This window comes from Eschrichtius robustus, chromosome 10, assembly GCF_028021215.1.
Source record: "Eschrichtius robustus isolate mEscRob2 chromosome 10, mEscRob2.pri, whole genome shotgun sequence".
In the NCBI taxonomy this organism is placed as follows: Eukaryota; Metazoa; Chordata; class Mammalia; order Artiodactyla; family Eschrichtiidae; genus Eschrichtius; species Eschrichtius robustus.
The window spans coordinates 9,025,288-9,145,941 of NC_090833.1; the positions used below are offsets into that span (position 1 = coordinate 9,025,288).

The 120,654-nt window shown below is 54.8% G+C and overlaps 1 protein-coding gene across 3 annotated transcripts; it reads right to left on the reverse strand.

Annotated features, from left to right (window-relative positions):
- Positions 1 to 893: 893 nt before the first annotated feature.
- Positions 894 to 80,238, reverse strand: LMX1B (LIM homeobox transcription factor 1 beta). Of its 3 annotated transcripts, none has more exons than XM_068552929.1 (8): positions 80,100 to 80,238; positions 79,069 to 79,255; positions 6,451 to 6,683; positions 4,018 to 4,199; positions 3,748 to 3,825; positions 3,539 to 3,605; positions 1,385 to 1,528; positions 894 to 1,051 (listed from the first exon to the last, which is right to left on the reverse strand). In XM_068552929.1, the coding sequence occupies exons 1-8, from the start codon at positions 80,236 to 80,238 to the stop codon at positions 894 to 896; spliced, it is 1,188 nt and encodes a 395-aa protein (XP_068409030.1). The 3 variants fall into 3 exon arrangements, with proteins under 3 accessions (XP_068409030.1, XP_068409029.1, XP_068409028.1); XM_068552928.1 differs by having other exon boundaries at positions 1,364 to 1,528; XM_068552927.1 differs by having other exon boundaries at positions 1,385 to 1,546; positions 3,521 to 3,605.
- Between the last annotated feature and the right edge of the window lie 40,416 nt (positions 80,239 to 120,654).

Genomic DNA, 120,654 nt, shown 5'->3' on the forward strand with positions numbered 1-120,654 from the left:
CCCAGGCAGCCCCTGTCTGGGCAGAGGCTAAGATACATCTGTGTCCATGTGCTTCAAGCTCACCTTAACCTCCTCGCTTCCTCCCTCCCCTCCTATTGCTATCAGAGGGACTCCCTGCCCCTGTCTGGCCTCTTCCCCCTTCCTGACAGGGCAGGGCTGACCCGCAGAGGCCTGTCTGTCTCTTTCAGCATGTCCATATATCTGTGTGTGTTTCCGCATGGGTGTGCCTTTAAGTGTGTGCATTTGCATGTATGTCTCCATCCCTTTGAGTCAGCCTGGGCTCAACCTACCCGTCCCTGGTCCCCCCATGATTCCCCCTCAGGGCAGAGCTGTGGTGGGCTTGGCCCACCTGCCAGACTCTTCCCTACTCCTGCTCCAGGCTCCAGCTGGAAGGGGTGATCCTAGGCTGGCGGGCCTGCCCTCAGAGGCGGGGGAGGTGGGCACAGTGCAGGGCACAGGTACACACGCTTCTCACACCATCGTCTGGGGGCATGCACGGGGGCCCTGCCTCGACCTAGGCCCACGCCATGGAGGTGGCCTGGACAGAGAGAGGACATTTAAAAAAATAGAGAGAATTTAAGCTTCCCATAAAAGAGATGGGGAGGGGGAAGGAGGCGATGGAGGCCGAGGTGGGGCTGGGAGATGAGTGGCTGTCCGAGAGCTCTGGGTCCCTGGGGGTGACAGTCTCTGTGGGCAGGACACAGCCCCTGCCCAGGCTGTTCCCGTCTGCCTGTCTGGCTGTGCCCAGTGGGCACTTTAGCCAGGCCCAGTTGGCCGAGGGGAGGGCACCGTATGGCTGTCTGTAGAGTCTGTGCGGGTGGCGAGGCAGCCTCTGCGGCCTGCAGTCCCACCCCAGGGCCCTCGCCCAAGCGTCCGTGCGGCCCAGCTGGCTCTCAGGAGGCGAAGTAGGAACTTTGCATGGAGTAGAGCCTGTCGATGGGGTTCCCCACGCGGGCCTGCAGGGAGCCCACATCCGAGGAGCCGAGGAAGCAGTCGCTGAGGCTGGTTAAGGAGGTATCACTGTCAATGTCGTGGAAGATGGAGTCGTTCCCTGGGGGACAGAGGCGGTGTCAGCACCGGGGTACAGGCTGGGGCTCCTGCGGGCCCTGTTGGCCCTACAGGCAGTGTGGCTGGAGGTGAGGGAGGGACAGGATGACCTGCTGACGGTGCCCGACCAGAGGGGTTGGGGGGTGTGGGTGAGGTCTCCAGGGCACCCCCTTCCGGTCAGGAGGAGGTAGGTGGGCTGTGTTGGAAGGGTCTGCCGGGGGCCCTGGGGCGCGAGGTGGCTGTTTCGGCCCCAGGCCTGCCAGGTCAGGCAGGGGGCAGGGGCGGTGCTGGGGCAGCAGGGGGTCGGGCGGCTTACCATAGGGGTTCATGTGGTCACCTGGCATTTGGGGCGGCGTGAGGCCCTGCTGGAAGGGGTCGCTGCTGCCATAGGGGCTCTGCTCCATGGCCACGATCTGCTGCTGCGGTGGGGCCAGCGGCGTGTAGGAGGCCATCATGCCCTCCATGCGACTCGACAGGACCTCTGGGGACAGAGCATGCCCTCACTGACCGGCCCTGCCTGCCCTGTCCTGGAGACCTCACAGATGTACCCCAGGAGTCCCATGACCTCCCTCACGACCCCCCAGTCCAGGCTGCCCACTGCGGTCTCTCTGACCTCCTCCTTCCCAGCCCTGCCCCTGCTGAGGTTGCCTGTGGCCTTCTAGGGTCACTGAGCCTACATATCTGACCCCCCACCCCACCAACCTTCCCCAGACACACAGTCCAGCGTCTCTTCCAGAAAGAGCCCTCCCTCCCCACCTCCTCCCTTCCTCCTACAGCCCTGCCCTCCAGGAGCTCCCAGCCTGGGGAAGACAGAGGCTTCCAGTGAGCAGCCAGTACTGATTCGACAACATATGGGTGCAGTGAGTGCCCTGCATCTGGGAGCATCAAGGTGGAGCCCACACCCCGGCCAACAATGCTCAGGGAAGGAAGGCTTCCTGGAGGAAGAGGCCCTCCACCTCCATGCGACTTAAACAACCAGCAGAGGTTCAACCAGCGGAGCACGGGGCAGGCATGCCAGGCTGAAGGGCAGCAAAGGCAGAGAAGAGAGAAACTGCCCCGTGGGGGCAAGGAGCCCAGTCCTTGGGGCTGGAGCGTGAGGACAAGAGAAGGTCATGCCTGGGGAGACAGATGGTTCCTTGGGGACCCGAGCTGAGTGGGGGCTCCCCTGAGGCTGTAGGAAGCCAGTGGAGGGTCTTAGCTGTGGAGGGACTGTGGAGAAAGGCTGGGAGGGCGGAGGCCAGAGGAGGAGACCATTGGGAGGGGTTGGGGTCCGTATTAATGCAGATGCGGGAAAGATTAAGAGGGCCATGAGGGACATGGGACAAGAAACCACTGCCTGATTTGGTGACCAAGCAGATGCAGTGCGTGTAGGACAGGACGGGGGAGGTGACTCCTGGGTTCCTGGTGTGGGTACTGGGATGGTAGCGCCATTTGCTGAGACGGGGTAGGGGAGCTGTAGTGGGTGTTTTGTACATGTGGCAGCAGGGGCAGCGGTATGAAGTGCAGTATGGGCTGTGATGAGCTCAAGGGGACCGTGAAACATTCCTGGGGAGGCTGCATCCAGGGGGCATCTGGGAACACCGGAGAGTGAGACACAGCCTGGGAGCAGGCTGGGAGACCTGAGGCCGTGGCTGCAGCCCCAGAAGGCTGGGCCATCTCGGGAGAGGGGGCAGAGAGAGAAGACAGGAAGAGCTGGGCTCTGAGGCCACGGCCTTGAAGCCCAAGGTCCAGCCTGGGACACTGGTCTGGCCTCAGAGTTCTGAGTAGAAGGGGCTGCCCATCAATCCCTTGGCATCTGCCTCAGAGACCCCGGCTCACCTGGGAGCAGGCAGCTGAGGCCCCTACCCCAGTTTGGCAGACTCAGGGAGCTCCCAGTGCCCTCCCTTCAAGACCTAGAAGCCTCCATGTCCCCATGGGGCCGGGGAGGCCAGCCCCAGCCCAAGTTGTGGAAACAGCATTTGGGCAAAGCCCAGTCCACTCTGGACTCCTCAACACCTTCAGACTTTCTCTGGAGACTTCTCTGGAGACTTCTGCTGAATTCTGCTGTGGGCAGTAGGGTGTATGGTCATGTTAAAAGCACAGGCTTAGGAGCCCTACATTCCGGGCTGAAGCCTGGCTGTGCCCCTTACTAGCTGAGTGATCCCAGCAAGTCCCTTAGTCTCCCTGAGCCTCAGTCTCCTCATCTGTGAGATGGGATGTAACGATGCCCTTCCTCTCAGGGAGCTGTGAGAATTGAGACGGAGCGTGTGGAACGGTGAGAACAGTGCCTGGCACACCGCATCGCTGTTTTGAATATGGAAATTCTGCCACCCCTCTGGGCCGCCCACCCTGCCATCTCCCCTGCTGTGTCCCACGGCCCCCCCTGCCTCTCTCCTTTACTGATCTCAGCAGGTTGCAAGGCAGCAGCTCCCTGGGCTCCGATCGCCCCGGCGGGAGGTTTCTTGGCAGTCTAGTTACAGAGACTGAGCCCCACCCCGGCCGCCCTGCTCACCCTGGCCCAGCCGCTGCGAGTTCTGCTGCTCCTGTTGCTGCTGGTGCCGCCGTGCCAGCTTCTTCATCTGCAGGAGACACAGTGTGTGCCAGTCTCCGCCTCCAGCCCCGCGTCGTTCCCGCCCCACCCTCATCAGGCCCCTGGTCTTCTGCCTGCACCCCCTCCCCCTCCCACCCCTGTCCAGCGGGGTGGCAGGTGCCTGTACTCACCTTTGCTCTTTGGTTCTGAAACCAGACCTGGACCACACGCACGCTGAGGCCCGTCTCTGCCGCCAGCGTCTCTCGGACCTGCCCGTAGAGAAGGAGACGGGTCAGGCCTGGGGGTAGGTGGGGGGGCAGCAGCTGGGAGGCAGCAGGTTTGGGGGGATGGGCGGGGAGGGGGAGGGACGCCCAGCCCCCAGCAGGAGCAGAAGGGGTGGTGTCTGGAAAGGCGGCGCGTGCGGGGGTGTCAGCCTCCACCCCACCCCAGCCGCCCCTCACCTTCCGGCAGGGCTTGGAGGAGACCTCGAAGGAGGCCTTGAAGGCTCTTCGCTGCTGCGTCGTGAGGATGGTCCGGGGTCGTTTGGGCCTCCGCGGGTCCTTCCCGTCGTCCCCACTGCCCTTACTCTGGCTGCCCTGTCCCTTGGCCGGCTTCATGTCCCCATCTTCGTCCTCGCTCTTCACTGTGGGGGACACACCCCAGCCTGTCAGCCTTGTATCCTCAGGCAACTTGCTACCTGATGGGATCCCATCACCTCCTGCTAACACCTGCCACGACTCCCCAGTGCCCTCAGGGTAAAGACCACCCCCTCCCCCCGGCCCACAGGCCCTGCCTATCTAGTCCCTCCTCTCCCATCCAGGCCCTGTGTGTCCCCTTCCTCAGCACACACTGCTCACTTTCTCATCTTGGACCCCCAGGGAGACCTGAACCAAGGCCCCCAGACCTGCTCTGCTGACCCCACAGGCAGACACACACAGGAAGGCACCCTGGTGAGCAGGCAGAGACACACAAGCACGCATGCACTGCACACTCAGATGCGCACGCGTTCAGAATGGTAGAGATACAGGCCCACACGGGAACAGGTATGGGCACTGCAGAAGCACGCAGGTGTACACATGTGGCTGGACACACCGAAGGGAGCACAGGATGCTCACTTGTGGCCGATCTGCTGTCCTCATCAGGACCATGGCCCGCCTGAGGAGAGATGCTGGCATCTGTGTTCATTCTGGCCCTGGGCTTCCCCTGACCCATCTTGCCTGGGACCCACCTTGTCCTGCTGGCGTCCGGTGCCCGGGAGACCCCAGCCCAGCATGTCAGCCTTTGGGAAAGCCAGTTCCCACGGCACTGGCCCAGAGAGGAGGCTACCAGGGGCCTGCTTCCTTGGAGCTTCCAGGGACTAAGAATTGATGGGCAAAGACACACACTCCAGACGTTCTCACACAGGAGTACTTGTGACCATGACATGTGCATGCATGCACACACACACGTAGAGGTGCATGCTCACAGGCGGGGACATACAGACATGCACACATCTGAACAGACACACACACCTGCATGCAGAAGCATGTGTATTCACCCGGAGGCACACCCACACCCACTTCCATGCCCGAGTTGTGGGTCTCAGAGATGCCAGCCCCAGACAGATAGCAGAGCCTCCCTCCCACCCCCCATGCCTCCTGCTGACCCTGAGTCTGAACTGGTCTCCTTTATCCTAGACCATCTTCCTCTGAGCATGAGCCCCTGTGGAGGGGACCTCCCTCCGAGAACCCTTCCCTAGGCCTGGCGTGAACATGCCAATGGCATCTGGCTGGCCTCTACTCTCCCACAGGAGCCCAGGCAGCCTGGCCGCCGTGGTGCCCTGCCCAGGGATGGACAGAGGTACAGGTGGCTTGGGAGCTCACACCTCCAAAGGCTCTGGCAGGGACAGTGCTCCTTCGTGTGGGCAGGTCCTGTGACCGTGGGCTCCAGGTTCCCCACAGGGCCCGGCAGATCAGGGCGCCTCCTCCCCACGCCCCCTGCTCCAGTCCATCTTCGCCACCCCCAGGAAGGACAAGGTGCCAGCCTGCTCCCTGACTTTTCCCTCCTTAAGACTTGTTCCCGGCTGGCCCTGCCCTTCCTGCCAGGAGGGCTCCAAACTGATAAAGTCTTTTGGGGGTTGGAGCAGGGTAGAGAGGAGGCTTCACCCCGGGAAATGGAGTCTCTCCCTCCACCACTGAGGGCCCCAGTCTCCCCATGCAGCGGGGAAAAAGGGAATAGCTTGGGGCTACTGCTCCCCACTGCTGAAGACTCTGGGAGGGTGATGGAGAAAGGCTGCATCAGATCAGACACCTGCAGCCTGCAGACCCGGTGCTGGGAGAGACCCCTGGGATGCTGTGCTGTCGGGGGTGGGGGGTGGCCACAGCAAGGATTAGAGAGGGGGAGGGTGGTGGCCCAGAGAGCAGGGGGTGTGCCAGCACGTGTGTGCAAGCTACAGTACATGTAAGCACGCAGATGAACATGTGCAGCCATATGCATAGGTGTTGACTGCGTGAGTGTGCTGGGGTGTGCGTGCACATGTTGTTTACATGGGTGTGGGCTTCTGCATGCTTGGGCATGTAAGCACATGTCTACACATGGACATGTGTCTGTGTATTTACACTCCTGGGCATGGGTATCCACACATGTATTTTATGTGCTTGTGTGTGTGCATCTGTGATCACATGCACCTACACCTGTGCGTGATAGCGTCCAGGTACATTCGTGTGCCTGTGGGGCTGTGCACACGTGTCTGTGTGCGCCCCACATGTGCACGTGTGTACTGAACACATCAGTGTGCGTGCGTATCGGATGTGGGTGCAGTGTCTGTGTATAGTGCAGGTCCTGGGGTCACGAGCGGGCTTCTCCTGTAGGGGCGGCTCTCCCCACCGCCTGCCCCAGCTCCAGGGGCAGCTCACCGGAGTCGGACTCGTCGGGGCTCACGGAGCTGAGCAGGTCCTTCTCCTTCTCGTAGTCACCCTTGCACAGTAGCTGGCCCTCCTTGAGCACAAACTCGTCGCCCTTCCGTAGCTGCCGCTCACACACGCAGCAGCAGAAGCAGCCCAGGTGGTACACGCACTCCAGCGCCCGCATCACAAACTCAGTGGGGGCGATCTTCTCCATGCAGCCGCTGCACTTGGCCGCGAAGAGCCTGCAGGTGCAGAGTGGGCGCATTGGCTGGGCTCAGGGGTCCCTCCCAGAGGCACTGCCCACAGAGCACCTTTTCCTCCCTCCACGCTGACCCTCCAGCCCAAGTGGGAGAGGCCCTCCCTGGGCACAGAGCCAGACAGTGGGAGCCCTACCCCCTTGGCTCACAGGGCCCTGGCGGCCTCACGGTGGGCACTGGGCAACCTGCCTGGAGGTGCCTTCTGGGAGCATCAGCTCAGGGTCGTTCCCGCTCAGAGACACAGTGGCCACTAGAGGGCAGAGTGCAGGTTCAGCCTCCGCCTTCCCTGGGAGCCAGGTGGGCCCCTGCCCTGAGCGGAAGGCCAGGCAGCCCACAGGTCCCATCTACCCTTACTCTAGCACCGGCTCTCCTCCTCTCTGCCCCTGCCTCTCCCCGACATCCAAGCAATCCCCAGCCTTGCGCAACCCATCACCCAGCCTGGGTCCCTCCTCTCCTGCCTGAGGGCTGCCCCAGTGCCCTCCCTGGGTTCCTGGCCTCTCCAACCCTTCAACTTACCATCCAGGATGACAGCCAAAGAGATCTGTCTAAAACACACATCTGATCATGCTGCTTCCCTGCTCTAGACTCTTCCATGGCTCCCTAGTGCCCTCCGGAGAACCTTCAAGTTCCTGAGTCTGGTACTCAGGCCCTTCACAGTCCTGCCTCTTCTCTTACCCCTCTGCTCCCCGAGGCTTCAGCCCCATGGAACAGCCTGCAGTCTCTCCAGAGCACCATCACCTTCGCTCTTCAACATGTTCTGGCCCTTGCCTTGGCTACCACCTGCTTATCCCTCATCTTAGCTTAGGAATCTACACCGTGAACAGATATTCACGGAGCACGTATGGTGTACCAGCCGCTCTCCTAAGCGCTCTGCATGCAGAAATGCATTTCATCCTTGCAACAACCCTATGAGGCAGGAAATATAAATCCCATTTTAGAGATAAGGAAACTGAGGTGCTGGGAGGCAGAGTCACGTGCTCAGGGTCACGTGGGTAGTAAATGATGGAGCCGGCTCTGTTCCCGGGCCTGATCCAGTCCCTCCGTGACAGGGAGGATCCATCTTCCATCTCCGGAGACAAAGCTGGGGGTGGGGGCGGGGGTCTTCGTGACTCCAGCGAGTGTGCAGAAGGAGTCTGAGCGGCAGGGCCCCGCCTCTGCCTGCACCTACTGACCACTCCTCCCGGCCCCCGATCCCTGTCACGTGCCCTGCTCTGTGGGAATAACACTTTGATGGAAAAATTTATAAAGAATCAAATTATTGCTGCTGGGAGGGAATTAAAACCATTTTTCATTCCCCACGTCCCCGGGCCACGTCTGCGGGCGCCACCTGGGGAGCACTGTGCACATCCCATCCCTCTTTACGGCCCGCCATCACAGGCACAGATTACAGCTGCAATTCTCTACTAATCGGTTCTGGAACAGAAATGGCCATAAATGCAAGGCTCTCGGCCTGCCTCCCTTCCCGGGGCTGCCATCAGCACCGCCCACGGCGAGCTGGTGGGATGCAGTGGGCAGGGCCATTCCGAGCTCTGCCTGCTGCCCTGGCACTGGCCAGGGCACTCAAATTGGGGACACCCCAGCAACCCCTGCCATCCACCTCTAGTCTACCCAGCAGGCTCCTACTCATCCTGCAATGCCCAACTCCAATGCCACCTCCTCTGGGAAGCCTTCTTTGATGCCCCAGTCTGGGGGAGGTGGCATCCTCTATGCTTATCTCAGGCCTCAGTTCCCTCTACTATAAAATGGGGATGTCAACAGGACCTCCCTCAAAGGGCTGTTGTCAGGATTCAATGATACTGAGCATTTAACTCAATGAATGAGTACCACATCAGAGTGATGGCACATGGCCCTGTCAGCTCCCAGTTCTACAGAGGTTGAACTGATCCTCAAGGAGGCCTCAGTGTTTGAAAAGGCCATGAGCGAAGGCTTGGGGGGTGCAGAGGCTCAGGCAGACAGGACCCCACTGGCCCACACAGTGCATGCCTTCACAACGGGTACATGAGATGGATGCAGCTCCAATTTGGCCCTTTGGCTGGAGACCTTTGTTCAGGGTGCAACCCACTCCACTGTCCATGTACCCTAAGCAGAGGCCCTTAGGAATCTGGCTGGCCCTCCAACTCTGCCAAGGGGCTAGGGAAGGAGCCAGGTTTGCAGAACCTGCTGCTCTGACATGGAGGACACTTCTGCCTTGCCCCTCTCACTGCCTCCTTGTCCCTCTCCCCACACTCTACCTCCTGACCTGGCGGCCCCACTAAGGGCTGCAGCCTGGCCTCTGTGGCCCACGGGTGGACAGGCGATGGCTGCATGTCTGTGTCACCATGTCAGGGCCAGGGCCCCACGCTGGGTTGGCACACCTTGGGCGGTTCCCAGAAAGGAGGCCCTCTTAGTCTGTGGGAAGGGGCAGCGGGGGGGAGGGGCGTGTGACCCGCATTTGCAGGCGCTGCCACCATGCAGGCTTCGTTCAGAACAGCCGCGCTAATGCCTTGGCAGCAGGGGGTCGATTGCTACTTTCTCCAAACTCATCAACACAATCTATTATTAATACTTCTCCAAAGCCTCGGTGCCGCCATTACAGAGGCAGCACCAGCCACTTGGGGCATCATCTGTTATCTAGATTGCAAAAACTCGGGTAATAAAACAAACCGCACACTTTATAAACAGAATGTGCCATCCGTTTGGTCTCCAAGCATCTCTCCACCCAATAAAACATCGGGGGGGATGCATGAAATACTCGCTGCCAATTATGGGGCTGCCTTTGTCTACCGTGCCAGGGTGAGAGCTACCAACTGCGTGTGTGGGAGGGGCTGGGGTGCCAGCGGGGTGCCCTCCTCTCTGTGAGCCCCCCACTCCCTCCCTCGATCCCTCCCACCATGAAGGATCGGTGGAACCAGCCATTGAGAAGCAGCCCCAGCTACAGGCGGGTGGCACTGGAATCAGATGGACTCGGGTTCAATGCCTGTTTTCCACCACTTGCTGGCTTGTGACTGAGCAAGTAATTTCCTCTCTCTAAGCTCACTTATCTGTATAAAGGCCCGGAAAGCATCAAGGGCACTGGATTTGGAGCCCTGGTCCTGCTCTCCATCCTGACCAGCTCTGTGACCCTGGGCAAGTCTGAACCTCACTTTCCTCATCTGTGAGATAGGGACAACAGTCCCCACTCCCCAGCTGGGCTGGGGATTCCAGATGGGTGTGTTGCTGCTTCCCACACTTGGGCTGGGAGGCCAGGATGGGGCAGGCCCCGGGGTCAGGGGACGATGGGGTGCTGTGGGGCAGCTCCGAAGCTCTGGCCCGGGGTGGGGGGGAGCTCCCTGTGGCTTTCCCTCTAGCTGCCCCGCCCTCTCGGTGCCAATCCCCCCGCCCCGCTCTGGCTCCTCCCCCAATCCAGAAGCTCCAAATCTAGACGGCAGCTTCGTGACCACAACACAGACACATAGGCTTGCTGGCAATCCACACATCCCCCCTCCCCATTTTTCATGTAAACCGCAGACCCTTTCCTCCTCACGCTGTGCCTACAACCTAGAACGCCATTCCCCCTCTCCCAGCCTCTGCCTGGCAAATATCTGCTTATGAAGGATTTAGCTTGGGCATCCCTTCCTCCAGGAAGCCCCCTTCTCCTCTCCAGTCTCAGATACTTCTCCTGAGGACTGCACTTTACGTATTTCCAGGTGCACCTTCCCCATGGTCACCTCTGTGTCTTCAGTGCTGAGCCTAAGTCCCTGCACACACTAAGGTGAGCAGTGAATGTTTGCTGAATGAATGCTGAACCATCCAATATAGCCCTGTTCAGCCCGTGAGGCAGGACAAGTCAGTCCCCACCCCCAAGCCGGTCTGTGGGAGCCTCACCCACCTGCCCTGGGGAGACAGGACCACCTGGGAGGGGAGCTGGGTGTGGGGCAGGAGGCTAAAGCAGGCAGCCTGCGGTTCCCTCCTGGCTTCATAACTTTTCCCTGTGTGACTTTGTTCAAGACAGTGAGCCTCAATTTCTTCATCTGTAAAATGGGAATGATGGTACCTACCTATGGGGTTGCTGGAAGAGCTGAATGCATGTAAAGCCCTCGGCCCTGTGCTGGCATGAAGAAGGCATCCCACAAGAGCTGGCTTCTGCCTTTCTCTTGTTCCACGTGAGTCCAACATGCTTTCATTGATTATCCTCGCTGGGGTCTCCCAGGGGTCCCTGGGAGCAGCCTTCCTGACGCAGGTCCCAACCGTTCCCCCTTCTCATGACCACCCTGGGTTCTGGATCCATCCTTCTAGCTTCTGTCTGGCCTGGGCTGGACAGAGCACTCCTGGCTCAATTCTCTGTCTGTCTCATTAATATCATTGAGCTCAGTTAACATCTAACTGCATCACCCCATTAAGTCCTCACAGAACCCTAAAAGGAAAACGTTTCCATCTCCGTTTCACAGATGAGCCCAGGAAGATGCAGAGGGCAGGTTCAAGGTCACACGGCAGCATCACCATATACTCCCTCCCTGCTCTGTGCATCCAAATGTTTCTTTGTTCATCAATTACCCTGGCCCTTTGCTCTGAGTACCATGCCCACGTCTGTCTGCCCTCAAGGCTCTGAACACCCCGAGTTCTTATTACTTGGCATAAGCCCAGCACCCAGTTTCTTAAACCAAACTGAACATCTCCCCCTCCCCCAGGATCATCTGTGATTGCAGATTAAGAAATTCCCTTTTTCGGGATGTCCTTCCCTTAAAGAGTCCCAGGCTATGACAACATGTCTCCATCTCCTTTGAGTTTTTATTGGCTTATTTATTTAATGCTCAATTTATTAAACTCATAAAGCTAATAAACGAAACTCAGCCAATTTTTTCGGGAGCATTTGAACATGGATTACAAAACTGATTAATTGATTTCTCTTAAACTATTGACACCTGCAGTGATGCATGCAGTACAGCTGATTCTTTTACCTCTGATAAAACTGCTTTCCTAATGTCCCGGGGCCCCTCCAGCCTCTCCTCACGGGTTTTCATCCCCAGATCTTGGAGTCCACATAGCACTCATTAGGCTTGGAATCCTGGCTCTGTCACTTCCTTGCACTGGAAGCTTACACAAGTCCCTTCTCCTCTCTGAGCCTCAGTGACCCCATCTGTCCAGTGGGGATGATGGCTGGGGGCATGAGACAGGCTCAACACGTGGGGATCATGATCACCGTCATCATCGCTCCAAGACTTTCCAGCACCAGTTCACTATCCTTGCGGAGTAGAAGCTCCTCGGCCTCCTCCTCACTGTACTGCCATTTCCAGACCCCCATTACTGCACTTTACAGTTTATGTAGCCCCTTGCTGGGTTCTCAGTCCAAGAGCTCCCAACTGTTTTAGGATAAGCCCAAAGATCTAATCATGGCATTCAAGGCCCCACTCTACCCCTGTCACACCTGGCCTCAGCTGCTCTGCTACAGCTGCCACGCTTCTCGTTGTTCCCTGAACACAGCAAGTCCCTTCCTGCCTCCTTAGCACCTAAAATTCCATCTGACTCTATGACCTATCTTCTCAACCCCTTCCCTTTACTTCTCGTTGAACTCCTCTTCATCCTTCAAGACCCAATTCAAGTGTCACCTCCTCTGTGAAGCCTTCCCTGATACCCACAGATCCAGATATTTGTGTGTCTGAAGCCCCCACTGACTTACAAATAAGGAACTGGGTCTAATTCAATCCCCTACCCTTTGCTCTGGCATTGAGTTGGTGGTTAGTGACTATTTGTTGAGTGAATGAATAACCTTGGGAGAAATGAAATGGGCAGCCAGGTAGGACAATAGAATATTGGCTACTCTGCTTCTGGGGGGTCTGAGAACACTACCAGCTAACAAGGTAAGTGAACTTGCCCTCCCGTGCCCCCTCCACAGCTAAACAACCTGGAGTCCAGTGTCCCAATTTTTTATCAACGAAGTTCTACACATCACTCCTGTTGGGCTGGGAGTTCTGCAGTAACACCCCCGACATCCGCACTGCACTGTCATCCATAGTTCACAGGGAAAGCCCTGGGAGTGCCAAGTTGGTATAAAATGACTTCCCTGACCTTTAAGTGATTGGGCCAGGCCTGGACACCTGACTCAAGGTGGGCCAACTGGACCCTCTGTCCTGTGTCTCTTCCTTCTCCTGCTCATTCAACGGCCCTTTTAACACACCCCCACCCCCATCTTCATCCTCAGAGGTATGGCTTTCCACATCTCCAACACCAGCTATGTGGCCTTGGGTCATTCACATCCCTTCTTTGAGCCTCAGTTTCCTCTTCTATAAAATGGGGGTGTTAATCCTTCCCTCACCTGGTGATGTGAGAAGGCCTAGTCCAGAGGGCATCTCGGCAGGTGTGTGCTCCCTCTCCCTCCCCAGTCTAAGTCTCACGTGGTGCCCAGTGCAGGCTCTGGAACCTTCTCTTCTGAACCTCCAATTTCAAGTCTGAAGCCCCCATCACATCGTTGGGTCTGAGTTCTCCCTGAGGCATGAGCTGTGAGACCCTCCCCCAGGGCCACACTGGGGACCAGGGAGATTCTGGACCTGGTTTCCCTTAGGGCCTCTCCAGGCCCAAGTCCCACAGTCCCTGGAAACACTCCCTCCATGGGGACCATGAGGCTTGGCACCTGGAACTGAAGCCCCTCTGTCCCCACTGTCCACACCTTCACAGATTCACCCAGCAAACACCCAAGGAGTCTGACTCTGTGCCAGGCTCGTGCAAGATGTTTGGGGAACAGAGTCAGATCATATCTCGTCCCATGGGAGCTGGCATAACGTGACATGTGCTTTGATGGGGTACACTCAGCAGGCTGGGGTGGGCATAGAAAGGCATGATAGTCAATCTGGAGGAGAGCTGGGGACTTCCTGGAAAAGGTGACATGACACAGAGCTAAAAGAAATTGGTCCTGGAGGCAGAAAGAATGGTCTGAAGAGTCTCAATCCTAGCTCTGCCACTTACCAGCTGCCTGACCTTGGGGCCAGCCACCTCTACTCTCTGAACCTGTTTTCCAGTCTGAAAACTGGGACCACAATCCCCACCTAACATGTGATCATGCTCCCATGTTTGCCCTCTCTGTGCCACACCTCCACAGGCTGGCGTGGGATCCCAGGATGGAATGGCCGCAGAGCACTAGGACAGGCCCCCGTATAGTAAGCGCTCAGGAGGTGGCTCATATTAGTATGGCTCCTGGGACTGTGGCGTCTATGACGATGCTGGTTGCGAGATGAGCTGGAGTTCACAGGAGCCGAGGGGACGGGACTCTAGACACTCCTGGGGGTCCAGCTGCTGCTGCTGCTGCTGCTGCTGCTGCTGCTGCTGGAGGCTGCCTGTCACTTGGAGGAGCTGATGCGGTGAGAGCAGGCAGAGGGAGCTGCCTGGCCGCCTCCCTCCCCGACTCGTTGACATCTCCCCCACGTGCCTGCCGCGTCCTTATCATTCCGCGCGTAGCTGGTTTTTATTTTGAGACAAAAAGGGGCCTGTTGATGGGGATCCAACTCAAACCAGCTGCAAACATCTGCTTTGATGCGGCGGCGGCGGCGGGCCAGGCGGGCGGCGGCGGGAGCCGCAGGCGGGGGCCCCGGTGCGCGCGCGTCAATCACGCGGCTGGAATGCTTGGCGTGGCCGGTCGCTGGGACCGGCGGCCGCCGGCGCGCGGGCCTCTCCGCAACCTAGCCGCGCCGGGGCCGGGCCTGCCGTGAGGGCTGCCCCGGCGCTTCCTGCGGGCGCACAGACCCAGCTGTGCGGGGCCGCTGGCTCCAAGGCCCTTTGATCCCGGCCCGGGGCGCTGTCGGGAGCCCGCAGCCGGGGCTCGAGGTCACGGGCCAGGGGCAGGGAGGGACAGGCCCAGCTGGGAGCCCGGGGTACCATCCAGGGGCCAGCCTGGCCAGGCAGGCACACATTTGGTGATTCCACACATATTTATTTGGCACCTACTACGTACCAGGCACTGTCTGGAGGCTGGGGATAGAGCAGTGAGTCAAATGGACAGTCTCTCCCAACCCCACCCCCCCCAGCTTCCAATCTAAAGGGTGAGGGGACAGGCAACAGATAGATCTCTAGCAGACAGAGTGTAACAAATGGTGACAATGATGAATAATAAAGAGGCAAAGAAGAGCGACGGGGCGGGGTGTGTGTGTGTGTGTGTGTGTGTGTGTGTGTGTGTGTGTGTGTGTGTGTGACCAGGAGATTTAGAAAGAACAGTCAGAGACCTTAGTGAGATATCTGGGGAAAAGGGGTTCCCAGCAGAGCGAATAGCAAGTGCAAAGGTCCTGAGGCCTGAGTGTATCTGGGGTGTTGGAGGAAAGACAAGGAGACCCATGTGGCTGGAGCAGGTGAGCAACAGGGGAAGGGGCTAGGAAGGGGCAGGTAGAAGGAGGGGCAGGTCACGTGGGGTTTTGGAGGGAGGGTTTGAGCAGAGGCGGGGTGTGATCTGATCTGCATTTTAACCAGGTTCCTCAGGTAGCTGCCTGGGGGCCCAGAGATGCTTTGGGAGTTTATCTCAATAATCCAGGCAAAAGATAATGTCGGCTTAGACCAGGGAAGGTGCTGAGAAGTCACCCTACCTGGGATGCATTCTTTTTTTTTTTTTAATTTATTTATTTATGGCTGTGTTGGGTCTTTGTTTCTGTGCGAGGGCTTTCTCTAGTTGTGGCAAGCGGGGGCCACTCTTCATCGCGGTGCACGGGCCTCTCACTATCGCGGCCTCTCCTGTTGCGGAGCACAGGCTCCAGACGCGCAGGCTCAGTAATTATGGCTCACGGGCCCAGTTGCTCCGTGGCATGTGGGATCTTCCCAGACCAGGGCTCGAACCCGCGTCCCCTGCACTGGCAGGCAGACTCTCAACCACTGCGCCACCAGGGAAGCCCCCTGGGATGCATTCTGAAGGTAGACAGGGACACGAGAGGATGTGAGAGAAAGGACAGAGGCACAGGTGAGTCCAAGATTTGGGGGCCTGAACAACTGGAAGGATGGAGTCGCCACTAAATGAAATGGAGACCGAGGCGAGGTGGGGGAGGGGAGAGTCAGGAGTGCAGTTCAGGACATGTTACATCTGAGCTGAATTCTAACAGCCATGTGGATGTGTCCAGAGGGCAGTTGCGTGTACGAGTCTGGTGTTCAGAGAGAGGCCCTGGGCTGGAGACACTGTGTGGGAGCTGCCAGGATGGAGACACACACGCTCATACACATACACACTCCTACAGAGTGAGTTATACGTGGCTTGGCACCTGATAACTAGTCTCTCACCTTTGGGTCTCTGACCCCTGGGGGTGTAGGGCAAGGCCCAAACTCTGCCCCAGGAGTTTCTTTTCCATTTGGGGATATTGGGGCTTCTCCGGGAAACAGACCTCTCTTGGTGACATCAGGGAGAGACAATCAATGGTGCAGGGCAGGTGGAAGGTGGGGCATCACGTCCCTCTGATCATCCCCCACCTGCCTCTTCCTGCCCTCCAGCCAGGGCCTACGTGCAGCAGAGGTCTGTGTGCTCCAGGCCAGGCCCCAAGCTAAGGGCTTTACCTGTATTATTTCATTAACCCTTGGGTTGACGCTTTTCCCTCTTTTTTCTGCCCTTCCCTGGTGAATTCCATTCATTTGATAATTAATTTATCCACTCATTCATCAACATTCACTGAGCACCTACTATGAGCCAGGCCCTATAGGCCTTCTCTTCCCACCTGCTCATCAAACCCCTCTGAGCTGATCCTAGGTTCCCTTCCCCCATTCTCACTGAGTCACCAGCTCCAGGTTGCCAAATCCAGCAGCCATTATTATTATTATTTTTAAAACTTTTCTATGTTTGATTTTATTATTTTTTAGAAACATCAATTTTTATTATTATTTTTTTCACATCTTTATTGGAGTATAATTGCTTTACAATGGTGTGTTAGTTTCTGCTGTATAACGAAGTGAATCAGCTATACATATACATATGTCCCCATATCTCCTCCCTCTTGCGTCTCCCTCCCACCCTCCCCATCCCACCCCTCTAGGTGGTCACAAAGCACTGAGCTGATCTCCCTGTGCTATGCGGCTGCTTCCCACTAGCTATCTATTTTACATTTGGTAGTGTATATAAGTCCATGCCACTCTCTCACTTCGTCCCAGCTTACCCTTCCCCCTCCCCGTGTCCTCAAGTCCATTCTCTACGTCTGCGTTTTTATTCCTGTCCCAGCAGCCATTATTATTGTTATTATTACTTACTAAGATTTATTAAGTGTTTCCTACATACCAGGCCCTGTGCCTTATTTGCACACAGACTCCGCCCCCATAAGACCCCTTAGAGACAGGCTCTGGCGCTCTTTTCACAAGAGAGGAAAGGGGTGCTTGGAGAGGGTAACACAACGGCTCAGAACTGTCAGAACTGGGGCTCCGGAGCACACCCTCGCAGCCTCGCCTCCTGGCTTCCTGGACCTCCCTGTGCGTGAAGCCCTCTCTTGCCTCAACCTCACCCTCCCTGCCCGCCACCTGGAATGACTCTGCACTTGCTCCGTTAGCTTAGCGCTGTGGGCCCATGACCTGGGCTGGGCCTGGGGGTGCCGAAGGTACAGATATGAGGGGCTGAAAACACAGGTGCAAGATAAGAAACCCCACACACCACAAGATGTAGAGGCCTTTGGATTTCTCTCCAGGGTCCTGAGTGGCCAGAATAGGCCAGGCCCAAGGCTGCGGCCTAGGAAGGGCTGAGCGATCCAGTCAGTACAGGGCCTGAGGAAGTGTAAGGTCAGGGGGGTGGGGGAGAAGGACTGACTTCCTGGAGAAGGGGGCTATAAAGAGTGTAAATAATTGAAAGGGGCAAGTGCTGGCTGGGATGCGAACAGGAGTGTGTCCAGTCCCAGTGTCTGGGCTCTGGGTAGGCAGGGGCAGAGGAGCAGAGAGGCCGTTCTGGGAGGGAGGGGCTGGATAAAAGCAAAGCCATGAAGAAAATGGAGGCCATTTTCAGGGTTAGGGAGACAGTGGGTCAGAAAGGTTGGAGCTTAGGTGAGAAAGGAGAAGGGTCAAGCCAGAGGCCTTGAATGTTGGGCTAAAGAAGATAGACAGGTCAGGTTTCTTTTGTTTCCATCTACTCATCCATCCATCTCTCCATCCACACACACACCCATGCACCGATGCATGCATGTCTCCACCCATCCACCTGCTGGGCTATCCACCCATCTCCCACCCATCCACCCTTCTCAGCCATCCATCCAACCATCCATACATACCATCCATCCATCCAACGTATACTTAGGCACTCGCTCTGTGCCAAATCCTGTGCCATGATTCCTCCTCTTGAAAGCAGAAACTGCCTTTTAAGACTTACTGTAAGGCTTGTTCATTCTGTAAGCATTTACCTAACACCCACCATGACCAAGTGCTGTGCTAGGTGACTAGGAATCAACGGGGAACAAGACACAGGGTCACTTCCTCTCAGTGAGCTCCTGGTGTAATGGGGAACAAGATATTCCAGGGGAAAGGGGTCTCAGAAGGAGATATCCAGGGCACCACAGAGCCTAACAGCTGACCTCACTGATGTTTTGGCTCCGTCATTCTGACCCCAAGGATTCTGGACTCCCTATACATAGACCACAGCATTTTAATTAGGGTTATAACAACATTGATAAACTCCCTTTGAGCAAGTGTTTTCTGGAACAAACTCCATTAAGGCAATTTAATATTTTGATCAATTTTCTTTCTAGTGCAGTTAAATAATTTACAACTTTTTCCATTTTTATTTTACTAAACTTATTTTCATTGAGATAAACTATTTCCCATGAAAAATTTTCGATAAAGGTTTGCTCCATTGTCAGGTTTGTGCCTGTATTGTATCTTACTGATTATCAGGATTTGACTCTTCGGTTAATTTGTAGCCAGTGACACATTTTACCATGAGCAGTTTCACTGCTGTCAGTTGCATTTTGTACTGCTTAATTTACCAAGTTAAATTTACCCCCAGGCTCAGGTGGTTTCTAATGTTAGCAACAAAATCACCGAAGCTGATGACCACAAATTTTACCAGGCAGCCAATGAAAACATGCTCAGGGTCAAAACCACCGGTCAAGACAGCCTTGTGATATCTTACGTTGGGTGCGAAATGTCCAGCTTCAGCTGGGACCCCATAGACTGAGTGTGCTCTTTCTTACTCAGTGATCCCTCCCCTGACACCTCCCTCTCCCGCTTGTAACGCCCAGGTTCTGGTGGCTGCTTCTTTCTCTACACTCTGGTCATGAGCCTGAGTTTGTCAAAACAGCCCTTAAAGCTGGCAGCCAGCAGCCCACTGCGCAGCACAGCCCTCCACGGGCAAGAAGAGCCGTCTCCTCCCTTATTCCCTACCGTATACGCCTCTTAAAGCGGCCAGAGATGACATTGTTAGCCCAGCCACTGAGGGCTTCACTGCCCAGTCTCACGAGATCTGGACCACCCCCCCCCCCAGCCTCCCAGATGCGCGTGTGCGCGCGCGCACACACACACACCACACACACACCTGTGCTCTTGCTGTCCAGTTTCTGAACCGCACCCTGGCATACATTCCCACTGTCACACTCACAGGAACCACACCAGCCCTGTGCTCATAGCTTCACAGGCAGGGGCTTCACCAGTGCCTCATGACCCCCCTCGGAGGCAGGAGTCCCTTCCTTACCAAGGTCACTCAGCTGGTTTCGTAGAGGGAGGGCCCCATCCCAGGTCAGCCTGGCTAGTAAAACCGCCTCTCTCCTGCCTTCCTGGAGATTAGGAAGCTGGCTGGGGACTGGGGAGCAAATGCCCAGACCTGCTCTCGGCCAGTGGCCTGTCTGTGCCCGGCTGACACTGCAGGGACACAGCCATAGCGCATGGGCAGAACACGTCCCCCAGCTGAGGGGCCTGACAGACGATAACCCGAGAAGTGGGTGCAGGAGCAGAGTGGACTCCAGGCCCGGGGGAGGCCGGGGAGAAATGCTGGAGGAGGAGGCCCTCAGAGGTGTGGGTGGCATTTATTCCCTCCCCGCGGCCCGGGAGTAAAAAGAGGCTCTGGGAGACCGCCTCCCCGGGGCTCCGCGCTCGGGCGCTGCGGGAGGGTCCAGGCCTGGGCCCCGCCGCGCACCGCGCTCCGGCCCCGCCGCCCGGCCGCCCGTTTAGTGGGTAACTGATCGCCCCGCGCCCCGCCCCAGCAGCCCGCAGCCCGCCCGAGCCGCTTAATCACCGCCCGCCCGGCCGCATTAGCATAGTAATGGCCTTTAAATTGAGCCTCTTTGTTTTTTAATTAAGCTCCCAGCAGGTACAGAGAAGAGCGATTATTGAGGAAGCTGCCAGCGCTAATCGCCCGCAGTCATTTGACAATTAAAAAGCGCCCGGCTTTAACCCCTTCCCTGCTCCCACAGCAGTTCCCTCGGCATTTATCCAGCGCCGACTGTGTGCGCGCCTTCCCCGTGGGACCCCCCGGCCCCGCCCCTAGAACTCGGAGGGACCCCTGCCAGGCCTCGATTTTGCTAAGGAGCAAACTGAGGCACAGAGAGGGCGGGTAATTTCCCCAAGACACACAACTCAGCTTGAGCGTGGAGAGCGGGGCTGGCAGACCGGGTGCGAGAGAGAGAAATCCAGCTGCCTGGGTTTTGCGCCTGGCACTGCCCTCTGCTTGGTGCCCGGGCGCCTTGTGAGTCAGGTGGGCAAAATCCTCCTGCTTTAGGCCCAGGTGGACACCTACCAACCTCCATGGCAACAGCCCTCTCCCTGGAATTCTCAGGACATCCTCTGCCCTTGCTAGTTCACCCATTCCCCAAATACCGATGTGGTGTTTACTGTGTGCAAGGTGCAGTGCTGGGCACTGGGGACAGCTGTGGCCAAGGCAGAAGTGGGCTCTGCCCACATGGCCCTACAAGCCGAGAAGGGAGACAAGCGAATAGGAAGATATCGCAATGGTTCATTAGCCAGCCCAAGCTGGGGGGCGCATCAGAGAAGACCACTCTCCTGAAGACAGAGGTTTGAGACAGAGAGGAAGGAGAATCAGCCAGGTGAGTGTGGGAAGCGACGGACAGTCCAGGCAGCAGAGGAAACAGTGCGAGCAAAGACCCAGAGACGGGACCAGCATTCACCAGAAATAAAAGCTGCGGAGATGCGTGTGTGGCAGGGGACGAGAGGAGGCTGCAGAGTAGCAGGAGCCAGCTGGAGTGTGCAGGGTCTTGCAGACCATCTACTTTTTAAACTGGGGGTGTTTTTAAAATAATTGGACATATTTTTGAATAGGTAGTGCACTGCATGGTCTAATATTCAAATGTAAAGAAGGCTGTTCACTGCTCTCTCCTCTACCCCTTCCCTAGTCCCTAGCCATGCAGATCCCCTCCCCAGAGACCAGCCAGGTCTTCCATTCAAGCCGCCTTCCTGAGATAGCCCATACACAAGCCCGTGTAGGTCCATTATTCCCCTTTCACAACTTTTTTTTTTTTTTTTTTTAATGCGGACTGGTTGGGGGGTTTGTCCAATTTTTCTTTTTTTTTTTTTACGCAAACACTACCTTACACACTGTTCTCCTTGTGTCCCGCCCACCCCTCCCCCGCCCTCCTGCATGACTGCTGGAGAGGACGCCACGTCTTGGCCTGGAGCACCTCCTTATACAGCTGCCTGATACTCTATTGTATGAGCAAACCCTGATTTATTTAACCCGTGCCCTGTTGATGGCCTTGCGGGCCATTTAAAGGATTTTTGTCTTAATCTCAAGAGCCATGGGAAGCCATTGAAACGTTTTAAGTGGGGAGTGGCTGGAGCGATTTACATTTTTAGAAGATCATTTTGGCTGCTGAGTAGGGACCCAGGGTAGGGGGGAGTGCAGAGTGGGAGCAGGGAGACCAGCTAAGAGGATCACTGTCGGTGCCCTGCCAGTGAGAGGGGCAGGGAGTCCCGGCCAGGGGGTGCAGGAGCGCGAGAAGGGGGCAAGTTATCCGAGAGCGATGTAGGGCGTGAGATGGGCTCTGGGCTGGGTGGGAGGAGCCCGGGGTGGCTCCCTCGACCTGACCCTGTCCGATGCCTGGTGAATGGAAGAGCCAAGACCAGGATGGGGACGGGTAGTGGTGGACGGGGACGGCGTGGAGACCCCAGGTCCGAAGTTACCCTGGTCTCACTGCACCAACAGCCAGCGCAGCATCTGATTCATCCCTGGGTCTGGGATCTCCCCCACCCCGCCCCCCCGGCCCCGTCAGGCTCTCCGGATCTGAGCCCCGCTCCCCGACAACCAGCCTCAAGCCCCATCTCTGCCTGCTCTCCCTTTAGAGGGGCCTGCTGCTGGTGGCCCTGAAGCCCCCCTTCATCCACGCCACGCTGAGGCTGTGTTTCTGGAGACAGGGCGGCCCCGAGAAAGCCTGGCAGCTGGCTTTTTAATAAAGGTAGAGGAGGTTTCTTAGAGCATGGATGTGGGGGTGAGAAGAAAGGCTCTGGACAGATCCTGCCCCTGTGGTCACCACTGGGGAGGGACACACCTTCTCCTCTGCCCTTCGCTCCCTGGTGGGAGTGGGGCGTAGACCCCCCACGCCCCGGAGCCCCCGGACCTTGCCCCTGACTCAGAGCAAGAGGTGTCCTCCCGGAGAGGAGCTGCGGTAGCGGCAGCCAGGACCACCCTCTGCCCCCGTGAACCCCACGGAAGGAGGCAGGGAGCACTGCAGCCAGCGAGGGGTTAACAGTAGGCCCACCCCCATCTATCAGCCAGCATCTCCCAAACAGACGGACAGACAAGGCAGCTGTCCAAACAGGCCTGTGTACCTGGCCACAGCCGCAGAGAGGACAGGGCAGTGGCTGTTTACTCTGCTTCCCTCCCCCATCACAGTCACACACACACACACACACACACACACACACACACACACACACACGGCCTCGCAGGGCATTTGCAATCTCCCCTTGGGGATGCGCCCTCCACCCCCTGCTCCTCCTACCACCCCAGAGAAGATTCCTAAATGTTCAACTCTGAGAAAAGGATGTCCTTGCTCAGGGCTCTGGGGGGCGGGGTGTGTGGGGGAGCTCCAGGAGTTGGTGACTGAAATGGCTGATTGGCCCAGATGGGCCACAGTCACCCTAGGCCCCGCAGAGCTCACTCCCAGGTGCCCACTCTCCGTCCAGGGGACTCCCGGCAATGCTCCCCAATGCCCACTTTCTGCCAAGAGCAGAAGCTGAGTGTCTCAGAATCTGGAGACCCGGTGAAGCTGGTGTGTCTGGGGAATCACCTTCTCAGACCACCTCCTGGGAATATGTCTGCCCAGGGCTCCCAAGGGGGACTCTCCAGGCTTCCTGGGCCCCATGCCTTCTGCCCTGTTCCTCACAGCTCCCAGGCAGCTCCAGCTCAGCGTCCCAACCATAACGCCTCAGATGCCTCAAGAGAAGCTGACCTCACTGACTGGCCTCCAGACTGGTGTCTCCATATCCCTGAGGCCACCAACAGCCGCCCTGCACCTCTGCCTGAGCAACGCCTGGATCCTCCCTCGCCCTCGCCACCTGTACCCACATTTGACTCACCATCAGGCTCCTATGTGGCTCTCGATCTGACCTTCCTGTCTGGTGGTGAGCTGTTTAGGGGACCTGGGTGTGTTAGGTGCCCACGGTGCCCGGCCACCAGCATGCCGCACCCTCCCCCTTCCTCTGCTGGTGGTCCCACTCACTCTCCCAGGTCCCCTCAAATGCCTTTTCCCTTGGGAGGTGCCCCCACAGGGTCAGGCTCTCCCCCGCCCCAGCACCAAGAGCACTGTGTACTGAGCACCTGCTGCGTGCTTGGCCCTGGGCTGAGCTCATGCATTATCTCTCATTTCCTCCCAACCCTGTAAGGCAGGGGAAACGACCACCCATTTCACAGATGAGTAAACTGAGGCTCAGAGAGGCAATGTGCCTTGTGCCAAGCCTCGCAGCTACAAAGTGTCAAAGCCCCAAATAAGAGACAAGGTCGGTGTATGATTTGGGAAAGGACAAAAAGAGCTGCTTGCTTGGTATGTGAGCAGAGTTCCTGGCACTGTGCCTGGCACAGGCTGGCAGTGGGAAGTGCACAACTCTGACCAAGTCCCTGTTGCAAGGCGCCCCATGGGTCTGTGGACCTCATCACATCAGGCCATCGCTGGACTCACAGCTGGCATTGCTGGGGTGAAGGGGTGCGTGATAAAAACAAACGCTCCCGCTTACCCAGTGCTCTCTGTCCTGCTTTATGGAGGCCACCGAGGCTCGGAGAGGGAAGCTCTTGTCTGGGCTCATCGTGCCGAACACGGTGCAGCCAGGATTCTGTCTCAGGCTGTGTACACCCCTCCCCACCCCCGGGGGCCAGGCCCTGGATCCCTCCTCGGCACCCCACCCAGTGTGACATCTTTACGGCACATGCTGGGCCTGCGAAGGCCTGGATGGGGTGAGGGGGAGGCAGGACACCTCTCAAGTAACGGATTGTAAATTCCTAGGCCCCGGCTTTCCATCCCTAACAACCTCCTCCCGGGGCTCACAGCGCCTGTCCCTTCGCAGCCAATTTAAATGAGGGGTCCCAGACCCTGGGCGTAAAGCATTCCAGACTCGGGAGAGGGGGCAACTATTGTTTCTCTAAGAAAAAATAAAATAAAATCAACTGGGTCTCTGCAGCTTCTAATCACTCTCACATGTGCTGCATGGCTCCTGCCGAGGACAGCCCTCTACAGTGTGTGAGTCCCCTGGGGGCACAAACCCTGCTTCTCCCCAGAGCATGTGAGGAAGGCCCCAGATCCCCATTATACAGTGGAAGAAACTGAGGCTGGGGGAGGGAACAGAGAGCAACCGTGCCCTGATCACCCACTCACAGAGTGGACAAGGGGACACCTTGCTTGAGGTCACCAGCCAGCACATAGACGAGCCGGGACTTCCTCAGGCCGACAGGCCCCATGGGATTTGAATCCCCACCCTTCAGACTCCAGAGCTGGAGGCCTTTGCCCTGCTCAGCGTGGTCTCCCCACACGAGGAGTGGCGTTGCCCCCTTGGAAGGGGCCTGGTCCCTGCAGCCCTACCCTGGGCAGGTCCCCGCACAGCCTGCAGCTGGGGCCTGAGAGCATCAAGGCTGGTTTTTAATAAGGAAGATGAATTTTCTTGGATGCCCAGGCTCTGGAGGAGGGGGCAGCAGAGGCTGCGACCGAGGCTCTCTCTGCCCTTCTGGTAGGAGAGCAGTGGCGGCCTGGCTGCTGGGGGCTTGGGCTGTGGGGGACCGCCGCCCCGGGCCCGGAGGGAGCTGGCTCTGTGCGGCCTGAGCTCTCTCCCCGCGTAAGCCCACAGGATATTACACTGCCTTTGTGTGCCTGGTGACCCAGCTGCTGGTTATTGAAAAATTCCACCGCTCGGCACAGGGCAGGCCCGCTGACCCCTCATCCCGGGACTCGCCTATCTTTCAAAAGATACGGGATTAGAGCACCAGACCCGACCTGGAGCAAAGCCCCGTCTGGGGTGTCTGTGTTTTCGTGGCCTCTCGGGATACTGGCTGGAGTGGGCTCTTGGCGCAGGATTTAATTAGTTGGAATCAGCCTGTGATTACTGCGGCGACTATTTACCCAGCCACTCTGCAGTCTGAGCCCCGCTCGGAACAAAGATGGGCCCCTCGGCCCCACTGGCCAGACCAGGGGCCCCAGCTGAGCCCAGGCCCAGCTGCTGGGAGGGGAGGGCCGTGGGCCTGGCCACCAGGCCTTCCGCTGGCACACCTCATTTAGCTGATATTTGTGGGTTTTCTCAATGCAAAACATCTAAGTGAAGCTTTTAAAAAATTAAAGCATCTCAAGAAATTTATGGTCGATTTCCGAGCCTGGTCCCCCTACCCCCGCCCCGCTCACAGCTCGGCAGCAGTGGTGGAGCAGAGCCGGGTTTACTGGGATGGGATTGAATCCTGCCCATTCGCAGGTGAGCTGGGCCTGGACGTGTGCCCAGGATGTCCAGCTCTGCGAGTGTTGGGGAGGTGCCTTCGCCCTGAGCTTCCGCTGCCCCCAACTCTGCCACCTGGATGCCCCCTGGCTGTGTGTCTGTCTGTCCTGCACTCCCCACCAGGCAACCACTGTGCTCACAGCGAGCTTGGTCAGGGAGAAGAGGTCTACGCATACACAAGTCTCGTGTGAGCCCGCCTTCCACCACGGAACACAGGACTCCACACATACCCACGCCTGCCTGTACGCACTCATGCATGCATGCCTGGGTTGCATGCACCAATAGTCTACCGCCCCCCAAATCCACCTACCCAAGCCTGCCAATACGGATGTGTATGTTGGCGCTACATAGGCACACATCCATACACACGCACGTATGGCCACTCACACCCTCCTGAACATCTGTATTTGCCCCACCCTGCTGTTCATGCCTGCATATACACACGAGTGCCTGCGCCACCGTGCACACACATACTGTCCGCACATATTCACATACACACTAAGACGTGCCTCCTTTTAGGACTGCACATGTGCACAACTACATCTACAGGCTGATCTCTGAGCATGTTCACACGTCCTACCGCTGTGCATAACCATGGATGCACATACATTCCTACTGGCGGAGACACTGTGTAGGCGTGTCTAGCCATGGGAGGCCGTCGGGGCTGTTTCAGGGGTCTGCCCTTAGAGGGGTGTCACCCACATCTGCTCCAGTGACTGCTCTGGGGACACAGTTCTGCTGGCCTCCGTTCTGGGAGGCTGAGGCACAGGCCAGAGGTACTCTTGGGAATTCAGATTTAGGAGACCTCCCAGTGCCAGGTTTCTGGAGAAGCTGCCATGTTGGGGTCCCTCTCAGTCAGGCAGCTCCTGCCTGCAGTTGCCATCAATCTCGGGCCCGGGAGCCCTGCCCTCAGCCTCCTCTGCAGGCATCCTCCCTCTCACCTGCCTCCCTCACCTCTGCCAGGGTCACTGTGGCTCCTGTCCTGCCTCGTGGCCCTGGGGGTTCTCGGGGGGGGCATCCTGGGGGCAGGGAAGTGGGCTATCCAGTTTCCAAGGGACTTTGGGCTCCCTTTCTGCCCTGCCCTAGGTACAACTGACCCCCTAGCCCCAGCGCCACATGGCCTCATAAGTACACACACACACACAGGGACACTCATAACACATATGTATACCTATGGACACACATGTGGACACACAGTCACACACACCTAAGGTGACTAGAATGCCATCTACTTACACAGGGAAACCTGCGGGCACATACAAAGGTATACACAGGCACCTGCAGATACACAGTGTGCACAAACACACACAGAGTACACAAAAACCCAAGCATACACTAACACACAAGAACTTAAGAGATGCTGGACAAACAAGGACACAAACTGACACATGAAAACAAAGACACATAGGCCCACACAGGTGGCAAGGGACACACCTAGACATACAGTTATACACGCACACACGCGCACGCACACACATACACACACACACACAAACTATAGGCCCAAGTGAAGCTCTTTTTCAGAAGAAAACGTCTAGGAAGGTTTGGCTCTCCTAAAAGTAGCCGCAGGGTTAATGCTGGGTGGGGCAGGAGGCCCAGGCTGAGAGGGAAGAGGCCAGCCCGCAGCCGAGGCTGGTTGGTGGCTAGCTGAGGGCCCCCAGCTCGCTGACTGCCTCTCCTCCCGAACTGCAGTCTTCCCCGGGGCCTCACACCCTTGCTAGTCGTCCATCCCGGTTTCTGCCCTCTTGGCCCAGCCTTGCTCAGGCCTCCCTGCCCTCCATCCAGCTCCCCTTGGCCTCACCCCATGTCTGACACATGAGCTCCCAGCCCTCAGCTGGACCCTGCTCTGCTTCCCTGCTGCTCCTTGCACAAACTGTCACCTCTCCACCTTCACTCCTGCCTGCTGGCTCCCTGGAATGCCCGCCCATCTTCTCTGCCGTGCGAGCCTCACTTCCTCCCCAGCCCTCCCCTCAGGCTGCAGGGCCAGGGCCGCCCACTGCCCCAGGTGTCCAGAGAGCCCCTTGGCTGGACTGGACCCCAGGCCTGTCACTGTCTCTGTGCCCATTCCTAAATGGCAAATAAATCTGACTGCATCTCGGTTTTTTACCCAACAAAGCCTCCATGGTGGTTTAAGAAAGGAGGAAAAATGCAAACACTTTCCCCACTCTGTGGGTAAAGGGAACCAGTTCCCCCGGGGGTCCTGGCTCTGTTTGAGCATCACTCCTTGCTAAGCACCTCCCCAGGAGGGCCGGGGTGAGAGTAGGGGGCACAGAGCGGGGAGTGGGGGGGGCTTCTTTGGAGTCTGTAGGATGTGGATTCATCTTAGCTCTGTGACCCTGGGCTCATGACTTCACCTCCAGAGGCTCAGTTTCCTCCTCTGTAAAACGGGAGGTTATTACCTGCCTTTGCAGGGTTCTGGTGAAGAAACAAGGAGAGGGTGAGTGCTGAGAGCCCAGGATGGTGCTCAGGAAGTGACTCCCACACCCCCTCCAAGGCCCGAGCACCCCAATACTGAGGTCCCTGTGGGCCCCTGGCCTCACTAAGAGTCCCTCTCCCTGAGCCCCAAACTCCCTCAGCATCTCTTCCTCCCCCTCCCCCTCCTAACCTGCCAGGATGCTCAGCTCCCCGCCACCTCCTCAACCTGCCCACCTCTCCCCGTCCCTGGCCAGCCAGGCTCTGAGGAGACTGTCCACCCCCACTGCTACCTCAGCCTCACTTGCATCCTTCCCCACGCAACCTGGTTTCCGCCTTCTCCACCTGCCCCAAACTACCGTTCAGCTGAAAACACACAACACCTTCCAGACCTAAGGGCCTTATTCATTCATTCATTCACTCATTCATTCCTTTAACCACCCAATGTTTAGTGAGCAGCTTCTATGTGCCAGGACTATGCAAGGGGCTTGACAGCCTCCTCTGCCATTTATACATTTCGCCATCCCTTTCTTCTGGTAACTACGAAGGCACAGGGTCTTGGTTTCCCCCACATATTTGCAGCTTCCTGGTTCTCCACCTGCTCTTAAATGCTAGGACCCCCAGGGCTCTGTCCCTTTATGACTGCGATTGTCACTTTGATGCCAAATGCCCTCAAGCCACCACCTCCAGTTCTGCAGCACTGATCCCTCCTTCAGGCACCCCCTTCCTCCCCTGGGCTCCAGATCCCTTCGCCCACCTGCTTCCTGGGCTGCTGAGAGGAGGTGCCCCCAGGGCAGCACCACCCAATGTGTTTACACCCCAGTTCCCGTCATGCGGCACATGTGCACAAAGATATATGTACCAGGATGTTTGCTGATGTATTGTGTGTGTGACAGTGAAGCACTGGCTACAGCCCAAAGGGCTGTCAGTGGGGGAAATGGGTTAATAAATCAAAGCTCACCCATTCCCTGGACTGTTATGTCGTGGTTACAAAGACAGAGGTAAATCCACATGCACTGCAATGGGCAGATGTCCTCAGCACGTTGCTGAGTGGAGCAGGCAAGTGCAGAGCAGAGCAGAGCAGCACAGAGAAAATAGAGATTCCTAAAAAGGAAAGCCAACTGCATGTGCACAGGACATGCTTGCAGAACATGCTCGCACACATGTAGGAAAGGTCTGGAATGTTCCCCATCAGTCGCTGACCGCCTCTGAGAAGGGGGTGGGGGAAGAGATGAGGACTGTCCCATTTTGCTTGACTTACCTTTGCTTGGTCTGGATTTATTAAACAAGCAACAAAGACTTTTATAACATAAAAAAGAAAGAACATGCCGCAACCCAATTCGTTCTTCTCCCTAAGCTCAGTTCATCTGCCCAGCTCTTCTAGAGGTGACAGTCACACCCCGGGCTGAGGTCCAGGACCGCACGACCTTGGTCCACTCTGCTTCCTATTCTGCCCACGTGGCACCTCTGCGGACCCCTGTCCCTGCACACCCACCCTGCCAGCCCTTACACTGGCCTCCTGGACCTCTCTGCCTCTTCCTGGCTCTTTGGGAATGAAAGTCAAACGGTGTCACGCTGCTCAGACGTCTTCAGAGTCCCTCCCCTGGGCAGCCTGCAGTCTGAGTGTACCTCCGCAGTCCTCCTTGGCCAGCCCGAGCTCTCCATCCACACTTTGAACCCATGAAGTACCCAGAGCGGTGCCAGCTCAGAGGGAAGGCCAGACACCTGAGCTGTGGTCCTCATGATTGCGGCCACTTCGACAACTTCTCTTTCCCACTTCCCTCTTCCTTTTGCTGTTTCTTTCTTTGCCCTCAGTTTTCTGCCCTCTCTCTCCCTCACTGCCTCTCCTTCCTCTTCTAGGAGTGGATCTGAGGCTCCAGCCACACAAAGGCAAGCTCTCCCTGACCTGGCTCCACTCACTTGATCGGCCTCACTCTCGTGGCTACTGCGCACTCTGAAATTCTTCCTGGTCCACCTCTCTGCCTTTGCTTCCCCCATCCCTCCTCCTGGCCTGCCCAGGGCCCCCTCCAGGGCTGTTGGTTGAATGCTTTCTGTCCGTCAGGGCTATTCAACGGGTGCTTCCTCCAGGGAGCCCGCCCGCACCCCTGGCATCCTCCTTCGGGCTACCATAACACCCTGGGACCCTGGGAGGTGGGGAGCCGAGCAGCCAGACCTGGGTTCAGATCTGACTTCTCAAACCTCAGTTTTCCCATCTGTAAAATAGGGCAAATACAGCAGCTACCCTCACGGGTTGTCAGGGGGATTCCTGAGCTCTGGGGCACAGCACCTCAGCCCAGGGCCTGCGCAGGCGCCCCACACAGGGCAGCTCCAATGGAGTTGCTTCCTCTCCTCCCATCTCTGTTTCACAAGGCACAACACTGCAGCCTCTCAATGCACGGCTCCTTCTGGGTTTTGGTCAGTGTTTGCATTAACCCTGGAGACAATGGTGCAGCCCTCAGGGAGGGCCCACACCCCGCCTCCTTGGGTGTGTGAAGGTCTCTGTGCAGGGGACACAGCTGAGATGCCCCAGGCTGGCATGAGCTGGCCCCGCCAAGGAGGCGGGCTGCTGGGGGCAGGTGGGGGGCAGCTGGTGCCTGATCTGTTCAAAGGCCAGCGATTCTCCACGCCTGTGAGGGGCGGGGGGTGTCAGGCAGGCCTGCTCCTCCTGAACACACACCACCTGGGGAGGGGGTGGTCCAGATCAGAGACTCGGCAACCCCGCCCTTGCAGCCCAGCACGGGAGCACCGGAGGGGCCTCTGTTTCTCTGGGAAAGAGGGGCCGCCCCCCCCCTTCTCCAGACGGCCCTCCTGGAGCAGCCCCACTGCCGCTGCCGGAGGCTGCACCGCCCTGAGCTGGGCGAGCCTTTTTTGCCAACACTCAGTAAATACTCAGTACTGCACTAAGGCAATAAATAGTCATTTTAAGGAAACCGAGACTCAATTTAGCCACCAGAGTCAGGAGCAGCGGTTAGCAGGGCTGCGGAATGTCACCGCACAGCTGGCAGCTCCCCCGCCAACCGCGCGCGGCCCCAGCTCGAGGGGGACCCGAACAATGGGCCGTGCCAGGCTGCACCGCCCCTCCCCCCAAATCAGGTTACCCTGCGGGGGGGGGGGGGCGTGGCGTCGAGGAGGGGGACTGGGTTCAGGCGGCAGCTCCCTGAGCTGGAGGAAGCCAGAGAGGCAGGAGGGCCTGGTGGGAGCACCCCATCCCCAGCTGGGGATGACGATAATAACAACACAGGAGCAACACCGAAAGCATCGCCACTGAGTGGGCCCTTGCTCAGTGCCAAGCACTCTGCTAAGCACTGTACACGCATCATTTTACTGAATGCTTCATCCCCTCTAATAAGGTAGAGACCTTTATCCCCATTTCACAGGTAGAGAAATTGAGGCTCAGAAAGGTGAATTACTTTGGTCAAGGACAGGAAAGATTCTGCACAACCTGTGCATTTATTAAGCACCTAGTATAGGCCACGTCACACGTTCTGTCTCGTGACACATCCCCATTCTACAGGCAAGGGAAGTGAGGCTCCAAGAGGGGAAGGGGCTGGGAGGTGACGCGGCTCGGCTCCCCGTCGATGGCCCCTTGGCCTGGTCCAGAGGAGGAGAAGCGTGCTGTCCCCCATTCTGGGCCCGTCCATCTGATCAGCTTGGGGAGTGCGCTGGGCTGAGTGGGGGATTTGGGGGGCCGGGGCCTGTGACATGGTCTCCAGAGTTATGCGGACAAAACAAACAAGGCTCCTCTGTGAAGCACTAGGGGATTTGTGTTCATTGCCATGGAAACCACACAGAGCGTGCGGGGGAGGGGAGCCTAGCGGGTGCTCTAAGACCCCCACAGCCTCAGACCTGGGGCCAGCTGTGGGTGGCCCGGAGGCCGCTGGTGGCAAATGAGAGGTGGGTGCACAGGTGTCTCTTCCGCCTGGTGTCTCCCTGGACTGGGGTGGGAGGCAAGACCCTGGTACAAGGTTCAGGCCAGGTTCTGTGGGAGCTGCTGGTACAGGAGGGCAGAGGAGCCCCATCAGTCAGGACGTGCCAAAAATACCAGGAGAGAGAAGAGCAGCAACTCCTACCCATCCAGCTAAAAACAGTCCCACGCTGGAAAGCAGAGAGGCCGGGAGGGGCATTCCCCACAGATGGCCTGGCCCACTGCCTCTGAGCTGTGGGTGGCCTGGTCTGGGATGAGCCCATTTCACGGGCAGGGCAACCGAGGCCAAGGCCAGGGCCAGAGCCCTAGCACGCTGTCTCAGAAAAGGCTCTCTCAATGGTGAGCATCGGCTCTGTGCCAGGCAATGCCTGGCAGGTGATGTGCAGGTCTGGTTTCATCCAAAACAAATCGGGATGATGATGATAATAATAGCGGCAGTCGTTACCGTTTATCGCACATTCATCACCTGCCAGGCACCACTCGAAACGTCTCGTTTTTTTCATCTCATTTTAGAAATGAGGAAAGGATTATCATTATCCCCACTTTACAGATGAGGCAGCTGAGGCTCACAAAGATACCTTGCAAAAGGCACACAGCTCTGGGTAGTGACACAGCTGGGATTTGAACCCAAGTCTCTCTGACTTCAGAGTTGTTAAACCTTAGGTTGTTCCCTTGAGATCACCGAGGCTCGGAGAGGGGCATTCACCTGCCCCAGGTCACACGGCCACAGAGCCAGGATTGGAGCCTGGGGTTTTCTGACTCCCAGGTCCAGGTCCCTCTCCAGGTCCCACGCGGGTCACCACAGCTGACGCAGTCCTCCTTGCCAGCCGCGTGTGGACTGTGCCTGTTTGTTCTTCCCGCTTGGCAGCCCTGCCCCCACCCGAGCCTCCTCCGTCTGTCTCTCTGAGCTGAGGACACCAGCCTCCCTGCCTGTCCCCTGTGGCACAGCCCCACCCAGAGGAAGGCCAGGCCAGGGCCTGGGGCTGCCCTGTCTAGACACTTCTCGAAACTCGGGGCCTAGCCTGGCTGGGCCCAGCAACAATGGGCCCTCTGTGCCCAGCTCAGGGCCTGCTCCAACAGGCCGCCCACCGGCTCCCAGCCCAGCCCCACACACTTCCGCAGTACCTCCCCAGGCCCCTGTGCCCACCCCGGGCGCAGGCATCCTTCCCCCTGAGGGCAGGGCGTGGGAGTCGCATGCAGCTAGATCAGGGAACTGGTTCTGCAGAATTCCCAGGGCTGTGCTCCCAGGCTGGGAGCCAGGAGGTTTCCAGGGACAGGAACCAGGCCAGCTGCCATGCACAGGCTGGGACATTTCAGTCCCTGCCACGACCCTCAAGCCAAGAGGCTCCTGGCCCCACTTTACAGCTAGGGAGAGTGAGGCTGAAGGGAATTTCCCTGGCGAGGGTCACTGGGAACTATAAATAAATGAACGTTTCCTGGGCAGGTATAGTCATAACTATTATTATTAGGCTCCCATGCACTGAGCAGTCACTCATGCCAGGCCCCTGCTAAGCACTGCACGAGGGACATCTCTCTCGGCCAACACAGTCTCAGAGCACAAGCTACCATATTAACCCCGTTTGTACAGACAAGGAAAACCCAAGCTGGGGGGCTTCCCTGGTGGTGCAGTGGTTAAGAATCTGCCTGCCAATGCAAGGGACACAGGTTCGAGCCCTGGCCCGGGAAGATCCCACATGCCACAGAGCAATTAAGCCCCTGCGCCACTACTACTGAGCCTGTGCTCTAGAGCCCACAAGCCACAACCACTGAGCCCACGTGCTACAACTACTGAAGCCTGCACGCCTAGAGCCTGTGCTCTGCAACCAGAGAAGCCACGACAATGAGAAGCTGGCGCACTGCAACGAAGAGTAGCCCCCGCTCGCAGCAACTAGAGAAAGCCCGCGTGCAGTAAAGAAGACCCAACACAGCCAAAAATAAATAAATAAATAATAATAATAATAAATAAATAAATTAAAAAAAAAAAAGAAAACCCAAGCTGGGACAAGTAAAGTGACTCTCGTAAGGCCATGCAGCTGGCAAGTGAGAGACGGGCCGTGGTACCCAGGTCTGTCTGACTGCAGCCTTCTTTAACCTGCAAGGTGCTGGGGGTAGGAGCCTGAGAGGGGAGGGGGCTCTACTGGCCTGCGGGTACCCTCTGTGCCCAGTGGGCCTAGCACTGGGAGAGGCCTGTTTCTAGCCGTTCTGCCTCCACAATCCCCGCATTGTTGATTCATTAGGTAATTTCCCTGGAAGCACCAGCTGTTCGGAGGGTGGGAAGATGAGTGATTGATGCGGCTGGGGGCTGCGAGTACCACTGGGCCGGGGGCGCTGCAGGCCTGCCCGGGGGAGGGCAAAGGTCGCGCCTGGCCAGGTGTCCTCCTCCCGGCTGTGATGGCCACACCTTGCAGGGACCCCCTCTGAGGACAGTGAGGGGCAGGCCAGCCCCTCCCACCGGGGCCTGGCATCTCCAGGTGCCTGCTCAGGGCTGGGCCACAGCCACACCACAGGCTGGGGGGCGGGGAGGGGCAGGCAGGGACCCCACGGGGCCCCACAGAGCCCCAGGCTCCGGCGGCCCAGCTGAGCTGGGGCGGCTGGGGCAGAGGGAGGGCCTCCCTCTGCTACGGCTCCTCTGAGGGCCGCCTCTCCATGGCCTGCGGGCTGGCCCATTAAACCTGCTCCGCTGCCCAATAAACAGACCGCAACCATGTGCTGGGGCTCAGCTTCAGGGGCCCCCACGCGCCAGCCCTCCGCCCACCACCCGGAGCAGCTGCCCTGGACATGTCTGCCTGCCTCGTCCTGGGCTGCCCTGCTCGGAACCCGCCCTGGCCCTGCCAGCGCTCCTGGCAAGAAGCCAATGGAACTGCAGAGGCAGCCCTGCATTGGGGCGTCCACACTGGCCTCAGAGGTCACCCTGCGTGGGGTGTCTACACTGGCTGCAGAGGCCACTCTGGGTTAGTGTATCTACATTGGCCTCAGAGGTTGTCCTGTGTGGAGAAGTTTTTCTACTCTTCTTCCCCGGGCTACCTCGTTCCCATCTTAGATCTTAGATCTTGCTGTTTCAGGGACACCTTCTGTGGGGCCCCTTGACTGGTTAAGCTCTCCTGCTCTGACTCTGCAGCAGCTGCCTGTGTCATCCCCCATCACGACACCCACCAAAGGCCCCGACGCTGCCTGTTTCATTGTTTGTGTCCCCATCCCAACCCAAGAACCACAGCAGGCATGGACCACAGCTGGCACGGCTACCGCCACAGCCCCGGCCCACACGAGATGCTCAGGGAAGGCTAGTGTTAGACTGAAGGAAGGACAGGATAGGCAGAAAAATCCATTAAGCAAAGATTGCCCGAATGTTCACACGAGGCTGGAAATCACTCTGACCTCTTGTATTTCAAGCCCTGCTATGGTGCTGTGTTCTAGGCTTTGGTACAAATGCTTTACAAATAATATTAACCCAGTTAATATTGTTACTACCCTATTTACAGATGAGAAAACTGAGGCACAGAGAGGTTAAGTAACTTGCCCAAAGTCTCACAGTGGTCAGGCTGGGGTTTGACCCAGGCCACCTGGCTCCAGAGTCCATGCTAATCGCTTTATTATTAAACTGGCCTCAGAAATCCCTTCTTGGGCAGCTCCAAGAGGGTCTACACTGACCACAGAAGGCTCATATTGCCTTGGCCACACCAGGACAACCTCTAAGGTTAGTGGAAATGCTCACACATAGGACAGCCTCTGAAGCTAGTGTAGACCACCCCACATAAGACAACCTCTGAGGCCAGTGTAGACACCCACCCCCAGGACCATCTCTGACGTCAGGCCAGTGTCTGCAGCCAGATGATTGAGCAGGACCCCTGCCCTGACCTGAACATGGAGGAAGCTGGATAGGCCAGGGCCGGCCCTGCTCGGGCGGGGAGGACGGGTGGGCGCCTGCACGCCTAGCCAGTCCCTGGCCCAGCTGGGGCGCAGGAGGGCCTCCTGGGGGCGGCGTGAAATTGCCATTCGTTACTGAGGGGCTGCTGCTGGAGGGAGCCTTCCGGGCCCAGCTGGGAGGGGTCAGTGGGCGCCCCTGGACATGTTCCGCCCAGGCCCGGGACCCTCCTCACCACCTGCCACCAGAGCACTGGTGGCCAGCACAGGAACCAGACAGGCCTGGGGCATGAGTCGCCTGAACCTGTCATGCTCTGCAGGGGTAGGGGGTCCATTCAGGCCTGTGACAGGGCCCTTCTGGGGCCAGACAAAAGGCACCAATGAGCTCCCAGCAACAGAGAGTAAGGAGTGTGTGTGTGTGTGTGTGTGTGTGTGTGTGTGTGTGTGTGTGTGTGTGTGTGTGTGTGTGTGTGTGTGAGAGAGAGACAGTCTGCGTGTGTTTGCATGCATCTGTGTGTATGTGTGTGTGTGTATCTGTGGGAGCGTGTCTGCGGGTGTATGAGGAAGAGGGGGCCCTGGCAAACCCACCCTAACACCCCGGCCCCAGCCCCAGGAAAGCACAGCCCCTCAGCCCCCTGAAAGGCCCAGCTCAGCCCCAGGTCCAGCTGGCCCTGTCCCACAGCGGGGCCTCTGGGTGTCTCCGGCTGCCAGTACAGACTTCCCACCCCTGCCAGGAAGTCCTCGCGCCCCACCCCGCAAACGAGGCCTGAGAGAGGCAGGGGGCTCTCTTGACTGGGATGCCTGGCCTTTGCTGCTGCAATTAATGCAAATGACTTTCCGAGGTTTTGGCTTGATAATTTGATTATTTGTTCGGCATTTATCTTAAGCAAAGTGGATGACAAATAACTGCAAACTAATGTGATAAAAACCATTTATAAAGCTGCCTTGTTCGGGGGCCTTCCCCTAACTATTTATGACAAGGTAATAATGCTGCCGCGTGCGTCCGCCTGACTTGAAATTGGTTACTTAGAGGCATGATGGATGAGGGGCGAGGCCCACCTTCTTCTGAGGAGAGCTCCTGATTTCTGATCTCGTTTTTGAGGATAATGAATTATATCTAATTAGTCCTTCCCCAATCTAATCAGGAGGTGGGAATTTGGACCAGAGGGAGGGGGCTGGCAGGCAGCAGGGAGGGCAGAGGGTCAGCAGGCAGGGTGCCCCGAGGCCCCTGGAGGCCTGGCTGCCTGCGGGAGGGGGCAGGCCAAATGGGAGGCTGGCCTTGCTTCCAGCCCACTCCCCTTGCCCCGGCCAAAAGGATCTAGAGCTGACAAGTCCCGCCCTGGCTGCAGACCCTCCCCCCACCGCCCCTCGGGCCCGCAAACTCCAAACCTGGCATGTGGTGTCCTTTGCAGGCTCAACCCCTCCTGCCCCACTGGCCTCACTTCTCACCCCTCCCCCAACTCCTACAACCCTGCCACCACTCTCCCCAAAGACAGTCCTTATTCACGCCTCCTTGACCTTTGCACTCACTCTGCCCTCGGCATCTAGGACTCTGCAACAATGTTATCATATCCTGTAGCCCCTCTTCTGAGAGGATTTCTCCCATCCCACTGCTACTTCCCCCAAGTGAAGCCCCAAGGCCCCGTGTTCATCCCTTCACTAACTGTTAGCCCATGCTGGACCTTGATACTAAATGGAAGTGGCACCCCTTCTTCTGGCCAGACCAGGTGAACAAAGTACAAGATAGATTTCAGCCTCCTACTCACCCCCTTGGCTGGGTGCCCTTCCTTGTGCAGTGAACAACCTATACAACAGTTCATCAACAGCCTTAGGTGCTCTCAGAAAACTGGGAGCTCCCCTGCTTATCTTTGTATGTTCCATGCCTAATACAGTGGCTGGCACACAGCATGTCCTCACTAACTGCTTGCTGAATGGATGAATGCATCAAGATCCTCCCACTTCCAAAATTCTGGCTCAGGAGCTGCAGGGTATCCATGCCCCTGTGGAAGTGGCAAGGGCTCCACAATGAGGACGCCCTGCCGCCCTCCCTCATGAGACTTCTGGGATCCAAAGCCCATGGGTCTCTCCCTCTCTCACAGCCCTGCCCACTGCAGGCAGGCAGCCCCTGGAAACGAGTCACTGTTCGGTGGCAGACTCACATATACAAGCAGAGTTCTGTCTGCAGAGAACTAAAAGTATGGTCAGATTCCCAAGCACGCTTTGCCTCTTTTGTGCATTTTGTGTGTCATACAAAAATACCTGCCCAGGCTTTAAAAATGCTCTCCAGTGTTCTTAACGTACTACCGTGTTCGTGTTCTTTAACATCATTATTTTCCTTCGCAACCAGACAGTCTTTTGTCCACTTTGTCAAGCTGGTGATGTCTACCTTTGTGAGAAGGCTGTTTCTTCTTACTAGTAGTAGTGTTTTTATTTTGACCATTTCCCACTTGTTTTACTTTTTTAAAAGCTCAGAACGAAATGTAATCAAGTAGTCCCCCCAAAATGCATACACATTGTTTAAAAGGTGGCCGTGGGGCCAGGTGAGTGGCTGGGAGGTGGCCAGTCCCACCTCACAAGAGTGAGATCCCTTCTTTCATCAGGTGACGGGCAAGAGCCGGGTCCAGGATGGAGGACGGTTTGGGGTAACTGCGCACAGCATCTCCCAATGTGGCCACACCAAAGTGTAAGGTCAGAAGGCCTGGTGTCTCTCCAACTCAAGTGGTTCTCCACCAGGGGCGATTTGCTGCCCCCCCGCCCCAGGGGACATCGGCGATGCCGGGAGGCATTGTTGATTGCCATGGCTGGGGGTGTGGTGCTAGTGGCATCTTGTGGGTAGCGGCTGGGATGCTGCTGAACTTCCGACAATGCCCAGGACAGCTCCCCGCAAGAAAGAGCAATACAGCCCAGGTTGAGACACGCTGCGGTCTAACCGTGGTTTCGACTCTCGCCAGAGAGCTCAGCACTAACAAGCTGAGGGCAGGGAGACCTCCACCCTCCCGTTAGGCTCCTAAGCCCTACCTGCCCCCGGGTCCCTCGAGTTCCCTGAAGCGTCACATCCCTTCCTTCCCCGGCGTATAACCCTCAGAAAGGCCTTCTCCAAGCGGCTTCCTCGCCCTTCGTCTTGTCTGTTTGAAACTATGAGCTGGGGGGAGACGGTCTCCCCTGGAGACCTTGTTCAATATTTCACTTCATCAAAGGTTTAATGGGAGCCTCTGATGGGCAGGCACAAGGCAAGGGCTGGGGATTTGACACCTGCCCATTTTCCATTCTTCATATAAGACACCTGCAAAAAATGAATTTGGTAACAGGAAAAGAAAATCTCTCCCAATGAACTCATCAGCCTTCAGTGGTCAGACCAGGGGGATTCTCTGCTCCATCCTATTTCCCCTTCTGTCTTGGCTGCTGGGGTGCTCAGGGCTCAGTGGAATCCTCCTCCCGGGAAAGTATCCGCTCGGGTGCTTGCTTTACCTCCCCTGCACTCTCCAGGGAGTTGAGCCACTGCTTTTGTTTCAAGAATCTGGGAAGCTGGCTCACAGCCTCTGAGGAAGTAGCAGGTGAGCGTCATAAACGAAGAAGCACAGCCCCGTCCCTGAGCAGAGGAGCCAGTCACTCGGTAGATCGCTCACCCCTCGGTGTCACATTCAATGACCAAGCAGCAGCATAGACCTTGTGACTACGCTAAAAACCAGGGATTGCACACTTTGAAATGGTGAATTTTATGTGATGCAAATTATATCTAAAACAAAACAAAACAGCAGCAATATATTCCCATTTCCCACCGAGGCTTAGAGAAGTGACGTGATTTGCCCAAGGTTGATTCAGTCATTCAACAAATATTTTTGGAGCAGCTACTGCTCTGGGTACTAGGGATACACACATCGGTAAACAAAATAGCAAAACCCCTCCCTCCATGCTGCCTCCGCTGTGGAGAGCTTCTCAGCTAGTAGGGAGCAAAGCCAGGATTCCCATCTGGTACCCCCGTCATCCTGGAGCACCCCCCTTCCCATCTGCCTGTCCGCCCTCCTGGGACAGAATTCCCCTGCACTGGGCAGGTGACCCCCAACTGCTGGCGCCCTGGGCAGCCCCCTCAGCCCCACCCATCACTGCCCCCATCTTGCTTGTCCCTCTCAAGAGAACCAGCTGGGTGTCTGGGGCAGTGAGGACACTTAGACCTTCGCGTCAGTGGAGGCCACCGCAGGAGGGCTGAAGGGCAGGGCTGGCAGGGTCCTCAGGGCTGAGCTGGGGACAGCCTCCTGGCTTCGGCCCCAGGCCAGGGCACCTTTGGGGGCCTCCAAAAAGTTAACTATCCCAGGACAAAAGCACAGCTTTATCCCATTCATGCCCACCGCTTCCCTGGCTCCTCCTGGGCACTGCACACAGAAGGTATTATCGTAACCCACCATTTCACAGGAAGGGACACCATTTCACAGGATGAAGGGACTCGTCCAGGGTCACACAGCAGGCAAAAACAGACCCAGGGCTGTGTGTCGCAACTGCCCCTGCTCCCTACTCTTCCCACTGGCTCGCCCTGTTCCCTGTGGCATGCTCCCCGCCTGGCATCCAGAAGGCACTCAATAATTATTCCTTTATTTCCTTCTCCAGAGCCAGCCGCTCAGGTCTTGGCACTCAGGTCACAGGAGAGAAGACAGAGGTCACAGGGGGAAGGCCCTGTTCTGCAACATGCAGCTATGGTTTGGCAAGAGCGAGTCTCTCCCTCCACTGGCTCCGACCCCCGGCTGTCTGTCCCCACCTGGGCACCTACCATCCACCCACCCGTCCACTGATCATTCATGCAAACTTGATTCGGGTGCCTGCTCCCAGCCGTGTAGACACCAGGCTCTCGGCACTGAACCAGACACAGTCTCTGCCTTCAAGTTATTTGCCGTCTCTGGGGAAAACCAGTGAGTAAACAGATCACGACAATACATGGGATGGGGGCTAGGGTGGGGGAAGCACAGAGGGCTGCGGGAGCCCAGCCAAGGGGCAGCAAAGCCAGGCAGAGTGCTGGGGAAGGCCCCCGGGATGTGGCACTCCAGCTGAAACCTGCAGGAGGGGCAGAGTCACCCAAGAAAAGGAGGCAGCCGTGCGCGCTGGGCCCCAGCAGAGGGGATGGCTTGGGAGGGTGGCATCCCGGGGGCCCTGTAAGTAGCTCAGAATGACTGGAATACAGAGTGGAAGAGAGTGGGGGCTGGGAGGCGGGCAGGGCAGAGCTGGCCACGTGCTCCACGTTCTTATCCTAACAGTGGAGCTGTGGGACCTCTGAGGTATGCGGTGATCGGGCTGATGCTGTGTTTGAGAAGGAGGGCCCGGTTACAGCTACCACTGTGGGTGGGTGGGCAGGGCCCAGACTGGAGGGGCAGAGCCCAGGTCCAACGGAGAGATGAGCCAGTGATGGGAGAGTGAAGAGAAGGGGAGAGTTCCAGAAATGACTGGGGTTAGGCGATGCCCAGGCCTTGATGATTGGATGCACAGGATGAGGAGTAGAGACGAGGGGTACCAAGACAAAACGCTGATTTTCAGCTTGGGAGCCTGGTAGATAGAAGTGCCATTTTCTAAAATTAAAACAATAAACCCCAGTGGGGTAGGGAGATGGGTGTGGCTATAAAAGGACAACAGGCGGGATCCTTGTGATAGAACCGGTCTGTACCGTATCTGAGGTGGTGGATACAGGAATCTACACAAGTGGTAAAATTGTGAAGAACACACTCAAATGCACATAACATGGGAAATCTGAATTGAATTGGTGTCAATATCCTAGTTGTGACATTGTACTTTAGTTGCGTAAGATGTTACCATTGGAGAAACTGAGTAAAGGGTACAGGGGATATCTCTGTATTATTTCCTACAACTGCATGGGATTCTACAATTATCTCAAAATAAAAAATTAATTAAAAAACATCTACTTGAAAAAAACACCAGGGAAGCAGGGGTTTGGGATGGCGGATGGGTCTCAAGCTAAGTCAACTCCTAGCACAAAAAAACCCCAGCCCCACAGCACCCTCCGGCCCACTGCTCTGTTCCAGCCTTTGGGCACCCTGGACCTGCAGCTGGTTTCCCTCTGCAGTCTTCCCTGGCCCTGGGCTGGACCAGTTCCCCTCACCTGATTTGGCCTCTCCCTCGGGTTCCTTCTTCTCCATAAACCTCCCCAGGGCCTTACCTCAGCATCATGCCCCTCCCCACTCATCCTGCCCCTGCTGGACCATGAGTGACCTGTGATGCCACTTACCTACCCATCCCCTGCTTCCCACAGGAAGGTGCAGACTGGCAAAGACCAGCATCACCAGAGAAGCTCGATCCCAGGCACAGATGTGAGGCCCTTCCTTCAGTCCTCTGGGCAGAGCATGTCTGCTCCGTGCCCACCCACGTGCACAAAGTCACGCACAGGTGGAGATGTGCACGGAACCGGTACGGCCACGTGCACACACGGAGACACAGACACACAGGGCACGCAGACCTGCGCACGCAGAGACCGTGACTGCGCGTAAAGATGTGTGCGCACTCACGGATCATGGGACACGTGCACCCTGGAGCCCCAGACCCGCCCAGGCTGCCTCCCCCACGCCCACCTGCAGGAAGGTTTCCCTGCCAGGTGCAGCTCTCACGCCCCAAACAAATCCCAGCTGATAAGGACACTGCCTTTGAACCGGAGCCCTCCCCTCGGCTGTGATCAGATAAGCACACAGGGAAGAAAGAGAAAATCCCCGCTCTTTCGCCTCCTCAGGCTCCTGCTGCGCTGCCACTCTACGCAGAGGGGCTGCCTGCGGGCCCTGCCCCCCCTCTCAATCATGCCGCGGATCACAGGCACGGTGACAGGCCGCTCCTCCGGTTTGGGTTTCCATCTGGGGGAGCTGCAGCCTCAGGCAGCCTAGCTGGGGCCCCTACACCTGCATCTGATGGGCCACTGGGGGCCTCTGTGTGGGGACCCCGCCTCAAGGGTCCTGGCTCGTGGGGAGCCCCAGGCCTCAGGCACCCTGGCTTGTGGTTTTTGTTTTTCGTCTCAAGAACCCTGGTTTATAGGATTCCCCTATTTTGTGGGGACCCCTAGGCTCACACCTTGGTTTCTGCAGTTTCCCATTCAAACTAGATTGTGGGCTCCCTCTAAGACCCTGGCTTGTAGGTCCCCACCGCAGCCCCAAGGGCGCTGGTCTGCAGGATCTGCGGGTGCACACCTTGGCTCGTTAAGCCCTCAGCTCAGGGTCTGGCTTTGCGGATCCTCATTTCAGAGACCCTGGGGACATGGTCCTGTTCTCTGAGGCTCTAATCTCTGAGCGCTCCATCTTTCAGAATCTGGGTCTTCAGGATCCCGTTCCCCCTCCCTGCAGAGCCAGGCACTGAGAGCCAGGAGGCCTCGGGAGAGGAAACTGGGACCTGGGGGAGAGGGGTCAAGCGGGCAGGTTAAAGGGGCAGCGTTCCCACGGCCCTGCCTGGGGCTGAGGCATAATTAGAGGTCTCAGGTGTGTGTGTTGTGAGGAGGGGCTGGGCTCGAAGGGCCTTCATGTTGTTGATCTTTCACAAAGACCCCCACCAGGGGGCCACTGTCCCCCTTGAGACCACTCTGCATCTCAGCTCCGGCTGCCCCCAGTTCCCTGCATTCCTCCCCCTCGCCTTGCACCTGCCAGCTGCCAGGAGGAGAGCGGCCCCTCAGGGTTCCAGGGACCTGCATGGGGTCCGGTGGCCGACAGGCCAGGCTGCCCTGGAGCCCAGGGCGGGTCGGAACTCTCTCCCGATCCTCCCAGCCCTCCTTCCAGGTGCCTCCCCCAGCTCAGCTGAGTCGACAGAAAACCCCATGATTTATTTATGCCCAGGAGCAGCCTCTGCCCAGGATGCAGATGGAGGAGGAGCCATTCAGGCCCAGGGAGGAGAGGGAGACGGGGGAGAGGGAAAAAGGAAAGAGGAGGGGAGGGGAGAGAGAGAGAGAGAGAGAGAGAGAGAGACACACACACACACACACAAACACACACACAGAGCGATACACGGGGTGAGAGGGGAGCAGGCCTGTCTCCACCCTGGAGCCCCTTCCAGGCCCCTGTCTCCATGCCCCCCACATCCGACTGCATCCTTCCCCATCACTGCCTCATCTGGGTCTTAGCAGACCCAATTACTTATAATAAACAATTCCGTTTATCTTTATCAGAATCATTATCTAAATTGGCTACATGACACATACTGTTCTCTAAGTGCGCCCCGGGGAGGAGGGGCCATAAAAGCTGGGTTCTGCACTCCGTAATTATCCCTCTATGGGCCATAAACCATTACACTGGTGTTTAAAATAGGTATGGCGAGCAGTTTCCCAGCCCGCCGAGAGCCGCCCAGGGCACCCACGAAAAGGATGCGCTGGAAGTTTTGCTGCGGCCACAACTTCCAGCCGCGCGGCAGCTCCTAACGGGGCTCCCGCAAGGCCGGCCACGCTGTCCTGGGGACCCAAGGGTGTGAGGGGCCAGGCCCAAGCGCTGGGCAGCGAGCAGCCAGCCAGGAGGCTGCGTCGCAGGGCCGTCTCGGGGCTCCCCCGCTGCCCTCCTGGCATAATGAATGTTCTCCCTCCAGGACCGCTGGCCCTCTCTCCCCCGCCACTGCTGACTTGGGTTTTCCTCACTGTTTGCAGAAGCGCCTCCACTGCCCGTGGGGCTGGTCTCCCCCTCACGGTCCCCAGGGAGGCCCACGTCAGCATCTCGCTCGTGATTAAAACAAAACACTGGGCGGCCCCCTCGGAGCCCGCCTGCCTTTCAGCTGACCGGTCAGATCTGCGGCTCTGGCCTTGTCTTCCCAGAGTCCTCTGCTCCCTCTGGCCTCTAGGAGGGCTGAGCAGGGTCTGCGCCCCACACATGGTCCAGACCCCTGGCAGACAGGTTCTGTGCTTGACCTGCCAGGACAAGCCACCCTGACACTTGGGCAGGGCACAAAGCCCCTTATCTGAGGCCTCCGATGCTTGGCCCTCATGGAGGCTCAGGGGTGGTTAGACAAGAGCTCCCGGTCTGTGGACCAACAGGGACAAAATGATGCTGTAAGAGAGGGGCTCCTGGTGGGCCTCTGCTTGGGCACATGGGGAGAGGATGCACGGGGGTTCACCAGGCTGAGAAGAGGAAGAAAGAACGGTCTCATGAGCAGCACAGCTGGTGCAATTCTTTAGAGGCAAGAATGAAACTGACGTTTGAGAACAGTTAAAAAAAAAAAAATTGTTCCTAGAACGGTGGTTCTCAAAGTGAGGTTCCCTAGAACAGGGGCCTCAGCCTGGAGGCCTGGAATCTTATTGGAAATGCAAATTTGCAGGCTCCACCCCAGAGGTATTGAATCAGAAACCCTGGGGAAGTGTTTAGTTTAACAAACTAGTTTGTACCAATTGTAGTTTGTGGTTATTTTAACAAGCCCTGGGTGGGGGGGTGGGCGGTGGCGGAGGTGGGGGGGGTGGTTCTGATGCCTGCTCAGGTTTGAGATCCCTGGTGCTAGAGCATACACAGGAGGGGAGTTGGGAGGATGCAGGCAGATACAGCAGGTGAAGGCCTCTAGGAGGTTCCCAGAAGGTCTTGAATCCCTGGAAGGGTACTGGAGAGCATGGAAGGTTTTTAAGCAAGGGAGTGATAAAGTCGGATCAACATTTTAAAAAGTGCACTGACTTCGGGGTGGGGGCAGCAGCAGGCAGGCAGGCAGGGAGGCCAGGAAGAGGCTGAGGCAATGGTTCCAGGGAAGAAGGATGGGAAGACCTGGGTTGGGGATGGCCAAGGGGACAGAGAGAAGGGAAGAGGTTTGAGGGACAGTCAACGGGTCCAACAGCCAGGATGTAGGAGGTGAGGGAGAAGGAGGCATCAAGGAATCTGACCTAAGTACCCGGAGGATGACAGGTGCCTCTCACCAAGATAGGAAAGAGGGTTTGATGGGTGGCAGTGGGGACCACGACTTCAAGATCCGTGGTGTCTCAGGGACCTGCAGAGCCCTCATGTGAGGAAGTCAAGAAGTCTGATGCCTCATCCAGGTGGAGCTCTGGGTTGGGAAGTTGCTGATGTGCAGAAAGGGCTGGAAGTCATGGCCTCCCTCCACCTAATAACTTTTGGTCCTTATGGTCACAGCCTCCCCAGTCCTGGTGACCTCATGGTCCTGGGAAGCCCCATTGCTCACTCCCAAGGCCTCCACTGGCAGCTCAGCGTCTCTCCACCTGAGTCCAGCATCACCTTCAGCAGGCGAGTCATCCACCTATGCATCTGTCCACCCATCTGGCCACCTGGCTCGCTGAGCCACCACTCTGCCCATTTCTGGGCTCCTGGCTTCATGTTCATTATTCTTCCCACACTCCCTAAGCGAGGGATGAACAACACCATTTTGCAGATGAGAAAACTAAGACTGAGAGAGGCCAAGTCACCTGCCCAAGGTAACACAGCAAACAAGTGAGAGGAGTTGAGATCTGAACCCAAGTCCTGCCCGCATCACCCCATCAAGATGGCACCTGTGTTCTTCCCCAGCAGCAGAGCTGCAGCCCTGGCTGGTTCTCCCAGGGGAGGAAGGAGCTAGTGCCCACGGCAGTGGGCAGACCCGAGGGGCTGGGACCCGCCTTTGAGGGAGGCCCAGGAGTCTCGAGGCCTCCTTAATGTGCCCATAACTCATTCCCTGGGTTCACTAATGTTCCCAGCTATTAGTGCTGAGCACAGCTAAGCAAACTACAAAATATTCCTCTGACTCAACAATCAATTTCCATATTGTTATAAATGGAGTCCACGCCTACCGCCACGGTTCATTTTTCTTCAAGGGCCTTTTTTTTCCCCCTTCCTTCTCTTTACCCAGTACAGTGAGGAAGTCATTACCGAGTGTTATGAGTTTCACAACGTGCTGAAAAAATAAAAATGCATACCACATCGCGTCAGGGCCACATGCTGGAAAGCTGCCTTTCCCATCACCCAAGGAGCTGCCAGGGTCAGGAGAGCAGGAGGGGGAGGACAGAGATGACAGCTCCCTGGAGACAGCAGGATGGAGGGTTGGGGGCAGATATCGGATCCCTGGGGAGAGAAGTCTATGTCCCCATGAGCTCATGCAGTCCATTCCCAGGACTGCCCTGGGGTGGCTGCTCCAAAGGACACAGGTGGGCTTGTGAGGCTGGGCCTGGGGTTGTGTGAGACCTCTGGGCTTCCCCAAGAGGCTGGCATCCTCATGCACGGGCAGAGGCTTCAGAGTCCTGAGCAGGCGCCCCAAGCCCTGAGCCTCCTCTTGGTGTGGCTTCCTGAGGGGATCAGTCAGGTCATGGATTCCCCCCAACCAAGGCACACAACACTTCAGCCCCCTGGAGCCACTGACCAGTGTCCGGACCAGGAAGAAGCCACTCCGTATCTGTGGGTGTTTGCCTTTCCCCGCAGGTCCATCTGGTGGTCCCCTACTCTCCCAGTCCATGGCCACATCCACTTGTGCATCCGTGCAAAGCTGCTGCGCAAGGATGTTCACCATGGCAGTGTTTGTAATAGTGAAAATCAGATGCAAACTCCTTGTTTATCGTTAGGGGCTGGTTAAAGGAACTCCGGGCCAGAGCACAGTGAAGAGGGGGCACCAACAGGAAAGGAACTGCCCAGTAAGTGAAGAATGCAAGTTGCCAAAGAGTATGTGCAGCACAATTCCATTCTGTCCCAAAGTAATGCGTGTAGAACTGAACATAACTGTGTAGAACAATGTCGGGAGGAATTTGTCCCACCTCTAAGGGAGTTTATCTCCAAGGGGAGGGGGCAGGAGGTGGGGAGAGAGCTTTTACTTCTTTGTTTAGACAGTCTATATTTGAATTTTTCCTAGCATCTATTGCTTTGGTAATAATAATAACGTTAAAAGGATATTTGCTCAAAAGAGTAATAAGTCCATTAGGTTCCTGTTACCTAAGACCTTCCCTGACCCACCAAAGCGAAATGTGTTTGTCCTTCCTTTTAGCAAACCCCAAACCTTGACTCAGGTGCTATCGGGGCACATATCACAGTCTGTCTGTGTCCCCTCCTTTAAACTGTGACTTTGTTCAATTCACCTCAGCAACTGCACAGCCAGCATGAGGTGTGAGCGTGCCCCCCCTGCCCACCCCCACCAAGGGTAGGGACCTTGCCTGCAGTGTCCCGGCACTAGGGCAGGGTCTGGCACAGGGGAGGAGCTCAAGAATATGTGTGGACTAGACCAAGAGTTTGATTCTGGGATCACTGGCTCTAAGAGCCGGAATCTGCTCATCCCCCAGAAATGGAACCCAGCAGCCAAGGGGCTTGTCTTAACAGATGTCCACACTGGCCCTGGGCTCATGGGACCGGAGTCTGCTGCACCTAATCACCTGTTTCCCCCACTGGGCTGTTGTCCGTGAGCGTAGGCTATGCGTGTAGGTTTCACCGCCATGTCTTCATTTGTCTAACATGGGGTCTGGTATGGAGTGGATTCTCAGTAAATATTAGATGGATGGATGGGTGGGTGGATTCATGGATGGATGGAAGGATGTGTGGACAGAGGACAGACAGACAGATAGATGGGTAGATAGACAGGTGGGTGTGTGGACGGATGAACAGATGGATGGGTGAATAAATGAATGGGTGGACAGATGGATGGATGGCTAGATGGATAGGTGGGTGGATGGATGGATGGACAGATGAACAGATGGATGGGTAAGCAAATGGATGGGTGGGTGGTTAGATGGATAGGTGGGTGGATGGATGGAAAGGGTGAGGTGGATGGGTAAATGAGATGAGAGGGGTCAGCATACCTTCCTGCTTTTCTAGGCACTCAGACATTCCTCTTGCCATCCACATTCTACTCTGGGGCATCACCCCATATCACAGAGGAGACAACTGAGGGTCTCTTCCTCTTTTCAAGAGGAAGAATAGAGTTTAGCCCAATGTTTTGCCCCGGTCACACTGCCAAGAAGCCAGGAATCTCTGGCCTCAAATGAGAAGAACTGAGCCAAGATTCTAACACTCTCGCCTGGGTCAATAATCCACTCAGGAAATACTTACCGAATGCGTACCAGGCTCCAGGGACTGTACTAAGTGTGCAGAACAGGCCAGGGCAGGCCCTGCCCTCACGGCGCTCCCACCCCAGAGCTACAGTGTCTCCCTAAAGCTCCTCTCGCATTGGCACACCCTCCTTGAAGCAGTTGGGGTGCCATTGCTCCCTTGCTCAAAACCCCTCTGGACTCTACAGTCAACTCCAACTCTTAACCATGGACCTGAGAATTCTGAGGACAAGCCCACTTCCCACTCTAGCTCCCCTTGGAGCCATTCTCCACCAGTATCATCCCCTGTCCTCCCTTCCTGTGGCTCAAGGGCCCTGGGGAGCCGATCGTCCACCCTTCAGCCTTGTGAGCGCCATCTCTGACTTAAAGGGGCTATGTAATTGCCTTCTCCATGGATCTCCCAGGCCGCCCTGTACGCTTGTGTAGGTTGTTCACTGAACAAGATGCTCCTCAGAGCGGGGAGTGGGTTGACATTCAGTCTGTGCTCTGCTTGCCGAGCACGTACCATGCGGGGAGGGCTGGGTTAGACGTGGTTCTGCCCCCTGCTGGGCCACAGCGCATCCCTCAAGCACAGCAGGGATCACCCTGGGTTTGGTACCACCAGTATCCATATCTGTCTCCCCTATCAGACTGGGGGCGCCCCGAGGACAGGGTCCAGGTCTGAGTCCTCCCTGTGTCCCTCTGCAAGGCCCAGAGGAGGTGCCGATGAGGGGTCTGCCTAGGGCCGGGTGCCGAGTTCTGGAGCGAAGTGCCCGCTGGGTCGGGGGGTATGCCTATTTGAGAGGTGGGCTCCCTGGACTGAGGAAGGCTCTTCACTGGGACCTCCGGGGGGTGGGGGTGACCCAGCCACGTGAACACAAACCGGGAGCGAGCCGGAAGAACGCAATGAGGGCAATGCCTGCTGCCGCTGGGGCCAGGTGGGCTGGGAGGGCAGGAGAAGCCCCCGGGGCCCCGTCCCTGACAGCTCTTGTCAGCGATTCTGAGAAACTCAGAGAAACTCAGCGTTAACTGCCGACAGGGCCTGTCTTGCTCCAGAGAATCCCAAGTGAAACCTGCCCATCTCCACCTGACTCAGGAAGGTGCACCCAGGAACTGCCCTCAGCGTAGCCATGGAGCCCGGCTGAGCGCGCATCTGAGTCTCCCGGCACAGGCACCCTGCATGGTGGGTAGTGGTCAAACGAAGCTCAGAAAAGGAAGCTGAGGCTCAGGGAGGGGCAGGCGCTCGCGCCCTGGCTCCCACAGCCAGGAAGTGGCAGGGTAGGATTCTCACTCAGTTCAGCTGGAGGGCAAAGCCACTCTCCCTCCCGCCCTGTCTCAGCGAGGGCCCTGCCCTGCCCATGTCACAACACAGTTCCGAGATGCAGGTGGCAGAAACAGGAAGCTTCCAAAGTGGGGAATAACTGACCCCAGAGATGGCTGTCCTGAGGCTGCAGGGGTGCCCCCATCCCAGGGAAGGGGACAGCCCAACAAGGCCCAAGCAAGTTATTTAGGGGAGGGGACTAGGCAGGGTGGGGGGAGTTAACATCTCCCCCTCCCTTTCTGTGCCTGACCCCGCCATCCTCTGTCCGCCATTAAGCTTAAATGCTGACTTGGGAGGAGGCTTCCAGTCAATCAATAGCTCACCCAACAAACAGGTTTTTCAAAACCCGCAGCTTATAGATTTCTCTCCCCATCTCATTCTTTAAACCTGACAGCTGCTGAGCTGATGGGGGACGCCCTCCAGCCGGGAAACCAATTCTGCAGATGCCCTGCTGGCGGGGCGCAGGACACCGAAGGCCTGGGGAGGCCCACGCAGGCCCAAGAGCCGGCGGCCCGGTTACCTGGCAGGGTGAGATGGTTCCCACCTGGCCTCCAGATGGCCCTTTATCGGCCCAGCCTCCTCTCCCCTCAGCTGCTGGGGCAGAGGAACTGGCCTGACCTGGTGGGAATGTGGGTAGTGCGTCCAGTGGTTACATCTCCAGCTTGGGAGTCAACCAGACCTGCTTTCAGGCCCCAGTTGTGCTCCTTCCTGGCTGTGAGACCTTGGCAAGTCACTTGACCTTTAGGCAAGTGGGCATAAACGTGGCACCTATCTCATTGGGCTATCGTGACAATCCCATGAGAAAACACAGTGCCTGGCAGGCAGTAAGTGTTACATAGTATTGTTTTTAGCTAATCCCAGGAGCCCTCTGCCTACCAACAAGCACTAGGGAAAGATATGGGAGCCCAGTGGCACACCTCGAGATGCCTTGGCCCTGACCCCTAGAAAAGTGCTTCATTGATAGGTGACTATAGATCCCAGGCTGCCTGGGAGGGTCCTGGTGTATATCTGTGGTCTCAGCATAATTATTAATAACATCCCCTTTCACTCTGCAAGTGTCCTGGTTTGGACAATGAATGGCTTGGTCACCTAAGTTTTGATTTGTTTCACTGTGTCAGGGACAAACAAGATGTCACTAAATCTTGTCAACAATCCAGGAGTAGGAGTTGTGCTCCCCAGTGACAGAGTAGGCAACTGAGGTTCAGAAAGGGTGTGTGATTTGCTCAAGGGCACACAGCTGGGAAGCGACTGAGCTAGACTCACGCTGAGCTGTGGTCTGTGTGACCCCACTGAACTGCATTGCCTGCATTCATCTGTTCCCCTGGGCTCTACTGAGATGCAGTTGAAGGCTCAAGGATCAAAAGTTGGTGCTCCTGGGGGCACACAGAGGTCTTGGGACCCCGGTTCCTCCTGCAGCCGTCTCCACACAGCCCCTCAGCCCTCCACAGGCGGGTTACAGAGAGCAGATCCAGCTACCTGGAGAGCTCCCCCCAGCCATGCACACAAGTCAGCCTGACCCAGGATAACAAGCTGTGAAGATCTTATCGGGCCCCTGATGGCGGACGCTGATGCTAGCAGACTATCCCCCCCTGCTCACCGTGGCCGCAGCCTCCTCCCAGGCTGGGGAATCCTGTTTTCTTTCCTAAGTGGAACATCAGATTACTCAGGTCTGATTTCACTGCTGATTGGGTCTGGGAAGGGAGGAGTCCACTTAACACCCGGATGGCTCTCAGGACAGGGTGAGGCCAAAGCGGGCTGCTTATCCATCACCTGCTGACACTGCCCCTGTCCACACTTGGGGCCAACAGAGTTTCAATCCATTTTCCCTTCCACCCCAGGGTGGGAGTTGCTGGGTGAGCAGGAAGCCAATTTGTTTTAAACCTCCAGCCTGGGCAGGGGAGTTATCTGAGATGACCCACAGAAGTGTTCCTTCCCCTTGTTTTCCTTCTTTTATTCATTCATTCAACAGACCCTCCCCAGTGTCTGTGCTATAATGGGAGACTCTCCCTCCAGGTTATGCCAGGGCAGCAGGGGACAGTGGCAAAGCCATGTGATGAGGGCTGAGGCACTGCAGAGGCTGCCTGGGGCATGACCCGAGCTGGGTCATGCAGGCTGAGCGGAGTTTGCCTGGTGAGAGAAGGGGAAAGCTATTTGGTGGAGAGGACAGTGTGGACAGGGGCACAGAGGCATGAAAGAGAGTTGAGTGTCCAGGGAAAGTGAGACTTGGAGGTGAGAACTGGACATCTGGGGTGGGGCTGAGGGGCTGGCGATGGGACCTGAGGGGTATGCGGCAAGAAAACTATGAAAACCTTGGTACCTGGCATCCAGACTGAAATCTCTCCTGAAGGTGCCAGGAGATCTTAGAACGGCTGGAAGGAGAGGTCAAGAGTGTGGGCTCTGGGCCTTCACTTGTCCATTCATGCATTTGTTCAACAATCTTTCTGGGATCTGAGGGGTGCCAGGCCTTGTTATAGCAGCAGACAGACTATGAGCAGGACAGACCCAGACCTTGCCCTGTCAGGCCTCTGAGGCTGGCTGGGGACACATATATGAACACAAACTGCCATGGTATTAGGTGGCATGAGACACAAAAGAAAGCTATGGAATAATATAATTGTTCTAACTGGAAGGGATGTTGGGGGAAAGCTTTGAGTCGTACTAGGCCCCTAGCAGGAATATGTCCTCTCTGATCCTCAGTTTCCTCATCTGTAAAATGGGGATAACCATGGTCCCTGCTTCATGGAGTTGTGGGGGAATGTGTGGGAAGTGCTGGCCCAGGGCCTGGCCTGGAGTAGGGACTCATGAGTGTGAGCTCTTACTGTAACTGCTCACATTTAAGTGGCCAACAAGCTGGCGGGGCTGGCACTGTGGACAGCAGCCATGCAGAAGATGGACTGGACACAGCAGAAACCTGGGAGAGGCGGCAGGGCTAGAATCCCCCAGGAGGATGGGAAGGCCAGCCATTCCTTTCCAAAAGGTGCAAAATTCCCCCAAGACAGAACCCACCCACTGTGCCTAAGCCAGCAGCCCCGTGGATTATGGGGGTAGCCTGGCCCAGGGACAGAAATGAGGGTCAGCTGCGCTGAGGAGGATGAGCAGGAGGAGGAGGAGGAGGAGGAGGAGGAGGGAAGAGGAGGAGGGCCCCAGCTAGGGGGTGACATCTCTCCTGGCGCAGACATGCCCAGCCTGGCCCTGGGAAGAACGTACTATCAGGCACGTGGTCAAGAGCAGTGCCTCTGAAGCGGCACACACCTGGGTTCCTGTTCTGGCCCTGCCATCACTATGGCCTCAGGCAGGTGCTGTGAAACTCTCAGAGCCTCAGTCTACGCCTCTGTGAAATGGGGATAACAATGGTATCTGCGCTTCCTGAGGATGCGATGAGATGATGTATGCAAAGTGCTCAGCGTGCTGTTCGGCACACAGTGGGTGTCCAGTAAAGCGCAGCCAGATTAGTTCTGCATCTCCACACAACTGGACTCCAGGTCCCCTTGTGCTCCAGGAAAGGGCACCTTCCAAACCAGAATTTGGGGTCTGCAGGCTGCAGGGAGCCTGGACAGACCCTCCCTGGAAGGCCTGAGGATGAGCTCCCTCCTTGCTCTCTGGGCCAGGCTGCCTGGCCTGCCCAGTGGAGCCTGGGAACCCAGGACACAGGAACTTAGTCTACCCGCCTTGGACCATTTTCCCTGCTCACTTCCAGGCATGCCACTTGGAAGAGCTTCCCGAGCTTTTCTGGACTCTTTTTCCCCAGAAGATGTTTTAGAAAATCTAGGGCATTTGCTGGTAGACCAGCCCAAGCTGTCCTGCTACAGGCGGGCAGCTCCCAGTAGTAGGCTGTCCCAGTGTCCTCCATGGCTGTACCCACTAACCAAGGGCAGAAGGCCCCTCCTGCCCAGAGCTCAGCCTGTGGACTCACTGTCAGGAAAGAAAGTGGCTCAGCTCACGGGGACTGCCCCAAGGAGGTGGGGGTCCTCCACCTCGCTCTGTGGACCTCGGCTTCCTCTCTGCTCGAGTCCAGCCTTGATAAGAACCAGCACGGCCTCCAGGAACCCAGGTCTGGGCTACGGAGCAGCCAGGGCCTGCCCTGGCCATGCCCCCACGCTTAGCCTTCCCAAGGAGGCCAGGAAGGAGAGGTGCAGGCAGGGGCCGAAGTGGGGACTGCCCTGACCCGAGACTTGGAACTTGACACATTTGGTGAATGTGGCTGAGGCCCCACAAGAACTTGTCACACAGATGACAGGCAGGTCACAAAATCACCCCTGGTCTCAAAGGCCCAGGACTGGTACAGCCCCTGCCCTCAGATGCAGGCCACAAATACTGGTGGCAGTGGTAGGGCTGGCCTCTCTGACTCTGCAGCTGCTCAAAACTGGACAGGGCAGCGACCTAAAGCCACTCGGAGAGGTCTTGTGACAAGGCCTACAGGCCATGGGGCTCAGGGCAGCGGGAGCAAAGGACTGCATGCTGGGCCCTCTGCCTGAGCCCTGGGCACCACCAAGAGCTCCCCTACATCTGAGCCCCAGCTCCCCACACCAGCCATCAGAGGTCACCACCCCGAGGCGGGCAGGCACCTGGGCTCCTCAGCTCAAAGGGACATCTCCCTTCAACGGACACATCCTTAAATATATACAGGGTGTGTTCTTTTCTCTTTTTTCTATACATTGGGCTCTAAAATCTGGGCCATCCCACCACCCGCATTAACTGCTTTAAGGAGGAATTATAAAAAGAAATCAAATTTCCCATAGCATTTGAACGCCATTAAAATGCCAAACAATAAACTACCAGGCTGCAAATTAGATCAGTGGAAATATCAAACACATTGAGGTATAAAATCCATAATTGCATTTAGTGGCAGCCGTCCCTGGAGAGGCCCTGCTAAAGATCATCACAGCCCCACATATGAGAAGCTATTGACAGAAGAATAAAAATCGACAGGCCAACCAAATAAACCGCGCAGCCTTCATTAAATATTCAGCAACGGAAATTTGACTATCCTGGACCTCTCCCCTTGGTCCCATCTTGAGCCCTTCCCTGCCCAGCTGGGGGCTCAGCCCCTGGCCCGCCCCAGATACCGACAGCTTGTGCAGGCAGGACCAGAGGAGGGGGTCAAGTGAGGGTGGTCAGAAGGGGGCTGAGGCTACAGCAATAATGGGGGGGCTCCACCAGGATTATTATTGTTGGGCGGGTGTTATTAGCTTTCACTCTGGAGTAGGTGTCCCCTCCCCGCCCCGAGTCTTTAATTAGGTCATTACAGGGGTAATTTCCAGGGAGGTTTTAACTCCTTAGGAGCTGAAGAGCCTCTAGCCTGAGCCACATGCCCAGCGGGGGTTTAGGGCTTGGCCCTCCGGGTGGGTAAGAGTTGGGGATGGTCCCTGAATCCGGGGCAAGGCCTTGCTGGGGGCCCTCGGAGGATAGGGTTCACCTGCCCTCCCTCCCCCGCAACAGAGGAGCCTCCCTTGCCCAAACCTGGTGGGCCGGCCCCGGCTTCAGTGGGACCCTCATCGGGCAAAGCGGGGCCCCAGCCCCGCTGGGCTCCAGCCCACGGGGACCCCGCCCTCCGCAAGGTGGCTCCTGGCTCTGGCCCCCGCTCCGCCCAGCCGGCCCTTTGCTCTCCCCCTAGCGCCCCTCCTGGTTCTCTCCTCTCCACTTCTCTTTTCCAACCATCTCTCCCTTCCCCTCCTCTCCTCCCGGCCTCTCCCAGTCCCTTCCTCTCCTCATTCCTTTCCTCTCCAATGATCCTCCCAACTCTCTTTCTCCTCCCCTCCCCTCTCTCCTCCCCGGATCGCTCCCCTCCCCTCGCACCTAGGGGCCCCCTGCCATGTATAATGCATGCAGTGGAAGCACCCAATAGGATTAGGCACCTCCGCCCGTCTTTGCGGAGAGAAAGTTTATGTAAATGACTGATGACAGCGCTATTGTGTGAGGAATATCAATGGAGTAATTACAGTTACATCGGGCGCCCGCGCCGCCGGCCCGTGTTAATTTTTCACCGGCTCCCCCGGGAGAGATCGGAGCGCGCTCCGAAGAGCACAGCTAATAATGGGAGCTCGGAGCCGCCGCTGCGCCACGCGCCCTGAGGTCTTTCTGAGCAGACTGCTAAGCACTGGCTGTCTCCCCGGAGAGCCGAGAACAGAGATAAAATGATTAAAAACTGCCAAGCGGGCCTGGCAATCACTCGCTCCGCTGTCAGCCCCAGACAAGACAAATCTCTGCGATTTTTCTCTTCCCTCCTCTCCCTTTGTGAGCCCCTGAGCTGGGACGTGGGGGGCCGGGTGGGGTCAGGGTCAGCTCCCTGGGGTGGCCGGGCTGCCGGTGGGGCAGTGGCAGCGGTGGGAGGGCCCTGGCCTCCGGGCCGGGGGTGGGTACTGGGAGCCCTGGAGGCTCAGCCACTCGCCCCACGGGCCCAGCGGCTGGCTCCGCTCGCTCCTCCGGGGGAAACTCGGTCAGGGCACACCTGTCAGGGCACACCTGTTGGGGGCCATGGGCTGGGGCACACCTGTGAGGACACACCAGTTGGGGCACATCCACTGGAGTGCACCTGCCGTGACCCACCTGCCAGGGACACCAGCAGGGGCTCACCTGGGCTGGGGTCTCCCTGGGCTTCCAGGCACCTGCCCCCTGCCCCGGCGCTGTGCCGTTTGACCCCTTTCTGTGTGTTTCCAGGCCCTGAGGCCCCAGCCTGGGCACCCTGATGAGGCTCCTTGACCATAGACCCAAAGTAGACCCCCGGGCAGGGCCATGGAAGAGGAGGGGGGAGTGTCTGTCTCCACCCAGGGTCTGGGTCTGACCTCTGGGGAGGGTGTCCCGGTATCCACACCTTTGGCCCGAGAGCTAAGCATGGGCCCAGCACCTGAGAAGTGAGAGGAGGGAGACAAGGAGGAGGAGGAGGAAGGGGGCTGAGAGGCGCTGCCGACTATTCCCAGCTGGGAAGGGAGTGAGGAGGGCGCCCGCCTGCCCGCTTGCCTGCCCGCTGCCGGCAGCCCCAGAGCACCATCCGTCATCACACCCCACCCTCCACTCTCCTGACCGTGACAAAAGTGAGAGGAAATTCTTGCCAAAACCTGGGCTGGGCTCTTAAAGCTGCGGCCATGGACGTCACAGACCAGGAGGGGCCATCTGCTGCTCCACGCGTCACACCCAACCCCTGTGTCCAAACGCACACAGACACACACACACGCGGTGCCCTCACTGACATGTGTGTACACCCTCCCCGTGTCCTGCCATATCAGCCTGCTGTGGCCAACACCCACACCTACACACGGCATCCCCCCGTGTGACACGTGCACACACCACCCGCCATTGGAATTACCCATGTCCACACACGCGCACACACAGGCGGCGTCCCTCCCCACTGCCCGCCCGCCGTATGCACTGGCATTCAGATGTAGGAGAATAAGCCAGGGTCCCCGAGGAGGCTCAGAGCTTGCCTCTCCAGATGCTGCCTGTTCCAGAGCGCTGCGTCCACCGCCCGCCACCCGCCTGCCATCAGCTCAGCCGCAGGGAGACAGGCAGGTACTGGGGCGATCAAACTGCTCGGGACAATTTACAGCAGCGATAACCCCTTGACAGATGACATGGCACTAAAGCTAAGCAGAGGCGGAGCTGACAGCCTCTGGCCAGGGGTGGGGTGTCAAGACCAGGTGGTATCTACCCAGGCTGGGCCGGTCCCACCAACTGGCCCAAGGCTGTTTGGGGCTCTCCCAGACAGCACGGTTGGACAGAGAGCTGCCACCGCACAAGCTGCCATGTGTGCACATACACGAATAGCCTTGAAAACACACAGGGACATACCACCATCACTGACGGACTCACACAGATGAATGCCAGGTACGTGCACACACAGACGTGGATGCCTGGTGCCTACTGACACGTGTCACCGCATATTCACCGAGTCCCCTCCTGGAGCTCAGGTCTCCTGACACCCGTGCAGATGCCCGTGCCCATCTGTGCTTACAGCCATCTGCATTCAGGTGTGCACACCTGAACACGGCCTCACAGGGCCCCCTCCCTAGGTCCACAGCTTCCTCTCGGGCCTCACCCTGCTCCCCCTGCAAACCACGCAGCCATCAGAGTGAATTTCCTCATTCAAATCTGACCATGACACTGCCCTCCTAGAATCCTTCCACGGCTTCCAGTGGCCCCCCCGAGTGAAGGCCAGACTCCTAGCACGGCCTTTAACACGCTGTGTGATCTGACCTCTCCCTATGCCCCCAGCACGGCCCACCTCCAGGCCCTGGCACATGCTGTCCTCCCTGCCCAAAAGCTGCTCCCCTCCCCTCTTTACCTGGATAATCCCTCTGCTCTCAGTGTAGACAGCTCTTCCTCCAGGAAGCCCTCCTCCACACCCCCTAGTCTGGGAGAGAAGCCCTGTCCCCAGGGTCTACAATGTCCCACTCTTCCTCCATCAGAGCCTTCACCAAGCTCCTCGTCCCCCGCACCCATTCCCGGGCCGAGGGAGTGAAATGCCTCCCACTGTCCACCACCGAAGGGCTGGCAGCCCACAGGGCAGGTGCTGGCTCAGACTGCCTGGGTTCAAATCAGGCCTTGGGCTCTCCCCGCCTCCTTTCCGGGGGAGGCAGCAACCCACCGCACCAAGAGGTACAGCCCTCAGGCCTGAGTCCAAACTACCCACTTCCCAGCTGGGTGACCTCAGAGCAGCCACTTAAAACTCTCTGAGCTCCAGTTTCCTCAGCTGTAACTTCAGAGACTTTTACTATCATTATTATTGTTATTACTTTAAAAATAGCAGTCACCATTTCTTCATTTGCTGAAAATCCTGATTTGGGCTTTTAGATTGCCCAATTTACAGGTAAAGAAACGGCAGTTAAATGGCAGAAAGCAATGCAACCAAGATCAGGACCACCAGGCTCTGAGACACACACTTATTCCTTTGAACCTCCAAGGTCAGGGTTTGATGGGGTCATGTCATCAGCTGTGTGTACAGAATTATTAGTATGGTCGGGGCTTGCCAGCCTCTCTGCCTCTGCCCAAGCAGTCCCCTCAGCCTGGAGCGCCCTCTGCCCAGCATCTCCTCTGATTGCAAGTGGGTTTTCAAAAACTTCTTGTGTCCACCTCCGCCTGTACCTGCTCCCAATCTCCCCAGTCCCAAGAGTCCACACACCCTTGTCTGTGTATGAGCCCCAGGATGTCGTGCCTGTTCCCCATGTGACATGACAGGCGTCGGCAATGAGCGAGTGGATGACAAGCAGTTGACTAAAAGGGGAGTGCAAGGGATGGGGGAGGGGCAGGGGCGGGAGTCAGACCTGGTTGTGATGCAGCCGTGTGGTCTTGGGCAAGTTGCCTACCACTTCTGGGCCTCAGTCTCTTTACCTGTAAAATGGGAATGATAATCACACCTACCTCTCAGGTGTGTCATAGGGCTTCATAGGGTACATGTGATAAGCTTAGCCAGAGTCTTGCATGTAGCAGGTGCTAGACCTTGAACCAAATCAGCCAAACTGCACTCACTAATCTGAGGGGAGGACAGCCAGGGACAGAGCAGGAAGGGAAGGGGAGGGAGGGGATTCTGTGCTTCACCAAGAAGGCCAAGGCCTTCCACGCCTCCAGGCCTTGGCCCTCACCATTCACTGAGCCTGGAAAGCCCCCCTCCTGCCTCTCCCAGCTCCGTCCAAATGTCCCCTGCTTAGTAAAAGCTTTCCCACCTCTCCAGGTAGCATTCCTCCAGGTGCCCCATCCCTAAGGACCCTCCCCTCACCACAGCCCTCCACTCACAGGATTATCCTCACCATCCCTGCCTTTCCCTGGCTCTGTCCCCTGTGAGGCTGGAGCTCCAGCAAGGTCTGGACCAGTTGAGTCACCTCTGTTCCCTGTGCAGGGGTGGGGGTGGGAGCAGAGATGGGGGCTGGCCCCAAGGAGGTGGGAGGGAGGGGAGAAAAGGAGCTAAGTCAGTCTCTGGAGGGCTCAGAGGGGGTAGACTGGCCTTCCTGTGGTTTGTTTTGTTAGAATTCTTATTAATAACAAAAATAAAATGACCACCACAACAACAGCTGTAAGGAAACACTTCTTTTCTTTGCTCTGTTTTTTTTTGAGTGATGAGCTTTGTGCTAAGCACTTCACATCCTCTTACGGTTAATCTTTCCAACGACCTGGAAAGGAGGAAAAGTTGCACCCATTTTACAGGTAAGGAAACTGAGGTTCAGAAAGGTCAAAGGACTCATCCAAGACAGCACTGTCATGGCATTACGGAGGGCCTGGAGCCTGGCCCTCTGGGGTGCTAATTAAAGGGGCTGTTGTAGTAGGTGGACAACTGAAAAATTTCATGGGAACAGTCCCTGAGCACCTACTATGTGCCAGGCCTGCTCCTGGCATCTTTACTTGTCTTCCCTTGGTTGGACCCCACTCCACTCAGTTCCCCAGGGCCTGTCTGGCTGGGTCTCCTCCATGCTGTCTGCCCCCTGGATCATGAACTCCCCAAGGACAAGGCTTGCATCTGTCTTGCTCCCCAGTGCCCACGCGGGCCTGGCATGGAAGGGGCTCCACTTATGATTCTGGAATGTCATCTGTGGAGACTGGACCATCCAGGCCTTTTGACAGAGTCTGGTCACCACTGGGCAAGGAGGCTTTCCTGGTCTTGTGGTCCACCACGGAGCTTTCTGGATGCCCCCTCACAGCCTGTCCTGCCAGAGTCAGCTGCTTCTCCCCTGAGTTCCCCTGCGCTCCCCATCCCCAGGCACACCGGGCTGTGATGATCCTGCTCACCTTGGGTTCATGGTGTCAGCCCAGCCCTGCCTGGAGCAGGGGTCCTTCCATTTGGATGTGGGGGGGTGGGCTGGGCTTCCTTCTACTCTCCTTCTCTTCCCCAAATACTCACTGAGCATTTGCTTTCCTGGGATATCACAAACAGGAGCCACAGGGGGATCAGACATCTCAGAGGCCAAATGGTGGAGAGATTGAGATAAGCTGTGTGGCTTTGGACAGCTGACTTCTCCTTTCTGTGCCTCAGTTTCCACATCTCTAAAATGGGAATAATAACAGACCCTGCCTCATAGACTTGTATGGGTTTAATGAAATAATTAAAGTCCTTAACTCAGTGCCTATGCAGTGTGAAGAAATAAAACCTAAAGCCCTTCACCTCTATCATGCTGTTATGATTGTGTGCAAAGAGAACCACACTGGGAGCAGACCGCCCTCTAGGAAGAGGGTGAGGGGAAGGGCTCTGCCTACTTCCTGTCTCCTAGAGGGCACAACCTACACCCTGGGGTTTCAGGGAGAGGGGAAGAACCCCGGCCAGCCAGAGTCCCTAGGATGGGTCAGGTGTCCTTCCAATTCTCCTCCAGATCCACAATTGCTGCCATCCCACCACCATTTAGAGTCACCCACTGATGCCATTCCACGCCAGGCAACAAGCCAGGCCGCAGGGAAGCTGCATGCATCAAGATGACAGACAACCACAGCTCATTCACTCACTTGGTAGACAGACACGGAGCACCTCTCCAGTACCAGGCCCTGTGCCGGGCTTGGGGGTACCTGGGGCAGAGGTGCTCAGACCCCAGTGTGCACAGGCATCCCCAGGGACCAGCTGGGAATGCAGATTCATAGGCTTCACCCTGAGAGTTGGAGTAGGAATCTGCATGTTTAACAAGCACTGCAAGACAGACCCAAGCTCCCCTCCAAGGGGAGTGGGGTGGGATGGAGAGAGCCAGAGAGACTCTGTGACACTGGTGACTCCTGTGCCAGGCCTTCAAAGGACTTTTCCAGAAGAAGATAGGATGATAGAGGCCAGGGACACATCCTGCAACAACCAGTACAGCCTGAGTAAGACCTAGATGTGGACAAGTGTCTGAGATGTGTGGGAACAGCAGGTGAGCTGGTGGCTGAGGTCAGAGAATGAGAGAAGAGGCAGGGCCTGACTGAGGAAGGCTTTGAAGGCCAAGCTGAGAGCCAGCAGGAAGAAGCCATCTGAGAACAAGCCTCGGGCCAACGGTAGAGAGGGAGGTCTCCTTAATTCCCGTAGGCCTGGTTCTAGCTTGAGCCCTCCCAGGCCTCGATTCCAAGAGCCCAGAGCCTGAGACTTGGGGACCGGGACTAGCTACATAATTTGCAGAGCCCAGCACAAAATGAAAACGCAGGGCACTTGTTCAAAACATATTAAGAATTTCAAGAGGGCGACAGCAGAGCATTAAACCGAGTGCAAAGCCCTCCTAAGTGGAGGGCCCGGTTAACTTTCCCACGAAGCTGGACCTGGCCAGGACCCAAACAAGTGGCTCACCCTTGCTGTGTCCAGCCCAGAGTGCTCAGAACCTGGGGGCTCCAGTCACCCCAGCTCCAAGCCCCAGGCCCCTCTGACTCTCGCTTTGCCCCACCCCTCCCCTCGGCCCTCAGAGCTGCCTCCTCAAGTTGGCTTGAACCTGTCCCCTCTCTAGTCCCCTCCACTGCCCTCACCTCCCAGGTGGCAGCAGCCTCCCCCTGCCTGTCTCCAGTCTCCAATCCTGTGCACACGCTGCCAGTGTCATCCCCATAAAGTGCCTCTCCGGTCCTGTCACTCCCCTGTCCAATAACCTTCAATGGCTCCCTCCTGCCCACAGGATAAAATCCAAACCCCGTTGCATAGCTACTGGCCCCGCCCCCCTCTGCAGCCCCAAGTCCCAGCAGCCCCCAGGCAGTCCCTCCAGCCAGACTCACTGTCTCAGCCCACTCTTCTCGGCCCACCAATTTAACCCTTAATATTCCTGCTACCAGTGCCCCTACCTGGAATGCCCTCTCCAAACCCTCCTTGGCGCCAGCCTCTCACCTCACAGGCACCTGCCCAGGGTAACGCTGTACACAGACCCTTGCTGTCTTGCGTGATTAACCAGACCCCTGCTCATTGCCCTTCTCGATAACAAAAATAGCTCACATCTACCAGGACGGCTCTTCGCATGCATCATCTCATTTAATACAACAACCGCAGAAGCTAGGCTTTTTGATTATCCCTGATTTAGCAACAAGAGAACAGAGGCTCAGAGAAGCTGAGGAACTCAGCTAGAGTTCACAGCTAAAAGAAGCGTCACACAGCTAGAAAAAGGCTGAGCCTGGAGTCCAGCCGAGCCAGTCTAGCCACGAGCTATTCCCCTATACTTTCTTCCAATACTAACTGAGCACCTACTATGTGCCATGCCCTGTTCTAGCCGAGGCATGGTGCACACAATGAACTCTGACAAAGAGACTGCCTGACACGTATATCCATAGCCAGATGCCTGTTCAGACCCAACACAAAGGACTATGGGAGCAGCAGTAACAATATCAGCAAGAGCCACACACACAACCTGAGGACGTTTCACCTGCTTTTGCCTTTAAAATCTCATCATTACCCTAAGGCAGGTGCTTGGTCCTCAACAGATTTTGAGGGAACTGAGGCACAGACAGGGAAAGCACCTAACCCAACGTCACACAGCCAGTAAGTGGCAGAGCCTAGATCGAACTCTGAACCCTGAAGCTCCAAAGCACTGGCATCTTTTCTCTGTCTACTTGGCTAAGAATCTGGTTAAGTTCTCGGCCTCCCAAGGAATCAGTTCTGGGGTCACAAAATCAGAGAAGAGGCCAACATTTCCAGGCACAGGGACTGTGCTGACATGATTTCTGCTTAACTCTGCCCCCACCCCCAGGACACCCATTGAGCCCAGCAGCTCTCTGAGGGCAGGGTAGGTCTGCCCCATCCTGGCCCAGCTTAGCCAGCACCTGGCTGAGCAACTAAAAGGCCCCTAGCTGGGTTCCTGGTAACTAGCTGCCCAGGTGCACCTACCCCTCCTGACTTCCTGCCACTGAGCAGTCACCAAGCAGGGCATGTGGTTGATTCCGTGACACTCCCTGTGCCCCAGGGCAAGATGTTTCCTTTTATAAGTTATTATTATTATTACTATCATTACTGTTATTTTAATTTAAATCTTTGATGTTCGGGGAGGTGTTTCTCTGCAGAAACAGAGCATGTCTGTGGGAGGATGGCACCTCAATGACTGGCTTGAACTCTTGCCACGTGGGACGGCTGGACCAGTGGGCGGCCTGCTCCATCCTCCTCCAGGGGTCTGTGCTGCTCACTTATCAGGCTGACATCCCACAGGGAGGCTGCCGCCCTGCCCGCCCCTCCGGCTCCAGGCCTGCCGACTGGAACCAGACCTGGAGGGGTGGGCGGGCAGGGACAAGTGGGAGGGGGCCGGGCCCTCACCGCAGGCCCCTTTGCAGTTCAAAGTGGCAGGCTCAGGCGGCTGTCCCCTTCAAAGGGCAGACAGAGCCTGCCCAGAGCTGCTGTACCGGCAGCCCAAGCCCAGAAGGCAGGACAGGAGTAAAGGCAGCCCTGGGAGAGCTGGCAGGGATCCCATCCATGGGCTGGTCCTGCTCCCCTGTCCCCTTGCCTAGAGCAGGAGGGCACACCCTGGCCGGTTATATCTTGCAGTGTGACACTGGGAAAAGCACCTTCCCTCTGGGAACCGCCCTGCTGTGACTGTGTATTTGCAAAGCACTCAGAAGGCACTCGGGGACGGTCATGCATGATGCTGACGATGAAGATGGTGAGTCAGAGTCTCTCTGAGAAACCCTGCCTCAAAGCCGGGACACCAGAGTGTGATTCTCACCAGCTGCTCGCTAGCTGTGTGACCCAGGGCAAGTCACTTAAGTTCTCTGTGCCCTGGTTTCCCCATCTGCAAGGGGAGGCTAGGATGGGATGATGCCATGCCCTCTCAGCATGAGGCAGGTCACAGACATGCTTCTCCCGTCATGGCCAAAATATGCCCCACCTACTGCCAGGACAGTTGTTCAGCCCAAGTGAGACCCACCAAGAAGGTTGGTCCCAGTGTTCCCCCCAGCCCGGGCCCCTCAAGGCTGAGGAGCAGTCAAGTCTTGGCACCTACAGATGCTGGCTACGTGCTGGTGCAGCTCCCCACTGGCTATGTGACCCTGGGTATGTGGTTTCACCTCTCTGAGCCCCAGTTCTGTCACCTGGAAATCTGGGTAAACAATAGAGCTTTTAAGAATTCTCACTAAGATCTGGGGTGCCGAGGGCTTAGCCCTGAGCCTAGACTTAACATGTGCCCAGGACAGACGGTAGCTCTTATTGCTACCTGAAGCTGCGTGACCTTGGGGAAAATTGTTGCACCTCTCAGGTCAAGGTTGCGAAATGGGAAATGATGATAAGAACACCTGCCACAGGGCAGTGAGAAGATTCAGTGAGCTGATCCCCCTGAAACCTTTACCACAGGCAGCATGCTATGAACACTGGCCTTTAATTATGAAGCATCCATTCAACAAATAACATTCAGCCTGGTGCCAGGCCACCACCAGGGCACAGCATGCAGCAAGGGGCCAGAATCTGCCTCCCAAAGGATTGCTGAAAGTTTTCTCCTGACAGAATGCCTGGGCTCCAACCCCAGTTCCACTTGCTAGCTGTGTGACCTTGGGCAAGTTACTCAACTCCTCGGTGTCTCTTGCCTTATCTGAAAATGAAAATAATAACAGCACCCCTGTCATATCTCTGGAAAGAATGTGAGGGGTTTAGAACAGCGCCTGACGAACCACGACCCCTCAACAAGCATCAGCTGTGATTATTACTGTTGCTGCTGCTATTGTGTGCTGTCTGGGCTGGGCCTGCCCATCAGCAAGCCCCCTGCAGCCAGGCCCCCTTCTGCAGCTCACAAACTTGGGAAGTGTTAGCTCCTGAGAGGAGCTCCGAGTACCCTGCAGAACAGATGCTTCTGTGGGCTTCCTCCCTGGTCTGTTTCCCCAGCAGCTGGAACACTTAGGAAAAAAAAGCTCCCAGCCTGCTGGGCTTGTCAAAGCAGGGCCAGATTTACTAGAACCAGGCTTGGACGGTAATTTTGCGGTCATAACAACTATTTTCTTTACATGCTGCTATAGAAAGGGGAACCCCCGGCTTTAAAAAAAAAACAAAAAAAAAAAAACCTAATTGAAGACACCATCGAGCGTAAATATGCTGGAGTTTTTAATAAAAACATGATGGAAGAAAACATTCAAAGCTCAATAATCAGAAGCAATTTGCGTTGTGAGGGGAGGTGTGTCATTCCCCCCCCTTGGCTGTGCTCAGCGCAGGACTGGCTCTGGGGCTGGCAACTTTAGACCTATGGCAAAAATAATGAACAGCAGTGAGGCTCGGAGATAGCCTGAAAAATATCCTGGAAAAGAAAAACATATGCCAAAGAGTGTGGTGCAAAAGTCATATTTCATGCCTGACTTTAGAGAATGTTAATAAGGATTAGAACCATACTCCAACAGAACAACTATCAGTCAAGGCGGGTAATTAATTTTGCTTCAGATCTCTGCTTGGGAAAATGAAAGCGGTAAGTGTTACTTCACAGCATAGAGATCCCACCGCACTAGAACAACTCAAAGAACTTCCAAAGCTGTGTCCTGATCCCAGCTAAAAGAAACCTGGCTGTCGCTGGCAGTCTCTCCTGATCTGTTGCGGTGTAGATTTGGGGATCTTCTCCGAATTGTAACAATATCAAACTCTTTTTTAATTTCAGGATTGGTTAATAAATATGATTAAGATAACACGTCCCAAACCACATGTCCTCTGCTCGGCCTCCAACATGTGGAGGACAGATGTGTCTTCTGTGCACAGATGACCCAGTCGGCTGCTCCCCCAAGGCAGGGACCCTGGGAGACGGAGCCCTGAGAGGTCCTGGCAGCCCAGTGGCCCTCTGTGGCCCTGGCCAGGCTGCTGTCCTCCCTGTGACCTGCTCTAGAGAGGAAGGGCCAAGCCCAGGGGGTCTGGGAGTCTGACACTAAGAGGATGGAGAGGTGGTGGGATGTGGCGCTGTGCTCACCTGGCTCTTGTCCCTCAGTGTCCGAATTGAGAAGATAAAATTCCCAAACCCACATGCTATACAGAAAGCTCGCAGAATCGTTTCATCATGGAGGCCTGTTAGCCCCGCTCAAGAACCAGAATCATAGGACCTTCCCCACTCAGTGACCTCAGCCCAGGGGGACAGACTAGGTCACTGATAAAGTCAGAGTCTGGAAGAGGGTCCTAGAAAGAATTGTGGACTTGCCACATAGACTCCTAACCTGGCAGAGGGCAGACTGAGGTTCCTGCTTCTGTTCTGCTACAACTAAGATTTTGGGCAAGTCCTGGCTACACCTGGGCCTCACTTTTCCCATTTCTGCAAGGATCTTGAAGAGGCCTTCAGCTGGGACATTCTAAACCAGCCCAAGGTCCTGGTGGTGGGTGTGGCCCTGGTCCTCCGAGGTCCCTGGAGCCCAGGGCAGGGAAGACGGGGCATGCTACTATCCACAGCAGGACTCCAGCTCTGGGGGTGGGAGGCAGCAGGCTCAGAGCCAAGGCTGGTGTGGGTAAGCACCTCTCCCACCCCAACTAAACAGGGCCCTGCCCCCAGAGCAAGGCTTTGGGCCAAGGTAGGAGTGAGCCTCTGTCTTAGCTTTCCCTTGGAGCTAGGAGGGAGGAAGGAGTTAGCCCAGGCCAGGCAGAAGGGCTAAAGGTGCAGAGAGAGGAAGGACATTCTACCTTAGTGGTAGAATGAATGAATGAGTGAATGAATGTCAGAGAGAAGAGACGGCTTCCCAAACCCATCCCAGCAGGCAGGCAGAGGACAGGGCACCTCCCGGAGAGGAAAAAGGCTACTAATGGTCCCTTGGGGAGCCCCAGCTGCTGCAGGGCAGGGGTGGGGTAAATTCTGGCCTCCTGGCAGAGGCTGGAGGGTCTCCTTTCAAGATCACTCCGTTCTCAGAGGCTACTTAGGAGGTCAGGCTCCACCTGAGCTGGATGGGGTCAGGACTGCCTGGTGGAAGAACTCTGTCACTGGCCGCCTGGCCTTCTTTCAGCTGGGGCCCACTGGCCATTGACTGCTGCGTTTCTGGCCCCCTATTACCGCTCAGGCCTTGGCCTCCCTGTAAGACCCCAGGCCTCTCCCCTGCAGAGGAGCCCAGGCTAGCGGGCAGACGCTGCGAGCCCAAGGCTGGCCCGGCCCGGCTGATATGAACCATCTGCGTTGTCTTAGGCCGCCCCTCTGCCCACTGTCCCTCTGAACTCGGCCGGTTCCCGCGGGCCGTTTGATGCCTCGCAGGGTCACAGACCCCCGCACACAAATCACCGCCGCGGGGCTGGGGGTGGGGCGGAGGCGCTGAAACCTAATCCGCAAAGTTTGCTCTGCTGCCGCCGGCTCGCTCCTTCCCTCCTTCACTCGACCACCAACCCCCCTTTCCAAACAAGGCTTATTTTTCTTGCCAAAAAAACAAAGTTGGTATCAAGTGTTTCGAGGGAGAAAGTCTCTCCCCCGCCTGCCCCCGGCCTGGAAGGAAGGGCCAGAGCTGCTGGCTGAGCCCGGGACTGCGGAGGGGGTTCCGGGAGAGCACGGGCGGGAGGTGAGCTCCGGGTTCCCAGGTCCGTTGGTCCCCTTCCCAGCTCCGGCTGGTCCCCATGCCCTGCTTAAGAGCCTCAGACCCGACTGTTTTTGACCCTGCCCTGTCCCCCTGGTTGTCCCCTGCCCAGATGGGGCTCCCTCCTTGGGGCTCTCTGTCCCAGAGTGGCCAGAGAGGGAAGCACCCACCACTTCCTGCCCCTTCTCCCTTCCCATAAAATAGCCCTTGCCTGTCGCTTTTACGAGGTGACACCCTGCTTTCAGCCCGATCCTCCCCACGCCCGGAGCCTGGGCTCGAGAGGGAGGAGACTGCGTGCAGTCAGGCATCTCCAGAGCGCTCCCAGGGCGCACTGGGGTCCCCGGGAGGCTGCCCCGGAGCATAGCCTAAGAGCTTTAAAAGGAGGCCAAAGAGTCGGGTGCATTAGAGACAAATTCCTACGAAGTCCCCCCTCCAGCTCTGTGGACTCTGGGGCTTTGGGTCTGAGATCCTAGAAGCCGGGCGGGAGGTCGCCGGCCTGGTCCTCTGGAGGGGGTAGCGGAGCCCTGGGGGTGCGCGGGTTTCATTTGCTGGGTGTTGGTTTTGCTTTTGGTTTTTTCAGCCTGTGCAGCGACCCGGAGTCGTGCGCGGCGGCTTCTCGACACCCGCGTCTTCCCACGATGCCCGGAGGCGAGCGCCAGCAGCAAAGGTGCGCGCCTGCGGCGCCGGCTGTGGGGCTGGAGTTCTAGTTGTCGGAGCTGGCAGCCAGGGCTCGGGCAGGGAGGCGACGTCGAGGGCCTGGTTGGTGGACCTGCCTGGATCTGGGCGGCCCGAGAGCCGCAGAAAAGATCTGCACACTGTGGGACAGGGGTGGCGGCGGCGGCGGTGGCGAGAATAGAGGCGCCACTGGCCCAGCAGAGAAGCAGGTTTCTGCAGGGGTTGAACAAAGGAATTTGCCCTCGAAGAAAGGGGCCCAGCGAGCGGCCGGGAATGGTCAACTCGCAGGAGTACCAGCATGGCGACACCAGTCCCAGGGATCCAACGAAATCCGCCCCGCGGAGGAACCCAGCCTGGCATCTCCATTCGACCTCTCCCTGCTTCTCAATCCTGCTTTAATGGGGATGGTGGGTGTGCACTACCCAGTGCCACTTTTCCTGGGAAAAGGGGTCAGATGGGACCTGTGCTCTCCGTCAGTGGAGGCAAAAAATCCCACCAACCTGTATCCTCTGTATCCTGAGTCCTCTGCCCCATTTTCCAGAAGCTGACAATTGAGGCTCCCCCAAAGCAATCCCTTCCCCCACCTTTGGTGCAACGCCTGGCGGGCCCGGGAAACCCTAGGGCGATGGGAAATGAAAGGCACGGGGTGGGGGGCAGGGTTAGAGCCCCCCTCCTCCCTGCGCCCTCGGAAGGGGTGGAGGGGACACGGTTGTAAGGTGCTCGGCTTCTTTTCTCTGCTTGACATGAATAAGGGGATTAGGACGGCAAGTTTCCGTCGTTCACTCCGTCGGACAAAGGGCCCCGCGGTTTGAGCGGCGCAGCCTCTGATTAAACGACAGAGCCCTGTCACTCAGCACCATCCTAGGTACTTGTGTTCGTGACATAATCTTATTAGAAGATAAAACCAGCGAAATCCTTTTCATAATGAAAAGTTACATTTAATGGCTGGACTCGCCCCCCACTCCCTCCCCGGACCCTGCTCGCCTCCCCCCGTTGCTGTTGGATATGGCTCGCCTGTAATTGGCATTTAAAGCACCAAGTCCGGGAGAAAAACGGGGTTTAGGGTTTTTGTAATCCCCCTAAACTGTCTTTGTTCGAAATCTCCACAGATACAAGTCTGTTAAGAGTAAATATTTGTGGATTGATACAACCCCATTTCCCCCCTGCAAACCGAATCTGAAAAAAAATCCGCCCTCCCGCCGTGGTGCGGCGGGGGCGCCGGAGGGAGGGGGCTGGGTCGGCCCCAGTGTCCGCGCCGGGTACTCGGCTCTCCGGGCGCCTCGCCGCCTCCAGGAGCTGAGGGACTTTGCACATTTCTCAGGCGGGAAAAAGGTCTTAGACTCTTTTTTTCAATTTTCTATTCCCTCGATAAACAAACCTCCCGATCTCGCCGCTTTGGGGCCTGCCCGAGGGGGTCGATCGGAGGGCTTGGGGAGGGGCGAGGGCTTTGCTCAATTCCGAATGAAAATGCGAACTCTCTCCACCAGCCTTGCTCCCTACCAGAGGGTAATTTAAGTGGCTCGGAGGGAACTCCTGGGCCGCGGGAGGCCCCGCCCTGCAGAGCTCCCCGAGTCCAGCCCAGGAGAACGCCCGCTGCCGCCAAGGGCCCCCGCAACGACAAAGAGCCCGAAGGCTGCCGCGGGGGCCCCGGGCTCCCGGCTCCAGCCCAGCCCGTCCCGGGATCGGATTCCTTCATAAATCAGCGGCTGGGTGAAAGGGCTGCGCTTTAGAAAGGGCAGGACCGTGTGCGCGTATTAGAGCCCGCGGTTCCCAAATCCGGGCTAAACCCCTGGTGACACCGAAATTCATCAACCGCCGCGGGCGCCCGCGGCTCGGCCAAGGAGCCCGGGAGCCAAGGAGCCTGTGCACGGCGCTGCCCCACTCGAGGGTAAAGGAGAACGAGGAGCAGGAACCCTCCGAGAGGTGGGCCTGGAGGAGAAAGCGGGTGGAGACCGCTGAGAGCCGTCCCGCCCGCGCGCCGGAGAGGGGGCGCTGAAGGAAGCTCCCCGCCCGGAGAAAGGCAGTTATTCTAACCTTTTTCCTTCCCTGGCAAGGACTGGCCTTACTGGGGGCGTTCCGGCGGGAAAAGGGCAGTGACCCACCCACCCCCACCCCGTGCACACACCCACCCACCCACCTTCCAAGCTGGGTGCTCTGGGGAGAATCACGACCGTCCAAAGTGGGAATCTGGGGCTTCCGGAAGATCAGGAGTGAGGAGGGTGGCTCCCATCCGCTTTGGGAGTTAGACCCGCAGGGGGGAGAATCTGCTACAGAGTAACTTCGGATCTGAGGGAAGTGACTTAACTCCCTCAGCCTGGGTTTGCTCACCTATACATGGAGCTAGAGCAAAAAAGGTCAGTGCACGTGCAGGCACTCGAGAAACACCCATTCCTTTCCTTCTAGGTGCACTGCCGTGGCCTGCCCCTCTGGGGTTAGTAAGGCTCTGCTCCTGCCACTGCACATCTACACTGGCCACGCTCAAGAATCTGTTGGGGAAAACTGGGGACTTACGTGCCTCAGGAGTAACGGGGGCCCATCCACAGGCTGCTGACTGCCTGCCTGCCTCCAAGGACCAGCTTCTGACGGCCAGACCTGCCCCATTCCTTTTGCAAGGAAAAAATTCAAAAACACCAGCCCAGACCCGGGTGCGGAGCAAGAGGGTGGGCAAAGCTGCTCCAGGAGGCCTGCTTAGGAGGCTATACTCTCTGGGCCTCCCACTCAGGGCAGACAATGCATTCCAGCCAGGCAGGGAGCCTCCGGCTTACTTCCCAGGCAGGCAGGAAGGAAACATACATTGACTGAATGCCGAACGTAGCCTGGCATCTTTGGGTTTGTTTCACTTTCCTCTGAGCAACCCCGTGGGATTGGAATTATCACCCCTATTACACAGAGAAAGAAACTGAAGCTTGGGAAGAGGCACCAGCTTTCCTAAATGCCCTTGGCCTGTGTCACTGGGAGCCAGAGACATTTTCGATCCACATCTGTAGTTGCAATCTTGCTGTTTCCTTTGAGAAAATGTGCCCCACTCAGAGGGCCCTCCTTTTAGAGGAGGTGGCCCCAGAGCACCGTGGTCCTCTCCATCTCCACAGGCTCGGGCAACTCCAGGCCTGGGCGGGTGCCCACACCCAGGCAGCCCAGCAACTATGGCAATTCCGGAGTCACATGACAACAGTCACTGAGTCCCGGAGGAGAGCAGGAGGCGGGAGGGAGGGAATGGCAGTCACACCCAGCTCATCTGGACAGTGCAGCTCCTCCCCTCTCACCATCGTCGCTGCTGCAGCACCAGCAGAGGCACCTGGGGGTGGGGAGGCACCCCTGGCAGCACAGTGTTCCAGCATGCTCACTCATCTTCCTGCACCTAGCCAGCTGCTCGGTGGTCTCCTGACTCCTGTCGGCCCTGGTGGGCACCCCTGTTGCTCTGGGCAGCCTTCAGGACCCTCCCCGCTGGCAACCACCTCACAGTTCCCAAGGAAACCTCTCACAGCACGGCCGGCTAGGAAGCAGCAAACATCTTTGTTTCTTCTGGAACCAGATTCCAGGAACCGGGTTTTTCCCCCCAGTTCACCAAGTGCCAGGCCAGCCAGGTGCTCCGCCATCAGCCGGCGCACTTGGTCCAGGTCTGGGCCTGACTCCCAGTTGTGACAAAGCCCCCTCCCCCCAGACCCCTATACTCCCCCACCTCCCTTCAGGGCTCCAGGGTCCACCAGGCAGGTCCAGCAGCTGCCAGTCAAGAAGCTGAACAGAAATGGATACAACATTGCCCCAGGAATAACAAAGGAAGGGCCCACGCAGAAATTTATTTGTACTGATCAGGCAAGGGCAAGGTAAAGGGCAGCGAGGAAGTGCTGTCAGCCAGGCCTGAAACTCAAGAAAGTTGCCATTCGGAGCACAGTGGCCCCTTATACCCCTCCACTGCCAACACTGCAGTAGTTAAAGCAAACACAGGCCCTTCACTGCCCCGTCAGTTACACCTTCCCCCCAAAATTACACAAACTTTGAAAGATTTTTCTGAGAGAAGATGGATGCTTCAGGCGACTTGAGGTCAAGGCTAGGCTGTTTAAAGTATATTATTAACAAATAAACATTTACTGCACACACAAAAAAAGAGGAAAAAAAAAAAAGGAGAAAAACTCTATAGGCCACCGGGGAACCAAATCATGTTGCTTTTGGCTTCAAATGACAGGAGACATTTATGACATGAATGGAGAACACCAGCCGGTCGATGAAATGGCAAACGTCTGCCACTTTGCTTCCTCTGCCTTCGTGAATCAACTTTTTCAAATATGGTTTTCAGCCTTGCCGTCCCCCTCGATACCACCGCCTCCCCACTTCTGTCTGCAGTGGCAATAAATATATATAATTTTGGTTTTGCTCTCTGCTGCCATCAGCACAGAATCTGGGGGTTGGAGAGGGCTGGGTCAGCCAGAGAGCCAAGGGCCTTGGGTCCTCCTGCACCCTCAACTGACTGACAGCTCACAGCAACTCCTTGGATGAGTGGACCATCCCTCTCTTCTTCCCTCCCCTAAAGCTGGGGCCTGACTGTGGTGTCCAACAAATTGGAAGTTATAACTCATTGAGAGTATCCTCCATCCCTCCGCCTAACTAATGCCAAAGTAGGACCGGGTGGTTGTGAGTGTGTGTGTGTGTTTTCCCTTTTCTGTTTTAAAAACCTCACAGCTGCAGGGTAGAGGAAGTTCCCTGGGGAAGCACTGCCAGCTTTCATGGACCAAAAATACCTCCTTGGGCTGGAGGAGCCTTCTGACTGCCCAGGCTGGTGTCTCTCACCTGAAAAACATACAAATCCTTGGATCTCTCCCTCACACACCCCCTCTTCTGACTCTCCCCTGCAGCCTCGGAGATGTCGGTTGAGCTTTATTTTCTGTCGTTTGAGTCACAAAAACAAATGAGTGTGAACAGTTTTCCAAATATTAAATTATATTATTGTGTGCTTTTCCAAGTTATATGCAGACCAGGGAGATTCCAATTGTTCCCCAGGGGAAAGATCTTTGCTTTAGTCCAACCTCCACCCCCCAAGGAGAAACAGGCCAGCACACCAGGCCCACCCTGATGCCTGCCCTTCCTGCAAATGCACAGTGGGCATTTGTTTTCACTCATGTAATCAGAAGCTCTTCTGCCTCTCTAGAAGAGGAGGAGAGGATACTGGATCCCATGAAGTGTGAGACATTTACTGAAACCTCCCCACCCCCACCCAGGTACCTTGTGTAATCCTCACAACCACCCTGAGAAATTATATCATCACCCCCACTTTGCTGATGGAGAACATGGGGCTCAGAGATGGGCAGCCACTTGGCTAAGATCACACAGCTACTGCGTGCTGGGGCTGGGAGGTGAACCCAGGTCTGTCTCACACTGTCCCACTCAGGAAAAGGGAATGGTTTTCCCAGGGTATCCCTCATCTTCCATGCACAGAGGCTTATGGCAAGCCTAGCATGCCAGCTGCCCCCCTCTCTGGCATGGAACCCATGGGCAGTTTGGTGTGTGGCCTTGGAGACAAGGCATTCCTTGCCACGCTGATGGTGATAAAGTAACAACAATAATTTCCAGAGTATTAACAACATGCCAGGCAAGATGCCAGGTCCTTTGGGGCATGTTATGTCCAATCCTTATAAGAATACTTTCCCCCGGGTGGCTATGTCCCCCATTTTACAGAAGAGGCTCAGGGAGGTGTCAAGGCTCTGTGGTCCTAAGCCTGGCTCCAATGCACAGACAGGAGGGAGCTGAGGGTCACCAATCACATACCCCAGAGGAGATCCTCACAGCCTGCTTCCCCCACTCGAGAAAAACCCAGCAAACAGATTAGGCTATACCAGCCCAGAGCCTAGGGAATACAGGGTGAGCCGGGAGTCAGCTGTGAATAATGCCCCTGTTCAGCAGCGGAGAACTGCAGCCTCAGGAAGGCCTTTGGTTACCCTTCCGCCTACAGCCAAGGTGCTGGGGTTAAATGCAGAGGGGCCCTCCCAGGAGCCAGAGGGTCCCCAGACTTGGGCTGGCAGAGTGAGCCTTTCAGCCCTTAGATCTCCAGGAAGAGCACTACGGAGGCCTTTTAATAAGGGAAAGCGCTGGCTCTTCCTTCCAAGGAAACCCACTTCCAGGACAGGCCCTCTGGCCCAGGCTGTGGGCAGGGGTGTCTGCAGCTCTGAATTGGTCTGATGGGGGCCATGCCAGCTGGAGTACCCACTGGTGGAGGGGATGCTGCTGGTAACTGGCACCCTACAGCAGGGCCTAAGGGAGGTCGCCCAAGCTGGGAGAAGCAGCAGCCAGGAAAGGCTGGGGCCTGACTTTGCTCTACCCGTGCGCCACACCCGCTGCTCCGAGGAGAGGTGAGCCTCCCAGGAAGGCCTTTCCCGGTGTAAACACTTCCCAGGAAAGGAATGTGCTGGGAAGAGCGGGGTTGGGCCACTGGAGCCGCAGCCAGCTGGGGTAAATTTAAAAGAAAAAAAAAAAAATCACCCCAGGACTCAGACGGCTTTTTGTGAAACTCAATCAAAGCTTCGCTGCCCCACTCCTGCTGCAGTGGGCACATCCTACCTGGGCAGGCGAGGCCCAGGGGACCGGCGCGGGCTCGGCGGCGGAGAGGCGAGGCCGCCCGGGAAGGCCCCGTGGCAGAAGGGCGCCGCCAGCCCGGGACGCCGAGGTAGGCGCAGGGCGCACGCAGGCTCCGGCTCGCACACCGACGGGGCTCGGGTCGCCAGATCTGGGAGCTGTCTTACAAGCGATTAGGCTCCATTTTGTGACAGATTTTTGGACTCTCCACCGACCCTCCCCCCTTCCGGAGCCTCCTCCCGGAATTCGCCACCTCCTCGGGATAGAAAGATAGAAACCCTTTCCAGACGAGCGACAGACGGCAAGAAAAGAGAGTTACATAATTCTATTTGGCCAAGCGGCGAAGAAAAAAAAATGAGGAGGGGGATTTACGTTGTCATTTTTTTAAAATGCGTTCTCCGGTGAAGGAAGGAGAGAGGTGTTCGTGATTTTGCGTTTGGAGGCCGCGTTTCCTCCCGGTTTCTAACCGGGTTTTCTGTCCGAGAAGGAGCTCGGGCTGCCGAGGGGCCAGAGGCTCGGGCACAGGAGAACGATACGATGATTTTTTTTTTCCCCTGAAGGAGCCCCCGAAAGACACGTACTGAGAAAAAGGAGACTTCGAGTTATGCGTGAAAATGCCCAAATGCCGTGGCCTGCGCTCCACTTTGCAGGTCCAGGACGTGCGGGTGGATTTTATCAAATGCTATTAAATGCGCCCGAACGTCAATTAATCACCCCCGTGGTGCGTAAAATAACGCTGTGCCTCTGGGTCTGTGTCCCGGATCTTTAAAACAAATCGAAAGGAGGAAGAGGCGCTTAATAAAAATAGCAATCTCTTTCCAAGGACCGAGCCCAGCAACTCCTATCGAGACGAAGAAACATTTTTCAAAAGTTATGGCGGGGGTGTGTGTTAATTTCCCAATACCGCTGACGCACAAACTCCACAAAATTGAGAAGGCACGTTTCTGCACCCACTTGCCTGGATTCTCGTCTGAAAAGCATTTACGCACAGATGCAATAAATATGCATCTGCGATCCTCAAAGAAAAAAATAAATCGTGAAATACATTTTTAGTGTGCAAAAAGAACATCGCTTCCCAGTGAGCCCCCGCCTGCGTTTCTGCGCTGGCTCTCGCAGAGAAAAGCTGATGCGAGATCCGACTGGGTATTTGTCCCCAGAATTGTCTTGATAACAACAATCCCCCTTCAGCCCCCAACTCGCCAGCCTAGTGCAGATACCTAATTGGCATTACTGGAAGAAAGGGTGGGGGTCGAAAGAGGAAGGCACCGTGAGAGGCATGAATAATGCCCGCCTGCTGCCCTCAGGACCTAGACTCGAGCTGGAGATTCGCCCTGAACCAAAATTATCCCGCAAGCACACCCCTACTGCACAGAGGGAGAAAGCTCTTAGGCGCCTTTTTTTCTTTTTTAAACAAACATACTTTCGGCAAAGCAATAGCTGTTTAATGTTTAATTGTTTTGTAAAATGAGGGAGTTGGCCATTCAGCTTTAACGGATCATCCAGCTCAAAATTTGTGACTTTACAATTCTGCGCTCTGAAGAACCAGGGGGGCATCCTCTCCTTGTTTTAAGGAAAAGCTCTGTAAATGACTGAGGGGTGGGGAGGAGAGACTGAGCAGATATGTACAAGAGGTTGGAAAGAGTCTTTACAAAATGTAAAAAGATTTTTTTTCAAAAAATTGCACAAATGACTCGGAGGCCCATTTCCAGTTTTCTGGGCCTCCGGCCCGCACGTGTTAAGTAATCCAGGCTGAGCTGTGCGGGGAGTGGCACTGCCACAACCGCGCTCGGGGTCAGGCAAACAGAGCAAGGCGAGGGGTGCAGGACAGCAGGATGTGTGTGGACTTGAGGCCGGTGAGCCCTGCTGAGGGGCCAGCCCCAAGCCTCCAATCACATCTACCCCAAACTACTTTCTTCGCTTTATGCTGCTGTACGCCTGCCTGTGGCTGAGCTGACCGGTGGCCTCACTTTCTCCTGGAAGTAGAATCATATCAGTCCGGGGCACAGCACAAACACGATCAATGGCAGTGTGCCTAACCTGGGGTGGTCCAGAGGGGGAGGTCTCTGGGACCACAGAAGAGCTGACTCTGAACAGGGTCCCAATTCCTGCTCTCAGTGCCCCCCAGCTGGCAGGAAGAGCAAGGCAGAAAAAGCAGCTCCTGCTGGGCCCCCAGACCAGGGGAGCATAGTCAGAATAGGTGCTAGCGTAGGGCTCACACAGAGACTTCTGAAGTAGAACCCGATGCCCTCTCAAGGGCTCTGGCCTGCAGTCCCACCTAGTTCCAGGTCTCAGCCAAGCTGCTCCACTTCCCATCAGGGCCTGGATTTAGCGACAGTCCCTGGGCAGAGCAGGTAGGCTGCACTTACTACCAAGCACTGGCAGCCCAGCCTTTTCCCAGAGGCTTGGGCACACACAGCCCCCTCTGAGGCCCAAACCACTCGAGCAGCCTACCCACCCTACAGCCCCATCTGAAACGGTTTTCTGGGCTTCGCTAGAAAGTTCTCACAGGCACCCACTTGTCTCCAAATTGCTGCCCTGGGCATCCCCACACCCCTCTTCCTGGTATTGCTCCTCTCTGCCTCCCTCGTAATCACACTGTCAGGCACAAAACTTCAGAGGGTCAAAAACAAAACAAAACAAAACAAAACCTGGATCTACTCTTATCTGCCAGGAGCCCCCTGCCAGACAAACCCAAGTCTCAGCTAAAAGCAAAAGTCAGTAGGTAGGGCTCAGCCCACAGTTTCTGGCCTCAACGCTGAGGCTTGGGCTGCGCCAGGGCGGAGCAAGCCATCCCTCCCCAACACATACACATGGCAAGAAAGAAGGGCTACTGGGGAAGGCTGACTTGGTCAGCTCCTCAGCCCATGGGGAACCCAGATTGTGGTTTCCCGCCTCTTAAGGTCCTCTTCCTAGACAGCTTCTCCAGCCAACAATAACTATACGAGCAAAATTCCCGCATGGAACGGTTTGGGGAGAATGCACACCCTTTTCTCTCCATCAGGGACTGAAAGTGCAGCAGGGAGCCTGGCAGGAAGGGGGCATCCCTGGCTGCTTGGGCACTTCAGCACCCCGCCATTCCACCTCTTTGCTTCAAGAATCCCAAACCAACACAAACCCTGCCTTTGGGCTGGGGAAGCACACCGCCAGTGCCCGGCTCCCTAAAGCACTGCTTTCGTTTGAAAATCAATTCTCGGTCCCCAATGCAGGCCTCAGTGAAGCCAGCCCCTGTCCCACGACCGCAGCATCGTACCCCCCAGTCGGCCCAGGGCCTTGTCCCGCACCCCGACTGAGCGGCCCAGCACAGGTTTCCCGGACAAAGGATGGCAATAGGGGCTGCCGGAGGGTCCCGGCCACCCCACCAGTGTTGGCCGGGCTGGGACGGCTCTGCCCTGCCGGGAGACGCGCAACCCGCGGAGTTCTCGGAGCTGACGGGCCCAGCGGCGCGCAGGGCCGGCGGCAGGGCGGACGCGGGCCCGACCTGGCAGGGGGGCGGCCGGGCTGGAGTGCCGTGCGGCTGCGGGAAAGGAGGAGGACGAGAGGCGCTTACTGTTGGTAGTCTTGTTTGCAGTACAGTTTCCGATCCCGGAAGTAGCAGCTGGTGGTGAGGGCTTGCTGACACGCCGCGCACTGCAAACACTCCTCGTGCCAGGACGACTCGTTGACTCGCATCAGGAAGCGGTCGGAGATGGGCCGCTGGCAGCCCTCGCAGACGGCGGGATGCGGGCAGTCGGAGCCTGCAGCGCACAGGACGAGAGCCGGGCCGTCAGCGCCGACCAGCCCGGCCCAGCGTCCCGATCGCGCGGTGCCCGCAGCTCCGGCCCCAAAGGCGAAGGCAGCCCGGGACCGCCGTCCGCCGCCTGCGCTTCCCCAGCCGCCGCGCCAGGGGCCGGGCAGCCTCAGCTAGTTCGTCCCAGTCGGCGGACTCCGCCGCGGAGAGGCCGCGGGCCTGGAGCCTCAGCTCGGCGCTGCGCGCTCCCCTTCTCCGGAGATCCGGCGCTTGGTGATAATACATATGAGAACGAGCACGGCGCGGGGCAGCCGGCTGGGACCGAGACAGGAGAGGTGAGGCTTAGGCGCCCGCTGGCTGACACGCCCCACGGTGGCGTTCGTTGTCTTCTCTCCCTCATCTCCCCAAAATCTGTGGTTTAGGTGACCCAGGGAACATTTCCCTCTTAGAGACTCCCTCTCCCCAAGTGACCTGGCACCACTCTCAAGCTTGCCAAGGTGACAACTTGAGTCCTCCATCACCCCTGCCACCCGCCTCCTACCTCTCGCCCGGAGTGGCAGCTCTAGAACTGAGGCCCGGTGAGGATGGGGGGTGGCGGCTGGAGCTGTCCTGTCCTCGCTCCTCCTAGGTGGTGTCCCTGCATACCTCTGTCCCCTCAGGATGCCTGTCTAGGCGTGCCTGCCTGTTGCCCCTCTGGTGATCACTCCAGGAGTTTTCTCTCTGTGTCCCCCACGCCCCCATGTTCTAAAAACCACTGTCTTTATCCGTTGGCCTGGACCCCTGTGTCCACCTCGGGACGAGGCCCCTGTCCCCTGCCCGTGACCACTCGGGCGTTCCGACCCCGCACTCACCCAGCAGCACCCCCAGAGTGGCGGGCCCGGGGCGCAGGGCGTGCTCCTCCATCTTGATGCCGTCCAACATCTTAGCGCAGTCCGTCTGCCCGCGAGGGAAGCACCTCTCCAGCGATTCGGGACCTGTTGCTATATCCATGGGACGCGGGGCGCGCTGCGGGCCCCGCCGGCCAGGGTGCTCGCCCGCCCGCCCGCCTGCCGGCTCGCCGCCGCCGCGGCGGCCCGGGAGCCGGGGAGGCGCGGCCCCCGCGGGTTTGGGGCTGCGGCTGGGGCCGCCGGCTGTCCCCGGCGAGCGCGGAGCGGCGACGCGCTGGCCCCGGGCCCCGGCGTCGTGCGGGCGGGCCGGGGCGGCTGCAGTCCGCGCCGCGCTCTCCCGAGCACTCGTAGCCACGCGCGCCGGCTCCTCTGTCACCTGCTTGTCAGCCCCGGAGCCGGGCTGCAGCGGCGGCGGCAGACGGAGCCGCGGGGAGGAGACGGCGGCGGCGGCGGCGGCGGCAGCGGCAGCGGCAGCGGCGGCGGGCGGGGGAGGGGGGGTGCAGGGGCGGCCCCGCGGGCTGCGGGGGGGGGGCGCGGGCGGCGCTGCGGGGTCTCGGGCGGGGCGCAGCGGGCCGCGGGGTTCCAGGCGAGCTCCCCGCACTACTCTAGTGCCATGGTGCGCCCGAGGAGCCGCTCGGTTTAGAGCTGGAGCTGGCGGCGGAGGGATACTCCGGCCGGGAGCCGCCTCACCCCTCCTCAAACTTCCTGACATTTGAACTCATTGGTGCGCCTCGTATCCCTACGCCGGGATGAGCCGGAGGCTCCACGTCAAATAGTGCCGTCGCTGCCCCCCCGTTCCCCACGGGAGGGCTTCCCGCGCCCCCGGCTTGCGCCCAGCGCCGTGCCCGGCCCCGAGTGCGGGCCCGGGAGTCCCGGCCAGGCCGAGCGCCCCGCTGGCCCCTCGCAGAAGTTTGGGTCACCTTCGAAACAAATGCTTCTGCCCCACCCCCTTGAAAAACTGATTTGGGAGTTGGGGAATGAAGGCTTTCTTTTTTTCTTTCTCGCCTTCTTTATTATTAATATTTTGTAAAGCTTCAGCACTAAGAGGAGTGGCCCTGAGCGAGGCCAGACTGCACGGACGGCGGGGAGCGCAGCGGCTCCACCAGGGGACGGCGCCGGCCGGGAGTGGCCGCCCGGGGCCCCCGACTGTCGGCCGAGGTAGGTCGCACCAGGCTGAGTTGGCGTCCCCCGGGTGGCGGCGCCTTCCCGGAGCCGGTTTGGTCCGTGGAGAGGGCTGGCTGCCGGGACCGAGGGACGCGGACTGGCAGGAGGGGAGGACTGCTGGCTCAGGATTTGCCCAAGTCCTGGCCCGGGGAGAGGGGGATTTGGCTCCAGATTTGGGGTGTGGGTCCGGGAAAGCGTCAGGCGTGGCAGAGATTGGGTGGAGAGGTGAGCGAAGATCCCGGAAGGGCCCCGGGATCAAGGATGGGAACACTGGGAAGGCAAGAAAGGTGAGGCCCGGTTTCAGGCGACCTAGAGTTTAGAGAATGATTAGGTGTGAGAAAGGGATCGCGGGTACGGGTGGGGGCAATGGACGAGAACCTGGCCTCACAGGATTGGGAGTGAGGGCCATGGGTAGAGAGTGGTGGCTCCAGGGTCGCGGACTGAAGGCCCTGGAAGATGTGCGTTGGGCTGCTCGAAGGAAACCGGATTGATCGCTGGGATAGGCGACCTTTGGTGGCGGAGGGACCCTGCCGGGGTCGGTAGGCCGTGCCCGGCGGGGACAGGGCCCTGGCCAGCCTGGGCAGCGTGGGCCTCGGCACTGGGGAACGAAAGGCCGGAGAGACCAAGCGACCGAGTCCAGCGTCCGCCGGGCCTGGCACCCATCGGGCCAGGCACCCGCGCTGGGTACGCAGGCCGCTGCGTCGGCTGCAGTGCACCGCGCCCGGGCCGGCTGTGTCTTCGGCCTCCGGGGTCCCCATGGAGTCGCGGCTCGCCCGGGAGCAGGGGGGCCGATGCAGCCCCGAGGCAGGACCAGATTGACCCTGCGAGCCGCTGCGGGGCAGCCCGGGCCCCTCCCGGAGCGGAGCATTGGCGCGGAGCGGGGCGGGGGCGGAGGGCAAGGGAGGCGGGTCCCCTGACCCCGCTGGAGGCGAGAGGGCGGATCGGATTTGGAGCCTGCGGGAGGCTTGGTCAGAAGTGGCCCCCTGTGCCGCGGGGCCCCGCGGAGGGGCCCGGCTTTGTGGAGGATTAGAAGCTCCCGCCCCAGCCCAGTACCTGCGTGTGTGTCGGTGGGTATCTGTGTGTGTGTCTGTGCATGTGGATGCTCCCGCCCCGGAGGCTCTTCCATGTCCATGCACCCGTGTCTCTGTGCACACACAATTTTGCTGCGTCCCTGCGACTGTCTGGGCTCCGAGTGGCTCCGAGTGTGTGAATCTGTGTCCCCAGCATCCGTGTGTGTGTTTGGATGTGAATCTGCTGGGCCTTACATGCCTCTATCTCTTCCGTGTTTTTGTAGGTCTTTGTGTGTGTCCCTGTGTCTGTCACTCTATGAGGGTGCCACGGTCTTTGTATGTCTTTCATCCTCCGTATTGTGTCTGGGATCCTTTTCTGTTTATGTGTCTTCGTGTCACCTTTGTGTGTCTTTGTGTACCTCCGAGTTTCCGAATGATTCTGTGTGCTCGTGTGTCCCACAGTTTTGTTTGTGTGTGTGTCTTTGTGTCTCCGTGCGTTTCTTGGCGTCTTTGTATCCAGGACGGTGATAAGTAGATGTGGAGTTTCTCTCACACGCCCTTGGTCCCCTGTCCTTGCGCAGCCTGGAAACCCCAGGCCTTGAGCTCCCGAGGCTGGGCCTGGGCCTGGGCCGCCCTCTCCGGGCATCCGGGACGGGGGCTTGGCAGCTGCCGGGAGAAGCCCGGCGGACGAGTCTCGGGCGCGCAGAGCCGGGCGGCGCAGAGCCCGGCGCAGGGCTGGCGGACCGATCGGACGCATTCTGCCCTCTGCTGGCAGCGCTCCATTCTTGCACCCTCTGTCGGGCGACTGCCTGCAGGCGAGAGGGTCCATGTTCCAGGCCCAGATTGATCCTCTCTTCTCCTTCAGAGCGCACTTAGGAATCCTCTTCCATCGCTTAGGAATCCTATTCCATCACAGGCCCTGCAGACCCACCCCAGACTCCAAATTCCCGGTACAGCGTTCCATCCCCCTGCCCCTGTTTCCCACTCCCCACCTTCCGTGTGCCAGGCCTCTTCTCCACACTTCTCTTCTCCCCTTTGGCGGAATGGGGGCCTCTGTGGCCCGGCCTCTGAGGCTTCTCTGACTCCCTGGCTGGCGTTCAGAGTCGTCGAGACTGCCCAGGGTTGCATTCCCAGGCCGCCCAAAGGCCGGGTCTCCAGGCAGAAGGACGTGCAGGCGGTCCCCTCGGATGCCACGGTTCATCTGTCCTGGGGCTCACAGAATCTTGGCATGTCACCCCGTGCCCCTGCCGGCGTCACGGCCCACACCACCAGGGCCTACATCAGGAGGGCCAAGGCAGGTGCTCAGAGCTGCCCGCAGCTGCCGAGGTGCGGGGCTGGACCCAGGCAGCTGGCTGCTCTCTCTGGTCTGGAAGTGGGGCTGCTCAGGCCACGAACGTGGGGTCCCGGCTCCTCGTCCTCCCCGCTCACTGTGCATTAATCCCCCCACCCACCCCCACTCTGGATCAACCCATAGGTCCTGTTCCTTGCCCTCTGTCCCAGCTCCCCGGTCCCTCATTCCCCCAGCTGAGTCGGCGGCGTCCCGGCTCCTTCGCACACGCGCTCAGACGCCCCAGGTCTCTTTCAAGCACAATCGTGGCTCCTGCACCTCCCGACTGCTTCCCCTGCTGAAAACGTGGCAGACTGAATGGTAGAAACAGGGCCTAGGCCCGAAGTCGGGTACTGCCCACAGGCGGCGAGTGGCATCTTGCTCCGCCCGACGGGAGCCGGTGTGATCCAGGACCTGCCGATTCCCCAGGGCAACCCCAGGCGCTCCGGGCGATCCGGGATTCTCTCTGGCTCGGACTAAAGCGTCAGAAACAGCTTCAGATTTTCTCCACCTAAGTAAGACCGAGTTGGCTGTTTGGAATCACTTGGGAAGAAGCAAGATCTGAGATGGAAGCTCTAGGGCGGGAGTCAGCTCCCCCAATTCTGCAGACGCCTCATCTCCACTGAGCCCTTCCCTGTGCCTCCTTGCTCCTTTCCGTAGGGCTTTGCACTCCCGAAGCCTGCCTTCGCTACCAGCAGCCCACAGGCACGGCCCTAGGACCTTTCTCTCCCCCCAGCGGAGGCCTGTTGGTCCTCCCTCGAGCGGTGCTTTTGACCAGAGCCAGCCCCGGAGTCCCCTCCCAGTTTACAACCCCAGCTGGAAGTGAGAATCCTGGGCAGGGGCGGAGTACAGGGAGCTGCCGAGCCGAGTGCTGTGCAGCGTGAAGGCGCGATTCCACCCTGCCAGCAGGGAGAGTTGGGGCTGCCAGAGCACCCAGACCCGTCCCGCGCTGCCCGCCCACCACTGGCCCTGGGGATCCTCAGATCCGCGGGAGGGAGCCAGGCTGGACCAGAGCCGCCCCCAGCCAAGGCCCGGGCTGGGGGCTGCTATTCCCAGGTCGTAGCCGGGCTCCGGAGACCCGGGTGCTCAGGAAGTGGAGCCGGCCGGCACTGGAAGAGGGCGGGTGTCCCGGCCTTTGGAGCCAGTGGTGACCACCCTTGGCTCCTTGGATCGCGGCTGTACTTGACCCCAGGACACGTGGGTCAAAGGCTCAGTCCCCTTCTCAGCTAGCAGAGAGATGGATGTGTGCGATAAGTAATCCGGTCACCTTCCCACAGCCCAGGGAAAAGTGTCTGTGGTCTTCCTGTGCCTGCGGAGAGCTCAGAGATTCTGAGCCCTGTGGAGGTCCACAGAGAGGAATGACTGGGGAGGTCCAAGCTGGGGTCCCTCTGACACAGGACTGGGAGCAGGTTCTCACTCTCCCATCTGCAGTGTTCTAGGCTGAGGTGGCAGGGAACAAGATTTTAGTGGGAGCTTGCTGATGAGGCCCAGTGTTTGTGGCTCTGAGGCTGTATGCTGATGTGTGTCTGTATGCAACGTTGGGACCGCCCAGCTCCAGCAAAGTCCTTCTGCCCTCTCTGCAGCCTAGCCCCACCCTCAACCAGCTGGTGGGGTCTCTGGCCACAGACTCATGACTTTTCAGCACAAGGTCTGGGTCATTAGTCATGGGATTTCTCCCTGGTGGGTCAGGAGATCAGGCTCCCTCAGATCCAAAGGCTACTTTGAGCCCTCAGGGCTGGCGAGGGACAGTGCCCTGGCCAGGTGGCTCAGGGCTAAGGTCTTTCACTGGCCAGGCAGTGGTTAGAAGTGGGGTCAAGAGCAGGTGTCAGGGAGTCACCCAGATCTGGTTCAGGACCTCTGGAAAGTCCTGCCCTCTCTGTCTACCGCAGCTTTCTCGTCTGTAAAGTGGGCATAACAGCATGTATTCCCACAGGGTTGTTGAATGAAATTCAAGTGCTCACCACAGTGCCTGGCACTTAGCAAGTCTCTACTCAAATATTGGCTGAAAGAGAGTCCCCAAGACTTAAGGAAATCACAGCTGCCTCCTCCCCCTCCAACCAGGGCCTGAGGGGAACCAGACACATGCTGAGCTCAGCAATCTCTCTTCCTTTAGGGCAGGTGAAACTCAGGTCCAAGCAGCTGTGGGCTGGGCACAGGAGACCCCCCAGGCAGTGCCCAGACAGCCAGCACAGACCGTCTCAGCCTTCACTACTTGCTCGGGCTGTGGAGCCCAGGCTGGGGTTTTTTGGAAGGCAACAAAATTAAGGGCTTCAGCCAATGCATCAAAACTGTATGTGTGGGACTCTCAAGGTGCCATTTATATTTATTTCTTAAAAGGCACTTTCCTCAAGAATCTTTGCATTTCTTGCCAAATGGATGGGTTGGGTTATTTCAGCAGCCCATCTAGAACCAGGGGCTTCCCCGACAGAGGACCCGAACCAGAACAAAGAAAAGGCCAAGGACCATATTTGGAGCCATAAAACCCCCATTAGGACACTAAGAATAACTTGCAGAAAGACATTTTATATGAATTGGATACAAATTCACAAAAGCAAGAAAGTTCATTCGTCTCCACCCCGAGGGTCCACGGCTGGGGAAGGGGACTGGGTGTGACATGGGGGTGAGCGCCCATCCTATTTAATCTTTATCTTAAATCCACTTCAAAAGCTGGGGATCGGCAGAGTTGGAGGTTTGCCTCTTCCTGTAATTATTTGGTGTCTAGTAAAGTTTTTATGAGTGTCTGTGCAAATAAATGCATTTGATGTGCATTTGTTTTGGCTAGTGCTGCTTTATATAGGAGGCGTGTGCGTCTTCCGTTGGTCCTCAGAAAAGAATGAGAGTGAAAATAAAAATAAAATCAAGATATCCGGCCCAGGCAGAGGGGCGGAGCCGAGGCAGTCCCACTGCAGACCAACACCCCTCTGACAAGGGCTCGTGGGCACCGGGATGCCGCCAAATGAGTTTGCAGCCTTTGGGTTTCCTGTGTAGAGTTGCTCAGGGCTGGGAGGCGGGCTTGGTGAAACACAGATTCTAGGAAGGCTTTTTCTGGAAACAGAACTCTGCCTGCCTTTTGATTACTGTCCTCTGGGTATCCTTGGTGAAGAAAAATGAATAATAAACAAGGGTGAGTTTTTGGGGTGTCACGTTATCATTTAAGTGGCAGGGTAAACCTACTTCTCTGGAATTGGAGCTCAGCAGAATCTGGTGGAGCGGCAGGTTGAACGGAGATATGGCTCCCCAGCCCTCTCCGGACAAGGCGGCCGGGGTGGGACAGGATAGGTGTTCCTCCTGTGTGGCTCGGGGAAGCAGGGGTGCTCCCTAAGGGCCAGGAGCCAATCCAGGGTGTCAGGGGCTAGGAGCACCCATGCCCCTGTCTCACGTGTCCACCTGGCACCCAGGATGCAGCCTGCAGGTGCATTCCGTTTAGCCCATGCTGGCTTGTCTCTCCTCCCAGCACTGCAGTCCTGATTTATTTGTTCTAAAATTATTTTAGCATTTTATTGAAGTATGATATACATATAGAGAAGTACACAGTGCATAAATTTACAAAAGGGACACGGTGATGCCCCCAACACCCCAATCAAGAGAGAGAATGTTCTGGCTCCCCAGAATCTCTCCTCATCCCCCCCACCCCCAGGCACTACCCATCCCTTCCTCCAAGGAAACCACTATCTGGTTTCTAACACCATACATGAGTTTCATCTGTTTTTGAATTTTATATAAGTGGAATTGTAGAGTATATGTGTCTTACCATACTTTAATCATGAGATTTTGCATGAAAATATGGATTTTTCTCGTGAAACATCAGAGGTCTGATTATCTTGGACCCTTATTCCAGCAGGGTGTTGATAATCTGGAGCTGAATTGTGCCCTTCCTCCCTCCCCGCAATTAACCCCCACTCCCACCCTGCTCCAGGCAGGACACCTGCCCTCTTCAGTGTCTGGCTTGGTGACTCCTGCTGTAAACCTATGGCTTCTCCCCTGATCTTCAACCCCTCCCCAAAAGGAATTACTGTGTGTACACTGGGGAAGTGCATCCAGAATCTTCTCTTATCCCAGTCCCTTCATCTACATCCAGTACCCTCTGAGGTAGAAATCATGAGACCTTTTAACAGGTGAGGAAATCAGCACCGCAGAGAGGTGAAGTCACTTTTCTGGGGTCACACAGCATTGTAAGTGTCAGATCCTGGATTCAAACCTGGATTGGCTGGACCCCAAACCTCAGGCTCTTGTCACCTCCCCACATGGCTCCCCTGGGCATCCAGGCCCAGGCGTGAACAATCCCCTTCTGCCTCCTTCCAGCAGGGAGGAAGCTGGACTTTTTCCAAAGGAAACGCTGGGAAACACAAAACCCAAAACAGAAAACAGGGCAGGGATGGTTCCCAGGCCCCGGCAGCCTAACCTCGGGTGATGCAAGTCTAGTCTGGGACGGGCTGGTCTGGACTGGTGCAGCCTCCCCAGATGCAGCAAAGGAGGGTGGCATCGTGCCAGTCACTGAATATCCACCACGTGCCAGGCGCTTCCTGTATGTCATCCCCAAATGTTCACAAGGTGCCTACGAGGTAGGTATTATTATTTAGCCCCACTGTACAGATGAGAAAACTGAGGTTCAGAGAGGTCAATGTCTTACCTTGGACCACAAATGTATGAGTGGTATGTCTTTGCTCTGTACCACATTGGCTCAATCTTCTTATTGGAGCCCCCTCCACTCTCCTGTTATGATGAGGGTGCAGCCAGATGCTTCCTCTTGGGTGCTCAAAGATTCTGGAGTCTGGCTGGCAAGGCTTGGGGCTTAGTTTCAGGAGCCACATGATAGTTCATAGGGCCTCAGTTTCTTCATCGGGAAAGTGGGGATAATATTACTACTTTTCATGACAATTTGGAGGTTCAACGAGGTCTGTGGGCTTTTGAATCTGGAAGAAGTAGCAGTGGTCTGTTAGAGGGGGCAGGAGGGTCACTGGATATGCAAAGGTCCTGAGGCAGGAAAGAACTTGGTCCATTGGAAGCCTGTATGGCTGGGTCAGAGGAAGGACGTGGCTGCAGGTGTGGGCAGGAGCCTGACCACAGGACGTTATAGGTCACAACGAGGAGTGTGGACTTGAACCTGAAGGCAGTAGGGAGCCATGGGAGGGTTTAAACAGCATTGTGCCACGGTCATGTCTGTTTTTTAGGAAGATCTCTCTGGCTGTGATGAGGGGTGAGACCATAGGCAGGAGGCCAAGTGATAAGGCCTTTGGGTTTCAATATCCCTTTTGTATGGAATGAGGTTGGGCGGTCCGCAGAGCAGACCTTATCCTCTAATTTCCCATAGAGGTTGTGTTTCCAGATTCAGGGTTTCATGTTACACAGAGTTATTCTCTCTGGAATGTGTCCCCCGAGCAACCCCGCTGGACCCTCTGTGGAAGGAGGGGCTCTTCTGAATGCAAGATGCACATTTATGCAAAAAAGTAGAGCATCGCAGTCCCGGGGCTTGGCAGTGTCTGTCCCTGAAACAGTCCAGCAAGCAACAGATGGAACAGCGTTTAGGAGTTGGGACAGGCTGCAAACATCAATAATAACAATACTAGTAATGATAACAACAATGAACCTTTACTGATGACTTACCACACCAGGCCTTTGTGAAGTCTCTAACATCTGGGATCTCATGGAATCCTAAAATAAGCCTGTGAGTTAGCTGGCACTGATACCCATTGCACAGATGAGGAAAGCGAGGCCCAGAGTGGGGAAGTGCCTTGCTCATGGTTACTGAGGGGCAGAACCAGGCTGCCACCTGTGGGTGCTGGGCCACCTCAGAAGGGAGGCGAGCTGGCGTGTTGTTGAACTTTCTGGGATCCAGACAGCCCTGCAACTGTTCCCAGTGCACAGAAAAGCCAGAAAATTCCAACCCAGCATCCTGGCCTCCATCTACACTTCAGCCCACACAATCTGCCCTGCAAAGTTATTCTCCCTGGAAGAACTTGGTAATTCAGGCTTTTCCAAACCCAGGAGAAGCTTCCAAGTCTAGAATCCTCCCAATGGCCTCTAAGGCCTCTTGGCCCGTGTCCACCTCCCTGGCCTCATCCCTACCTCCTTCCCCTCCAGGCTGCACTACATGCCAAGTGTACTGGCCTTATTTCAGCTTCTCAAGCAGCTCCTACTCTCTCCTGCCTGCAGGCTCTGAACAGGCTGTTCCCTTTGCCTGGCAGGCTTTCTCCACTCTCTATTCCTAGCTTACTCCTATTCATCCTTTCTGTCTCAGTGTAAATGTCACCACCTCCCAGGAGGCTTCCTTCACTCCCTATACTAGCTTAGGTCTACCTCTTACATGTTTTCAGCAACGTGTGTTTCTGCATCATGGTGAGATGGGTTATCTGTCTTCCTCACCCTTCTCCCGTCCCCGTGTGGTCTCAGGAAGGAGTGATGGGGAGCACATCCTCAGTGTCAAGGCAGTGAAGGGGATCTGTAAGACGGGGAGGGGACACGTGCCCTTGAAATATAACACGGTCCACATTGTGCTTGCTCGGTGGTTGGAGCTATGCGTCTCCCCTGTAGACCAGCTGAGGACTCAAGGCAAGAAACGACTTCTCACAGCGTAAGATGAGTCTGATTTCTTGTACTGAATGAGCGTCCCATTTCGTCCCCCCTTCGCTGCCTTCCCTTCTCCGGGGGAGCGCTAAGAATGGGGAAGAAGAAAGCTTGGACTCACAGCCCATGCTGGAGAAGACGCAAATGGAGACTTGGGCTTGCTAGAGTCTAGGGGAGGGTAGAATGATCTGGGGAAACTGAGGCAGCAGGGTCTTGGGGATGGGGAAGGAGCTAAGGGGCCTGGGGGTGGGAGATGGCAGAGGGTGAGGAAAGGAGAGGCTGTTCTCTGTTTCTGGGGATTCTTTTTTTTTTTTTTAATTTTTAAAGATTGAGGTATAGTTGATATACCTGGGGATTCTTGATGGCAACCATAGAGGCAACTCCTGGGGGCGCTGTGGTGTCTCAGTGCAAGCGGACAAGAAGAGGTAGCTGGGAGCCTGGTCCCCATCATAAGCACCGAGTGCATGGTGGTGACCGTCAGGGCTCCAACCATAAGGCCTCAAGCCCTTGTCTGCCACCCCTGAGCGGAGGCCAGATTCCCATGGAAGGAGGTCATTGTGTGGGCAATTGGAAGGTGACAGCCCTGAGGGGACCCCGCAAAAGGAAACCTGTGTTTTCAGGGTGTTAGGGCATGGGAGCAATTTAAAAAATCTGTTTTCAACCATTTCTTTGAGAAGCTCATTTCTTTTTAATAAAAGAACGTTAAGAAGTACAACACAAACAAGAGCCTTTTATTTATTTTTAATTTTTTTAATATCTTTATTGGAGTATAATTGCTTTACAGCGCTGTGTTAGTTTCTGCTGTATAACAAGGTGAATCAGCTGTGTGTATACATATATCCCCATATCCCCTCCCTCTTGCACCTCCCTCACACCCAAGCAAGAGCCTTTTAGACAATAAATGTTTTCTGCATTTAGGAAGCGCCCCTTCGGGGGGACGGAAGGCTTCATGGGAGTCTCAGGGCCCTGAGGTCTGAGTTCTAGGTTGTGTGGGAGCCCAGAACAGTCCAGGCTGCCCAAGGAGAGCCAGGCTGGGGGACCGTGGTGATGGGAGATGATTCCATTATGCCCTGAACATGTGAGGAGGGATGGAGAACACCCTGCATTTGCCTAACAAGAAGATATTCCCAAATGTTTTTGGCCAATTTGAGTATAGAAACTCCAGACAAAGAAACTGTCAAATGCCTACTTAAAATATTAATTTTATGAGTTGGGTATTACCTGCAAAATTATAATAACAGTTTTTATTATTATAATTTTGGATGTTTATAACAGTAACCTGACAAACGGGTTAAAAGGAGATAGTAAATATAAATATTGTTTTTTTCTTGCAGTTTCTGAGACAGTTTAGTTTCAGACTCTTCACTTGCATTTCTTCCTTTTTTTATTATTGTTTTTAATTGTGATGAAATACACATAACATAAAACTTACCATCTTAACTATTTTTAAGTGTACAGTGGCATTAAGTATATTCACACTGGTTGTACAGCCGTCACTCATTTCCAGAACTCCTGTCATCTTGCAAAAGCCAGGACATGGAAGCAACATAAATGTCCATCGACAGACGAATGGATAAAGAAGATGTGGTACATATATACAATGGAGTATTACTCAGCCATAACAAGGAACGAAATTGGGTCATTTGTAGAGACGTGGATGGACCTAGAGTCTGTCATACAGAGTGAAGTAGGTCAGAAAGAGAAAAACAAATATCTATTAACGCGTATATGTGGAATCTAGAAAAATGGTACCGATGAACCTATTTGCAGGACAGGAACAGAGACGCAGACATAGAGAACGGACGTGTGGACATGGGTGGGGGAAGGGGGGGTGGGATGTACTGGGAGGTTGGGATTGACATATATACACTACCATGTGTAAAACAGATAGCCAGCGGGAACCTGCTGTGTAGTGCAGGGAGCTCAGCTCCGTGCTCCGTGGTGACCTAGAGGGGTGGGATGTGGGAGTGGGAGGGAGGTCCAAGAAGGAGGGGATGTATGTGTACGTATAGCTGATTCACTTTGTCGTACAGCAGAAACTAACACAACATTGTAAAGCAACTATGCTCCAATTAAAAAAAAAAACCTGAAACTCTGTCCCCAGTAAACAATAACTTCCTATTCTCTCCTTCCCCGACCCCCTGGCAACCACCATTCAACTTTCTGTCTCTATGAATTTGACTACTCTAGGTATCTTACTTAGGTGTAATCATACATATTTGTTCATTTGTGACGGCCTATTTCACTTAACATAATGTCCTTGAGGTTCATCTGTGTTACAGCATGTGTCAGAAATTCCTTCTTTTTTAAGACTGAATAGTATTCCATTGTACATATATACCACATTTTGTTTATCCATTTATCTGTCAGTGGACACTTGAGTTGCTTCCACCCCTTGGCTATGGTGAATAACGTGGCTATGAACATGAGTAGACAAATATCTCTTCAAATCCCTGCTTTCAGTTCTTTTGGGTGTATACCGAGAATTCGATTTGCTGGATCATATGGTGATTCTGTTTTAATTGTTTTGAGGAAGCACCACACTGTTTTCCACAGTGGCTGCACCATTTTACACTTCCACCAACAGTACACAAGTGTTCCAATTTCTCCAACTCCTCTGTTTTTTGATAGTAGTGTCCTAATTGGTGTGACGTGGTGTCATCGTAGTTTTGATTTACACGTCCCCAATGAATAGTGATGCTAAGCATTTTTTAAAAATATTTATTTATTTATTTATATTATTTTTGGCTGCATCGGGTCTTAGTTGCGGTGCATGGGCTCTTTGTTGCAGCGTGCCGGCTTCTCTCTGGTTGTGGCATGTGGGCTTAGTAGTTGTGGCCCGCAGGCTTAGTTGCCCCGTGGCATGTGGGATCTTAGTTCCCCGACCAGGGATTGAACCCATGTCCCCTGCATTGGAAGGCTGGTTCTTAACCACTGGACCACCAGGGAAGTCCCAGATGCTAAGCATTTTTTCATGTGCTTATTGACCATTTGTATACCTTCTTTGGAAAAATGTCTATCAAGTCTTTCCCTCATGTTTGGTGGGGTTTTGGGTTGTTGTTTTTTTTTCTTAATTTTTGTGTATTTATTTATTTATTTTTGGCTGCATTGGGTCTTCGTTGCTGCATGCAGGCTCTCTGTAGTTGCGGCGAGCAGGGTCTACTCTTTGTTGTGGTGCGCGGGCTTCCCATTGCGGTGGCTTCTCCTGTTGCGGAGCACGGGCTCTAGGCGTGCAGGCTTCAGTAATTGTGGCTCATGGCTCTAGAGCACAGGCTCAGTAGTTGTGGCACACGGGCTTCAGTAGTTGTGGCTCATGGCTCTAGAGCGCAGGCTCAGTAGTTGTGGCGCACGGGTTTAGTTGCTCCGTGGCATGTGGGATCTTCCCGGACCTGGGATTGAACCCATGTCCCCTGCATTGGCAGGTGGATTCTTAACCACTGTGCCACCAGGGAAGGCCCGGGGTTTTTGGTTGTTGTTGAGTTATAGGAGTTCTTTATATATTCTGGATATTAACCTCTTATCAAATATATGATTTGCAAATATTTCTCCCATACAGTGGGTTGTATTTTCACTCTGTTGATCATGTCCTTTAATGCACAGAAATTTTCAATTTTGAGGTCCAATTTGTCTATTTTTGCTTTCGTTGCCTATGCTTCACCTGCATTTGTGAAGCTGTGTCCTTTGTCATTATGAAGCCACTTTTCAAAATGTTCAGCATCACTTTCCAGAACACCTCTCTCCACTTCTCTCTAAGTTGTTTGACACGCAAATTCATGCTTAGTGCGGTAATTAGCCCAGCCACAAATACCACTTTGCCACACATTATGGCACTGGCCTCTACTTACTCTCCTTGTAGGTACACACTCATAATCTGCAGAGCTTCTATACTGCATCATAAAGTGAGTTGTGAAAGGCTTGTTTGCAACAGTGTGCAACCCCTGTGTGTGCCAGGCCACACTCCCAGGAGAAATTCTAAAGCTACACGAAATTACTTTATCTCTTTTAGCCCATTTGTCAGCTTACTGCGATTAACATCCAAAATGAGCACCCAGTGAGGTCATTTCAGGCTAATGCGTCTTCCCCAAACAGTGTTCTGTTGGTCAAATGAAATAATTGAGAGAATATCCCATAATACAACATGCTTTGGAAAGAGGCAAATATAAGGAATAATTTTGGGGGGAAAAGCTCTACTTTCTATTCTAGCTGTAGAATAATTAATATAAAATAATAACAATAATAATAGCAGCAGAAATAATCACCATTTGTTGGGAGCCACTCCAGCCTGGCTCTGAGCTCATTGCTTCACACACATTCTCACTGAATGCACACACCAGCCTTATGAGGAAGTTGCTCGCATAGTTCCCCATCTACAGATGGGGAAATTGAGGCTCAGGCAGTTGAAGACACATGCTGGGAGAGCTGGGATTTGAACCTATGTCTTTCAGAACCCAGGCTTTTAATCACTACACATTTCTGCTTTTATCTACCTGGTTTATGCCAGGCTATGAGCGCCCGGCACTGGTGTGACCCAGAGAGGAACCTGCCCAAGTGGTAGTGGGGGTTAAAATCCTCCTACTTCGCTCAAGCAAAGTTGGCTGCAGGGCTGGGGCCCCTACCCAGCTTGTTTCCTTCTGCCTGGTGGTTGGTAGCCCTTCCCAGGGTACAGGCTGATATGGGGAGGGGGCAGCACAGGTGGCCCCTCCTGACCTCTGCTCAGGCAGGTTAGAACCAACTCACCAACAGGCACTTGGAAGGAAAAGGGGAAGAAAGTTACCAGTCAGGTTAATTTTACACAAAGAGGTGACAACATGAAAACATCAGAGGCACAAGAGACCCTGGGTTGCCTCTGGCTTTGTTAAAAGGAGCTTATATTTTTATTTTTGGTAAACTTTTTTTTTATTATGGAAAATTTCAAACATATATAAAAGTAGAGAGAGAGTAGAGAGAATAATATACCTATCACCCAGCTTCAACAATTATAACTCATGCCCAATCTTGTTTCATCTACATTCCACCCCAATTCCTCTATCCAAATGGATTATTTTGAAGCAAATCCAGATACTCTAACATCTCAACCATAGCTATTTGGCTATATCTTTCTAAAAGTTAAGAAAATCTTTTTTAAAAAAGAAGGCTATAGCCATAATACCATTATCACAGCTGGAGAAATTATTATCATCACACATATCTAGTCATTGTTTACATTTCTTTGACGGTCTCATAAATGTTTTTTGTACCTTGTAAAAACGTCCATATATGTCCCTTAAGTCCCTTTTAATCTATAAGCCCCTCCCCCCCCACCTCTCTGCCCTTGTCATTTATTTGTTGAAGGAAACAGGTTGTTTGTCCTGTAGAGTTTTCCTCAATCTGGATTGTATTCCTGTGAGTTCCTTTAACATGTTCCTCTGTCCTGTGTATTTCCTGTAATTAGATCTAAGGCTTGATGAGATTCAGGTTCGATTTTTGGCCACAATACTTCACAGGAGGTATCCTGTCCTTCCATCAGGAGGCCCATAATGTCTTGTGATCTCTGTTTTTGTGAAGTTAGCAGTCATTGATGTTCATTGCCCAAGTTCATTCTTTCATTGGGGATTGCAAAGTGATGATATTCTAAATCTGTCTTCCTTCTTCATTTATTAGCTGGAATACTTGTAAAAGCGAAACTTCTCTTCTTCAACTCTTTAGTTACCCCAAGGTACAGTACAATATCCTTCATACATACAATACAGATAGTACAAAGACTCGATTCTTTAATAGCTCTCAAATACTGGGTTGGTTTCCTGACATCCTTGGAGTTATTTTTTATTGAGTTATTATTATTATTTTTTTAGTATCATTATGAACGTAGGGATTTAATGTTATTTGGTGTGTTTCAGTCCCCTGCAATTATTATTCTTATTGATACTCAAATGATCCCACTTGACCAGAGTGAAGCTTTTTGGGTTGGCTCCTGTAGCCTTTTGACCTCAGTAGACTTTGATAACTTCTTTGCTTTCTGGAATAGCAAGATGCCCAGGTTTGTCTTGGACATTTTCTGCCCCAGACCTGGAATCAGCCATTTCTTCAAGGATCCCTGGTTTCTTTGAGTGGGGAGTGGTATTTAGAGACCACAATCAAGGTTTAAGTGATGCTTATTGCCATTGGGTTGGTCATTGTTTCTGGGCATTTTCAGTGGACAGAGCTAGGAAATACATTTTTTTTTTTTTTAAAGATAGACTATATCGTGAGTCATAACTACCAAAACTTGGAAGCAACAAAGATGTCCTTTAGAAGGTGAATGGATAAACAAACTAGTATATCCACACAATGGAACGCTATTCAGTGGTAAAAAGAAATGAGGTATCAAGCAATGAAAAGACATAAAGGAGACTTAACTGCATATTGCGAGGTGAGAGAAGTCAATCTGAAAAGGCTACATATTGTATGATTCCAACTATATGATATTCTGGAAAAGGCAAGACTCTGGAGACAGATCCGTGGTTGCCAGGAGTTGGGGGGTGGGTGGGAGGGGTGAACAGGCAGAACACAGAGGATTTTTAGGGCACGGAAACTATTCTGTATGATGCTACAATGGTGGATACATGTCATTATATGTTTGTCAAAACCCTTAAAATGTGCAGCACCTAGACTGAATCGTAATATCAACTATGGACCTTGGGTCATAATTATATATCAATATTAGCTCATCACTTGTAACAAGTGTACTCCACTAATGCAAGATGTTAAATAATGGGGGAAATTGGGGGAGGCGGAGATGAAGGGGTATATGGGAAGTCTTGGTACTTTCTATTCAATTTTTCTGTAACCCTAAAACTGCTAAAAAAATAAAGTCTGTTAATTTATTTTCAAAATATGAGTTCAATTGACATTTCTAATTTAAATTCAGGGCTATAGTGTTTTTACTTAGTCTCATCCATCTTACGTCTGCATATCCTTTCTCCCATGCTGTGTGTCCTTTCTTCCCAGTTCCCAGTGAAAGATACACTCATTTGCTAAGTCCTACTCCACATAACACTCTCAGATGAGGATACCAATACCACCAAAAATGCAATTATTGATTTTTTTCTTTTGCAGTTTTTTAATTTTTGCTTTGCCTTTAGGGAATATCTTATTAGGGATGGACAGTCAAAACTGCTGTGTTTTAGTCATTTGGAGGAATTCCTCTCCATGTATTTATCACCAACTTGCCGTAAGTTAGCTTTTTGTTTGTTTGTTTTCCTTTTGTTATTTGGAATTTCTTTTCCAAACATTTAACATGTTTAAAATATGGTTATGTAGAATATTTCCATGGTTTCCAACTCAGGTCCACAAATCATGGAATATTACAAGTAGTCTAGTTTCTGTCTCTGCCCCTCTACCCTGTTCCCTTTCTCTCCTGTTAGATAACTTTTGCTGCTTCAAATTTTTAACTTATCCTTTCATTTTATTTATTTCTTAATATATTTTTTTAATTTTATTTTATTTTTGGCTGTGTCGGGTCTTAGTTGCGGCACGCTTCTCTCTAGTTGAGGCGCACAGGCTCAGTAGTGGTGCCGCATGGGCTCAGTAGTTGTGTCACGGGAGCTTAGTTGCCCTGAAGCACGTAGGATCTTAGTTCCCCGACCAGGGATCGAACCCGCGTCCCCTGCACTGGAAGGCGGATTCTTAACCACTGGACCATCAGGGAAGTCCCTATCCTTTCATTTTAAAATGTAATGCCTCCTCTTTTCTTAGATAAATAAGAGTATAGTATACACACTCTTCTCCAAATTTTAAACCAAATTTCTTTCTAGTCAAGCTCCAAATACTGGCAGAGGAAGGCCTGACCCCAGACTTTGTACACGGTCAGAATCCACCCAATTTGAGATACATTATTTCTGTTCTTTGTTGAGGGCCTACTGCTATTTCCAGGTTTGTATAAAAAGATTTCTGTGTGTTAGTTGAGCCTTTAAACAATCCCATGAGGTAGGTATTATTCCCCTATTTTGCAGAAGTGAAAACTGGAGCTTAACGAACTGGGATTTGAACTCCTGTCTCCCTGATTTCACCCATTTGTTCATAAGTATTTCCGAAGCTCCTAACTCTGTTTCAGACCCCATCCCAGGTACTGGGATTCAGAGATGAACCAGGCAGGGTCCTGTCCTCATGGGGCTCACATCTAGGGGATCATTCATGTCTGAGCATCTGTTCATCTGTCGGTCCACCACTGCACAGGGAACGCCTCAAGGGAATCTGTCTGATCCACTCAAAGTGAGAGCCCCGCACAGCAGAAACCAGTGGATGTTTGTTGAATGAATAAATAAATAAATGAAGAAAGAAGGTTGAAAGGAGAACAAAGCTTGTGGTTGTTATGGAAGTTTTATGCCTCTTATACTCAGAAACCTTTGTTAAAAATTTAATAACTTTTAAATTATGGATATAATGCACCTCATTATAGAAAATTTGGAAACTATAGAAAAGCGCAAGTGAGAAAATAAAAATAATCCATAATACTAGCCCCCAAAGTTAGTCTTTTTGTGTATTCCTTTGGTCTTTTTTATGTATGAATATCTTTTTTTAAGATACAACATTTGGATCTTGCTATATATCTATATCTATATATGTATAGATAGATAGATATATCTGTAGTTTGCATTTAAAAAACTCACTAACGATGTATCATGAACATTTTCCTAATCGAACATCTTTTCAAACCTAAGTGTCTACTTAGAGGTTGGATTTATTTTCACCAGTGACTACATCCTTTACCATATAAAATAATTATAAACTCAAGACTGAGGTTAAATCATAATGAGAAGAATATTTAGCAGGCTTCTAGGCAGCGCACTGGGCCTCAGCCATGACCATACAATCTTTCCCCGGCAAACGCCCAGGGAAATGCCTTGAGAATGTCAGCTGGAGGCGTCAGCCTTACTTGGCTCCTTTAATACTCGGAGTTATATTATCAGCACATTCACTTTCTACAGTTCTGATCTCTGCAGATACCACTAAAATTCTCTCTTGGCTGCAGAGGAACTGTATGCAGGCATCAGAGTGTGATTAAAGGCTGTCTCTGGAGTCAGACTCACCCTAAGCCCGGCTCCACATGAGATGGCTGTGTGATCTCGGCAAGGAAATTCACCTCTCTTGGCTTCAGTTCCCTCATCTGTAACACAGAGCAGCACCTGTTCACACCTCCACTGGCGGTCACGGGGACTCAATAGCACAATGCCTGGCACATGATAAGTCACCAATAAATATCAGGTATTATAACTTGTGTTTGGAGCGTTTTCTCTTCTATCCAAGTGGCATTTGCCATTCTCTGGTGTGAGGGTTGCTCTTGACAACTCGTCTTGATAGAAAGATATGAAGCAACTGGATGACCAACCATCTTAGAAGGAAGCATTGGACACAAGGGTCTCAGGTGTGCCCTGACCCCACCCTGACCTTAAGCAGTCAGGCATCCTAAACACATTGACAGGGGATTATGACTTCATTTTGTTTCTAAATTCATCAAAATACTACACAAGTAATCATGGAAGCCAATATCACATAGTAACGAAGTTTCTGGTCCTTGGAGCTAGACAATGAAGGTTCAAATCTCTGCCTCCTTACTTACTATCTGTATCATTTTGAACAAACTATTTCCCGTCTCTGAGCTGCAGCTTCCTCATTAGTAAGTTGGAGATTAACTGCGGGGGACAGATTTTCCCCCTCCCATCCAGCATCCATTACCCTGCTTTTGCTGTTGCTTTGGGAGAACCAATTCTCTCCTACCCTAAACTGTGATTTCACTCCCTGGCTCTGTGATTGGGGCATGTGACCTGGGCTTAAGCCAATCAGTGCACCCATCACCTGACCACAGAGATTGGTTGGTGGGTGGTCATGTGACCCAGGCCAGTCCAATGGAGTACCCCTTAGGGCCTTTGAGAACCACTTCTTTTCCATAGCCTTGCAGTTGTGAGGGTGTGACTGGCTCCTGCTTCAAAGCCATCTTGCTCCCGAATGGAAACATGCTCCAGGGGAGTAGAGTCAAGAGAAACGAGTTGTGGACAAATTTTGAGCCCCTGCTTGAAGCCCAATCATGATTTTCCATTGACACAAGTGAATTAATCCTCTTTCTTTGCTTAAACCAGTTTGAATTGGGTATTCAAACTGGGTATTCTGTCACTTTCAACTGAAAGAATCCTGCAATTGTACCTGGGTATTCTGTCACTTTCAACTGAAAGAATCCTGCAATCGTACCTGGGTATTCTGTCACTTTCAGCTGAAAGAATCCTGTCTCCCAGAATTGTTATAAGGATTAGATAAGGAAACATATAGAAAGCCCTCAATGCAGTACTTGGAACAAAGTATGTGCTTAATAAATGGTAGTTATTTATATTGTTGTCGTCATAACTTTGTAGAAAAGCAAGAAAATCAGATAAAACAAAAAATATCAGGGAAAAAAGTGCACATTATTCCTAATTTCACCTCTTAGGGATAATCAATAAATATTTTGAAATATTCTTCTTCCAGACATTTTCATATATATATATTCATAAAAACCAAAATGGGATTATTCTCTAATACTGTATTATAACCTATTTCACTCAGAAATCAAACACATCACAAAGATATATCTGCACAGCACAGTCGTTCGTAACAGCGGCATAACATTCTATATTTTTGTTGAAGATTCAGATTATCTCCAAGTTATTTTTGTATTAATGGTGTTGTGATGGCATTTTCTATCATCTGTCAATCGATTGATCTGTATCTTGATGCATTTCATAATTTTCTAATGATCAGTTTCTAAGACTAGTATTGCAGAGTCAAAGAGTTTCACAGATTTAAAAACCTACCTTGTAATTTTTATTGGAATGTTTAGTTTTTGAATAAAACACATGTCTTGGCCTTTTCAGGATGGTATAACAGAATACCAGAGTCCGAGTGGCTTATAAACAACAGAAATTTATTTCTTACAGTTCTGGAGGCTAAGAAGTCCAAGATCAGTGGATTTGGTGCCTGGTGAGGACTCTCTTCCTGATTCATAGACACCTGTGTCCTCACGTGGTGGAAGGGGTGAGAGAGCTCTCTGGGGTCTCTCTTCTATAGACACTAATCCCATTCGTGAGGATGGAGCCCTCATGACCTAATCACCTCCCAAAGGCCCCACCTCCAAATACCATCACATTGGGGATTAGGCTTCAACCTTGAATTTGGGTGGGGATACAAACATTTAGCCCGTAGCAATATTATCAAACATTTAAATGTCTTTCCCAGATGGCAGGTATCCCAATTCTGTGGGCTCCAAATCTTCTCTGCATCAGACACTCTTACAGGTCTGATGTCATGAGTTCTCATGACTCCCCCGGAGGGGAAGGACGGTGATCCCATAACTCTGATTGCATCGGCCTAGGATGACAGGAAGCAGGACCTTGCTAGCTCAGAGCATCAGGAGACCTAGCACCTTGCAGGGCCCCATTCTTCCTGGTGTTTCAGGGAGACCCCAAGGGGTGTAGAATGTGCACCCACAGGTAAGTCCTGGTTGTCACTTTACTTTGAAAGGAAAATATAGAATTGATTTATTTGCAGATGACATGATCATCCATGTAGAAAAATCCAATGTAATCTACAAAAAAGCTGCTAAAACTAATTATTGAGATATAATTCACGCAAGTCCTGGCTGTCGTTTGACAATTCCTTCACCCTCCCTCACCTCCTAATGCCATTGCCCTGTGAACAAACTTCACCACCGTGGCCACTGGCCACACAGAGACACTCCTCCCCGTGGACCTCCTGTGCGCTGTGTGATGATCTTGGAAGGGAAGGGGAGCTCATTCCTCTGGCTTCTCTTTGTTTAGGGGCATCCGCAGCAGCTCTGCTTGGGCACGCGAAGGGGCAGAGTTTAGTGACGTGAGGCGTCCTTCCGCACAGTTCTTTTTCTCCCCAGGGAGCAGTCACACTGTCAGGAGAGCTGTGTCCACGTGGGTGCTGAGCCACACTGCCACCCACGGCAGTCACATCCTGCCCACGCCCCGCTCTGCTCCTCAGGCCCTGGGCTCAGTCTGGCTCTTTTCCTCTCCCAGGGGCCCACTGCTCCTCCCCGACACTCTGCTCCCATGCTCCCCCAGGCGGTCACATGTCACACGTCCGAACCCACAGTGGGTGAGCTTCACACCTACGCCAGGATGCTGCTGGGTCCTCAGTGGGCGCAGTGGCAGCTGAGCAGAGGCGTGTTGCTGAACCTCGACGTGGCTGTCCCTCCACCCCAGCGGGAGGGGCCGTTCCCGTGATGCAGATGCAGAGATGGTGGTCCAGAGAGGACCGCACCTGCCCAAGTTCTCACCTCAAGTTATGGCGGAGCCAGAATTTGTGCCATTTCCCTCTGATGCCAAGTTCTGTGCTAGTTCTGCCGTGTCCTCCAGGACCGGCCATTTCCCGCCAGCTTCTGAAACCCACGAGGGGAGAGGCTCTGAGCCGGGAGGCGGGTAGGTGAAGGGATGTGAGAAGTGTGAATGGCATGGCGCTCTGTGCAAGGGTAACTGGGCAGCTTCTCCCACCCACATCCCTGGACTCCAGTCCCACACACTTGGTCCCCAGGGCCACCCGTGGGAACCTTCTCTTCCTCAAATCCTACTACCAGACCCAGCTTTCTGCCCCTGGGGCTCCTGGGTTCAGGGGCCCTTCACCTGCCTGAGCCCTGGGTGGTGTTGGGATGGGGTTGGGTGGGAGGGAGGCTGGGTGTTGACAGGCAGCTGGGCTTACCGGGCTGTGGGCCTGGCCCCCTCCCCCCGCCCCTCCTCCCCATCCCAGCTGGCTCCGAAAGGGAAGCGGGGTGGGGGCAACTTCACAGGGAAACTTTTGTTCTTTGCCCAGAACAGACACAGGCTGGGGACCGAGCTTCCCCTTGGCTGCCACGGAGACCGGGGCCACTTGAGTTCATGTTTATTTTCACAGTGTGGACTCCATGGAGATAATCGGCCCTGACACGGCAGCCCTGGAAGAGGGCTCGGGACTCTGTGGAGTGCCTACTATGTGCTAGGCCCAAGATAGGCAGGAGCCAATGAAATCCTAACCCCCAGAGATGAGATGCTGAATCACACTTGACTGAGGAGGAGGCCGCCAAGATGCAGAGAGGGGAAGCCACTTGCCTAAGGTCACACAGCAGGTTAGCAGAGAGCTGGAAGGGGAGGCCACATGCTCCCCTGGGCTCTTTCTACTTTATGCCTGAGTTACTGGCAAAGAAACTCAGCCGCCCTGGGGCTTCACGGAAGAGGCACTGCCAAGGGTTCCCCACAGGCCGGGATCCCTGAAGCAGGATGGATAAGAGTGTGGACGTCTCTTCCAAGGGGCTCCAATCCAAGCCGAGCCCTCGGGCAAGCGGTGTTCTCTGAGCCCTAGTCTCCTCCTCTGTGCAATGGGACTAATAACAGCATCCGTCTCGTCAGAGCCGTGCAGCTTGATGAGGAGTGAGAACTCAGTAATAACCATTGTGAATGTTATTATAATATTATTACTGCTAGGCTTCCATCTCACCCAGTTCTAAACCCTCAGGCTCACCGTGGGCCCAGGAGTCTCCTACAAGATGTGTCAATGCTGTTCCCGAGCGGAAGCTTCTCCTGCCGAGGCCGTGAGGGGCGTGAGGGGGGGCTGACCTGTGTGTGAATCCCGGCTGCTTGTCATCCCTGGCTGGGAGCAGACCAGGGATTTCACAAGGAATCACCCCCAGCCCCTCCCGGGTTGGGCCAGCACCCCTCGCCTGCCGCATCCTCCTCACGGGACCGCTGGACCATCCATCCCCCGGCCCAGGCCCTCCCCCAAATCCACCCTCGCCGTTATTTAATTTTTTTTCTGTATTTACTTTTCCCACCACTTCATTTCATTCCTGAAATACACCTCAAAGCCCCAAATAGACCCAACTCACCAGGCCAGTCATGAGCCCGCCAGTAAGACCGGCATCCGACGTGTGAAGGCCCGAGGAAACAGCCGAATCAAAAACCAAACATGGAACCAATAAAATCTTTAACCTGACACTACAAACTTCCCACAGACTTCAGAGAAATACCTCGAGAAGTGCACGACCTTTTAGTTTCTCCCCAAGGCTACCACCTCCTCCAGCGGGGTCTTTCTAAAATACAGATTTGACCTTGTCACTTCCCGGCTTCAGAACCCTTCGATGGCTCCTCATTATTTATTATTCTTATTCGCTTGCATTTATCGAGGTCCTCTGCTCGCTGGGTCCTGTGCTGAATGCCTTTCATGCATTTGTTCCCATGGGGCAGGGACTGTTGCTATCCTGGTCTCAGGGAAGAGGGAGCAGTGGTGCGGGGGGGACCGCAGGGTCACGAAGCTGGTGAGTGGCGGAGCTGGGGTGCAGACTCAGGTCAGCCTGCGTCCGGAGCCGGGGCCTCTCCAGCTCTCTGCGGCCCTGCTGGAGGCCTCAGCCCGCCCTTGACGAGCTCCCCAGCCCGGTGTCCGGCCGCTTTTCCCTCCGCCCTCTCTGGGTTGACCCTCCCGCTCATCACTCCTGTGGCTCAGTCTCAGTGTGGGAACCACACTCCCAGCACGGGCTCCAGACCTCAACCTTGGTCTTCTCCGCAGGGACCTCCTTGTCTCCAGTAACCGATCAGCTCCTGTGACTTGAACTCCGGAATCGCCAGCGGCTCTTCAACTGCCCCATTTTGAGATAACAGCCCTTCCTTGACCTTGAGGCTCCCGCTAGCTACCACCTTCTGTCTCTTTTTCCATCTCCTGCCAAGCTTCTAAAAGCCCAGTGTATGGCCCCCCCATATGCCCGCCTCCTCACCCCCACCCACCCCTCAGGTCTTTGCACTCTGCTCCCAAGTCTCCCCCGAAATGGCTCTGGGTGAGGCCACCTCTGACCCCTGGGTCCTCTCGTCCACTTGTCCGGCTCTTAGTCTTCATCTTACCTCCTCCTTACCCTCTCTCTCCTCTGGTTCACCACCTTCTGGCTGCTTCTTCTCCAGCTACTTCTTGGCAACTCTTCCTTTGCTCCCTGTCCTGAATGTTGGTGCACCCACAGCTCTTCCTGCATGGACCACCCTCCCTGGGGGGGAACTCAGCCACTACGACCACAGGGGTGATGTCCAAACCTGATCCCCAGCTCTGGCTTCTCTCCTGACCCACAGAGCCAACCGCCTCCTGGTGTCCTGGTGTCTTCGCTGGGACACCCTTCTGGCCCCGCAGACTCAGCACATCCGCATCGGAACACCTAACGAGACTTCCTCTTGGGCTGCCCATCTTGGGGACATCACCGTCAGCCGCCAACCAGGCGTGAGGTCGGAGCATCCTGTAGACTCCTCCCTCTTCTCCTCTGTTCTTCACTCCTGCTCCGAGTGGGGCACCAGGTCCTATCACTTCTGCCTTCTGCACGTCCTCTGTTCCCCCTCCTCCTCCGCATCCCCCGGCCCACTGCCCTCGTTCAGGCCACCATATTCTCTTGCCTTCTCGCTGGTCTCCCGTCTCCAGCCCTGCTCCTCTAAACTCTTCTCCCTACTGTACAGAGAGCCACCTCTCTCAAAAGGCAAATTTGATCCAGTTATGTCCCTTCAGTGGCTCCCCGTTGTTCTTGCAATAAAACCCACCTCAGTAAAACCCACCATGGCCCCCGCCAGCCTCTCTGTCCTACTTTCTCGTTGGAGCATCTTGGGTCAGCCCACTACCCTCTCTTGCCAGTCTCCCACGCTCGGTATCAACACGAACTGCGTGCAGGTCCCCATCACTCGGGGCTTTGCTGCCTCCACACTTTTATATGCGCTGTTCCTTCTGTCTTGAACACCCTTCCTCTCTGGTCCTCCAGGCAAACTACTGTTCCTTTTCAAGTCTTGGCTCAGATGCCACCTCCCTTTGACTCCCCTGGAAGTCTCAGGTGCCCCTTCTCCTATGGTCCTAGTGGAGCTTATACAGGCACCATGAAAGTGAGTATTTGTTATATTGTAAGAGTCTTGTTACCTTTGTCTGGCTCCCTCACCCCCACCCCCACTGGATGGGGAGTTTCTTGAGGGTTGGGCTCAGGGAGAATTTAACTCTGGGCCTCTAGTGCTCAGCCCAGGGTCCAGCATGGAGAAGAAGCTCAACGAATATTTGTTGGATTGCCTCCAATTCAGAAAAGGAAAGAAAAAAAGAAAAAAGAAAAAAGGAAAGAAAAGAAAAAGAAAAAGTGGACTAGGAGTTTGGAAGATCACCTGGGTGGGGCTTGGAGGACCAATAGCCAAAGGCTAGTGAATTGAGGCTTCAAGCCCGAGCCAAACTTGGAGGTGGTCTCTTGGGCTGTGTAATCCAACATCCCCCCAACACATGTCTCAGGGTGTGGTGAGTCCTGCAAACTCTGGGGCTAGAACTGGGCTTCCAGCTTCCTGGATGAGACCTGCCCCGGCTCTTGGAGCCAAACACATGTGGCTTTAAACTTCAGTCCATCTTCCCAGCTGTGTGACCTTGGGCAAGTCCCTTCACCTCCTCCAAACCCATCCCCCCTCTTGCAGCTCGATGGTAATCGCCACAGGGCTGCATGGATTCAATGAGGTGATCTCAGTAGGGCAGCTAGGCTAGTGCTGGCACCTAGTGGGTGCTCAGGAAATGTTTTTTCATGTGGTCATGCAGCCTTGGGGACCTCCCTGGTGACACCGCCACCCCCTACCCCGTGGGGAGACCTGGCCTGACAGAGGGTAACCATCAGTAATGTGCCAGGCACCGTGCTTGGTGCCCTACTGCATTATCCCATACCATCCTCTCCATTTACCAATGAGGAACCTCAGGCTCAGAGAGGTCAGGCTACTTGCCCAAGGTCACACAGCCAGTGAGTGACACCGGGATTTGAAATCAGGATGACTTCTTAATGGCTGGTCTGGTCTGTGTGTCCCTCCAGGCCAGGCTCCCCCAGACAGCTCCTGGTCCCGGACAGGCCCAGGTTCCCTTGAAGCTCTCCCAGCCAGGCAGGCTCTTCCCATTACCCCCGCCTCCCCTCTGCCCACCGCTAGATCTGTTTAAACTAGCTGAGCAGGGTGAGGTGGGGAGGCCGCGGAGAAGGTACAGAGATGTTTGTTTTCCTTGGGGGTTTATATCAACATTGGTCTTGACATTTCGCCTGTTATTATGTGTGGTTCTTTAGAGGGTGAAATAATATTTTCTTTTGCTTGAGAAAAGGACAAAGTTCAGACAGAGCTCTTGGCCCCAAATGGATTTTCCTCCTTCTCTGCTTTCCATGTGCCGTAGCTACTCTGAGTTCCTTGGAGCCATCGCTGCGGGCAGACATCCTCCGTGGCCGCAGGTATCCTCAGCAAGCCGTGCATGCGCCCGGGTGCTGCAGACTCGCTCTGTGCTGTAAATACCGTCCGTTTGCTGGGGATGCAGTGTGTGGGCTGCGCCTGGTGTTGCCCCCATGTGCACACGTGTGTGCCACGGGCTCTGTCTGCATCCTCCAAATTTGTTCTCCTTTCCTTAGACACACGTGGCGAGCTGCGTTGGTACACACCATGCTGTGTGCCGTCACCACCTTGGACATACCCCAGGGTTGGTGCACACAGGTGGCACTGATGGTGTACACTGCGGACTGTTGGTGACTCCCAGACATGACTGGGTGTCTGGAGATACAGACGTTCTCCTCGATCTGAGGAGAAAACCCCCGAGCTCCAGACTCAGCCTGGGCGCTGAGTTGTACATAGGTGCCCTCAGGGGGTGGAGGCCTCTGTGTGCTCTGCATCTGTTCCCTTCAGGTAATGACGAGCCCAGCCACCGGATGGCCATAGCCCCGGATTAGCTTGCTAAGGCTGCTGTAAAACAGAACCACAAACTGGGGGGCTTAAAATATCCAAAATTTATTCTCTCACAGTTTCCAGAAGCCCAAAATCTGAAATCACGGTATCTGCAGAGTTGGTTCCTTCTACAGCCCTGGGAAGAATCTGTTCCAGCCTCTCTTCTGGCATGTGGGGTGGTCATGATTCTTGGTGTTCCTTGGCTTGTAGCTGTATCACTCTGACCTCAGCCTCTGTCTCCACGTGGCCTTCTCCCCATGGGGGTCTCCTCGGTGTGTGTCTGAATGTCCCCCTCCTTTCTCTTATAAAGACACTAGTCATTGGATTTTGGTCCCACCCTAATTCAGTGTGACCTCATCTTAGCTTAACTAATTACACCTGCAAAGACCCTATTTCCAAATAAATTCACAGGCTGAGATTCCAGTTGGACATGAATTGGTGCGGGGGCGGGGAACTATTCAACTTAGCACAGCCCCCGTTCCTTGAGCTTTTTTTGCGAAGAACTGAGTTAAACCCTATTATACATTATCTCATTTAATCCTCCTGCAACCTACAGAGATGGGTGTGGTCTTCCCCATTTTATAGTCGAGGCAGCTGAGGCTCCGAGGGGGAACTTCACTTGCCCAAGGATACACAGCCAGTCAGAAGGGGTCCAGGCTTCGGCCCCAGGTCTGCTGGGGCCACGTTGCCCTGTGCAGCAGGGACAGTTCCATACACACCCTGAATCCTCAACTCAGGGTTTCTCAACCAAGCTCTACGGACATTTGGGACTGATTAATTCTTCATGTGAAGGGCTGTCCTTGCTCTGGAGGATTAAACATACTGGCTTCTACCCACTAGATGCCAGTAGCACCCTCCTTCCAGCTATGACCACCCAAAATGCCCCTGGACTTTGCCAAACGTGCCCTGGGAGGGTGGCTAACATTGCCCTTGGTAGAGAACCCCTGCTGTAGACCCTGCATCCTCTGGTGCGGATGTGGTCTGTGTCAGTGGACCGGGGCTTGCCTCTTAGGTCTGACAATGAGGTTCACGGTCCTAGGTGGGAAGAATAATGAAGACGGTGCCTATGTCAGGGGCTCCTGCATGCGGTATCTTACTTGGTCTCCACCCCAACCCCTGAGGAAGCCCCCCCTGGGAGGCTGGTGGAATCAGGGACACTCAGTACTTTTAGTACCTTTGCCATTTTGCAAAAGGAAGTCCATGTCGTCAGCTCTCCCAGGCTGCTCTCTGGGGCATTGGTGATACTTCCTAATATCCCAGTTGACTTAGAAGCTCAAGGCCATCAAGGCTCCAGGGGAGGATTATCTGTCCCCAGAGGTGTTCCAAATGCTCTCTGACTGGTGGATTTCAATACTTGCTTCTTTGTTGACTTTTATCACCTTCAAGGGCAAGGTTCTCTCTGGGTGGATCCAGAAGGTAACATCCTATTTTTCAGAAGAGCAGCATCTTCTCTCCCCAGGATGAAGACCTATCAGCTTACGAGGTATTCTGTTCTAAATATGCCTGACCCAGCTGATGCATGCGGCGTCCTGGCTTTTCGGTCTAATGTGCTCAAAGAGGAGCAGTCAGACTTGGTCGGGGTCATTCCTTTCAACCAAGCACCAAGTATGCACCAGGCCCAGTTTCAGGTGTTGGAGATGGAACCCCATGGATCCTGCAGTCTAGTTGGGCAGAGAGGAAAACACAAGTCAAACAAACAAACGCAATCATCAGGAGCATGACAGATGCTGAGATGGGGGAACCAGGGGCTGGGAACGGGCCGCCAGGGAGGGACTCTGTCTTAGTCTGGGCTCCCCAGAAAGCAGGGTCTGAGACAAGGCATCAGTGCAAGTACTTTATGGGGAGCGCGATCCCAGGGAGGATTGAGGGATGCAGAATGAATCGGGGAGGAGGGAGAGTCAGTGTGAGGGCCTGTCATCAAGCTGGCCTCTGCTATCTAGGGATAGTGTCTGCTCAAATCCATGGGACAAGTGGCAAGATGGGGGAAGGGTTTGTCCACCACACCAGTCCCCCATTGCTCAAAGGTTTACCCTATTTTCTGGTCACTGGTTCGCCCCACTGGGCATTATCTCTTCCTGAACGTTTGAGTTGCAAATGTGTGGGCTCCAAGTGGGTTTCCACCATGCAATGTGCAGGGAGAAACCCCAAGGCAGGAGGTGAGCTGAGGGTCGCCCAGCCTGAGTGAGGCATTGTCCTACTACCCCTACGCATCCAAAGTGTTCAACGGTGTCCAGACAGCATCTCCGAGGAGGTGACATTTGGGCTGGGACCTGAGATGAGAATGAACCAGCCTTGTGCCTGACCCTCTGAGCCACCTGTGAGGAAACCTTCCAGAAAGAACGTGTGGTTGTGGCTTTTATGGGTTGTGTCTTGACCTTTGGGGAGACCTTGGGCCAAGCCTCGTAAGCCTAGCTGGTTTTCTAATGCCTACGCAGAACCAACTCTGGGTCCGGCAGAGTTAGCTCCAGTAAGGAGTGCCTCCTGGGAAGTTAGAAAAGATGTCTGGTGACATAAACCAGGAGTGGGAACCTTCGTGTTTGATGATAATTGTTGCTACTTTGGTTGCTCTGGAGCAGTTTTGCAGGGCTGTCCGATCGAATACATAAACTATATGCAATTGAAAATTTTCTAGGAGTCATATTAAAATAGAAACAGGTGAAATTAATTTCAATAAAATATTATTTAATCCAATATATCCAAAATGTTATTATTTCAACCTAGAGTCGATATAAAAATAAATGAGATAGTTTATATTATTTCATTCGTATATGTGTTCACAATCTGGTGTGTATTTTATATTAGCTGCATGTGTCATTGGTATTGGCTGGATTTCAAGTGCTCAGTGGCTACGTGGGGCTACGGGCTAGTGTCGGACAGCACAGCTCTAGAGGTTAGAAGTATAGATTTTTGTGTGTATTCAGATGATGTGTTTCCATTATCACAAACCGGAAGACTTTTAGTGGACAACTGGCCCATCGGCAATCACTGGCCCAGGAGTCAACAGCCGAGGTTAAGGTTAGGATAAAGATTAAACAAGATAATTCATGTAAAGTGTTTAGCAGAATGACTGGCGAGGCATATGTACCTGATAAACTTTAACCGAGATGAAGTTATTTACAAAAGTGAATTTGGGTTTGCTCTAATGCACAGAAAGAGGAGGATTAAAACCTCCCAGTTCAATGTCACTGAGCAGAGATTTTTTATCCCGGAGATATTTCAGACTGGGCTGCCCAGGGTCGTCCACTGGGAAATAGAGGGTGGATTCAAACTTGGGCCTGTCTGACTCCAGGTTGTGGACATTGCGCCATTTGCCCTGACGTCAGAGGCTGCAGGCAGACCACCCTCACTGGCCTGATGGGTCCCAGGGCTCTCAAAGGAGCACTCAGAGCCCACCTCCTTGGTTCCTCCCCACCCCCATGCCTACCTGCTGGCTCTGCCCACCTGGCCCAGCCTCTGCTTTGCACCACTCACTCCTGCCCCTCTGGGTGGTCAGATCCCAACCCCTGCAGTGCCAGGAGCTGCTCTCCCTGTGCCTGTGCTGGGGGGGAGGGGGTGACAGCCCCTCTGCCCTGATGCACCGCCTGAGCTGCCCAAGCTGCCCGCACTCAGTGGCATTTCGGCAACCACTGTAAATTGTCACTCACCGCACAGCCCCATCCTCCACTGCACCCACGTGCTGCCCTCAGTGCATGAAGTTAAAGATCAACCTCCACCCCACCCAGCCCGCTCCTTCCACGACCTTCCCCATCTCTACACAGGGAATTCCTTCCTGCCTCTTACTGCGGCCAGAAACCTGACTCTTCTCTCTCACCGCCTCCCAATCCACTCCATCAGGACACCTCCTCAGCTCTCCCTTCCACCCTGGGTCCCAACACTGCCTCACGCCCCTGGGCAGGTGCCCCGGGGATGCCCCTGTGTCTTACCGTCTAGCTGGGTCCTTCATACGCCATCATTCCCAGTAGAGCCATGGAGATGGCAGGGGATCATATGCCAATTCAACGAGGTCCTACTGTGTGCCAGGCCCTCACTGGCTCCTAACATTGACCCTGGGATGCAGGTCCCACCATCAGCCCATCCACACCTGGGCCCCTGAGAGCTGAACAACTTGCCGATGGCCCCCAGCAAGTGCCAAGTGGAGCTGGGTGTTGACCCGGCTGCCTGGTGCCAACACCTGTAGTGCAGAAAGGTTGCAGGAGTGGGGGGGCTTTGGGCTGGTGTCTGCAGTTCGGGGGCTACCGCAGGATCTGCATGCCTCTGTGTCCCCAGAGCCACCTGCGGGCCACCTAGGATGCCATGTAAACAAGAGGCTGGGTCGGGTGGAGGTACGTTCAGTTCGTCCAGGTTCCTGTAGATGCTTCCAGGGACTCAGCTTTGTAGAGGCTTCTCCTGTGCCCTACCAGCCCCTCCCTTGGGGTTCCATCTGCTTCTGAAACGTGGGGCTGCAGGAGCTCTGGGGAGCCCCACACTGTGGGCAGCCCTGTGAGTCTGGGGTCTGGATTTCCCCTCCCACCACATAGGGACATTGACCCCTCGGAGTGTGGGTGCTGTCACCAGGCAAGGGCATGGCCAGAGCTGTGGGGACACAGGGACAGCAGGGGCCACACGGTGGCCAGGGATGCAGGGCACAGTTAGCACGAGGCTCAGCCCTGAATGGTGGGAGTGGGTCTCACCTAGACAGAGTCAGGGACACAGAGGACTGTGGTGGAGACACAGCGGGGTGGACACGGCTCTGGGGGAGCCCGGCCCAGAGCTGTCCCTGGCCCCCCCTCCCCTCCCCTCCTCAGGTTCCTCAGCCCTCCCCACGCACCCCACCCCTGCCCTACCCGGTCCAGGCGCTGCTCATATTCTGCCGCTGCCACTGTCTGACGCGTCTTTGAAATCTTATCTCTCATCTTGTTCTCCGTTTCCTCCCTGTCCCGGCCTCATCTGTCTCCTGCCTCCCATCCACCCCCCACCTGCTTCCCATCTGTGGCCCCTCCCCCTCCCAGCCCGAGGGCCTCAGCCTCTGTCCTGTCCCGTCCTGTCAGCCCGGCAGATTTCAGCGCTGTGGGTTAGGACCCTGCCCACTGCCTCCTGTGTGCCCTGAGCTCCATACCCCAAGCCCATTCGCTGGTCCTCCTTCCTTCTACTGGGGATGCAGCTACAGTCCCCAGGGCGGCGGCGATCCAGGCCTCGGGCCCCTGAGGCTCCCCAGTCCACCCCTCCAGCTCCTGGGGCCCCTTGCTCCTCTGAGCTTTGCCTGGATCGCATGAGTCAGAGCGGCCTGGGGTTCTGCTTCACTTCAGTCTGTGACCTCCTCAAGGGCGGGGACAACTCCACCCTGCATCCTTTACAGATGAGGCTTGGTGAGCGGGTGTGCTGTCTCCGGTTCTTCACAAGTCTAGCTCTGTTCCGTCCTTCAGGACTCAGCCGCGATGTCACCTCTTCAGCGAGGCTGCCCTGACAACTCGATCTAACGTGGCTGCCTCCCCCGCCCCGGCCCACCCAGCCTCCATCCCTGCACCCTGATTTCATTTCCTTTGGGAGTTCAGCTTCTACTTTACAGAGGAAACAGATAGGAACCAAGGGCATCTAACAGTGGGCCAATCTGAGTGCCCACAGTGCCCTGGGGGCCCCAGCAGAGCCCTCCAGCTTCCTGCTCCCAACCAAAGCTAGGCTTCCCTGGCTCTGTCCCTGTCCCAGGGGTCCCAGCTACCTCTGGGAGTCTCCATCCTGTGGAATCAAACTCGGAGTGTAGGCCCAGCCTGCCTGGATTCAAATCCCAGCCCCACGACCTAGCAGCTGAAGTTCCTTAGCTCTGGCCTGCATTTCTGCACCTGTAAGCTGCTGAGGAGGAGGATGGGGTGTCTATCTCAGGACTGTTGGACATAAGGATTAGACCCCCTTGCAGGTGTCATGGGCCCACTGGCAGCAAAAATACAGGAGTAAATTGTGTACTTGAACATGAAGAGCGCCTTCACTGGTGATCAATGATAATCAACAATTATCAATCATTTCGCTGTCACGATCCCGGTCCTTCCCGAGTGCTCTGCAAACCAAATCTCTCTGAGTCCTCTCAACACACTTGGAGGTGTGGACTCTTACTCCCAGCTTCCAGACGAACCAACCAGGACGCAAAGGGCAGAGACCCCCAGGTCACCCCTGAGTATGCAGGAGGTGGGAAATGCAGGCCAACAGTGGGAACTTGGGGGCTGTCAGATCCTGGGTCTGACCTGGCTCTGCCACTGGGTGACCTGGGGCAAGACACGCTCCCTCTCAGCCTTTGCTTGTCCATCTGTAAAATGGGGACAATAACACATCGAGAATTCAGTGACTTCTATGGGCTTACTCAGTGATCAATTAGTGAATGGCGTCTGACAATAGAACTCAGCTGGGGTTTGCCCCAGACCTGTTGACCCTGACCCTGAGCCTTCCCACTCCAAGGCCTGGCCTTCCAGGAACGCGTGCGGCCCCTTCCTGCTCTGCCAGGGACCCCCCGGCCTTCTGAAACTACGTGTGCACGACCACACGTTCTGGGAGGTGAGTCTACAGTCCCATTTGGAAGCAATTGGGGCCCAAGTCTCTTGGGCCTGGAGTCCATGTTTAACTTATTTGAGACATTTGTGTCTTCAAAGTTGAAACCTAAACGTGGAAGGGAGGGTAACGGGTGTTTTGCTGTTCATTCAGATTGTGCTCCTCTGAAGTGTATCGCTGGCTGACATCTCAATTGCTGCATGACACAGGCCTGTCTGGGTGGGCTGTGAGCTCCCAGGCATGAACCTGCCACTGCCCTGAACATTCCATGGCTCCCACTGTCCACAGGGACCAGCCAGGTGCCTCAGCCAGAGGACAGTTGTGGAGCCCACAGACCCGGGCCCCTTCCTGTTTGTGGGACCTGGGGCTACTGCATAGCCACTCTGAGCCTCAGTTTCCTCCCCTGGAAAATGGAGAAAATGTTCTCTACCTTACAGGTTTGCCCAGAACTGAGTGATTTCCTGGGATGTGGGACTTTATGTGCTCAAGCCTGGAAAGTTCCAGGCAAACCAGAACAAGTTGGTCACTTACAGGGTTGTATGTGGATGGAAAAAGAAAACGCATGAAAAGTGCTAAGCATGGTGCTTGGAGAAAAGCAGCGATGGCAGGGGCCCTGTGTGCACTGCACTTCACAGTTTACACCGCCCTTTCTTTCTATGTCACGTCTCCCAATGATCCTGCTTATTCTCCTGATTTTAAAGGTGAGAAAACTGAGGCTGAGAAAACTGGCAGCGTATCTGGGGTCAGATGGGGTAGAGACAGGACCTGCTTAGGGTGAATGACTAAGTTCCATGGATAGAGTAACAGCCCTGCCCAACCCCCTCCCCGCCCCCCCCCCCCCATCTGGAGGGCTGCATGGCATGGGACAGTCATGTTCAATAGATAATGTTTTCCTGCGTAGTGGAGATGGGAGCCCAGGGTCTGCCAGCCATGGCCACAGCCACAAGGGAAGCCCTTTCCTCTACTCTTACTATCTTTCCTCAGGGAGGTGAGGATTGGAAGGATGGATAGAGTTGACTCAGAGTGGGAGGGAGCTGTGATTCTGCAAAAGAGTGAGACTCTCAGCTCTCCTGCTGACAGGCGCTGGTCCACAAACTCTCACTCATTCAAGCCCCCTCTGCTGCCACCGTACTCTGTGCCTTTGGGCAAGCTACTTTATCTCCTGGGCCTTGATTTCTTCACCTGTAAATGGGGAGTAATCACAGTACCTACTGAGCAGGATTTTTCTAAGGACTCAATGCCGTGATTTATAAAAGAGCTCTGGAAAGTGCCTAGCAAACATTAGCTAACAATAAGATTATAATGATTCAAAATAATACAATTCACAAAATGTTTTCCCCTCCAGGATCCCACTGAGTCCTCACAACAGCACAGTTTTGAGGAGTAGCTGTGATTCTCCCCATTTCCCAGATGGGGAAACTGAGGCCTGGGTCAGGGGCAGAAGTTGCCCAAAGCTACACAGGAAGTGGGGGAGCGGGGCTGGGAAGCCAGGCTGAGTGGACCAGACAAGCAGCAGAGCCCATCCCGTCTCCATGCCTGACAGCTTTTCAGCCTGTGGCCCTTCTGACCCTGCCTCCGAATGAACTTTGTTCTCCTGTCTCCAGGAGAGTCCACCAGCTCCATTCCCCGCCCTCTGCATTTTTTTTTTCCTTTTTGTTGTACTTCTCACTAGTGGAAGTCAACTTATTGTTTTTCTTGTTGTTATCCATTTCTCCCACAAGAATGTCAGTTCCAAGAGGGCAGGGTCTTTGTCTTTTATGTTCACTGCAAAATCCCAGTGCCTGGCACAAAGCAGGCCTTCAGTAAACAGCTATCGAATGATTCGGTTATCTTCTAATTATTAGAAAAACAAATGAAGCTTGGAGTTCCGCAGCTCCACCTGTGATGCAGTGCCCTATTTAGGCCAGCAGATGGCAGCAGAGAACAAGTTACCTGATGGGTGGAGCCCAGGTGAAGGGCACAGGTTTGACCTTAGAGGAGAGCCTCTGTGTGTGTGTGTGTGTGTGTGTGTGTGTTTTGTATGTGCCTTCTCCAACTGGACAGAAGGAAGCTTTTTCCAATAACATAATAACAGCTATCACTGATTAACTACAAAAGCAGTTCGTGCCCGGTGCCACCTGTGCGAGATCTCGTTGAATTCTCATTATAGCCCTATTTTTAACCTCATTCTCAGACAAAGAAACTGAGGTGCAATAATATGCCCCAGGTCACAGCCGGGGGTGTCCAGGACCAGGAGACTAGGAGCCTTTCCTCAACCACTGGCATATAAGACCTCTGAGCTTCAGCTGCCCCTCAGCAGACTCAGTGGGCCACTCCACCAGGAGGAAATGGGTTCCCCATCACTGGAGGTGTGCAAGTTGTGCTGGATAAGCACCCAACAGAGAGGGTGTGGGGCACCAGATGCCCAAAGCCACTCCTGGCTGGGCAGGACCAGCGATATAATTTTCAGGGCCTGGTGCAAAATGAAAATGTAGAACCCTCTGCTCAAAGAGTAAGAATTTCAAGATAGTGAGAGCAGAGCATCAAGCCAAGCGTGGGGCCCTTCTAAGTATGAGGTTCTGTGTCACTGCACAAGTTGCATGCCCAGGGAGCCAGGGGTCTGGGTAAGGCCTATGAGGGGATGTCTCAGGAGCCCCTGGGATGTCACCAGCCCAGCTCTGCAGGAGTCCAGGGAAAAGTCCTCCTTAGCATGTTTCTTCTCATAAGGCGGGACCCTACATCCCTGCACCTTTTATCCTCCTTCCCTGGCTGTGATTTATCTCCATGTGAAGGGCTGGGGCCTCAGAGGCACAAGTCCCTTTTGATGGTCCATGAATCTTTCCTGTCTGGATCCTCTGGCCACTCTCTGCGCGGCTGGGTGGACCCACTACTTCCTTTCTGCCAAGTGTGGATTAGGAAGCCATAAAACAAGGAACCCAAACTCCTGGCCAGGAGAGCACACACATGGGTTTCAGATGCGCTGGCCGGCTGGCAGGAGATGGATGGGGGCTGTGGGACTTGAGCCCCAGAGGGGGACCGCTTCCCTTGGAGGCCACCATTTCCAGTCCCCTTTCCCACGGGGAGGGGACTTCCTGGCCAAGCCTGGGGCCAGAGCTGGTCAGGGCCACTCCCAGAAAAGACCCTGGCTGAAGCCACAGCTAGAGGTGGTCCTGGTGGGGCAGGGAGTAAGGGAGCCCAGGCTGAGCTGAGCATGAGGGCCCTGGTAGAGCTCGGGTAGGAGGAGCTGAGCGCCACTATGTGCTGGGCACTTAATACATGTTGTTCTCATGTCTCGCGAGGTTGCTCTCCTCCGAATAGTGTGGATGAGGAACCCGAGGCTCCAAGAGGTGAGGCCACTTGCTAAGGTCACACAGCCAGGAAGTGATGGGGTTAGGATTTGAACCCAGGTAAATAGATAACAAAGCTCTATCCCAAAGAGAAAATTTAAAACCGGAATATTTGCACAGCCTATTATTTATTTCTTGAATGTTATCTGTTTAAAAAAATCAGTTAGGAAAGGCATGTGGAACAAAATTGAAAAGTTGTATAAGATAGCTTTGAGGGTTATGCCTTCATCTCCCCTCCCCATTGTCCATAACACCCGCCGTTCCCCCCCGCCCCCGCTTTCAATTCTTTTGAGTATTTACCCAGAAGTGGAATTGCTGGATCATACAGTAATTCTATTTTTAATTTTTTGAGGAACTGCCATAATATTTTCCACAGTGGCTCTACCATTTTACATTCCTACCACAGTATATAAGGGTCCCAATTTCTCCACATCCTCGCCGACACTTGTTATTTATTTATTTTCCTAATAGCCATCTTAATGGTATGAAGAGGTATCTCATTGTAGTTTTGATTTGCATTTCCCTAATGATCAATGATGTTGAGCATCTTTTCATGTGCTTATTGGCCATTTGTATATTTTCTTTGGAGAAATTTCTATTTAAGTCTTTTGCCCATTTTTGAATTGGCTTTTTTGTTTGCTGTTGTTTTTGACTTTTAGGAGTTCTCTGTATATCCTGGATATTAATCCTTTATCAGGTATTTGATTTACAAATATTTCCTCCCATGCTGTGGGTTGCCTTTTTACTCTCTTGATGGTGTCTTTTGATGCACAAAAAAATTTAATTTTGATGGAGTTCAATTTGTCTATTCTTTTTCTTTTGTTGTCTGTGCCTTTGATGTCATAGTCAAAAAATCATTGCCAAATTCAATGTTGTGAAGATTTTGTCCTATGTTTTCTTCTAAGAGTTTTATAGTTTTGGACTTTATGTTTAGGTCATGGATCTATTTTGAGTTAATTTTTATATATGGTGTTAGGTAAGTGTCTAACTTCATTCTTTTGCATGTGGGTATCCAATTTTTCCAGAACCATTTGTTGAAAAGACTGTCTCTTCTCCACTGACTAGTCTTGACATTCTTGTCAAAAATCATTTGACCATACATGTGAGGATTTATTTCTGGACTTTATATTCTATTAAACTTGCCTGTATTTATGCCAGTACCACACTGTTTTCATGCATGCAACTTTGTAGTAAGTTTTGAAATCAGGAAGTGTGAATCCAACTTTGTTCTTCTTTGTCAGAATTGTTTTGGTTATTTGGGGTCCTTTGAGGTTCCATGTGAATTTTAGGTGAGGTTTTTTTTAACTTTTGAAAGAAAAATCATTGCGATTTTGGTACAGATTGCGTTAAGCATATAGATTGTCTTAGGTAGTATTAATATCTTAGAAATATTAATTCTTCCAATCCATGAACATGGGATGTCTTTCCATTTATTTGTCTTCTTTAATTTCCTTTCAGAAATACATTGCAGTTTTCATTGTGCAAGTCTTTCACCTCCTTGGTTAAGTTAATTCCTAAGTATTTTATTCTTTTTATTTTTATTTTTTGGCTGCACCACGCAGCTTGTGGGATCTTAGTTCCCCCACCAGAGATTGAACCTGGGTCACCAAAGTGAAAGCGCTGAGTCCTAACCACTGGACCACCAGGGAATTCCCAGTATTTTATTCCTTTTGATGCTGTTGTACATGAAATTCTTATCTTAATTTTCTTTTCAGATTGTTCATTGTTAGTGTACAGAAATGCAACTGATTTTTGTGTGTTTACTTTGTATCCTGCTACTTTGCTGAATTTGTTTATTAGTTCTATGAATGATTTTTGTGGAATTTTAGGGTTTTCTACACATAAGATTATATTGTCTGTGAGCAGATACAATTTTTCTTCTTTATTTTCAGTGGGATGCCTTCTATTTCTTTTTCTTCCCTAATTGCTCTGGTTAGGACTTCCAGTACTATGTTGAACAGAAGTGGCAAAAGCAAGCTTCCTTGCCTTGTTCCTGATCTTAGAGGAAAAGCTTTCAATCTTTCACCACTGAGTATGATGTTTGCTGTGGGTTTTTCATATATGGCTTTTATTATGTTGAAGTAGTTTCCTTCTATTCCTAGTTTCTTGGGTGTTCTTTTTTAAATCATAAAAGAATATTGCATTTTGTCAAATGCTTTTCCTGCATCAGTTGAGAGGACTGTGTTTTTTGTTTTTTGTTTTGTTTTGTTTTGTTTCATTTTTTGATCATGTGGTTTTCTTCCTTCATTCTGTTAATGTGGTATATTACATTGATCAATTTTCATATGTTGAACTATACTTGCATTCCAGGAATAAATCCCACTTGGTCATGGAGTATAATCCTTCAAATATGTGGTACAGCACATTTTGCACCCGAGGTTCAATATCATAGATGTGCTTGCCTGTTTAATATCGATCTCCTCCCATTATGTTGAGCTCACCAAAGACAGGGACCAGGTTGGTCTGTTTCCCCAGCACCATGCACAAGGCTTGGCACAGAGTAAGAGCTCACTAAATACTCAGTGAATGAATGAGCAAACAGGAAAATGACAGAAAGAAATTACCCTAAACAGATAACAGTATTGGATTACGGGTGATTTCAGTTTTCTTTTTATACTCTTCTTTTGTACGTGTTTATCCTGATTTTATTATATAATCAGGTAAAAATCAAATATACATTATTTTAATGATAGAAGATATTTTAATGGTAGAGACTACTCTGGGTACCCAGAGGGGACAGGATTGAAAGGCATGAGATCAGAGCAGGAACCCTGGTAAGGAGGCTGCTGGGATGTCCACGTGTGGGATGATGCTGGGGGGGTATACAGTGGGTGATGGGGGCCCAAGCCTCAGTTTCCTCATCTGGATAATCAGGCTAATAGTCACCCCTGTACTTAAAAT

Bases quoted from the DNA above. Each gene is read 5' to 3' on its own strand.
- LMX1B (XM_068552927.1), bottom strand. From the start codon at position 80,238: ATGGATATAGCAACAGGTCCCGAATCGCTGGAGAGGTGCTTCCCTCGC. The intron at 3,826-4,017 runs GTGAGGGGCGGC...CTCTACGGGCAG, and splicing joins CCTCCAAGCCCTGCCGGAAG to GTCCGAGAGACGCTGGCGGC. The intron at 3,606-3,747 runs GTGAGTACAGGC...TGTCTCCTGCAG, and splicing joins TTCAGAACCAAAGAGCAAAG to ATGAAGAAGCTGGCACGGCG.